The following is a 129,537-nucleotide window of genomic DNA, read 5'->3' as shown; positions in this document are numbered from 1 at the left end:
TTGGTGTTTCTGATGTTTACAATGCATAAGACATATGTCTTAAAAACCCTTTCTTCCGGGTATATCCAAAATGGCGGACAGAGAAATATCAATTTTTTATTCAAATTTTCATTTTTTTCAATATGTAAAGAAATGATTTTATTTTGTGCTGGTCATTAAACTTTTGGCTTAAAGTTATCCTCAAAACCACTTATTCTAGCATGTTGTAAATATTTAGATATAAAGTTGACACTTCCGGTTAAAAATATGACGTAAATTTCAAAGATGAGTCCTCAATCTATTTCTTCGATTTAGAGTTTTGGATAGATTGATTAAAACAAAATAAAATCACTATAGTACTAAAAATTATTTAAAATTATTACTATTTGGCCAAGAATACATGTTTATTCACAGTCACCATGACATGCATACATCGCAGTGCACGGGATACCCGATTTTCCACATTAAAAATGACCGCGGAATCCTTTCTTACATCCACAATGTATAAGCTTTTGACAAAATGATGAGGCCTCAAAAAGAGTTTTTCAAAAGTTGTCCTCTTTGTCCCCGCCTGGAGTGGGTAGCATAAGAGCCAATCCCAAGCTCGTCTCCCTAAACACCTGCCTAAGTATATTGCATTATTTACATGCTGGAAAAGACTAGACCAAGTTGAGGGAATAGCCTCGAAAAGCCGTCCCTGTTGCGCAAATAGTTATTTTCTTGCTTCGTTAACCATGTTATACCCATCTGCTAAGTTTGTGCGATCTTACAGTAAAACCACGGTGATTTAGTCTGATTAATCATCATTCTTTTTGTTAAAATCACATCTTCAAATGCAATCAATGTCTCCCACATAGTCTTTTCCCCCCTTTCAAGCAAAGAGAGAACCATATCACAACAGGTAAAGACATGGATAACAATAAGTGTTTCAGATAACCCAGATCACTCATTGCCTAGTGCATTTGAAAGGCCATTGATAGATATTAATCCAAAGTCTTTTGCCCTCCCAAACACAACGTCTACCCCTATGTCACGGAATAGCGAAACAGTATTGACAACATCATCATTAACGACTGTTCGAATCATGACTCGTTTAAGTGCGTGTTTCACTGCATCAGACACATGCACCATGATTTTAGTGTCTGCCTCTAAATGTGAACTTGGTGCTGAACTTGAAATACATTACGTGGTGGATAAGATAGAATATCCTGACCATTTGTTGCTATAACTACCATACGCATCCAAGACTTCATCCACTCGTATTTCAGTTTCAAGGTATTTTATTTAGGTAAGGACATAATACCCAATCAGCATACTCAGTAGGCCGCAATTCACAATCGGAGAGCTGATTTCCAACATTTACAAAGACTGTGGTATTGTTTCTCACATCTTAATAAATTCTGCAAAAACACATATTTTCTTGCCTTGTTAACCTAATCTGTTTCTTTTTTTGTTTATCTTCCAACTAAACCACGTATCGTTTTCAATGACATTAAACATCAAATCCATATGGTGATGTTGGCTGGTCAATCATCATTCTAAATGCTATAGTCACATCTTCAAACTCCTTTAATGTCACCAACGCAGTTCCTTTTCCAGCGAACGTGTTATCTTTTAATGCCTAGTGCATTTGAAAGGTCATTGATTGATATATATCTTATACTTTTCCCCTTCTAAATGCAAACCAAAGTTTGTCTGCCCTATGTCACGGAATAGCGAAACAGCAATGACATCAGTATCGACTGTTTGAGTCATGACTCAGTTAAGTCTATGTTTCACTGCATCAGACACATCTATCTTGATTCTAGTGTCAGTCTCTTCGTGTAAACATGGTGCTAAACTTGAAACATCATCAAGTGGTGGATAACACTAAACATCCTAAGCATTTGTTGCTTCAACTACCTTGTACTCAAAATTGTATTGAGCAAGCTCCTGTGAATGAAAACTTAAAAGTTCTTTCTTACTGTCGTCATCTCTCAGAAAACTTTCCCATCTTTGAGGATGTTTTTAATCCTGGGTTCGTCTGTGTATTCCCCTTCCCCTAAATGTTGCCCTTGCTTCTTTTAGCAGCTTTAAAACTACCAGTATTTCGCTATTCCGTAACAAAGGGGCAGACGAACTATTGATTGTATTTGGGGAGGCAAAAATCTTTGGATTAATATCTATCAATGGCCTTTCAAATGCACTAGGCAATGAGTGATCACACTCTTTTATTTCTGACCAATACCTTATGACGGGTTGTGATACTGTTCTCTCTTTGCTTGAAAAGGAAAAAAAAAGACTGCGTGGGAGACATTAATGGTATTTGAAGATGTGACTTTAACATAAAGAATGATGATTGATCAGCCTAAATCACCGGGGTTGTACTGTACAAACTTATCAGATCTAACATGATTAACGAACCAAGAAAGTCAATTTTTGCACAAAAGGGAAATCTCATTTTAAGTGAGGCTATTCCCACGACTTGTTCTAGTCTTTTCAAGCATGTAAAACGTGTAATATACTAATGCAGGTGTTTAGTGAGACGAGCTTTGGATTGACTCTTATGCTACCTAGTCTTGTCACTAATGGATTGCGAAGGGACAAAGAGGGTCCCTTTAAAAAAAAACTCTTTCTGAGACCTCATCATTTTTTCAGAAGCTTGTACATTATGGATGTAAGAAAGGATGCCGCGGTTATTTTTAATGTGTAAAATCGGGTTTCCCGTGCACTGCCTTGTGTGCATGTGGTGGTGATTGTGAATAAGCATGTATTCTTGGCCAAATAGAAGTAGTTTTAAATATTTTTTAGTACTATAGTGATTTTATTTTGTTTAAATCAATCTATCCAAAACTCTACATCGAAGAAATAGATTGAGGACTCATCTTTAAAATTTACGTCATATTTTTACCGGAAGTGTCAACTTTATATCTTAGCATTTACAACATGCTAGAATAAGTGGTTTTGGGGATAACTTAAAGCCAAAAGTTTAATGACCAGCACAAAATAAAATCATTTTCTTTACATTTTGAAGAAAGTTGAAAATTTGAATAAAAAATTGATATTTCTCTGTCCGCCATTTTGGATACTTCCGGAAGTAAGGGTTTTTAAGACATATGTCTTATACATTGTCTCCATCAGAAGCACCAAAGAAAGGTTCATACACAATGTAATTATAGTAGCAATACGTTAAAACACATTTCAATTACCCTCCCTAAAAAATAAGCTTATTTAAGTACAATGTCCGCCATATTGGATTTTAACCGGAAGTGGGGTTTCTGAAGACATCTAATCTATTTAATTTATCCAAAAGTAGTAAAACACAAAGGTCTGTACCAAATATTATGATAGTAGCATGATAATAGGACATTTTTACACGCTAGTCTTCGATATTGGGCTGATTTAAGTATAACGTCCGCCATTTTGGATTTTACCGGAAGTGAGACATTTTTTTCAAATGCCTCCCTATCTGAAATAAAAGAGTAATAGTTGAGGAAGGTCTATGCCAAATTTCATGCTTGTAACAGGATGTGCACAATTTTTTACAAAGCCGCCGGACTATACATTGTGACAGTTATCACGATCAGGAAAAATGACTATGTACATATTTATATGTAATAGGCTATCAAAGTACATTAAATTTATAGAAACACTTAGATTGGACCATTAATTTTATCAAAAAAAGAAAATCTAAAATGATTTTCAAACATAATATCAAACGACTTGCGGAAACATTTAAACTAACACAAGGCTCTGGCATACTTCAAGTTAAGTCCGCGAATATGTTTACTTATATTTTATGAAAACGTTTAAAACTACGAAGACATCGTGCACAAGGCTCGGGCATGCCTTAAGTAGGACGGGGATATAATTATTTATTAACCAACTAAGTACATTATTGCCAAAAATGACTGGTTATTAAAAATAACATATTTTCTGTAATGGCCCTGTTTTTCTGTAATGGCCCTGTTTTTTTCTGTAATGGCCCTGTTTTTCTGTAATGGCCCTGTTTTTCTGTAATGGCCCTGTTTTTTTTTTCTGTCATAGCCCTGTTTTTCTGTAATGGCCCTGTATTAATGCCCGGTTTGTCTGTATAAAGCACAGTTGGGGTTTTTAATAAAGTTAATAAAATTAAGTTGTCAGTGAAAGAGTATAATACTTTTTTGTATTTTATTTAATTTAGTAACCAGCAACCAACATTAAAGAACCATATATAGGGATCACTGTTCCTCTTGTTTTTCAACAAATAACTTCTGTCAATTTAATATCTTGGATATTTGGTATATTAACACATACACTTTTATTCAGTTGGTTAATAAATGTATTAAGAAATGGGTGTTTTTATAATGGCTCTGTTATATGTCCTCGGTCAGTAATAATGGCCTCGGATGTCTGTAATGGCCCTCGGCGTTGCCTCGGGCCATTACAGACTTCCTCGACCATTAGAACAGACCTTGGACATATAACAGAGCCATTATAAAAACTGTCAAATTAATATCTTGGATATTTGGTATATTAACACATACACTTTTATTCAGTTGGTTAATAAATGTATTAAGAAATGGGTGTTTTTATAATGGCTCTGTTATATGTCCTCGGTCAGTAATAATGGCCTCGGATGTCTGTAATGGCCCTCGGCGTTGCCTCGGGCCATTACAGACTTCCTCGACCATTAGAACAGACCTTGGACATATAACAGAGCCATTATAAAAACACTCATTCATTAATACTATATTACTGTTAAGAAAATATTACAAAACAAACTATATTGGATTTATCAACTTACATGTATTCATGGCCTACTTCACACATTGTGTGTGTTACTCTATATTTGTGACCAAACGTGTCTATGTATAACCGGTAATATACGACATAATTTACAATACTGTAAAATACTATATTACTCAATACTATCAAAAGTTTAAATAACCCCGTGCACGTCACCATACCCTAAACTGTTGGGGCTTTTTTTAAGAAATTTTAAGCAAATCCTATAAGATTTAAATACCGTATTAGGTAGTACAACAAACAGGACACAGCTAACGTTGGTAAGGTCAAGTTTTTTTTTCTTCAAAAAACATATATTTGTCCTGTTTTTGTTTTTTTTTTTTTAATAATCTACCGTGAAATAACAAAGACAGTTTCATCGGTTAGGTCATTGCTGTTGTTGGTCAGATCATTGTCAACGTTAAAAAAGTCACTTTTTTGGAATTGTTCTATATTTTTTTCCCTATAATTATACATGAAATGATAAAATCTTATTATTATTTCAAGTTTCACATAAATCTATTAAGAAATAAAAAAAAGTTCTTAGCATTTTCATTTGGTCCTATCATTGTCAGCGTTGGTCAGGTCAAGTTTTATGAAGATTTAAAAAAGTTTTCAAATATCTTTTCTTATATTTATGTATTAAATGGTCTAAATTTATTACAATTCAAATCTGTCATGAAACCTTTGAATAATAAAACAGTTATTAGCATTTTCGTTTTGGCATTATTTTTCTGACTAGTCTAATAGGATCTACATATCAGCCAATTTTCAGAAAGATCGGTGACTATGTGTGCCGAAAAAGTTTAAGTAGTTACAGAGAATGAATACTAAATATGTACTTTACCATAAAATGCTACTTCTCTTTTCACATAAAAAAAAACACAAAAAGAAAAAAAAAAATAGATGGGAGAAAAGCCATGTAAAATGTGAAGTGTTTGTCATTAATTTCAATTTCAATTTCGGATACTTATATTTGTCATTCATGTAGTCTTTACATTTTCCTAATACAGATAGTTTCCACTCTCTTTTGAACAAGTACATTTTTGGAGTTGTGCCGATAGTCCGTCATCAATTTGTTGGAAGTATCTTTCCCTTTAGACCAGAGAAAAACAGTCAAATATAAATTAAAAAAAAACAAAATATAACTTAGTTTTAGAAAATGTATTTGTAACATCGAAATATAGTGAATCACAATTTGTGTTAAGCAAAAAACCTTGACAAAATTTGATTGCGTATTCTTCTGAGTTGAATCCGGACAAAATCAGATAACCTATTATGTTCAAACAATCTGTAGTTCCCATTTCAACATATAGCTTACTATGCGGTATAGATTAACGTTGGTCTTTTGAAGGCTATGTGGTGACCTATTGTTGTTAATTTCTGGTACAGTTGGTCTTTTTCATTGGCAATTTTACCACATCTTCTTAATTTATATTCCTTATAATCTGAGTAACAAATACAACATTTAGAATATATATATATCAGTAGAAGCATAGTACATAATAGTAATAAAACATTATTTTTCCTCTTGAAGGAAACATATTTGAAATGAAATCAGCATAAGTCTACAAACTAAATCCATTGGAAGTGTAAGATTGATACTTCACTGTGGGAGCACATGATTGGTGTGATGCAAATAATAGCGTACCGTTTAAAATTCTTAATAACGGCATTGACACTGTTATCACATGTATTTTATTTGTTTTTCATCATTGAATATCACAAGTGTAAGTTAGAGTACTCCAGACAACTAGTCATAAGACAAACGTGTGAAACTTCACTTCAATACACTTATCTAAAGAACTTGTATCTTATTTCGGAACGAATAAAATTCAAAATGTGCTATACTCATCTAACTAGTATCTTAAACATGTTTACCCTGTTTATCAGTAAGTTTACCCCAAAAAAAACATAATATTACACAAAAGAACACACGATAAATAAAAATTGTACAGAAACACAATCTCTAACATAACGGTATACTAGATAACAAAAAATTAAACTCATTCAAAAAATATTTTATACCACAGCGGTTTAATCATGTTAATTACTTTATGCAATGATAAAAAAACTACTAAGAAATGTTCATTTATATTGCTTCAAACTTTAAATTAGCAAACTAAAGATAAACACAAACAACAATACGAGATGCATGACTTAAACACAAATTAGATAAGTATAGTGTATAATTATTGCTTGTCTCTCTATTCTAAACTGATGTATACTGTTTGCCAACAGATTGATTTATTTGTTAATCATCATCGTGTAGATAGCGTTTGATTTCACTACTTCGTGTGTCCTTTACCTCGCGTTTACAAAGGAAAAAAGCGAAGCAGCAGTAGAATTTATATATCTCATTTTTACTGTCATATTTTCGCCTTTTCATTACAGCTTTCAATATAATATTCATATAAACTACACAACAAACGTAAAAGAAGAATGTGTCCATAGTACACGGATGCCCACTCGCACTATCACTTTCCGTGTTCGGTGGACCGTGAAATTTGGGGTCAAAACTTTAATTTGGCATTTTAATAAGAAAGATCTATCATGGGGAACATGTGTACTAAGTTTAAAGTTGATTGGACTTAAACTTCATCAAAAACTACCTTGACCAAAAACTTTAACCTGAAGCGGGACGAACGAACGAACAAAACGACGCACAGACCAGAAAACATAATGCCCGTCTACTACCATAGATGGAGCATAATGTCTGCAATAAAACTTGGGAGAAGGGGAGAACAACTGAAATTAAAATGACCGAAAAGAAAATGTCTGAAAAGATAAATTAGTCTGAGACGAGCCTTTTGTGTTCCCATTTCTTACGATTGAGTCTGTGATAGTAACCACGACCGTGTATATAACTATAGATATTCCAACGTTGTTTTCGTCTTGTTTTTGTTGTATTAATTTTGTTTTGTTTTAGTAAACCTTATTGAAAATTTCAACTTACAAAGATTATAAACTTCAACTTAATAATTGCCATAGGTGATGCCATAGGTGACAGACTGTCAGACTACCAATTCACTCTTTCCTATTGATAACATCCAAAGTATTACTTTTGATAACATTGTTTCCTAAAATAAACAAACAAATTATGGATCCCCTGAAAAAATAGTGAATTAATAAAGTGATGATTTCGTCTTTTTATATTTCCTATTCGTTTCCATTTGTTAATAATATTTCTTATTTAATAAAATATTTGTATTTATATACTTGTCTTTGCGTAATAAGAAGTAACACTAAATGCAACACCAACTTCAAACATGTCCGTCTCTCAAAAAGATTATATTTAAAAGAGGAAATGTAGTTCTATTCAGGTTTTTTTTTATATATGTAAGAATCTGAAACGTGTCCATCCCCAAACATGTCAATATAACTTCACTGAACTCCTCAACTTGTGTAGCTGTGAAAGGGCGCTAAAGTGAGTCATTTTTATAAACGCCTATCGTGTCCACTTTTACAAAAATGCCAAAACATGTCCAATCGCATAAACGCGTCCATATGACTCCTTAATTTTTCATTTGTCTGAACGCTCAATCATATCCATATTATATAGACGCCCAAACGTGTCCCCTGTTATTTGGTTAGATATCAATGATGTCTATACTCCTTTATTATTTATGGCAAATTGAAATATAGTCCTTTAGGTCTTTAGAAAACTAACATTATAACCCGTGCCAAAGTGGGGCCTCTGTTCGGGATCTAAAAGTACGCAACAATGTCATGGTATAATGTGGATATGACTTTAATATGTTGTCGTCCTTAAAATGAATGAACTATTTGCCACTGAACGTAATGTCTCTTGGTTGTGTTTCTTTAAGTAATGCTCGAAACCCAAATTTTTTATTATAAAACCTGAATACCAAGAGCTATTGAAAAAAAAACAGAACTGAGGAAAAAACACTTTGAAAACACCTCTGATTGAAGCCGGTAGTGCAATATCCTCATACATGATTGATATAGAAAGGCATCATCGCAGTGTATATAAGTACTCAGTTTATGATAAATTCAACTGTACTAAAGTAACGTTTATGTTCACTTTAGATATTTATCAAACACTTGTCACTAGACATTAAGCCTGCAACAGTCAAAAATTATGTATATGTTGCTAATCAATCTTTCAATTATGCTAAATATAAACAATTGGAGTTGAACAAAATAAAGCATTTAAATTTTGAATTTTCTTCTTTAACTTTGTTAATTTCTGGTAATTGTGCTCAAAATAGTTTAGGATTTATTTCTTTTGAATGCTTCTTATATCTTAATTATGATCCAACAAAGACTCGACATCTTCAATGTCCCAATATATGAAATTGCCGTAAATGTGATAGACGTCACTGAGAACACAATAGCCCTTATAGTTTTTAGACGTGCAGGCGTTTTAGAGCGGACACGTTTTGCCGAATAAACATAATCGGAAACGTTCGGGCGGTATCAATATTTAAGGACGCGTTTTGAAGGAATAGACACGTTTGTAGAAATTGGTTATGATTGCGGGATGGATACACACGTTTTGGAGTGTTTCATATAAACATTGTCTAAAATAGCGATAATTAACATGCAGTATCTCTAGATGTTGACCAGTTAAAACAAATTGATGTAGTTTGGACAAATATTTAAAAACAATCAGTATTTTTTTTGCAAATATATTGGAAGTATCGAAACAATTAAACTTTCATAATTCTTATAATAAATATTTCCTTCAAAATATATGCCATGTGTACATTTTAATGCAATATGTATGTTTATACAAAGGAAATAAAAATTCATGTATTATTATATTAGCACAGTAGATATTTTTAGTTAATTTGATTCTATTTTGGACAATAAAGTGATCGCTTAATTCTGTATCATACATGAAGAATGTAAGTATGCGGGGGTGTAACGGAGAATAATTTTACCTATCTACTATAACGTTGTCATGTAAAGCCTTTGAGCTGAGGCGGAATGCGATGATCAATGTACTGCTAACTATCCCCGACAGTAACTTCTTATATGATTGAGGAAATGTAACAATTAATTAAGGGGAACAATAACAGTACATTGATTTTATTATCATCCTATGCGATTTATTACCGTTTCATTCTTTACACTGCACAAGAACACATAAAGTATTTATATGATTTCCCCCATCTTAAGTTTCGAAGGAATATAGTTAATCTTGTCAGCAGTTTCCCCGTTTAGAGCCTCAGTATGTTTGTAGGTAACTTACTTTCATCAGCAGTTTAACATGGTAAACATCAAAATACAATTAGTTTTCTTCTGAAGCTGTAGTTATTGCGTACTTAGTAGATATATAGTTATAGTGGATTGTATTCATTCAAAATGTGCATTCCACTTTGGTTCGGATTCGGACCTCATTCCGAAGACGGATATGGATTATCACCATCAAAATCTCCGTCGAAAGTTGGAGCCGTGGCAATGGTTGTTATGTTTCTTGGATGGATAGTAGAATTAGTGGCGATAACTACCATTTATTGGGCCGTGTTTACTTGGTTAACTGTGGACACAGCACAAAGACGTATAACTATTACAGAGGCCCATGGCTTATGGAAGTATTGTTCCAAGTTTATCGGATTGTTTGTACAATGTGAGCATAGTCCTGGTTAGTATTTTAAAAAGAGTAGTACATGTTAGTGAATGCAGTTGTAATAAGTGATACGGGGCATCTGCCCGTCTATCTTCGTCAGTGTTACATAATTAAATAAATGCATGTATTGGTCAATGAATAGCTACAATGTCTCTTCCCTTTTTTAATACACCTGCTTTTAATATGAAAGTTTTCTATATCAAAATCAATTACTTTTGAACACTTTTCAAATTCCATTTTCCTTAGAGCCTCGCGAAAGGGTTATAGTATTTTCCTAAAAAAAAAATACTAATTGCAGATTTCACTATATCTAATAATGTTATATGTAAAAAAAATGTTAGATAGCATTGAAAACTTAAATAAATAAGAAATTTCTGACTCAGAAAAAAAACAATTGCCACAAACCTTTTTGAAGTTAAATGGTTGCTCCCTAAATACTTTCCGATTTTTACATCCTTCATGTGATTTTGATGATTCTAATTTAAGCAAAATACATTAATAAACTATAATATACATTGCCATTTTAAAAGTTCCGGGGTTTTTTTTATTTGCAGGATGGCTGGTGGCAGTGAGGGCACTAAACGTTATAGGGATGATGTTTGGGAGTGGAGCTCTTGTATTTATGGGACTTTTCACATTTCTTCATTCAGAAAAGTGGAACAAAATTTTCAAATCCTCAGCTTTAAGTAGCGCCATTTTTTCAGGTAATTTTGACTGTCTTCTTAAAAATGTTTCCTGAATATAAGCAAAGCTGTCTTCTTCCACTTCTGATTCTTTGATTCATTTTTATATGGCACGCAATAGCATCCTAAAGAAAAATATTATTAAGGAGATCGACGAGATAAAAATGAAATGAAAATGGAACAGAAAAGTGGAGGTACATATTTAAAAGGGGGAAATAATTGACTACAATAAGAAATATATGAAGAGATAGGTATATCTAGTCATAGAAAATTATCGGCATGAACCTACTTTTGAGTAATAAAAACAAGATACCCTTTATCGGGCTAGAAGCGTGTCAGATTCAAATCAGGGTTTCTTCCAAAGAAAGCAATGCGTTTCTGACAGATCTCGCAGAAAAAAATACTGCTTCAATGAAGGAATTGGGTAGGTATGTCATACCTCTCAACCGAGAAACCAAAGCTAAATTCGCTTAAACCATCAACATACACCGTGTGTCTTTGTAATTATCGCCGTATCCGTACTAGTAAAATATTATACTATGTGTAGTTTGGTCATTTGCCAAGAGACATTCCGTCATATTATTATCCGATGCCATTTATGTTACTTCTACATGGAATAATTGTACATATGTTGTGTATAACTGTTAAATTTTATAAGTATTTCATACTTTTACTTTAATTTGGATTCATACATATTGCCGTGACCTGAATATGTTTGCTGTTTACGCATTCTAAGTGTTGACTAAGGTATAGGAATACGGCCATCCCGGAACTCTTTCTATTCGGAATAAACGCTATATAAAGTCCGGCAGCTGTTCGTTATGTATCAATACGTAGTCATGCCTTGCAATGAACCGTTCAACTTAAATTCCTTGTGTAGGATAGCACTCTTTACAAGTTAAGGAACCCTTTCAACAACCCTCTATAGTGTTCGTAGATGACCAATTAAAGGAAAAGTTCGTGCTCCTAACTTGCCCTCATTGCACAGTTGCGGTCCAATTTCAAACCCTTCATCACGGTATTCCTACATTATTTTTAGTAAACAAATTGTTTTCGATCTAAATGAGCACGAAATATTTGCAACTAAATACCAACTGCAAAACTCAATCCTGTATATATAAGTAAGATATAATTAATTAATTTCGAGTTTCTCTGTTCGGTATACGCAATGTCGTAACACAGTCTTCATATTTTCATGTATTGTAGTTAAAGTGTGCACGTTTCCATTCTGATTTTACATATATATGTATGTACTGTGAAAACAGTATAGTGTCAATGAAAAAGATCTGTTCCTTCAAAATTCAGTCTCAGATGCATGAATTTTTTTATTAGTTGTTATTGACTTTGAAGTAGCTGTCGATAAATAAGAGTACTCTCAGATCTGTACTAAGAGTCTTTTTGTTGTTGTGATGTACAAGAATCTGGTTACGTCCATTCAGGGTGTTTTTAATATGTATTTCTATTTGAATTCATCTGATGAGTTAAGACTTTTTCATCTGATTTTTATAATTCGTTCTGATGTTGTTCTGTGACACCCCTGTCCAATGGTAGGGGAGGGTCGGAATCCCGCTACCATGTTTAACACCGCCTCATTCTGTATGTATGTGCCTGTCCCAATTAAGTGGTTGTCGTTTTTTGCTGTGCTACATATTTGTTGCTCGTTCATTTTTTTTTTATACTTTAATTAGGCCGTTAGTCTTCTCGTTCAAATCGTTTTACACTTGTGATTTCGGGGTCTAATATTGCTGACTATGCGATATTGGGTTTGCTCATTTTTGAAGGCCGCACTGTGACATATGGCTGTTAATCCTGTGTTATTTGGTCCCTTGTGGAGAGTTGTCTCATTAGCATACAACAAATATCGTCTTTCTTTATAAAACCACTGAAATATAATCTTTTTGTTTTACCGAGGATATAGCCATAAAATTATACGTCTAACATATCTAAGTGTTCAATGAATACTTCATCGTTGAAGATATAAGGTGAAGACATTCCAAAATAGATTTATCTCCTGCAGGACAATAATGTACAGAATAATACATAACACGTGCTTATACTAGGGCTTCTTCTGTCGATGATTACATATAAAAAGAGACAAAGATATTTGATGAGACAATAAAATACCATTCATTATTCGAAAAAACAGAGACAACAGCATACCAAAAAGAAAAAAGAATCGAACGTACAAGCAATTATCTGCAAAGCACCACAATAGAAATAAAAGATTCAATAGCAACAAGAAGTTCTAAAAAAACGGAAAAGTAATACGGATGCATGTGTCAATATATCGTTTATATTTGCATTGACATTTATTAAAGCTAATACATAAATTATTAGTTTGGTTATCCTATATTACACTGTATACAAGCAGATATATACAATAAAACTATATCTTACAAAGTAGGCAAACAGATCATCTATCCACTAAAATGTTTCCTAATACAAAATATAACCAACATATTTTCCCACAAGGTAGTTCTATGCTAGACATTAACAATATTTTTTCAATTGCATGTTAAAGATCTGTAAATTGACAGTTCAAAAATAAATACAGAATATACATAATGAAATCCAGCCGTTTACTCTATCAAATGCCAACGTTGTAATTACTGTAGGTTTTATAATTCCTAAATTTTATTTTGTAGGAGTTTTAATCCTTATTGGCGCTATTGTTTATGGAGCATCTGTTAGCCAAGGGAAGGCACCATTACCACACAAACCAGTTGGTGATGTGCAGTACGTTCTTTCCTGGTCATTTGCACTAAGCATCATTGCCGCCATTTTGTTTGTCATAAGTGGAGTCATAATGGGGTTTGCCAGAAAACCACGAATGATTGAATGAAGATGAAAGACCAGTAATGGCGTCTGTTTTATCCATTATTTTGGGGGATAAGTGCTTGGTTATAGATGTAAAAAAAAAGCTCCTAGAGAGAGATAAGGTTCTAATAAGCATGTTAAGAAAGTGTGAAACTGTTTTAATGTATTTGAGACTCATCAGATTTATGTAAAAAGTACAGAAACTGCCGTCAGAACAAATGATCACAAATCTTCAAACCAAACTACAATAAATGCTGTGATGTCTGGTTTCTTCAGAATATAGTAAGATGGGTGACATTTATATATATAAATTTATTCTGTGTATGCTTATTAAATTCAGTACACGCTTAGTGTGCGCTACATAAGCTTCAACTATATACAGAAACATATGATTGTGTTTATTATTAAACGGATATAACAACATAACGACTGGATTATTCGGGTTTAATATATAAACGTAAATCTGGAAATCACTTTCAAAATGTAACAAAAATACTGAACTTAGAGGAAAATCAATTTGGAAAGTCCATAATCATTTATCGGACCACAGATGAATTATCACGTTGTGATTGGTTAAATGCCGTCACGTGGTGACCCCTACGAGACCGTATGGGGTTAGTAAGTTTCATATGGGGTTCATGACGCGTTAATGGCGACGTCATCTATTAATGTTGTTGTGTTTCATTGTTTATTTTTCAACAAAACGCCGCAGAAAAAGACCAGCGTCCGATAAATTCGTTATACGGTTAACTACTAATCCCCTACGGATCCATAGAGGGTGAATAAAATTCATAGGGGACTCGGCCTCCGGCCTCATCCCCTATGGATTTTACTAACCCTCTATGGATCCGTATGGGGTCAGTAGCGAACCATATAACTTATAATTGCAATTTCAAATAACAAAACGCATCAAAAACGAATTGACAAGAACTGTCATATTCCTTACTTGGTACAGGCATTTTCAAATGTAGAAAATGGTGGATTAAACCTGGTTTTATAGCGCTAACCCTCTCATTTTGATGACAGTCTCATCAAATTCCGTTATATTTACATTGATGCGTTAACTAAACTGACACAATAAATAAATAGTCAAAATATGGGTACATCAGTCATCGTGTATAGCAATTTTAAAAGGGACAATTTAACAGAACACAAAAAAGATCTATCTACAAACACATTCATTGATTTAGTCCGGCGGCTACAAGCATATTTCAGACGAATTGTGCACATCCTGTTACAAGCATGAAATTTGGCATAGACCTTCCTCAACTATTACTCTTTTATTTCAGATAGGGAGGCATTTGAAAAAAATGTCTCACTTCCGGTAAAATCCAAAATGGCGGACGTCATACTTAAATCAGCCCAATATCGAAGGCTAGCGTGTAAAAATGTGTTATTATCATGCTACTATCATAATATTTGGTACAGACCTTTGTTTTTTACTACTTTTGGATAAATTAAATAGATTAGATGTCTTCAGAAACCCCACTTTCGGTTAAAATCCAATATGGCTGACATTGTACTTAAATAAGCTTATTTTTTAGGGAGGGTAACTGAAATGTGTTTTAACGTATTGCTACTATTATTACATTGTGTATGAACCTTTATTTTGGTGTTTCTGATGTTTACAATGCATAAGACATATGTCTTAAAAACCCTTTCTTCCGGGTATATCCAAAATGGCGGACAGAGAAATATCAATTTTTTATTCAAATTTTCATTTTTTTCAATATGTAAAGAAATGATTTTATTTTGTGCTGGTCATTAAACTTTTGGCTTAAAGTTATCCTCAAAACCACTTATTCTAGCATGTTGTAAATATTTAGATATAAAGTTGACACTTCCGGTTAAAAATATGACGTAAATTTCAAAGATGAGTCCTCAATCTATTTCTTCGATTTAGAGTTTTGGATAGATTGATTAAAACAAAATAAAATCACTATAGTACTAAAAATTATTTAAAATTATTACTATTTGGCCAAGAATACATGTTTATTCACAGTCACCATGACATGCATACATCGCAGTGCACGGGATACCCGATTTTCCACATTAAAAATGACCGCGGAATCCTTTCTTACATCCACAATGTATAAGCTTTTGACAAAATGATGAGGCCTCAAAAAGAGTTTTTCAAAAGTTGTCCTCTTTGTCCCCGCCTGGAGTGGGTAGCATAAGAGCCAATCCCAAGCTCGTCTCCCTAAACACCTGCCTAAGTATATTGCATTATTTACATGCTGGAAAAGACTAGACCAAGTTGAGGGAATAGCCTCGAAAAGCCGTCCCTGTTGCGCAAATAGTTATTTTCTTGCTTCGTTAACCATGTTATACCCATCTGCTAAGTTTGTGCGATCTTACAGTAAAACCACGGTGATTTAGTCTGATTAATCATCATTCTTTTTGTTAAAATCACATCTTCAAATGCAATCAATGTCTCCCACATAGTCTTTTCCCCCCTTTCAAGCAAAGAGAGAACCATATCACAACAGGTAAAGACATGGATAACAATAAGTGTTTCAGATAACCCAGATCACTCATTGCCTAGTGCATTTGAAAGGCCATTGATAGATATTAATCCAAAGTCTTTTGCCCTCCCAAACACAACGTCTACCCCTATGTCACGGAATAGCGAAACAGTATTGACAACATCATCATTAACGACTGTTCGAATCATGACTCGTTTAAGTGCGTGTTTCACTGCATCAGACACATGCACCATGATTTTAGTGTCTGCCTCTAAATGTGAACTTGGTGCTGAACTTGAAATACATTACGTGGTGGATAAGATAGAATATCCTGACCATTTGTTGCTATAACTACCATACGCATCCAAGACTTCATCCACTCGTATTTCAGTTTCAAGGTATTTTATTTAGGTAAGGACATAATACCCAATCAGCATACTCAGTAGGCCGCAATTCACAATCGGAGAGCTGATTTCCAACATTTACAAAGACTGTGGTATTGTTTCTCACATCTTAATAAATTCTGCAAAAACACATATTTTCTTGCCTTGTTAACCTAATCTGTTTCTTTTTTTGTTTATCTTCCAACTAAACCACGTATCGTTTTCAATGACATTAAACATCAAATCCATATGGTGATGTTGGCTGGTCAATCATCATTCTAAATGCTATAGTCACATCTTCAAACTCCTTTAATGTCACCAACGCAGTTCCTTTTCCAGCGAACGTGTTATCTTTTAATGCCTAGTGCATTTGAAAGGTCATTGATTGATATATATCTTATACTTTTCCCCTTCTAAATGCAAACCAAAGTTTGTCTGCCCTATGTCACGGAATAGCGAAACAGCAATGACATCAGTATCGACTGTTTGAGTCATGACTCAGTTAAGTCTATGTTTCACTGCATCAGACACATCTATCTTGATTCTAGTGTCAGTCTCTTCGTGTAAACATGGTGCTAAACTTGAAACATCATCAAGTGGTGGATAACACTAAACATCCTAAGCATTTGTTGCTTCAACTACCTTGTACTCAAAATTGTATTGAGCAAGCTCCTGTGAATGAAAACTTAAAAGTTCTTTCTTACTGTCGTCATCTCTCAGAAAACTTTCCCATCTTTGAGGATGTTTTTAATCCTGGGTTCGTCTGTGTATTCCCCTTCCCCTAAATGTTGCCCTTGCTTCTTTTAGCAGCTTTAAAACTACCAGTATTTCGCTATTCCGTAACAAAGGGGCAGACGAACTATTGATTGTATTTGGGGAGGCAAAAATCTTTGGATTAATATCTATCAATGGCCTTTCAAATGCACTAGGCAATGAGTGATCACACTCTTTTATTTCTGACCAATACCTTATGACGGGTTGTGATACTGTTCTCTCTTTGCTTGAAAAGGAAAAAAAAAGACTGCGTGGGAGACATTAATGGTATTTGAAGATGTGACTTTAACATAAAGAATGATGATTGATCAGCCTAAATCACCGGGGTTGTACTGTACAAACTTATCAGATCTAACATGATTAACGAACCAAGAAAGTCAATTTTTGCACAAAAGGGAAATCTCATTTTAAGTGAGGCTATTCCCACGACTTGTTCTAGTCTTTTCAAGCATGTAAAACGTGTAATATACTAATGCAGGTGTTTAGTGAGACGAGCTTTGGATTGACTCTTATGCTACCTAGTCTTGTCACTAATGGATTGCGAAGGGACAAAGAGGGTCCCTTTAAAAAAAAACTCTTTCTGAGACCTCATCATTTTTTCAGAAGCTTGTACATTATGGATGTAAGAAAGGATGCCGCGGTTATTTTTAATGTGTAAAATCGGGTTTCCCGTGCACTGCCTTGTGTGCATGTGGTGGTGATTGTGAATAAGCATGTATTCTTGGCCAAATAGAAGTAGTTTTAAATATTTTTTAGTACTATAGTGATTTTATTTTGTTTAAATCAATCTATCCAAAACTCTACATCGAAGAAATAGATTGAGGACTCATCTTTAAAATTTACGTCATATTTTTACCGGAAGTGTCAACTTTATATCTTAGCATTTACAACATGCTAGAATAAGTGGTTTTGGGGATAACTTAAAGCCAAAAGTTTAATGACCAGCACAAAATAAAATCATTTTCTTTACATTTTGAAGAAAGTTGAAAATTTGAATAAAAAATTGATATTTCTCTGTCCGCCATTTTGGATACTTCCGGAAGTAAGGGTTTTTAAGACATATGTCTTATACATTGTCTCCATCAGAAGCACCAAAGAAAGGTTCATACACAATGTAATTATAGTAGCAATACGTTAAAACACATTTCAATTACCCTCCCTAAAAAATAAGCTTATTTAAGTACAATGTCCGCCATATTGGATTTTAACCGGAAGTGGGGTTTCTGAAGACATCTAATCTATTTAATTTATCCAAAAGTAGTAAAACACAAAGGTCTGTACCAAATATTATGATAGTAGCATGATAATAGGACATTTTTACACGCTAGTCTTCGATATTGGGCTGATTTAAGTATAACGTCCGCCATTTTGGATTTTACCGGAAGTGAGACATTTTTTTCAAATGCCTCCCTATCTGAAATAAAAGAGTAATAGTTGAGGAAGGTCTATGCCAAATTTCATGCTTGTAACAGGATGTGCACAATTTTTTACAAAGCCGCCGGACTAATTTGTGTGTCTGACGTCAGAAAATTTTATACTTCACATAAATTTGTCGTTCAATGTGCCTGCAAACAATTTTAAAATTTACATAGGCAATGTTAGCATATAGGGTTAAAAAATCAAAAGTATGTAAGAATAAATATCAGAAATAGACCGAGATTGAAAATAGTCCAAAAGTTATATATAGAATTTATAAGAATCCACAAATAGTTAATTCCACTATCAGTCATTATCGTATAACAATTTTAAAAGGAACAATTTAACAGAAAACAAAACATCTATGGCATATAGGGTTAAAAATCAAAAGTATGTAAGAATAAGTTTCAGAAGTAGACCGAGATTGAAAATAGTCCAAAAGTTATTTATAGAGTTTATATAAATCAAAAAGTAAATTCTACTACGCGATTGAATGATTTTGACGTTTATGGTTTAACGTATTTTGTAATTCATAATAGAAATATATCATAATGACATGAAACTAGAACAATATCATACCGACGGGATCTTTTAAAGTACAGAGTAACGTTATAAGAACAAAAGAAATACAAAAAGTCACACATTCAAGGCACGACACCAAAAATTGAAAGACAATACAAACACATTGACGAGATGTACAAGTACCGAGCCACGTCAAACGGATATCACATAAAACCATTCAACAGTAAAAGTAATATTAATAATAGAACAAAGACAAATCAAAGAAGTATAAACACGTTGTTAAGATGATAAACAACATCAGCACGCAGAATCTATACATCAAGACCATCGTGTATTATTTGTGAAGTTGATACGGAACATTTATCAACAAGGTCTTGGTACCTTCCGATGAAGGTTTAATGTTGGAATTATCGCAATTTTTGTTTTGTATTAAAAATTTAAGAACGTCGTCGACGTTTATGTGATTTTGTTATGCTAAATCTTAAGGTGGTACCTAACACTACAGGGGGATAGTTCTTTAAAATCAGCTAAACGTTTTAATTACGTTGTGTTGTTAAGGGAATATTAAACTTCTCAATGATCAAAATAAGTGTTTGTCAAACTGCTATATAACCAGTGTAATTTTTTTGATAAAATGGTTGGTTCAAAGTTTTTGAAATTTTTATATTTTTGTCAAAGGGTCAAAGTAAATACTTTGTGATTTTATGATGAAATCATAATCTTTCAGTCAGTTTAGTTGAAGTCTGGAGCTGGCATGTCAGTTAACTGCTAGTAGTCTGTTGTTATTTATGTATTATTGTCATTTTGTTTGTTTTCTTTGGTTACATCTTCTGACATCAGACTCGGATTTTTCTTGAACTGAATTTTAATGTGCGTATTGTTATGCGTTTACTTTACTACATTGGTTAGAGGTATAGGGGGAGGGTTGAGATCTCACAAACATGTTTAACCCCGCCGCATTTTTGCGCCTGTCCCAAGTCAGGAGCCTTTGGCCTTTGTTAGTCTTGTATTATTTTAATTTTAGTTTCTTGTGTACAATTTGGAAATTAGTATGGCGTTCATTATCACTGGACTAGTATATATTTGTTTAGGGGCCAGCTGAAGGACGCCTCCGGGTGCGGGAATTTCTCGCTACATTGAAGACCTGTTGGTGACCCTCTGCTGTTGTTTTTTTATTTGGGCGGGTTGTTGTCTCTTTGACACATTCCCCATTTCCATTTTCAATTTTATTTGTCCATATTTTATGAAAATTAAACGAGCCAAATTAATTTTAGTGAAAGTGTTGGGTACCACCTAAATGTCCATATTTTCACCGGTTATTTTACGCATGGTTGGTAATTGTTTTGTCTAGATATCCATGTCTTGAATTGATTATGGCAGTAACTGACCGGCAGTAATATCACTAAACCTATACAACTTGATTTAAATATGAAATGATTTAAAAAGATTTGTCCAGCATCTGTACATTTTTTTGACAAAAAAGTAAACCATTATAGGTCAAAGTACGGCCTTCACCATGGAGCCTTGGCTTTAACCAAACAGCAAGCTATAATAAAAGACCCCGCAAATGACTAGTGTAAAACCATTCAAACGGGAAAACCAATGATCTAATCTATTTACAAAACGAGAAGCAAGAAACACTTATGAACCACACCAACGAACGACAGCCAATGAACATCATGTTCCTTCATAACTCTGGCCATCATACATAACTAATTTTATTGTATATGATTTACGTCGTTAACAACCTTGCTATAATCTCAAACGGTTGATGCACGTTAGTCATTTTAGCTATAGGTTTCGAGTTCTAAATGTTTTACTTATTTGGGTTTCCGAACCCTTAGTTTTGAAAAAACTATCGTGTAGTTAAGAAGTTTGACATAGAAATGACGCAAACACTTATATCAATAGCATTTCTCTTTATTATAAAAATTGATTGTGTCCAGTGAAAAATAAACTGATGAAAAAAAACATGATTAAATTACGTAAATTTTTATAAAAGATATTTGGATTTTATGAAAATATAAATAATAAGGCATACATAATGTCATACAAATATGTTCTAATCATTCCTTAGCTAGGTCAATTCAGGTCAAGGTCGAAAACTAAAAATGTCAGTTGAAAACCCAATGTCGTACGGTAAAGATACAAATGGTTTACAACATATTATTGAACGGCGGGACTTTCAGAGATGGCTCCAATCTCAAAGATGTCTAGTTCTAATGAAAAAGTGAAATAACTATAACCTATATATGCACTTTTTTATACCCCCAATACGTTAAAGACAATAAAATTTAGTAGAATTGTGAGAGAAAAGCAAACATTTTCTGTTAGGTCTATCTTCCTAGTGTTACTGCACAGGTACTTCGTCTTATGAGTCATTAGAAGGGAAATATAAATAAACGTAACAAAAAAAATGCATGTTTACAGGATCCCAGTTTTATTATGTTTACTGACATGGAGTTTCGTTCGAGAGCGGAAACTATATAAAAATACATTCCGAATAGTTCAGTCTCTCCACGTACTCGATTGCTCCTAATTGCAAGGTTAATGAAATAGTCGATGGTCAGCGGAATATAACGACTGGATTATTCAGGTAGATAATAAGGAGATTTGTTAATAAACCGTATGATTGCCAACAAGTGGGGAAAGATATGTAAAATAACAAAAAACAAACCTGCCACTAGCTTCGATCATTTTTCTGTTTGCATTTTGTGTTTTTGTATGCATTTGTCAGCTTGTCTTCATTTTAAAGTTTTTAACGTCCCTTTGGTTTCTCACGTTTTTTTTTTTGTGTTTGCAATTGTTTGTAAGTTAAAATACATCGGTGCTGTACATAACCCTCTCCCTTATTATAATTGTGGAATACTTTTAAACATCATAGCCAATTGTTGCTCGTTTAGTCATCTGTATATGTAGGATGGGGTGTTTAACCTGTTTCTATTCTAAAGACGTTTTGTTTTCATAACTTTAACCCCCTTTTTTTCTCCGTAATTTTTAATTCTGTACAGCAAAACTTTACACTTTATATTCAACCAATTTCGACGTTAATGTTACACAAATTTCGAAACAAACCATTTATATATATTCTTCCACACCCAATAACAGAAATTTGATATTTACCTAGAAATTGACAAACACCTTACTATCAAAAGACGTGAAAAACACATTTTCTTTTCGACAAGTTATTAAAGTTAAGTTCTACAAAACATCTTTTATTAGATCTTACTTGTAATGAATTGAAAACAAAAGTTTCAAATTTAGAAATTGAAATAGGTCAAGGTCACTGTTATTTAACAGCTGTATTCGAAAATTTCAAATTTGCAACCTATATCCAAATAGTCAATCTTAAGTAACTTTTGGTGATACAAATATTAAATAAGTTTTAACGTAGATACAAAAGATATTTGTCTATGAATTATGCTCCAAACGCATATATGTAGAAGAAACAAGCTATCTAAATGTGACTGTGTTTTTTTCTGGAATTTTTGTTTTGACCTTTGACTCTGATTAAAAAAAAATGACCACGACATTTAACGACGACAACATTATTTCGGTGAGGCTTGTTCTCCTCTTTCCAATGATATAAAATATAGCCGTGTGTTATTCCATTAAGGCAAATCGATCAATTTTTTTTTATTGGGCACCCTACTAAGATAGCCATTTAAACAAAATAGATTAGTTTCCTGAAAATTCTAATTATTACAGTTTCTGTATTTATTTTTCGTGTAATGCAAAATGTCTATAATTGCTCAAATAACAACATCTAAAAATTGTTTTTTTACTGCAATTGAGTCACAATATTTTAATTTGTTTAGTATTTATTCAATAGATGGAACATAGAAGGACTATCTCAAAACCAAATTTCTGTCTCAAGTAGATTTAAACATTTTAGCGACAAATTAATTCATTTTGGTTCATTGAAGTGAACAGTAGTATGCCGATATTCAAAAGACATAAATCGATTGAGAGAAAACAAATCTCAGTTACAATAATAACATTAACGGTACCAATTTTCATGGACCAGATGAGCATTTCGACAATACATGTCTCTTCAGTGATGCTCGTGGCCAAACTATTTGAAATCCAAAGCTTATATAAAAGTTTAATCGCTATAATCCAAAAGTTCCAAAAATACAAACTACGTCAACTATAAAAAAGAAAACAAAGGAACAACAGAAACACTGAAGTAAAACAAAAACAAACGCCAACCTAAATAGAAACAAACTACTTGATGACAACTGCCATGCTCCTGTCTTGGTACATTAAAGAAAAAATGATGGATTGAACCTAATTTTATGGCTAGCCAAACCTCTCGATTATATGGCAATATCAAAACGCTACATTGACATAAATACAGCACAAACACACGCAAGAACAGTTTTCACAGAGAAACATACAAATAGGTAATACAATAGTCGTTACAACATGTAAACTGCAGAACAGCAACAAAATCTTCTATTAACGACATATAGCACAGGACATAACACACAGTGACGTATTTTTTGTAACGAATATATAATTTTGAAATTCATACAATTATTCAAAACAATATTAGTTCAAACAACTATCATAATAATGACGGTATTGAAAGGTTATGTTTTTATTATTTGGACTACAAACGATAAGACATATCACATTATCCAACCGAAGCCTCATAAATAAATCCATGAATGTTGAGTGTATAAAATATTGATACACGTCGTATAGAAATGCAAATTCACACTCTGTTCATAACTCTGTTGGAGCAGGTTAAAAACGTACTTGGATGCAAAATTATACAAAAACGTGTATTTTTTTTAAAACTTTATCAAATGAACCTTAAGGTCAGTACGCGTTTTAGCACTGAATAACTTTTGTTTTATGTTTCAGTAAATGTAAAAACAAATGTACATATGTCAGTTTATTATGAGTCTCATAAATATTCAAAATTCCATGAATGTGTTATAAGTTTTGAATTTTTCGTCATTAATAACACAATTGCAGGGGAAATTTACCGACCATTTCACAACTTATCTTATATAAAATATAAACCCATTTCAGTTTGAGTTAATCGGCTGGCCGATTGACTTTATAAGAACAACCATTCTTGTAAACAGCGTAAAATGCTGCTGCTAGGAACACACACCCAATAACACCAAAATATCCACCATACACCATGAACTAAAAGAGAAAAAAATTTCATAAAATTTTTACGATAATCCTTTTTTTTAAATTGGATTTCATCTGCATATAGTTGATGGCAAAAAACCGAATATCATTGCTTTGAAGTTAAAACTGCCTTAATCTGTGACACATAACTGCTTTTCTTTTATCATAATTATTTATTCATATATTCTCTGATGAAAAGTTAACAGATAATGTACTGATTGCTTTTGGTTGGATATAACATATCTTTTTACATATATTTTTGTTTTTGTTTTGCTTTTCTTTATAATTTAAACTAAAACTTAACTGTGTAATAAAATCATTCGTAATTCCAAACAATCCATTCCTTTTCATAATTCTATAACGGTACTCCATGACTTTTTGTTACGATCATGTTTGGAGTATACTATTCCATAATCACATGTCCGTTGCACTTTAATATTTAGATATTTTTTATTTACATTTATTTTGTCTCCCAAAGAATAACAATTGTAATAAGAAAAAACAGTTACCACCGCATAAAAAACCCGAAAACATATATATTATTTCTTAACCAATACCTGTGTTCGTACATCTACATCAAGACCAGCTTTATCTACAACTGTAACTGTTAGGAGTGTTTCAACGCTAAGCGATATAAACATGTTCACTCCAATAACAAAGCCATATCTCTGTTTGGTGAGAGACTTTGCAATCTGTAAGCTTCAGAAAAAAGAGAAAAGAAATTCATCGAATGGTAATAACCATTTACCATATTTTATGCTTTGTAGTTGAAAACTGCAATTATAAATTCCTCCCGTTTACCAGACTTTACAACCACAAGCAATATGTGTTTGTACATGAGCGTAAACACCATGATATTGTTTTAGTATTATGATATCAATTTTCGTGGGCACAAACATGCTTTATTACTTTTCTGTGAACGATTAAGACTAAATACATTCAAAATTAATAGATGTGGTCCTATGACATTGGTGTAAGGGCAATATAATTCCAAACTTAATACACACATATAAGTCGAAAAGATCTAATTGGTACCTCGTACAAAAACACATTTAAAAAAAAGGCAAACGTATTAAAAGCCACAAAACGGGGCTTAAATATTCGTTCTTATTGAAAGCTGTATCAAATTATATTTACAACTATGATTAAACATGCTTTCCCAGACTAAAATGTCAATTACTTAGTAGCACTAATCAGACCAAAAACAAATAATTGGTACTTTTATAATTTTATTTAAATCTAACAACAAACTAATTTATATCATATTATATCTATTACCTATAACATACTGAAATACTGAAAGAAAGGTGTTATACATCCTATTTAACGAATGAAGAAAAAAGGAAGAATTAAAGTACTCAGATATATAAATGAAAGACGTACGTTGCTAACGTAATAACTGTGTGGTACGTAGCTCTGAATGCACTATAGAATGCATAGCAAACCCAAATGCTAGTAGACTGTGCCATAATGATAAGTACTACTATATTGAAGAAGCAAACAATGGCCATAGTTGTTTCAGAAATTCCTGGGCGTGACCAGTTAGTAGGCAAGAACCCAAATAATAACACGCTCAACACACCTACACAAGTAAAAACATAAAAAAAGGTTTAAAAATTACGATACATACATCACGATACAAAACTTTCTAACAGCGGTATAATACTGTTGCCTTTTATAAAGAATCAAACATATAGTGGTACAGTATATGAACTGTTGTATATAAAATCGAGAGAAACTTTGACGTTTACGAGTGTGAAATATATGAATATGAAACTTGATGTATGTATATGTAGCCTTGTTTCTTCAATTTTCGTATGCATAAAATAATTAAACTCATTATAGATACCACGATTAAAATTTGTATTTACGCCAGACGCGTGTTTCGTCTTCAAAAGACTCATTAGTGACGCTCGAACCAAAAAATGTTAAAAGGCTTAATAAAGTACGAAGTTGGTGAGCATTGAGGACCAAAAATTCCTAAAAGTTTTGCCACAAAATACTGACACAAGTTAAATGGTATCATTAGGTTCCTGCGTCAAACTGAGATTTACTGTGTGTTTATTTATGCTACATTGACTAGAGGTATAGGGGGAGAATTGGTATCTGACAAACCATTGTTTAACTCCGTCGCATTTTTGCGTCTGTCCTTAGTCAGGAGTCTGTTGATTTTGCATTCTTGTATTTTTTTGTTTAATTTTAGTTTATTGATTTTTTTGGGAGTTGAGTATGACATCCATTTTCACTGAATTAGTACACATTTTTATTTAAGGACAGCTTAGGCCCACCCAAGGTGTGGGATTTTCTCGCTGCATTGATGATCCATTGGTGGCTTTCAGCTGTTATCTGCTTTTTGGTCAGATTGTTGTCTCTTTGACATATTCCCCATTTCCATTCTCAATTTTATTGTTGTCGTATTCATAATATTGTTTTCATACTTCTCTGTTTGTGTTTTCTGCTTTTCATTCAGAGAGGAAATACATTCATCTGAAACTTACTTATAATAGTTCCAAAGGCCTCTACTGCTGCATTATAAATTGTTCCCTTCTTAGCTGGACTGATTACCTCCCAAAGGTTCTGGATATAATTTGACACTTGCAGATGTCCACACGATGCGAAGGCCCAGAAACAGCACCAAATCAACACAGTTTTATCGGAATATAATGTCTTTAATTCTCTCAATAAAAACACGAAACCTCGTTTCAAAGTATTTTTATGGTCATTCGAATTTTCTTTACTTGTTGATAATCCAATCTTGTTTAGTTCTATCTCAACAAAGTCTTGTTTATCGACATGTTTCTCTTCAGTTTGAAAAATATAAGAATGTTGCGGTCTTTTAAAAGTCAGAGATAATATAAAAGCCAGAGAAACACTCACAAACGATATTATATTTAACTGGTGATAATCCATTAGGTAAAATGAAACAAGCAACTGTCCAGTCAAATAAGCAGCAAAGCGACCAGCAAGAGTTGCAGCCCTTGTAAAACTTGTTATAATCTTGTAACGATCACTAGAAATCATTGCAAATAGATAGGCATAGTAAGCTACTTCTGTTGCTGACACCAAGCCAAAAGTTATTTGCATGAATTTCATTGCTAAAACGCCTCGTGCCCAAAGAAGCAGTGACCAAGTTGCTATGTAAGCTACACCTATAATATATTAAGATTTGTTTTGACCTGTAGTGTAAAAATGACAAATGTACGAACAAAAAACATCGAGGCTACATTAGCACTTGTACTGTTCATCCGAAACAATTATATTCTAATATATGACACTTTTTTAAACAGTAGAGACATTTTAAAAACAAAATAACAAAAATAGTAATAGTAGCAAGAGCTATAAATGGTACTAGTATAACAAATTGATATAAAAAACAAAGATCATGTTCGCTCAGGCTAAGTTATCAATCAGTCCACTTGCAACGCTGAGATTTAAGTTTGAGATTGATCTTCAGTGCTGTACAACTTTGTACTTTTTTTCGCTTTCGATCTTTTATATCTGGGCGTCACTGGTGAGTCTTGTGTTGTCAAGGCGCGTTTTTGGCGTATTGAATTTTAAACCTGATGCGTTTTGTTATTCGTTAATCATGTGTTTCTTTGTCTAATACGTTCTCCTATTTATTTGTATTGTAGTCCTGTAATATTATGTTGTCATTTCAATGTTATATTCAACATTGCCATTAAAGTGCGAGGTTTGGCATGCCACAAAACCAGGTTCAACCCACCATTTTTTCCTTTAAAAATGTCCTGTACCAAGTCAGGAATATGGCCATTGTTATATTATAGTTTGTTTCTGTGTGTGTTACAATTTAACGTTGCGTCGTTTGTTTTCTCTTATTTTTGAGTGTAAATTGGCATTGCGATAAGACGTGTCACGGTACTTGTCTATCCCAAATTCTTGTATTGGTTTTGATGTTATATTTGTTATTCTCGTGGGATTTTGTCTAATGCTTGGTCCGTTTCTGTTTGTGTTACATTGTAGTGTTGTGTCGTTGTTGTTCTCTTATATTTATGCGTTGCCCTCAGTTTTAGTTTGTTACCCCGATTTTGTTTTTTGTCCATGGATTTATGAGTTTGAACAGCGGTATACTACTGTTGCCTTTATTTATTTACTGAATATTAGTTCGTTTATTTCATTTGATACAAAAACTAAGAAAATAACTTACCTCCCAATGCCAACATTGGTTGGTATCGAAGGTAATCTGTGAGTAGGAATACGGGAACGAGCCATACTAGGTAAGCATACGTCCATACAGGATATATTTCATCGTTTACTTCTTTGATTGTAAGATTCTTCCATGGCCCGGTTAAATAATCTGACAAATAGGCTTCAGATGGTCGGTACTCCTTTAGAAAGCCGTACAAACATACTAAAAAGGTCAACACCTTCCAGTCCATTTTCTGAATTTTTAAATACAAAAGACTTATATCATATAGGACCATGTATGTCTCTTCTTATAAAATTATAAGTACAATCTTGATGCCTTCAATGTTGCAGCACAAATAAAATTTCAAATGCAATTTCAAGTACAATTCCAGAAATAAATGCAGTGATAACCTCACGGGAAAGTGTAAAATAAGAAAACCGCACAAACATATTAAGTGCGCTTAAACATTATTCATATAACATTTATCATATCTGCATGTGTTCTATCAAGCATATTAGCAAGTGTGAGATTTATGTAATCTAAAGGGAAATTCAGTTCAACACAAACTTTCACCGATGTAATGAACAATTTAAAAACCCAAAGTGTCAACTCCCTCAGGCGAAGTTGACCTCCACTGTATTTGACTATATTTAAGGTCTTTGGTAATTTAACACTTCAACTGTTTAGGACCTTATTCATCATTGGCTTTCAAATATTCAGCTTCGAACGTTCCTGATGAACGGTTGTCCAGAAAAGCTTTTCGGACGCAAGAAATGAAGTGTTGTTCGCCAAAGTATAGTACAAAGGAATTTGATATTTATTTCAAAGTACAATCTACTACTCACATAATTTCACATCGATTCTTATAATATTGACCAGTTTCCTTTTAACATAAGCTTTCCTTAAAATGAAAGTTTTCCCTTTGCTGAAAAGAAGATATATTACAAGATAAAATCTAAACAAATATTATTATTTTTCAACCCCGATATTAATACATATGTCCATGATAACAGTTATTGATTAAGGGATTTTGTGTAAATAACAAACATGATCTACAGTAAAATATACTATCTTAAAATATCTGGAAAATCATAGATCGATTGAGAAAAGTACAAATCCGGGTTACAAACTAAAACTTGGGAAAACATCAAATATAAGAAGAAAACAACGAAGCAACAGAAACACTAGAGTGCAACAAAGAAAACAAACGACAATACAACACACAGAAACGAACTATAAGATAACCATTGCCATTTTTCCGACTTGGTAGAGGACATTTTAAGAAAACTGGTGAGTTGAAACTTGTTTTGTGGCTAACCAAACCCCTCGCTTTTATGGTAATGTTAACTATAACACTAAAATGACAACAATTCATATGACAGGACTACAGTACAATTAAATTGAAAAACATACAAGACAGAGAAATACACAAAGAAACAATTCAATAGAACATTACGACATACTAAAAGTTATTAAATGTCATATGTGTGTTTTGTCTACATAAGACTCATCATAACGCTCAGGTCAAAATAGTAAAGAAAGCCAAACAGAGACGAAGAGCATTGATGACCGAACATTTCAAAGTTTGCAAAATACGTCTAAGGTTATCTGCCTGGGATAAGAAAATCCGTAATCGTTAGAATAATTCATACTTATTCAAACAGTTTATAAAAATGACCATATAGTTGATACACATATCAACACCGAATTGTGACTAGCTGCAGAATAAAAACGAACACGTAAAACAACCTAGGTCAGCACATAAAAACTGCACAGGCGAACCTCGCATTGTGTCACCCAACTAGATCGACGCACATAAGTGACGTCACGGGTAAATTTCTAATAATTCTATAAAATATTAACAACTGTAATATTCCTGTCTTGGTATAAGTATTTTCCGATGTAGAAAAAGGTGGATTAAACCGTCTTTTAAAGCTAACTAAATTTCTCTTGTTTGACAGTCGCATCAAATTCCATTATATTGACAATGATGTGTGAACAAAACAAACAGACATATAAGGTCAAGATGTCAAAAATAGGGGTACAGCCACAGCACTTGTTTTAAATGTATTAAAATTCAAATATGTCCACTTTGTTTTGATATTCTGTATTATTAATCGAGAACAGTATGATTATTTAAAGTTTACTTAAAGAACAAAATAAGCTAAATATGGATAGGCTGTAGAGTTCCTGTTCATCATTTTTGTAATGGCATTAAAATGGTGACTCGGCCTTTCACATTATATTTGTATTAGAGTAATTTGGGTCTTAAATCGAAAACAAAAAGGAAGTCGAGAATCTGTTTAAATTTTGATAAATGACCTTTATAAACCATCAAAGTCTTATAAAAAAGAACAACGGGTGTTATGGGACCTAACTATTTTAAATGTTTGTTTTGTTCTCACATTGTTGTCAAATTAATATAATGAAATTGTGTGCGACTGTCATACAAGCGAGATATTTAACCAGCTATAAAACCATGTTTTTCTACTATTACGAAAATGCCTGTATCGACTCATGCATGTCATGATTATGACAGTTGTTTTCCATTCGTTGAATGTGTTTGTTCTTTTTTTTTTGTCAATTGCTTCGGACTTTCAGTTTAGAATTTTCTTTGAAAATCGGATTTTTTTTGGTATTTTTCTATTTTCAAGTCAAACCTCGGTTTGCAAATTCTGTGCCAAAAATTGGTAGCCACAATATCGATAAAATCAGAACCAATAGAGAGAGTGCTTGATATCGTGTCATAATAACACATACAGATTTTACTAAAATGATACTCATTAACGCAATATGAGTAAATTGTCCTCTCTATACTAACTCGAAATAATGATTTTTAGCGTGACATGTTTCTGTTTTAATGTATCAATTTGAATCCTACTGGTTCCCTGTTTTGCTTTAAGACCCCCACAGTTCATATAGAAACACATATCATGTACCGAGACCAATATCATTGTACATTGATATCAACAATTAACAAAACAACTTACCTTTGTGTTTCATCACCTATATACATACATAATGTGAATCATATTTACTATGTAAATATAATTTAGTAGATTAGATTGGGATGCATGTTTATACGTATCAATGAAAAGATACCTTCTCTTATATTTATTGTATAAGAGAGGGACAAAAGATACCAAAGGGACAGTCAAACTCAAACTGTATTATAGTCCAAAAATATTGCCCATCTATATTTTAGGGATAACCATAATCTATTTCAGCATGATGCTCCTCTATCCTTCCAACTTTTAAACACCACTCATAGCATAAACCTTTAGTTTTGAGATTATCTGAGTTACATGATAGTTTGGAGAACATTTCCTAGTCAGTGTTATTAGTGTTGGTGTTCTTTTGTTATACAATGAATACATGCAATCATGCATTATTCAAATTATAACTGACCTATTGCGTTGCTTTTAGTAAATGTGAGGGAAAAAAACATAAACATGACAACTTTACTTTAAACAATCAACTAGAAAGTGAGGTCGAAGTATCCTGGAAAACAACCTACTACATTGCAGTAGGGACATACCCTTTACCCTATCATATGAAGTTTACATATTTCAATTATACGTTACCCACGTGTATATTCTTTGCCTAAGACGTTCTCCTTTTTATTTGTATTGTAGTCCTGTAATATTATGTTTTCATTTTAATGTTATATTTAACATTGCCATTAAAGTGCGAGGTTTGGCATGCCACAAAACCAGGTTCAACCCACCATTGTTTTCTTTAAAAATGTCCTGTACCAAGTCAAGAAAATGGCCATTGTTATATCATAGTTGTTTCTGTGTGTGTAACATTTTTATGTTGTGTCGTTTGTTTTCTCTTATATTTTAGTGTGAATTCACATTACTATCAGACGTGTCACGGTACTTTTCTATCCCAAATTCATGTATTTGGTTTTGATGTTATATTTGTTATTCTCATCGGATTTTGTCTAATGCTTAGTCCGTTTCTGTGTGTGTTACATTTTAATGTTGTGTCGTTGTTCTCTTATATTTAATGCGTTTCCCTCAGTTTTGGTTTGTTACCCCGATTTTGTTTTTTGTCCATAGATTTACGAGTTTTGAACAGCAGTATACTACTGTTGCCTTTATTTCTCACTATCGGATTTCATTAGCTTGGTTGTTAAACAAAATGAAGAAGAACGACTAAATTAAACACAACACTACCGGTCTAATTCATGTACCAAAATGAACGAAAAACAAATATGTAACACATCAACAAACGACAACCACTGAGCTACAGGCTTATACTTGAGACGGGTACATGCATACAGAATGTTGCGGAGTTCAACATGTAAACAGGATTCCAACTCCTAACCTGGGTCAGTGGTGTAACTGTATAACATACGAATGATCTATAAAAATCAGTTTAAAACGGCTTAACTTGTCAGATGGATAAATAACTAGAGGCTCTGAAGAGCCTGTGTCGCTCACCCTGGTCTATGTGAATATTAAACAAAGGACACAGATGGATTCAAGACAAAATTGTGGTTTGGTGATGGATCTTACTTTACTGAACATTCTTGCTGCTTACAATTTTCTCTATTTATAATGAACTTGGCCCAGTAGTTACAGTGGAAAATGTTAGTAACATTTTACAAATTTTGTGAAAATTGTTAAACTAGAGGCTCTAAAGAGCCTGTGTCGCTCACCTTGGTCTATGTGAATATTAAACAAAGGAAGCAGATGGATTCATTACAAAATTGTGTTTTGGTGATGGTGATGTGTTTGTACGTCTTACTTTACTGAACATTCTTGCTGCTTACAGTTATCTCTATCTATAATAAACTTTGCCCAGTAGTTTTAGTGGAAAATGTTAGTAAAAATTTACAATTTTATAAAAATTGTTAAAAATTGACTATAAAGGACAATAACTCCTTAGGGGGTCAATTGACCATTTCAGTCATGTTGACTTATTTGTAAATCTTACTTTGCTGTACATTATTGCTGTTGAAAGTTTATCTCTATCTATAATAATATTCAAGATAATAACCCAAAACAGTAAAATTTCCTTAAAATTACCAATTTAGGGGCAGCAACCCAACAACGGGTTGTCCGATTGATTGGAGAATTTCAGGGCAGATAGATCTTGACCTGATTAACAATTTTACACCATGTCAGATTTGCTCTAAATGCTTTGTTTTTTAGTTAAAAGTTGACTATAAAGGACAATAACTCCTAAAGGGGTCAACTGACCATTTCAGTCATGCTGACTTATTTGTAAATCTTACTTTGCTGAACATTAATGCTGTTTACAGTTTATCTCTATCTATAATAATGTTCAAGATAATAACCAAAAACAGCAAAATTTCCTTAAAATTACCAATTCAGGGGCAGCAACCCAACAACAGGTTGTCTGATTCATCTGAAAATGTCAGGGCAGATAGATCTTGACCTGATAAACAATTTTACCTCGTGTCAGATTTGCTCTAAATGCTTTGGTTTTTGAGTTATAAGCCAAAAACTGCATTTTACCCCTATGTTTTATTTTTAGACGTGACGGCCATCTTGGTTAGTTGGCCGCGTAACCGGACACATTTTTTAAACTAGATACCCCAATGATGATTGTGGCCAAATGTGGTTTAATTTGGTCCAGTAGTTTCAGAGGAGAAGATTTTTGTAACAGTTAACGACGCAGAACAACGACGGACGACGGACGTCGGACGCAAAGTGATTGAAAAAAACTTACTTGGCCCTTCGGGTCAGGTGAGCTAAAAATACATATAACAAAAACACAAGAGTGGACATGGCCTGGTAATTGTATATCCAAAGAACAATAAGTTCCTTTGGCACCGTCAAACCATGTTTATGTGTCCTATATCGTTCGCATTATGCTCGCATTTGTAGTGCTGTGTAGATTTTATTTAGCGTTATCTACCGTATAGCGGGCAGGCCTGGGGCCATTACATTGCAATGTAATGCATTACATTACAATTACTTTGTGATTCTTCCATTACAATTACAATTACAATTACATTTTTTCTCACATGTAATGCATTACATTACAATTACTTTGCCTGTGTAATGCATTACATTACACATTACTTTTTCAATATTAAAACAAAAAGCATTTCAAAAACAGAGGTATATGTACATATGTATACAGTGTTAGGGACATAGACTTCAAATACTGGTTAATTAATATATCCATTGCACTTTATCATCATAAGTGGTTTAAATGTGATGCCATTAAGAGAACAGCGATCAGTTCGGTACACCTTTCCGGCAATACTTAAAAGCCTTTCTACAGGAGCTTATGTGTGGGAAATGGCTAAATACTTGATAGCTGTATTAACCAAAGAAGAAAGGCACACTGAATTTGACTTCCATTATTCCAGTGCATTGATTGAAATTTCTTCACATGGCTCAGACAAGTAGATGTCAACATCATGTACTGCACCTTACCTGTGTCTATACCCTTTGATTGAGTAGTAGGAGGCATGAAACTGAAAAAGTCACTTTTAAGTTTCTTAGGTGGTGGTAAAAAATAAATAAATTATCATATAATTTTGTTTCTAACATTGATCACTTAATCATTAAGACATCATTAAGGATTTCAAAGGGATATAATAAATGTGTCATTAGAGGATTATCTTGTGAAATGCTAATGGTTTTGTGAGGACAAACATAAGTTGAGAAGATTTGATTGCAATAAAAACATTGTGATATTAATTAGGTGAAATAACAACACAGACAGGACCCAAACCACAGTTTGGTTTAAAAATGTTGTTTGATATATTCAATATTTCATTGAAATACATGTAAGGTGTGTATAGAATTATGAAATTTTCATCTTCATATTTTTTTCATTGATCTATATAGTTTTGTTTGATAATTTTTTTTATAAGTTTTACATAATATTCCCATATCATATTAAACAAATATCAGAAACCAAGATCAAAGACTTGATATTTTTTACGATTTTATATTTCTTACCTTAATGTGTGTTTTAAAGATTGATGTAATTTATTTAATACAGTAATTAACTGTGACAAAAATTTTATTCCATACTTTCTTTTGTTTTTGTTAATATTTTATTTTTATTATACAATATTCTTCAATTTTATCTGTTTTACCAATTTGTAATAAAAAGTAATGTACTGTAATGGAGGCATTACATCAATTTTTAACTAAAGTAATCATTACATTACATGTAATTGTAATGCAGAAAATGTGCATTACAAATTACTTTGCATTACATCCAAAAAAAGTAATATTACAATGCATTACAATTACAAATTACCATTACCCCAGGCCAGATAGCGGGTTAGTTCTGTGAGTGTTAAATTTCCCAATTTTCATTGAATAAGGTACTAGTATACGAAATATTTTGGTGGATTCAAAACTTTTATCAATACCTTTGCATGTGCTGTCTTAAATTGGCGGAATTTATTTTCCGCGAAAATAAGCAAAAATTTGCACCCCGCAGAAATAACCGGCTATACATATGTATTACTAGTAAGTTATAATGCTGTATACTGAGCCTGGAAAATATACCATCCAGATAAACTTATCTATCCTTTAAATAAACTTAATGTAAAATGTTAACTATTCAACACTGTAATTAAATCTGTGATTATTGTTTGTATTGATGTAAATATTGATTTTGTAATCAATAAATTAAATACTAATATAAAAAAGAATATGTGGTATGATTGCCAATGAGACAACTGTCCACAAGAGACCAAAATGACACTGGGATTAACAACTATAGGTCATCGTATGGCCTTCAACAGTGAGCAAAGCCCATACCGAATAGTCAGCGATAAAAGGCCCCGATAAGACAATGTAAAACAATTCAAACAAGAAAACTAACAGCCTTATTTATATAAAAAAATTAACGAAAAACAAATATGTAACACATAAACAAATGACAACCACTGAATTACAAGGCTGTTCTACCTCAGTAATAGATTAACTTAGCTGTATTTGGCAAAACTATAAGGAATTTTGGTCCTCATTTATGTCACTCCCCAATGCTCTTCAACTTTGTAATTTATTTGGCTTTTTAACATTTTTTTTATTCGAATGCCACTGATGAGTCTTTTGTAGACAAAACGCACATCTTGCACAGATTAAAATTTCAATCCTGATATTTCCTGAGGAAGTTATTCAAAACCATAATAACTATTACACAAATGCACCTTCATTGAACTATAATCCGTCAATGCTTATAGTTTGGCATTGCACATGATGTTGTCTGAATGCCAATGACGTCCCTTAAAAAAATACATTGGAAGTTGGATGTGAACTGATTGATATTTTAGTCTTAGATGCATGATTTTTTTTCATTAGTTGTTATTGGCTATGAACTATCTGTCAGTAACTGCCAGTAATCTCAGGTCTTCCACCCATTGATGGCCTTCGGCTGTCGTCTGCTCTTTGATCATGTTGTTGTTTGTTTGACATACTCCCTATTTCCATTTTCAATTCTATTAGTGTCTTTTTGTTGTTGGGATGTATAAGTATCCAGCCATGTCTACTTTGTGTTTTTATTAGAGGTATTTCTATTTGTATCCATTTGATGTGGTAAGCAATTTTCAACTGATTTGTACAGTTTGTTCTGTCCAAGTTTAGGGTAGAATTGAGCACGCACAAACATGTTTAACCCAACAACTTTTAGTATGTGCCTGTCTTAGTCAGGAGTCTGTATTTCAGTTGGTACATCAGTGGTTGTTGTTAGTTCATGTTTATCATATTTGTATTTCAGAAACTGTTCTGTTATAAATTAGGCCATTAGTTTTCTCAATTAAGTTGTTTCACATTTTCATGTCAAAGCCTTTTATAGCTGACTATACAGTATTATTTTTTTCCTCCTTGTTGACACCTTACAGCTGACTATAATTGCTTACATCCTCTTCATTTGACCTTTGGTTGATAGTTGTCACATTGGCAATGATACAACATCTAGTTATTTTTTATTATTATTTCTAATTTTAGTCATATATCTCTCTTCCTCCTTGCATAAAAATAAGTAAAAAAACAAAAATTTCCTTCAAATAGACTTTATCAAAATAATGCAATTGAATCAATCAAATATATAATTGTGTAAAATTTGCAAAATTGTAGATTATCAAACAAATATCTAATCAAAAACAAATTAAAAACTGTAATAATTAAAATAAGCACCAGCAATGACTACAATAAGATAAATGTAAACAAATATTTCAAGAAATATATTTTGCAAAAGTTACATTGACTAGTCAGGGGTCAAGATCTCTATCTGGTCTAGGCCATAGTTATTATATTTTTAGTTTTACGAAATTTTTTGACAAAACCAATGGGTAGGAGCACGAAAAAAAAAAAAAAAAAAAAATGCTGCTGCTGATTTTTTTTTTTTAATACCAACCGTCAATATCAAAAAAAAAAATTTATTTCACCAGGAGATTTTCTACTAGTGTAACAACTATTTTTTTTTCTTGACAAGGTTTAAATTGAAAATCAATGTGCAACAACTTACTAAATCACCAAGAGCATAAATTTATATTCTTTCATGCAGTTATGAACTAAAATTTATTTTTTTTTGCATGAAAAACACTGGGTCGGAGGAGAAAAAAAAATAAAAATCAACATTTTTAATTTTATTTTTTTTCCTATTTGGCAAAAATTAGGGTAGGAGGGTTCGTAAAACTAAAAATAAAAAAACTACGGCCCTATCTAAATGCCCAAACCATATTTCTAACTTAATTTCTGAATAATACATTATAATTTGCTATTCATGCCTGTCCATAATTTTTCAAACTGTATGTGCTATTTTTACAACTATTATAACTATGATTCATTCAAGACACCTTTTAAAAGTCATCATTAAAAACTTAATAGACATAATAGTTTAAGACAAAAATAAACAAAATACAACAGAAAATGCCCACTACAACCTATTATCAAACAGATCTTAGTCAAAAGATAATGTAGTGGATAAAAAAAACATCCAGACTAAATGACATTGAAACAATCGCTTACAAAAATGTGATTACTTAAAACAAGAGTGCACACACTGAATGTCTCGCCTTCTTTACTAAACATTCTCAACATTAACCAAGAAAACGAAACATTGATCAATGAACCATGAAAATGAGATCAAGGTCAGATGAAACATTGATCAATGAACCATGAAAATGAGATCAAGGTCAGATGAACCATGCCAGGCAGACATGTACAGCTAACAATTCCTCAATACAACAAATATAGTTGACTTATTGCTTATAAATTAAGAAAAACAGACCAAAACACAAACACTTAACACTCAGCAATGGACCGTGAAAATGAGGTCAAGGTCAAATAAAACCTGCGTAATAGACTTATAGATCATAAAATATTTCCATACACCAAATATAGTTGACCAAATGCATAAAGTATTAGAAAAATAGACCAAAACTCAAAAACTTAACTTTGACCACTGAACAATGAAAATGAGGTCAAGGTCAGATGACACCTGTCAGCTAGACATGTACACCTTACGATCATTCCATTCACAAAATATAGTAGACCTATTGCATATAGTATAAGAAAAACAGACCAAAACAAAAAAACTTAACTATAACCACTGAACCATGAAAATGAGGTCAAGGTCAGATGACACCTGTCAGTTGGACATGTACACCTTACAGTTCTTCCATAAACTGAATATACAAGACCTATTGCTTATAGTATCTGAGATATGGACTTGACCACCAAAACCTAACCTTGTTCACTGATCCATGAAATGAGGTGGTGGTCAAGTGAAAACTGTCTGATGGGCAAGAAGACCTTACAAGGTACGCACATACCAAATATAGTTATCCAACTACTTATAATAAGAGAGAATTTAACATTTCAAAAAATCTTAACTTTTTTTTCAAGTAGTCACTGAACCATGAAAATTAGGTCAAGGACATTGGACATGTGACTGACGGAAAGTTCGTAACATGAGGCATCTATATACAAAGTATGAAGCGTCCAGGTCTTCTACCTTCTAAAATATAAAGCTTTTAAGAAGTTAGCTAACACCGCCGCCACCGCCGGATCACTATCCCTATGTCGAGCTTTTTGCAACAAAAGTTGCAGGCTTCGACAAAAAATGTATTTTCAATTTCATGAGCATTTGCAGTTATATCATGGCTGCAAAAGGGGAAAATAATATACTAGTCAACAAAAGAAACGATACAAGACTTTTTTTCAAATTAAAGATAAAGTTTTCCGTTCATTGGACCAATATTGAAGGTAGTAATACTTAAGCATTATGGAAATATAAATCCATTTAAAAAAAAATTTTTTTTGGTTTGGTGGCGTTTTTTCGCGATTTTTTTTTTTTTTACAAAATTTACATAAAACGACAATTTTAAAAACAGAAGTTCCAATTAATGATGCCAACCTCTCATTTAAAAGTAAAGACAATGTTTGCCATCAATTTGTTTTAAAAAATCATACAGTTTCTTTGTTTATTTGTTAAGCAAAGTTCGGCCCCACGAGAAATCGTTAAAATGTATACATTATCAACTGATTTACCATAGACAGTATGTGTAAAGTAATATTCAAAAAGCGGTAAAAATCTTAAAACTCATCCGAAAGGTTCCAAATTTACTGTGTGTTGTTTTAATATCTAAAGCATTGATTTGAGATGAAAATAAAAAAAACATTTTTTTGCATTTTGTGAGATTTCAAAAAACACTTTTTTCCCAAAAATTTGAAAAAAACAATATTTCAACCCATTAATTACAACATGAACATAACTTGATTAGCATATTGAATATTTTTAAACAAACTTGAAATTTTATTTAGTACTTAGAAAATTATCTGTCGATTTTTTATTCAACTTTCCGCAAATCTAATTTGCACCCTATGCTCGTTTACACGGAATTTAGATACTTTCCGACAAGTTTTGATTTTCATTATCACATGTGCATACATTGCAAATGAAAGCTTTTTAAAATAGTATATCTCATTTTGTTTTATATTTAATACTTTTTGATAAATTTTATTTCAAAGTCGTGTATCGTTTCTTTTGTTGACTAGTATATTATAGATTTTTTTATTACCTGTGATTGACAAATTGTAGTTTGTCATGCTTTCTTAACAGAAGTTTGTTTATCTAGATGGTGAACCGATATCCTGCTGCAATGAGGATTTATTATACAATTGAAAGGTTGTTCAAAGTTAATGATTATTTTTTAATACATATCACTGACTTAAGTATTGTTATTAAAATGGCAAGCATTTAAGAGATGTTTTTAAAAACTAATTCAAATTTTGATGGCACACATGATTACTTGCTAAGACGAGGCTTTATAAAAATAACAAGTTTTGAAAATTTTCAATTTTAAATCATGTTTTCTTTTGTGTATTCCCATGAGACCAGTTAATTCCTTGAAATAAATGTTTTCACTATGAGAGGAATATCAATAATTACCTCTATTACACCATCTATTTAACTATTTCATCACTAAATATTCATTGAGAATAATTTAAATCTGATTGTCTCCCTTTAAGACTTGTTTTGTTGTGATGTATATTGTAAGCTATATTTCAATGCATATCTGTCAAACAACAGAAAACCAAGGAGATTCTGTCTATATTATTGAATTACAAAACTGTTTACATCAACATATTGACTAAATATCAAAAATATTTAAAACAGGTGATAAGGCTAATAATAATTGTATATATCTCAACCATATTATAAGAATTCATTCACAAGTTATTTCAAATCACACAAGAAAATATAACATAAATATGGAGAAAAATATTCTCTCTCTTTAAAGAAATGGGTGGATGTACAAAAGAAAAATTATCCACCATAATATGAAAAAATACTATATAAAAACAACAGTACTATTTCATATTACCAAAAATGATTGTTCTGATTAAACTTTTAACTAAACATGCTAAAGACAATTTAATCACCACACCAGAATATCAGTATACATCTGCAGCATTTATCTTTAAATTCAATTACAAAGTATTTCAAATCAAATCACATCAATTATAAAGTATTTCATCAATTATCTGTTCATCAATTTTAATTACCTGAGGTGATTAAGATACACATAAAATTACTATTGCAGCTTTGTAACTAGTTCTCCAACATTAATATAGAATCTTCTCCTCAGAAGCTCTTAACTGCTTGTCACACTGCAAAAGAAAACATTTGTATAACATTGAGAATAATGAAAAAGAAATAAAATCTCAAAAAACAATTTAATTTGTAATTATAATCCCAGACCTAGGATGTGAGCGAGTATAAATTATAATCATGAAGTTTTTTTTACCAGAACAGAATATTTTTCATTTTAGGAATTTTTATCTGTTGGATAGTAGGCCTTCCAAAAGTGTTTCTGTACACCAGACATTTTTTTCAATCCTGTTAAGTGTTCTCTTTTAGACAATTTACTGGAAAGCAATTTAGGGCATACGATACAGTTACAGGGGAGGTAATGACGTTGCTAACGTAAATTGTCATTTTCGCGACGTCAAACTATTACTTATCGGGAAAGATTCAGTTTTCAACTGATTTTTATCATTCAAACTTATTTAACTTGAAAACGAATTCATGGACCCCTCTTTTTTAAAATGCCATTTTGTTCGATTACGCGAGAAGATTATGTGTACCAACTTTCATAAAAAGGTAAATAGTGCATTTTTTTTTAATTTGATAAATATACAGCAAAAAATTATGTTTTTTTCTACATTCATGAACATTTGATAAATATGAGATTATTTCTGAATAAAAAAATGTATAAATTTTTAGGAAACCGGTACTTATAAAATACAAAAATTAACAAAAAACAATTTGCGTTTATCTTTTAAAACAAAAAATATATGTCTTTCTTTCGAAAGGGAACATATGTCCACAAATTCGAATTTTGAGCAAATAAACAAAATTTCAACCTCATTTTACTCAAAAAGTAGTACATGAAGGTATATTTTTTATTACATATTTGATTTAATCAGGTAAAAAATAGTCTATATGGAAATTTTATATCAAAATGTAAATACGGGATCAAAACTGTATTGTATGCCCTTAAGGTAATCATTGGGAGCTCACTGGCAATAAACTCATACACGGATACTCATAGTAATTCATTTCACTGACAGTGTATAGTTTGAAGTGTGAAACATCATCAGACTATCATCACTATGCTCTTTTAAAATGCAATAACTCTCAAAGAAAATTTTACCTTCATTTCAAATCTATGAGATGATCAACCATAATTGTTCGATGGATTGAAAAGATATCATTTTAAAATATTGGTAGCAATAGGACTAAAAAACAGCAATAAAAGCACTCTTCCTTAGCTTTTGGTGTGTGTTTTTTGTTGTGCATTAACTCACAGTGATTTTTTTGACATGGATGAATACTCCATATCCCTTTGTTTTTCTATTGTGGTGATTTTTATAAATTATTTGTAGATGTGTGGGACTAAATAAAATATGTTTTATTATTACCTGTTGACTTATAGCATCACCACATGCCATTCTAATCTTATCAACAGTAGCTGGGCATGGTAGTTGGTAGTATTCATCTTTCCCAGAATCCTTTCTGGCAGCCATTACTGCTTCCTCTAATGCTTCATGAACAGACACACCTAACAGTAATGGTGGTTCACCACATCCCTAAAATCAATTTATATTACAAATAAGAAAATTGTATAAACTAAATAACTACCATCTGTGGTTAAATGTTTGTTTATGTGAAATGTATTTCTTTGTTTGACTTTCTACAGTACTCAACAATGTTCAGTCATCACAAATATCTTTTTCATAATCAATTTATCAAGTATCTTTTCAGTGCTTTAAATGCAAAAAATAAACTAAAATATTGGACATAACTCTTTATCATTATATGATAATCAAAAAGTAGATTGCTGTGAGGGATACCATTGCCATTGTTTTCATTGATACATGTATAAGTATTATTTTCAAAATAATTCAACTGCACGTGTAAAATACTCGTATGTAATTTACGTAATCTGAATAGTTATTCAACTTTAAAAATAGCCAATCCTCAATACAAGCTTAAGTGTATGAACAATGTACTTATAGTCTTTTATTTTTGTATTATTAATTCCATGTTGACTTTCAACAGCAGTCACTGAGAGTGAGAGAAGTTATTTCACTTTGTACCTTATCACCTATTTTCCTATGTGAATTCTAGGTGGAACCCCTAATTCCTAACTCTTTAAATACTTAATTTCCTTTGGGTCAATGGGCATGACTCCTTTCCGTTCTCTGTTTAAACTGCGATCAGTTTTAATATAATACATTGTCTATCAACAAAACGAGTTAACTTTTCTCGACATATCGTCGTTTGACGAAAGTTACTTATAGTAGGGAGACAACTTGAAGCGATAATATGGAAGACTCCATTTTGGCTGAAGGGGTGTTCTAGTTACACCTTTACGTTGTGGACTACATTTATTTTAATTTAAATAATGCATATGATTTAAAATTATGCAACAACAATAACCCTCAATAGCAGACAGACATAGAAAGGACCTCATGAGTTTCAAATTAATCAATGGAGTGGGGAATCCAGGGCAACCATTCAATCTGATACCCCTTCAAGTCAAGAAAACTATATGCATGCACATAATTACATAAACAACCCTAGAACCTTGGTAGAACCTCAGCCTTTCCCAGTTTCTCAGACTCATGCAAAAAAGTTTATATTGTCCTGACATTGACCTTATATTGTATATTTCTAAAACCATTCCCTAAGTTCACATAGCGACTCTTTTCATATGTAAAAAGGCCTTTTTTCAATGAATAAAAACAGATTTAGAGAAGAGCTCCTATTGTCAAAGTTTTATCAATATAAGACAAAAGTCAGGTACACATATGTTATTTGCATCCTTCACAATATTTCTTGAACTTGAACATACCTTTGCAGAATAAAGTGATTTTTTAAATCTATTGTCTTTCAACAATGTAACATTAAGTTTTCTGGGTATGTTCCTCACTCCAGGGATTTTGTAGTCCAGAGGTCCTGAATTCTTGACTTGACCATTTGGTTTCAGGTAAACAGCTTCACTAGTCATTAATCCATATCCCTTTAATATTAAATATCTATAACTTTATATGATAGTATCTCAAAAATATTTTTGAACAAACTTTATTCTATGATATTGTAAAACCTTCTCAAATTAAAAACACTCATATTTAGCAATTTTAGTTTTTTTCATAAGTTACTGTCTAATTTTTACTTATATGATGATATTGCTAATAACTCCAGTTAAATATCATATGTAATTCAGGTTTCAGACATATGTTTTTGTACATCAGAATAATTCGTACTATACATGCTTTTTCAAAGGAAATTGTGACATCACAATGCATTCTTAATAGCACCAAAACCCATGAGATGAGGATAACTTATTGAAGACGAGATGAATAACTTTATGATTCATCTGATCAAAATAACAGTTCAAACTTTTACTTAAAATACCTTACATCTGTACAAATTTCACCATCTATTTTGAACAATGATAAGTTGTACCTGAATAAATCCTCCCTCTATCTGTCCAATATCTACAGCTGGGTTCAAACTCTGACCAAGATCCATAACAATATCTGTCTTAATTAGCTGAAACATAAACATGACTATCACAACTTGGAAATGGGAGATTCATAATTCTGATGTCAAAACCTCAAGATTTCAATGCACTCAAAATCATATATCTAGATTTCAATGCAATCAAAATGATCTATCTAGATTTCATTTCAATGCAATCAAAATGATCTATCTAGATTTCAATGCACTCAAAATTATCTTTCTAGATTTCAATGCACTCAAAACTATCTTTGTAGATTTCCATGCACTATTGGTTGTCCCATTGTCTGTATCACTCTTCTCAGTTCTTATTAAACATATGAAACTATTCCAGTCATAATTACTTTCGATAACTCTGCATTTTACTGGTTTAATTAGGATTATGTAAAATTTACTGGTTACCCGATGAATGATTTAAAGATATATAGTTATTTCACCTCGGTAAATTATAATATCCATTCGAATTCTTCTTTTATAAATATAAAATAATATCGTGATCAGGTTCCATATTTGTTTTCTTTGATCACGTTTATGTTATGACTAAAATATCTCCTTAATCTAGCTATGTCCTTGGCCATCATTATAGTTACAATAACTTGTCATATTTAATTGCAATATAAACAGTGAAATTCAATTATTTGCATGGACAAAATAAGTGTTGAACATTGTCTACGTTTGAAAATTATTTGGTAGCCATTTTTTTCAAAATTTTATAAAAAAAAAAAAAGGAACAGCATGTATCAGCTTTATCTAAAGGAACCAATGTTTAATTCTATGCTGCTTAAAGGTAAGACAATGACTGAAAATGGGAGCATCCAACGGTTATTTGATTTTCATTTTAACAATCTTACAACATATATATATGTTACAGTAAATAGGTGAAATTAGGAATTACATGTAATTACTAAAATTTAGGAATTACAGGTAATCCCCGATGCACTTAGTTAATACAAGTAATTCCTGAAACGGTCCAGTTATTACCAGTAATTACTAATTTAAAAATGAATTTTTACACCTATTTACTGACTGCTAAAACAATGGTGTATAATGGTCAGGTGATCAAAAGTTATGGTAATACTAACTAAAAGATCAGTTAGTACTCTTAAAATTTTTAATGGTTGATTTCTATAAAAAAAATCTTGAATAAATATGGACTTTCAAATATTTGGTTAAATCCGAGTAACTTTAGTTTTAATCCAAAATGGTTCAAGTTGAGCATTATACAGATAATTTTTGACAAATTTCAGCAGACATGGAAATCAGAAATGGAAAATTCTCCTTAGGCATTATGTTTTAAATTTTTAAAGAAAACTTTGAATTTGAAGAATATTATTCAATTACTGTCTTTTGATGAGGTAAATATGCGGTTTTATTGACTTTTGAAACAATGATATTCACTGAGGCCTAAGACCGAATATTTATATTTATTTTGTTGTTAAATCATTTATAAAAATGATATATAGTGAAATTATAATTCACTGTTAGCAGCCAATCTGGATATATTTTGTTAAATTAGCTGAGAAGCAAGGTTGGTGAGTTGTGCACTTGCGAGTGAATATTTGGACCTCATTGAATACGTATTCATGTGACCTCCAATTCAACCTCTAGCTGGAGATGGGTTATCGATGTATTAAGCTATTTAAGTTGTAAGGGTTTTGTAGAACAAAAAGCCTACTTTTGCTGTTAATCGCAGGCTCAACAAAAAAGAGGGAAAAAATATTAAAATTTTCCTCCTAGATACTATCTTTTGACTTGTACTGTAAGAAGCTTCTGTCAAAATTGGGTAAAAATCCAGGATGGTTTATAAAACCAAATGTTTTAAAAACTTTAACTGCAGAGTGTATGTAATGTTAACTGGGGAAAAAAACTAGTCCAATTATAAGTAATATACGAAAAAAAAGGATTCATTTTACAAACTTTACATTGGGATATTATCTTCTGATCATAAAAATTTAGCTTCTGTAGAAATCCAGGATATTTGGTGAAAATTATTTTAAAGTTTTAAACCACAGTGCATGATGAATATTTTAGTTTAACCAAATTATGAAAATCAATTTTGGATTGATATCATTGTCTTGCATGCATATATTTACAGAGTTTCAAAACCTATAAAACACCCATTTTCCACTTTCAATTCACAAACACTAAAGAGTATGCACTTTTGATGTGCCTTATAATCCTACATCCTTAAGTAAGCTCCCTTAAAATCCCTATCCCTTTACTTTCTTATTTGGTATCTTGAATTATGTTTTTAATTTTAAAACAAAAACATCAAGTTAGTAAATAGCTGTAAAAATGACAAAAAAAATCAGTGATTACCAGTAATCACTGAAACAACTAGTAAATACATGTAATTACTAAATTGGCTAGTAATTACAGGTATTTACTGAAACGTTTAGTAATTACGTGTAATTCCTAATTTCACCTATTTACTGTAACATATATACCAAGTCGACCCATGATGTCAATGTGGTCGCCATTTTGAAAAATAATACCAGATTTTCTGAAAATAGCTAATTTTTAAATCAATTTGGAAGGGACATAATAAAAAAAAATAAACTATTGCACCTACGATATTTCAAAAATTCATGAATGTAGTAATAAGAACATATTTCCACAATCATTCCATCTGTTTTGTTTAAATCGCAATTTTAGGTTTAAGATGACAGATAATCCAATATTTATCGGAGTTGTATGATATAACATGGGAACTTATCGAGGCAACAAGACAAATTTCCAAAATCATTTGGAAGGGAGAAGACCAAAAATTAAACTGTTCCAAAAAGCATAAATATCTTTCTAAATATATGAGGAATTACTATATATTTCCACACTTTTTGTATCATGAACATAAAGTTATTTATTTTATCGATTCCTTAAAGCCCCTGTGCATTTCTATATATTTTACATGGGCTTGATACAGGTGATGAGTGATGTCGCCAAAGTCACGTGATGACTGCTATAGTTGGATATAATTACATATCTCTGCTTTGTGACACAATCTTATCTTTGATCCAGACATATCAGTGATGTCATCATGTATGAACTGACTTTGATAAGTTTGGTTCTAACACTAATCAAACACTAGTACCTATCATGCAAAATATGCAAAAACAAGCCTATAAATCAGTTATCAGGTTGTCTGCATGTTGATATTGTAAGATTTCATCTGCTTTACACAATATGAAGCCTTTTCGAACTTGTTTGCTGTGCTCACTCAACAAATACCTACATATTGTGACTCACAGCTGAAATCTTACAATATTTTAATATGCAAACAATCTGATAATCAATACTTAAACTCATCTAGTTAACAACAAATTTCCATAATTATAATCATTTAAGAGGCTGTCCAAGTAAATATCAGGTAAATCCTATGATATGGGTGGCACAACATAATTTTTTCCCCACTGAATTTTTGGTTCCAATGCAATGTTTATATCATACAAAGGATATATATGTCAAAGATATTTTTGAATCAACAGTGGATGGTTCAGAAAATAATTTTAAAGTTCACTAACAACGCAACAAAATTTTGTACAAAATGAAGAGTTATCTCCCCTTTTCAATGAATTTTCAGTGCTTTCTATGTATTTTTTTCTTTTTATTTTTTGCAGTTAATAAAAAAACAAAATTTAACTTTGAGAAAGAATGAATTTGTGATATGAAATAAATGAAAAAATTTTGAAAACAAAATATGTCATGTGCCATCCACTGCCTGGTTTTTCCATGGACACCCTCTTAATATCACCATACCTGATGTTCTCCTGTAAGACAATCGATCTCCACTTCTGAACAAGCAGCATTATGTGTAAAGTACCATGTAAAGTCCCCAGTTCTCTTCACAGCATCAAAGTTTGTATTCATTCCTGGTACCCTTATAAAGATGGAAACAGTAGAAAGTAATGAACTATATAGATGTTTGTTGCTGTTTTACGTATGTTTTTCATTCATTTTCATGTACATTAATTTGGATGTTAGTTTTCTCGTTTGAAAGGTTTAACATTTGTTATTTTATGGTTTTAAAGATCTTCCTATTTATATATTCTCAACTTATAACCTCATCCCAGTTAGACAAAGAATTTAGGAAAATATTTATTCCGAAAACAAATGTCATAACATTGCATAAAGGCAAAAAAAATAAAAAAAATAAAGATGATATGTATTACAATTTAATAGAAGTCAATGGTAAAATAAAACTGCCAATAGTGGTGAAGTTGTTTTTGTTGTTTTATTAAGGTTATTGAACAAGAAAAGAAAATTGTCAGTCAATTTAATCTGGGAAAAAAACCTAACATAGGTGTGGGTTATTAAACTTACTTGTAATGGCCCATAACTGATAAACTGACTCTACTTGCTAAGGCTGCTCCAACCTACAGTTATAACATATTATTATGATTATCTCTATTATACTTTCATGAATTAGAATAATTGTTATGAGGGTCTGTATGGTGCTTACAAAATAGACAAAAATGGACAAATAAAATATTGAATAGAGAAAAATGAGCAAAAAAATATATATAAGGATAGATAATATTGAGGGAAAACACTGACCAATTAAATGAATAAACCATGAAAATGATACCTGGTCTCTTGAATCCTGCCAGAGAGACATGTTATCCTTACAATCATTCAACTCAACAAAGTCAGCTAAAGTAATATATTCCTAGATGGAAAAATCTTTGTTATTTTAAACACTCTAACATTTTCTTCTTCTTCTAAATCTTTGGTCACACACTTAATGACCCTTTGACTAGTGGTGGTGGGGAGGGGGGGCATAAAAATAAGAACCTTCAATATGCAAAACAATCAAAACTATAAACTGAATTTGAATTCATGGAGAATTTATGTCTTTAATATTCATGTATTCAAACCACAACACATATTTTCATTACATGTATTTCTGAAAGTTCTTATTTCCTAAACATTTCAATTAAATATTGGAAGGTGGTTAATATAAAAAAAAAAACAATTAGAATTTAATAAACTGCTCACCCAGTCTTTAAAAGTACCACCAGGAATGGCTTCTCTAAAAGGTTTCAGTCGTTCCATTAGAGTTTCACATGCTACCTACAACATGACAAAATGTTATTAGTCAGATATAAATATTACAACTCTGCTTGTTTCAATCATAATTGGCTTGGATTGTTAGTTGACCCACCAAAGTTTGTGGTTATCTTTGAAACTACTTCTTTCTCAAGACCGCATCAGGGGTTTTACTATCTCAAACAATAACTAGAGGCTTCAAGCCTGTGTCTCTCACCTGATATTTTTAGAAACAATTGATAGATGAAATTATGCAACTGTTATACTTTTGCTTTAGTTTCAGAAAACTTTAGTAAAAGATTACCAAAAATTTACTTTAAAGGGCAATAATTCCTTATAGGGTCAATTGACAATTTTGGTCATGTTGACCTATTTGTAGAACTTACTTTGCTGAACATTATTGCAGTTTACAGTTTATTTCTATCTATAATAATATTTAATATAATAACCCAAAACTGCAAAATTCAGTAAAATTATCAATTCAGGGGCAGCAACCCAACAGGTTGTTTGATTCATCTAAAAATTTCAGGACAGATAGATCTTAACCTGATTAACATTTTTACACATGTCCAATTTGATCTTAATGCTTTAGTTTCAGAGATATAAGTCAGAAACTGCATTTTACCACTATGTTCTCTTTTAAGCCATGTAGGCCATATTGGTTGGCAGGCTGGATCACCGGACATACTTTTTAAACTAAATACCCTAATGATGATTGTAACTAACTTTGGTTGCATTTGTCTAAGTAGTTTCAGAGGAGAAGATTTTTGTAAGATTACAAAAATATGTGAAAATTTGTTAAAAACTAACTTTAAAGGGTAATAACTCCTTAAGAGGTCAATTGATCATTTTGGTCAATCTGATTTATTTGCAGATATTATTTTGCTGAAATAATATAGTAATAGTTTTCAAGATAATAACCAAAAACTGCAAAATTTCCTTAAAATTACAAATTCAAGGGCAGCAACCCAATAAGGATAAGTTTGAAAATTCCAGGAAAGATAGATCCTAACCTGATGAACAATTTCACCACATGTCAGATTTGCTCTAAATGCTTTGGTTTTTGAGATATACATGTAAGCCAAAATCTATATTTTACACATTTGTTCTATTTTTAGACATGGTGGCCATCTTGGTAGGGGGCCAGGTCATCGAACACATTTATTTTTTAAACTAAATACCCCAATAATATTTGTGGACAAGTTTGGTTGAATTTGGCCCAGTAATTTCAGAGGACGCTAAGTGATGAGAAAAGCTAACTTGGCCCTTTGGGCCAGGTGAGCTAAAAACTGGTCCCATGATATAGTCATAGTGCTGCCAGAGGTGTCAAACACCATCAAACAATCTATCAATATAATGATATGTATTTTGATTACAGCTTCAAGGAACCTTTGCATAAAATTGTTGTAATGAGACAATAGTTTCTATGTAAAATGCATTTAGAAACTTTGTAAGCCAAATTCTTGTCTTGCTGGTCATTTTACAAGCATTTTAAAATTTGTCCATTTCATTTTCTAAGGATAATATGCCAAAATTTGGGAAATAGGTTAAAATTGTATAATATATGATAATTTAGGCCTTCAGTAGAAATTGGTTTTCAAATCATTTTAACTGTTATAACTGCTAACAGTTTCTCTTTATTTATATATTGAACTTTGCACCAAAATGATAAGTATGAGTAAAATAAAGGCCAATAACTTCTATAATGTTCAAACTGACCATTTTAACAATGTTGACTTATTTGCAGATCTCTTCTTGTTGATCGTTTTTTGCACTTTAAAGTGTCATATATATAAGTCAGTTAATAATAGAGAAAATTATGCTACTGATGATTTTAAAATAACAAACCATTTGAAACATGATAAATCTCCTACCTTTGTAGCCCCACCATTTATATCTGCCACAAAACTGCCACCAGATTCAAAAGTATTAGCCACAGTAGAGGAGGATGTTTCCCCAATCAGTATATCATTGATAGGTATCTCCAGGACAGTAGCAGCAATCTGTTGGACCTTGGTGTTGACACCTTGTCCCATCTCTATCCCTCCGTGGGTAAGTAATACTGTTCCATCAAGATAAGCATGCAACAAGGCATAGCCCTATAGAAACAAAACAAATATAAAACATTCTACTTCTTAATTTTTAAAGCATATCTATTATGTGCTTTAGAACTAGTAATCTATTTTTTTGTAATTATGTATTAATTATAAAGCACCAGACCAACTTACCAACAACAAATCTGAAAGATTGTAACATACTCAAAAAGAGTTAAATAACCTTAATGTTTATAACATTGTCATAAGTTTCTTGGCATTGTTATAAGTTTCAATTTTTGACATTGTTATATGTTTCATGACATTGATATAATTTTGACTGTTGTACCCATATTTTTCACATTTTTACCTATTATGTCTGTTTGTTTTGTTGATACATTGTTGTCATATATAATTGAGTTTTATTGGATTGTCATACAAGTGAGATGTTTAGCTATAAAGCCAGGTTTAATCCACGATTTTCTACATAATACCAAGTATGGAATATGACAGTGTTTTTCATTCGTTTGATGTATTTGAGCTCAGTATTTTTGTTATTTTACTTTTTTCATGATGTACGCAAGACGCAAAAAAAAATGTTGCTTAAATTTAGTTAAAATGTGCCATAACTCTAGATAGACAATTTGAAAAAATCATTTTCAAAAATATGTGATTTGTATTTGCTCACTTCAACTTTGTGCAAGATATGCATGCAATGATGCATATCTCGATATAAACGAAATAAAAGTTTTAAAACATTCAATTTTTGACTCAAATTTCTAATGACCAAAGTCTAATTACAGTCAAATGACCATGGGAAATCCTGTTTAATTGGCTACAATTTAACTCTTTCTTGTTGATTTTACCCCAGCTATGCCTAGCTATTATGTAAAAGAAACTCCACTCTGACAAAGCATAGTGCTTTTAATGTTGCTATGTACTCATACAAGCAAATAAATTTATATGCATAAGACAAAAAGTATCAACTATTTCTACTTTGTCATACTCTAGGGTAATGATGAAATACATTACCTGTAACATAATATGAACAGGATAACCTAAATTGAAAACAGTGGGTGTCATAGCAATACCACGCTTTTTCCATCTGTTCTCCCTATAAAAAATGAATAGCACAATCACTTACCTAATATATTTAATACTTAGTGATGAATAAAGAGGTGGAGGAGGATGAATTACATTTAATGAATCCAAGATAAATAAACCATTTATTGCTTTCTTGGATAAACAATCTTGTATCAACAAGATTAAAAAGACTTTCACTAATTCATTTTAAAATTCATAAGTTTTATTTACAATTTATAACTTTTCTTGAACAACATGAAGTACAGATGAAATATTTACCAACCTGTTAAATTTTTCTATTTCTTTCACCCTGGTGTCATAATCTGCTTGTTCTTTACACCGATTCCAGCACTGATGTAAAAATATCCCTTCTAACTTCATATTGGCTAAAATAGTATCACCTTCATTTACAAAGTTAATCTCCTTCACCTTTACAAAAAAAGAGAAAGAAAATAGTTACCACAATATGTAAATATCCTCATCATAGATACCAGGATTGAGGACCACAATATGTAAATATCCTCATCATAGATACCAGGATTGAGGACCACAATATGTAAATATCGTCATCATAGATACCAGAATTGAGGACCACAATATGTAAATATCCTCATCATAGATACCAGGATTGAGGACCACAATATGTAAATATCCTCATCATAGATACCAGAATTGAGGACCACAATATGTAAATATCCTCATCATAGATACCAGAATTGAGGACCACAATATGTAAATATCCTCATCATAGATACCAGGATTGAGGACCACAATATGTAAATATCCTCATCATAGATACCAGGATTGAGGACCACAATATGTAAATATCCTCATCATAGATACCAGGATTGAGGACCACAATATGTAAATATCCTCATCATAGATACCAGGATTGAGGACCACAATATGTAAATATCCTCATCATAGATACCAGGATTGAGGACCACAATATGTAAATATCGTCATCATAGATACCAGAATTGAGGACCACAATATGTAAATATCCTCATCATAGATACCAGGATTGAGGACCACAATATGTAAATATCCTCATCATAGATACCAGGATTGAGGACCACAATATGTAAATATCCTCATCATAGATACCAGGATTGAGGACCACAATATGTAAATATCCTCATCATAGATACCAGGATTGAGGACCACAATATGTAAATATCCTCATCATAGATACCAGAATTGAGGACCACAATATGTAAATATCCTCATCATAGATACCAGAATTGAGGACCACAATATGTAAATATCCTCATCATAGATACCAGGATTGAGGACCACAATATGTAAATATCCTCATCATAGATACCAGGATTGAGGACCACAATATGTAAATATACTCACCATAGATACCAGGATTGAGAACCACAATATGTAAATATCCTCATCATAGATACCAGGATTGAGGACCACAATATGTAAATATCCTCATCATAGATATCAGGATTGAGAAATAGTTTGTGTGACAGGAAAACAAAAACAGTGCTTTACAAGATAACAATACAATAATACTACCTTCTGTTACTGATCGGACTAATACATCTTTGAAATTCCGATTAAAATACAGATTATGTGTCCATGATTCTCTTAGAACGATCTGAAAACTTTAGTTTCACTTTCTATTTTCTATTTTAATAACTTTTATATCAACTAATGAAATGGCTACCTCCAGATGTGAATCATTATGAAAAAAACTGAGAATCTTATAAGTTTATTTAAACTGAAAAAAGAATGGAACGTTTTCAGACTCTTGTAAGCATAGTTGTCTTAAGGAATGACTGTTATAATTTTCTGTCTATGAAAAAATAATGTCAAAAATGTGGTGAACACTAAATAACATGCATAGGGAGTTATTTTAAAGTGTGCACCACATTTTTTAAATGATTTCAAACAGACGGAAAAAATATTACAGTCATTTCTTATAATTTAATTCTAAATTCCATTTTCAACCGGAGTAAACCATGAAAAAACGTTAGTTAAAGACGTCACGGTCACCTGACAAAATTGTGTCAATGAGCTGATAAATAAAACAACGTCAGCCAATCAGAAGACGTGTTACATCCAAATTAAATTATTATCTGATATTGATGATTTACCCATTGAGTCCAAGTCTGATCCGAAGATTTACCCTTAGTGTCACATCATGTGTCATACAATTAGTGACTGAGCCTTCACTTATATGGAGACTTATAAATGCATGACAGAAGATGCTTTTAATATTCTGTGTACAACACCACTGTATCTTTTTTTGAAGTTCACACATCGACATAAGTCTATTAAATTCTTGTCTTTATTTCAATTTTATATATTTACCTTATCAACTGACAGTCCAAGCTTGTGGCTGATGGCTCTCATTATAGTCTCCATATAAAATAACTTCTGTGGATGTCCAAAACCTCTAAAAGCAGTATTTGATGGGGTGTTTGTTCGACACAGAATACCATTCATCCTGGCAACAGGTATTTTGTAAGGGGAATTGTATGGTAAGGCACACATCATAACCTAAAATAATACAATAATCAATTCACCCTTTCAGAATGTAAAGAACTATGGATTATTCCATTGTTCGTACTCCAAAAGTAATGTTCATCATTAGTTCAATTTCCATTGTTTTGAACAATTTAAACCAATCACAATGTTTTGGCATACGCTTTTGAAAATATTACCCTGCATGCATTAAATTCTCAGATGGCAAAATTATGTATCTACTCGCAGAGATTTAATTTAAATTTTGACATGCTAGCCATAGGGAGCATGTTAAACTATGAAAACTTACTATTGGAAATTAGAGAAATGCAGTAAATCTTGACAAAACTGTGGGAGAGTTTCTTTTCCCAAATATTGTTCATTCATACTTATGTGTAACCTAATATTGTTCATTCATACTTATGTGTAACCTAATATTGTTCATTCATACTTATGTGTAACCTAATATTGTTCATTCATACTTATGTGTAACCTAATATTGTTCATTCATACTTATGTGTAACCTAATATTGTTCATTCATACTTATGTGTAACCTAATATCATTCATTCATACTTATGTGTAACCTAATATCATTCATTCATACTTATGTGTAACCTAATATCATTTATTCATACTTATGTGTAACCTAATTTTGTTCATTCATACTTATGTGTAACCTAATATCATTCATTCATACTTATGTGTAACCTAATATTGTTCATTCATACTTATGTGTAACCTAATATCATTCATTCATACTTATGTGTAACCTAATATTGTTCATTCATACTTATGTGTAACCTAATATTGTTCATTCATACTTATGTGTAACCTATATCATTTATTCATACTTATGTGTAACCTAATATTGTTCATTCATACTTATGTGTAACCTAATATCATTCATTCATACTTATGTGTAACCAAATATTGTTCATTCATACTTATGTGTAACCTAATATCATTCATTCATACTTATGTGTAACCTAATATTGTTCATTCATACTTATGTGTAACCTAATATTCAGATAGGACAATGGTGAGGTTGCTGCAAACAAACCTACCACTTACATGACTTCTTAATAATCAATTTATATTATTACACAAGAAAGTCCAAATGCTTGACTGAAGCTTTTCAATAATTGATCATTTGAATGTTATCTCTTTCGAACAGATCAGCAGGCAGTCAAACTGTCATCCTTTTTAAAAACTAATCTTATAAAACAGGAGACTTATGGTATGAAGAACCTATAGCCTAACGTTTTTGTATACATTTAAATATATAACATTTGACTACTTACAAAAAAGCTCAAGCCAAGATTCCACCCTGCATTTAAATAAACTTTCAGTTCTAATCCAAGAAGCTTGCCCTGTTTTGTAACGGCAGCCTAAAACGACATCATTGCATCATTAGATACTGTTTACATCAAAGTGTCAACATGTTTGCTAAAGCAGCAGTGTCAATTTAATATATTTGTGGAATTAATTATATTATAGATACTAATATTATGAAGAAGTTATATCTTGCCAACTAGTGCTTCCCTTAACTATTAGGTATACTGTAATTCAGTGGTTGTCGTTTGTTTAGGTGTTACATATTTGTTTTTCGTTCATTTCAGTTCTCTCCTTTGAATTGTTTTACATTGTCATATCGGGGCCTTTTTTAGCTGACTATGCAGTATGGGCTTTGCTCATTGTTGAAGGCCATACGGTGACCTATAGTTGTAAATGTATGTGTCATATTGATATCTTGTGGACAGTTGTCTCATTGGCAATCATACCACATCTTCTTTTTTTATAACATGAGGGATACTTAGTTCTATAATCTGTAACCTTTGTAAGTTGTTACAGCATATATGTAATAAAGATATTGTTAAACTAAAAAAAAAAACTGTGTAACATTTTTGCCTGATGGACATGTTATCATTGGATAATACATTTTCATTAACATATACATAAAACAAGAATGTGTCCAAAGTACACGAATGCCCCACTCGCACTATCCTTTTCCATGTTCCAGCTGGACTTCAGTTTCATCAAAAACTACCTTGACCAAAAACTTTAACCTGAAACTCCCACTTTCATTTTCTATGTTTAGTGGACCGTGAAATTGGGGTCAAAAGTCTTATTTGGCTTAAAAATTAGAAAGATCATCTCATAAGCAACAAGTGTACTAAGTTTCAAGTTGATTGGACTTCAGCTTCATCAAAAACTACCATGACCAAAAACTTTAACCTGGACAGATGAACGGAACCACAGACGGACGGACGGACGAACGGAGCCACAGACCAGAAAACATAATGCCCCTCTACTATCGTAGGTGGGGCATAAAAAGAAGATATGGTATGATTTCCAATGAGACCACTGTCCACAAGAGACCAAAACGACACCGACCTTAACAACTATAGGTCACCGTATAGACCTGTCCTTCTATATTCCTATAGAAATCTATAATTATCAGTACTGCCACATTTCAAATGAAACACTTTATAGCAAACTTCTAAGTTTTTGCCACCATTAAAATCCTTACCAAATGTAGCAGAGATCTTTTAAAAACATATCACAATTCTCTAATTTTAACTTCAGCACTTCACCCCTTCATGAATAAATGCTTAAAAATGTACGCAGTAGATTTATCATATTGAGATCAAATGATCACCACATGAGTGCTAGCACAGTATTGAGGGGGATAGGACCTTTATCTGGACTCCAGGATCGGCTTTTTTTAAGCTCGGGATTTTGGGATTGACCCTTTTGGGATTTGGGGATTCTTTTTTTCGTAGTTCGGGATGCCGGGATTTACTTTATTTAATTTCGGGACTTCGGGATTTAGTGTTTTTAAGCCGGGGAATTCTGGATCAGGACCCCTCTTATCCCCCCTCAGTATTTACCTGAAACCATGTCTTTATAGGATGTCTTTTTCCTGTTGTTCTCATATCAAGAGCTCTATCAAACACTATTCTTACTGGTCGTTTTGTTCTACAATAAGGATTAGAATAATATGTTAAGAAATCAGTGGCGTAGCTGGGTCATGTTTACGTGTACGCCCGAACCTTGGCAAGGGATATGAGGGGTGTCAACCGCTCAATGTTAAAGCACCTGCTGGTAGTGGGTTTGAAAGGGACAAAGCCCCTGAAAGCTCTCGAGAATGATATACCATAATGATTCCTGTCAGTAAAAAATTATTGATAGCAACATACTTTTAAATCTAAATGGTTTATTTGTTTTGGTTAAATTTTGTAATATGTTAATATATTCATCGTATTAAACTGGAAGCTAGCCTAATGGTCATTAGTTTTAGAGAAAACGTCCAAACCAATATTACTTTTTAATAATGAAGTTTAAAGGGTGCCGTGAGTGAGCATACAATCGACAAAAGCACCTTTTAATGAACACAAAAAAAAATAATTTCTAAGAGGTGAAATATAAAAAACAAGAATGTGTCCACAGTACACGGATGCCCCACTCACACTATCATTTTCTATGTTTAAAGGACTGTGAAATTGGAATAAATTCTCTAATTTGGCATTAAAATTAGAATGATCTTATCAAAGGGAACATGTATACTAAGTTTCAAGTTGATTGGACTTCTACTTTATCAAAAACTACCTTGACCAAAAACTTTAACCTGAAATTTGCACTATCATTTTCTATGTTCAGTGAACCGTAAAATTGGGGTCAAAACTCTAATTTGGCATTTAAATTAGAAAGATCATATCATAGGGCACATGTATACTAAGTTTCAAGTTGATTGGACTTCAACTTCATCAAAAACTACCTTGACCAAAAACTTTAACCTGAAGCCAATTACTTTAACCTGAAATTTGCACTATCATTTTCTATGTTCAGTGAACCGTAAAATTGGGGTCAAAACTCTAATTTGGCATTTAAATTAGAAAGATCATATCATAGGGCACATGTATACTAAGTTTCAAGTTGATTGGACTTCAACTTCATCAAAAACTACCTTGACCAAAAACTTTAACCTGAAGCCAAAAACTTTAACCTGAAATTTGCACTATCATTTTCTATCAGTGAACCGTAAAATTGGGGTCAAAACTCTAATTTGGAATTAAAATTAGAAAGATCATATCATACAGAACATATATACTAAGTTTCAAGTTGATTAGACTCCAACTTCATCAAAAACTACCTCGACCAAAAACTTTAACCTGAAGCGGGACAGACGGACGAACGGACGAACGAACGGACGAACGAACGGACGAACGAACGGACGAACGGACGCACAGACCAGAAAACATAATGCCCATAAATGGGGCATAAAAATTCTGGAACACCTAGGATTTCTTCCCACAAAAAATGAATCAATTTATCATTCCTTTAAAGGTATTTAAAAAAAATCTAAAATTTTCTTTTGATACTTTTTTTCTTGATCTGGAATATTTCACGACAATCTATGAAGGTTTATAAATTGAGCATGTAAAACAATTAATTGCGTAAAGAAGAGTCCGGCTCTCTGTCTATCAGAAAAGAACAGAAAAATTAACGAGAACAAATGCTTTCAAATTTTAGCTTTAGACATTAGTCATAGAAAAAGCTTCTTCGGCATTTTCATAAAATTCGACGAAGGTTCGACAAGTAGTTAATGTAATTGAGAAATAACAAAATGTAAGCCCAAACTGCGACCACTTATCAATTGCAGAAAGAAATACATTTTGTCTTTAAAATGCGGGAAAATTAAAAATATAATTGCATTATTATTATTGCCCTGAATACTCTATAATATTGATCATAAACAGTTTCTGTCCAACTTGAGGTCATAAAATTTCACGGAGATTCATTCAAAAGACTTTATCCTCATTTGAAACCTAAATATTGACGCCGCTTTGTCTCGCTTTTGGGACATAAATCACAGGCTCGACAAAAATACAAACAGCATGCCATATCGAATCTAAGCAGATAGTGAATTGCTTTAAATATAATAAAAGTACGTAGAATTTCAGTGGCGGATCCAGGGGGAGGGTTCCGGGGGTTGGACCCCTCCCCCCCCCCATTTTTTTTGGCCGATCAATGCATTTTAATGGGAACATATAGTTGGAACCCCCCCCCCCTTTTGTCCTTGGTTGGGACCCCCTTTCTAAAATGGCTGGATCCGCCCCTGAATTCATAGTAGATTCAGACTTTTACAAAAGATTCGAACAAATATATTAAATGATCTATTTGAGTAAATTTAGTCCCTTTTATTCAAAATTACAATCCACTGAAAAAAGAAGCACAAGGCTGGTGTGCAGCTGCTTTTGACCAGTTTTTCTTATTCTATGTCGATTATTTGTTTTATTTTCAAAATTCAAGTGTACGCCTGGGCGTTTTGACGTAAAAGTAGCTACGCGCATGGAAATTGTACTGATATCTAACACTAACTGTATAAACACTAAAATCACATAAGGATCACAGGTCAGTTTCACAAAAATACTTATCACTAAGATTGATATTGAATTGTTCATGACTTTACCATCAATCTTAGTCAAAAGTTTTTTTGTGAAATCGACCACTTGTTCATATGCATAGCAAGACTAAGCTACCTTCACAATATATTTTAAATGAAAGTCATACATATTTTCCATCATCTGATGCAAAGATGAAAAAAATCTTAGTTTAAGAAATACTATATAACAGTTCAAGTATAAATTTCATTAAATCAAGAACATCAAAAAGCAGTGAACATCCCTTTAATTCCATATAATTAATATAAATAAACAGATATACCAATTTTACAACGAAGTACTGTTGCAAGAAACATTGCCTAAGACTATCATTGTGTATTCATTAACTTTCATTAGAATCAATTTTCAAAGATTGAGTAAAACTTGTATTTTTATGGATCCTATATTTCATGGTTTTACCAACCTCAGCATACAAGCCTATGGAAAATTTGTGCCTTGCCTCTATCCACAAATTCAATATGTTATTGGCATCCCTTAATTAATCATGAATCCACAATCCTTTATTTCATTATATAATCTCTAAACCAAAACTTACTTCAATGCGGCCACAGCTGCTACTCCTGATGGCAGTAAGGTGTCAAAAGCTTTCCCTCCAAAAGCTCCTCCTGAAAACATACACTCATATCATTTAAACAAGTACAAATAAACTAGCTCCTCCTTCAAACATACACTCATATTGTTTAAACAAGTACATATAAAGGTTTCTCCTTCAAACACACACTCATATCATTTAAACAAGTACAAAAAAAGGTTCCTCCTTCAAACACACACTCATATCATTTAAACAAGTACAAATAAAGGTTCCTCCTTCAAACACACACTCATATCATTTAAACAAGTACAAATATAAGCTCCTCCATCAAACATACACTCATATTGTTTAAACAAGCACAAATATAAGCTCCTCCTTCAAACATACACTCATATCATTTAAACAAGTACAAATAAATGTTCCTCCTGCAAACATACACTCATATCATTTAAACAAGTACAAATATAAGCTCCTCCTTCAAACATACACTCATATTGTTTAAACAAGTACAAATATAAGCTCCTCCTTCAAACACACACTCATATTATTTAAACAAGTACAAATAAAAGTATTTGATGTGATCTGTTCTAATAATATTTGTTTTTATAAATTAAGTACTAAAGCTTAAGTCTTGCACTTCAACCAAAGGTTGAAATTTCAACTAGCTAAAGTATAAATTTGGCTGTTATATCTAGGCCTTTTTTCTTTTTTTTTCAGAAGTTTATGTGATTGACTTTTTTGGTATCCAGGATACCTAACAGAGAATATTTATGACTTAAAGCATTTCACATGTGCTATGAAAACAGTATACATCCACCTATGCCATACAGTCATCTAGACCATACAGCAATTTAGAACTTAAATTGACCTAGACAATACAATCATCTAGACCATACAGCAACCCGCACACCACAGCCACCTAAGCATGTAGACCATATAATACAGTTGTCTTGGCTATGTAGTCATTTAGACCATACAGCCATCCAGACCTTATTAAACTCTACCTAGATGATACAGTAATCTAGACAATACAGCAACCTGCACAACACAACCACCTAAGCATGTAGACCATATAATACAGCTGTCTTGGCTATCTAGTCATTTAGACAATACAGCCATCCAGACCTTATTAAACTCTACCTAGATGGTACAGTAATCTAGACAATACAGCAACCTGCACATGCACAACACAACCACCTAAGGATGTAGACCATATAATACAGCTGTCTTGGCTATGTAGTCATTTAAACAATACAGCCATCCAGACCTTATTAAACTCTACCTAGATGGTACAGTAATCTAGACAATACAGCAACCTGCACATGCACAACACAACCACCTAAGGATGTAGAACATATAATACAGCTGTCTTGGCTATGTAGTCATTTAGACAATACAGCCATCCAGACCTTATTAAACTCTACCTAGATGGTACAGTAATCTAGACCATACAATCCACCTGAACATACAGCCAACTGGATCACACACTGCCTAGAACATACAGCCAACTGGTTCACACACTGCCTCGACCATACAGCCACCTGAACATACAGCCAACTGGATCACACACTGCCTAGACCATACAACCACCTGAACATACAGCCAACTGCATCACACACTGCCTAGACCATACAACCACCTGAACATACAGCCAACTGGATCAAACACTGCCAAGACCATACAAACACCTGAACATACAGCCAACTGGATCACATACTTCCTAGACCATACAACCACTTGAACATACAGCCAACTGGATCACACACTGCCTAGACCATACAAACACCTGAACATACAGCCAACTGGATCACACACTGCCTAGACCATAGGAACACCTGAACATACAGCCAACTGGATCACACACTGCCTAGACCATACAAACACCTGAACATACAGCCAACTGGATCACACACTGCCTAGACCATACAAACACCTGAACATACAACAAACTGGATCACACACTGCCAAAACCATACAACCACTTGAACATACAGCCAACTGGATCACACACTTCCTAGACCATACAACCACTTGAACATACAGCCAACTGGATCACACACTGCCTAGACCATACAAACACCTTAACATACAGCCAACTGAATCACACACTGCCTAGACCATACAAAATACCTGAACCAGTGATCAGGAAGGACGTGCGCCCTGCGCCTATAGTGCATATCGACTACAAATGGAGCATAGAGTGACTTATGTAAGCGCCCATGTGGGGCACGATATTTTTCACTTCGTTTCGAAACATTTAAATATCATCAAAATGGATCAACGATCGTATTCCGTGCCGCCATATGTGTGTACACAACTGTGTAATGTTCCTCCAATGAAAGGAGCACCTATATATTTTTGGGACGTCTCAGTTGTTTTCATATGATAACAATAGAACCATGCGGTACAACTGATTACCCAAAAAACGTTATTAACCATCATTCATGGTATGATTTTTCATAAACAACTTGAAATTTGTGAAATTTGGCTAGTACAGACGAGATTTATCTCTAAATATAATCTTTTAAGTTAGTTTAGCTTGATATTATTTCAATTAAAAAAAACCAAAACTTTTTTATGAATATATTTTTTGTCTTCATAAAAGGCGCTTAACTGTCCTTGTCACTTTTTGGTCTTTGGCTCATTTTGACATTTTGAAAACATGCCTTCAAGAATTGTTGTTTTGTTCTATCATTTAATGATACTCTCTACTGTTATTGTTGTCATTGTGATGAATTTATAATAATACAAGAAGTGCAGAGGATATGCCAGAAACGTCCTCTAATACGAAACGTTGGAATAAGTATGGTATCGACGAAGACCCAAATTTAATGTAAAAAAAACACAGTGTTTATATATCTCGACTTGTACGATTCGCTCGTGTATGTAACAATGTTTTAGATTTTAACGAGAGAAATTTATGTATTACTGAAAAATTATTACACCAGGGTTTTCGATATCACAAACTAGTCAAAACATTTACTAAATTTTATCATCGGTATAAGGACATCATTCGTAAATATAGCTCAACATGCAGACTTCTTATCCGTTCAGGTATTTCACATCCAATTTTTTATGGAAATATTCTTTATAAAGCACAAAGGTGTCAGTATTCACCTCAAAAACTAACAAAACCTTTGAATAGACTTATTATAAAGGGATATAGTTACGATACTGTTGTCAGGTCATTAAAGATTGCATATTTTGGCGTTAATATTGATTCACTTATAGGGTCTTTGCATCGGAACTAAACACATTTATTCAAAAACCAGTTGTTGGCATGACACGGGTTATGTTCTTCTCATATATGTTATGATGGTATGATACTAAACCCCTAACGGGAAGGATTGTGCCTGATGTTCAATGATGAAATCATAATCTTTCAGTCAGTTTAATTGAAGTCTGGAGCTGGCATGTCAGTTAACTGCTAGTAGTCTGTTGTTATTTATGTATTATTGTCATTTTGTTTATTTTCTTTGGTTACATCTTCTGACATCAGACTCGGACTTCTCTTGGACTGAATTTTAATGTGCGTATTGTTAAGCGTTTACTTTTCTACATTGGCTAGAGGTATAGGGGGAGGGTTGAGATCTCACAAACATGTTTAACCCCGCCGCATTTTTGCGCCTGTCCCAAGTCAGGAGCCTCTGGCCTTTGTTAGTCTTGTATTATTTTAATTTTAGTTTCTTGTGTACAATTTGGAAATTAGTATGGCGTTCATTATCACTGCACTAGTATATATTTGTTTAGGGGCCAGCTGAAGGACGCCTCCAGGTGCGGGAATTTCTCGCTACATTGAAGACCTGTTGGTGACCTTCTGCTGTTGTTTTTTTCTATGGTCGGGTTGTTGTCTCTTTAGCACATTCCCCATTTCCATTCTCAATTTTATAAACATGAACAAGACAACAGTACCAGTGTAAACATTGCAAATAAAGGTTATCTTAAATATTGTCTGGTTTGGAAGAACGTATTTTATATTCTTTGAAATTGAAATTACAAAATCACAGCAACAATATCCATGATATTATTTAGAATCCGTAAGGTAAGAACAAAAAATGTACCACCAACCCTTTGGCGAAATATACACCATTATTTTTTTTTCACTGTAGTCAATTTAAATCATGCAAATGGCCCACTCATTTGACGACATGGCCCATATTTTTTTTAAATGGCCCATTGAATTTATTTTTGAGGGGCCCTGGGCCCATAGAGAAAAATCCTTCCAGATCACTGCTGAACATACAGCCAACTGGATCACACACTGCCTAGACCATACAGCCATCTAGTCCACACAGCAATCTAGATCATGCAGCTGCCTACAACATAAATCCATCTTGACCTTTCAGCCATTTAAAACATATCTACCTAGACCTGACAGCCATCTAGAGCATAAATCTACCTTGACCTTTCAGCCATCTGAAGAGTATATCCCCTATTCCACACATCCACCTAGACCACACAGCAATATAGACTGAACAAACATCAAGACCTTAAAGCCACTAAGTCCATACATCCTTCTCGTCAATACCGCTACAAGGCAGCACTCGCACCCGCAAAGTGGAAAGGGATTAATATAAGTTGCAAAACTTGTTTCCCAATCCACTATAAATAAATATGTTTAAACTAAACTAAACTAAACTAAACTGCAACCAGTTAAATATAAGAAGATGTGGTATGAGTGCCAATGCGACAACTCTCTATCCAAGTCACATTTTGTAAAAAGTAAACCATTATAGGTTAAATACAGCCTTCAACAAAGAGCCTTGGCTCACATCGAACAGCAAGCTATAAAGTGACAAAAAAACAAACAGACAAACAGACTGAAAAACACAATGCTGCTAGGTCAAGCATATAAAGCTCTCAAAATCACCTACACCAAACAGAAACCAAGACCTTATAACATTGTCTATACAGCCACAATAACCTTATAGCCACTGAGTCTCCTTTTCATCGGAGGATACTTACCAACTCTCCTGACTCTGACATTTATTCTGTTTCTAGGAATCGACAGCATGCTTGATATCTCAGTCTGCAGAAAAGAAAGAGAGTTGTTTTCAAACCTAATTTCAACTAGAGGGAAGCTCATCAGTAGAGAAATATAAAAAAAAACTGAATAAAAACGTTAAAATTACCTTAAGTAACCACTTATCTAATGCATATATTAATATTTTCCTAATGTTTTAGTGAAGAAAAAATATATGACAGACAGGGAAGAAAATAGTAAAATTCAAAATGATTGCAAGAAATGTTTTCTGAAGCATGACAAAAATTATTTTATTTGTACAAAATACAAGTATATATTATTGATGAATAAGATGTGGTATGTGTGCTAATAGGACAATCTCCACCCAAGTCACAATGTATTAACCTGTATTTCATTAATAGACTGTGTAGCAGCGTAAACATCCATCTCTCTCTGTTCGATCTTAGGTACAACCAGAGCTGTTTGTGGTTCTAGATAGAAATGTTCCTGAGCATGACTCTCTGCTTCACCACACAAAACCTCTGCTGCTTCAGTTATAGCCTTGTCCATGTCTCCTTCATCAATAGATAAACCAAGATCATAAAAACATTTCTTCTCAATGGCTTCCTGAAACAAAGGAATATTAGTTACACAGTGTGCAATTGTCCTCATACGAGAATTTATCAGGTCAATTAAATTCAATTCAATTGAGGCTAAGCCAAACCTGATATGATTTTTATTGACTCGATGAATTCTGTATTAGGACAATTGAACACTGTGTATTGAATTTATCCTGATTTTGTTATATTACATATTATAATATTCAGGACAATAACAACCAAATATATTTAATCTAAAACTGTGAAAAATTAAAAATACTACAACTATAAAGCAACTCAATATTTTAATCTTTTTTATTAAAGGTCAATGGTATAAGGGAGAGAATCCCAATTGACGTAATAAATAAGGGAGATAATTCCTATTGATGTAATAAAAAATTGTACTGAAATTTGTTAGAATATCAGCCAATCAAATTGCAAGAAATTACTCTAAATGAGGATAGTATATATTTTATCATACCATTATTGATATAAAGAATATTAATATAGATTTGAAGACTCCTTTTGAAATCTTTATGTTTTAAAACAGCTGACATATTAACATATCTGACTGATTTAAAGATGCATGGCTATTCTTATTAACCACTTTTATTTGCTCACTAAAATAATTATGTCTATGTCTACTATCCTATAACCTTATTGAGAGGAACAGCCACCTTTCAATATACCGTAAGTTAAATAGAATGTAGAGAAAACAATTTCAAATATACTTTAATTTATATCAAATCTTCTTTTATATTCTACTCATTCTATTATAATAATATGAGTTATCTATGATATAAGTTATATCTATAATTTGATTTATCTACAATTTTTGTCTGTTTTAAGCGATGTAATCCATTAAAAGTTGTTCTTACATCAATGGTATAAATAGCCTCCAAATCTTCATAATCCACATTTACAAGTTTGGCTGCCTTGCTAGCTATCTCCCTAGTGTCTGCCAATACAGCCCCAATCAACTGACCATAATGCAGCACCTATACAAATAAATGTAAGAGAAAAACAAACTAGAGGCTCTAAAGAGCCTGTGTCGCTCACCTTGGTCTATGTGAATTTTAAACAAAAGACACAGATGGATTCATGACAAAAGTGTGTTTTGGTGATGGTGATGTGTTTGTAGATCTTACTTTACTGAATATTTTTGCTGCTTCAATTATCTCTATCTATAATGAACTTTGCCCAGTAGTTACACTGAAAAATGTTTGTAAAAATTTACAAATTTTATACAATTTGTTAAAAATTGATTATAAAGGGCAATAACTCCTTAGGGGGTAAATTGACCATTTTGGTCATGTTGACTTATTTTTAGGTCTTACTTTGCTGTACATTATTGCTGTTTACAGTTTATCTCTATCTATAATAATATTCAAGATAACCAATAAAAGCAGAATTTTCTTAAAATTACCAATTCAGGGGCAGCAACCCAACAACCGGTTGTCCGATTCATCTGAAAATTGTAGGGCAGATAGATCTTGACTTGATAAAGATTCTAACCCCCATGTCAGATTTGCTCTATATGCTTTGGTTTCAGAGTTATAAGCTAAAATATTCATTTCATCCCTCTGTTCTATTTTTAGCCATGGTGGCCATCTTGGTTGGTTTGGCGGGTCACCAGACACAAACTAGATACCCCAATGATGATTGTGGCCAAGTATGGTTAAATTTGGCCCAGTAGTTTCAGAGGAGAAGATTTTTGTAAAAGTTAACGACGACGGACAACGCGGGACACCGTACGCCAATTGCAAGTGATGAGAAAAACAGGCAAAAAAAATAAATATATATTTGAGCAATTTGAGCAATGTTTGCTTTTTAATGAATCCTATTTAATTCATGTATTAAAATTGTATACTATATATTGATTTATTTGAATAAAAATATTATTTGAACTAAAAAATATATTAATTAAGAATATGCACTACATTTAAGAATATTTTAAAATACTTAATGCAAGACAAAATTTTAAAATATTAATACTGATATCTGACAGACAACAATGTCTTCATGAACAACTGAAGGATAATATATATTGGGTAGATTGATGATACTTTTTTTATTTTCAAATTCAAGGGGAACAAGAATGTGTCCTCAGTACACGAATGCCCCACTCGCACTATCATTTTCCATGTTCAGTGGACCGTGAAATTGGGGTAAAAACTCTAATTTGGCATTAAAATTAGAAAGATCATATCATAGGGAACATGTGTACTAAGTTTGAAGTCGATTGGACTTCAACTTCATCAAAAACTACCTTGACCAAAAACTTTAACCTGGAGCGGGACAGACGGACGAACGAACGAACGAACGAACGAACGAACGAACGAACGGACGAACGAACGGACGCACAGACCAGAAAACATAATGCCCCTCTACTATCGTAGGTGGGGCATAAAAAAAGAGGCCTATTGATAACTTCTACTTTGAATACATATACATTAAATTGTCTTTAGAAATTTGTTGGTATATACATTATTGTGTCTACTTTCAAAAGGAGGCTGACTTGATTTATTGATTGATTTACTTGTGATCACCAAGTAAGTTCAAAATGACTATGTCCCAGCAATGTTGATGACAAACTCTTGCTAGAAACTTAAAAAAAAAAAAAAAAAAAAATAACTAAAATGAGGATCAGAGAGCTAAGTAATTTACTACTCACTTCTTCTTCAGCAAAGAGTGGCGTAACATGTATCATAAGGCCAAATTTATTACTCACTTCTTCTTCAGCAAAGAGTGGCGTATCATGTATCATAAGGCCAAATTTATTACTCACTTCTTTTTCTGCAAAGAGTGGTGTATCATGTATCATAAGGCCAAATTTATTACTCACTTCTTCAGCAAAGAGTGGCGTATCATGTATCATAAGGCCAAATTTATTACTCACTTCTTCTTCAGCAAAGAGTGGTGTATCATGTATCATAAGGCCAAATTTATTACTCACTTCTTCAGCAAAGAGTGGCGTATCATGTATCATAAGGCCAAATTTATTACTCACTTCTTCAGCAAAGAGTGGCGTATCATGTATCATAAGGCCAAATTTATTACTCACTTCTTCTTCAGCAAATAGTGGTGTATCATGTATCATAAGGCCAAATTTATTACACCCTGGAATATCTTTATGACAGATATAGTCTACTACTCCTGGTACACCTAAGGCTTCTGATGCATCCACCTTTAATATTTTAGCATGTGATCTTGTACTGGTAACAACAGCAGCATATAGTTCATCTACAATCAAGGTCAAACAAAGTTATTTCTGATTCTCAGATAATGCCAACACTGCTGATAAAAGCATTAGACTTCATGCTCAGCTTACACCATCACACTTCCATGTTTCATGAACCCAACAACCTAGGTCAAACCCCTAATTTGGCATATGTTTTACAATGTTCTCATCTTTAAGAACATGTAAACTAAGTTCCAAGTTTATGACTACAATTTCATGCAAGGTAAACTACCTTGAACCAAAACTTAAACCTAATGTGAGACAGAATTGTTAAACAATTCTTGTGTCCCTAGAGTGTAAAAGAACACCAAGCAAAACCCTCAACAGTACACCGATGAAAGATCATAAGATTTGAAGTTTGAGCATAAAGTGCATCTGGTGTCCTATCAATCTACTTATGGTACTATGGGCCCCTTTATTTTCGTGGGTACCAATTGTCATAGAATATTTGATTTCAAAGTTTTGCCAGTCTGTATACAATATATAAAAAAGAAGATGTGGTATAATTGCCAATGAGACAACTGTCCACAAGATATCAAAATGACACATACATTAACAACTATAGGTCACCGTACGGCCTTCAACAATGAGCAAAGCCCATACCGCATATATAGTCGGCTATAAAAGGCCCCATAAGACAATGTAAAACAACTCAAGCGAGAAAACTAACGGCCTTATTTATGTAAAAACGAAAAACAAATGTGTAACACATAAACAAACGACAAAGCCTATATAAAATTAGACATCATTGAACATTTACATTTGGTGCTGTACCCCCAAAATCCACAAAAATTAGTACTGAAGATTCAATTTAAAATATGCATTGGATAGCAATTTTTTGTGAATTTTGTTGGTACAGGGGAACCACAAATTTAAATGTTAAATGAATTGCAAATTTCCACGAAAATGCAAGTATACCTCAATCAACAGAAAGTTGTACCCACTAAAAAAAATGAATGTACAGTATCCTACAGTATTACCATGACAGCAACCAACCGACTATCGGTTATAATCGCATCATAATACCTTGCCCTTTTTTTTTAAATGAAATCATGCATTTAGTCTCATTGTACATGTCTAATGTGTATATGTCTAATGTGTATATTCCTTATCATTGCAGAGTTTATATATTCATATTTGATCTTTTGTTTCCTTTTCATATTCTGTCGTACTAAATTATAATCCTGGTACCTTTGATAACTATTTATTTATATATATATATCAGGATATTTTTAAATATTTTTAACATTTTACTACGTTTTTCAAGTTGTATTTGTTAAATAGATATATATTTGTATATAAAGTGTCTCATATCTAGGCTGGGTATTTGTCTTATTTTATTATTTAGAGAGTCTTATAACAACAACACTTTAGGGACTGCTGCAGAAAATTTATTGATCGACATGTTTCAGTGCCTAGGGCACCGTCATCAGGATAAAAACAATACATAAAATCATGTTGAAGTAAAAAATTGGGTTGTTAAAATTTAAATGTCACAATGTTACAATGGTAAGTAACGTTATTAATAGCAACGTACTGAAAGTGAAAGTTCATTGGAAGTATGTAAATAAATTATAAAAAGAAATTTAAAATAAAATGTTTTTGTTGTGAAAATGTTTGTTAAAATTATTCTGCCAACATGTGTTTGTCCTCTTGTATCGTGGAAAGAATAATACAATAAGTTGTCAGGCTGTGTATATACTGTATAGGTTGTGTGGTCTGAATGTTCTGTTAACTTTCTTCCCCAAAATAGACGACATTTTATCAGCAATTCCGTACCATTTCGACTGGCTTCCCTTGGCCAGTACCTCTGCATTTTGCATTATAATATATACAGTAAACAAAGGGGATTAAGCCAATGTCTGTTCATTCGTGTATAATGCTTTTTTTCACTTTTGTGATCATTATTTTTTCTGTCAATTGTGTCATTCATGCGTCTGAACTTATAATTGCAAGAATGCGGAATTATTACATAGTTGAACCGTATCCGATTCATGATTCTTATAATTTTCAATATGGCTGACAAATTTCGGAAAATTTACAAAAATAAACGATGTTTGGTAAGCAATTTTGAAAGGAATATGACGTTTTTGATGCTACAAATAGATAAAACATTAATAAAAGGCAATTTGCAACACATTCTAATGAAGCAAAGAAATTATTTTGTCTAAAATCAGAATGATTTTATGTACACTCTCAAGTTGCAAGTACCGGTATTGAAAGAAAGTATTTCATACAAAGTTATTAATTTTAAATAATATTCCATCAATCTGCAAATATTTGTAGTCAATGCATTTGTCACGTTTATATAGAAGAAAATTGGTTATGTCTTTAATTATAGGATGTTTGACATTGTTATTGTCATCGATCCTGATATTTTTTGTTATTATTTGTTTGCTGCGCATATAAAATGCAAACCGGAAACGGACCAGAAGTTGATAAGCTAAAAGTCCCGGAAAACTTTAACGACAATCGATCAAACAAAATCTCAATCGATTATCAACATCTCCAGGCCCAAGCAACTGATTTCCGACTTATTCCGATCATCTAATAATAGACTTACTGCTAAACTTTGGCATATCATCAATAAATACAGCTTCTCCAGCTACAATGTACTCTGATCCAACATTAGGGACTGGTTTCCATACAACGTGTTTACCATCATCATCAGGAACGTCATAGATTTGGATACCAGTAGATGGGTCTATTTTAAGTTTGTCTGCAGCACTGCTTTCCCTTAAATCTTTGTCTTGTATCTATAAATTGTTATCATAAATTTGAAATATTTGAAATAAGGAGTTTTGATCCTAAATGCTTGATAAGAACTTTGATGAGGGTAGTAAAGGGGGTACCTTCATGACGTATAACGGTCAAATTCTTGCCAATTGAGGTTAAAGTCAATTCTTAGTGCATGACGATAAAATGTACATTTTCTTTTAGACGATAAAAAAATCAGCTGAATTTGACAAATCACGCTATTTTTCTTCCAAAAATAACAGTTACGATAGTTATTTCAGACATCTGACGAATCACGATAAGGATATTTTGGGAATCACAATAAAATTTTAACCAATTTCATGCTAACGGTAGCCAAAAATAACCATTTGACACCTTACAGTAAAGGGCATTACCACTCTCTTTGATGGTAGGAAACTAATTTTGGTGACACATTAGCAAAACAATAAGTGATTCATGAACCTGTAAGTTCCTAGTTTTTAACTTGCTCATGAACGTTTCTCTTCCTGTTTACAGATATTTATTGAACTTTTGAAATCCTGGGTGCAGACTGGTTTGTGGTAAAACAAAATACATATTAAAACAGCCATCCTCTGCCAAAGTCTGCATATGAATCTATAAATAAATTTGTACTTCATTGAACATTTTAATTTGTGGTAAACCTTTACATTAGAAATCTACAAAAATTTGTATCCAAGAATAATAATAAATCCACAGGATTCTGATTTGAAATTCTTATTCTTTTGGTTTGGTTTGTATCCCAGGAAAAATAATGATTCCTAAGTATGAAATTTCTGATTTGAAATTCTTGTGCTTTTGGTTTGGTTTGTATCCCAGGAATAATAATGATTTCTAAGTATGAAATTTCTGATTTGAAATTCTTGTGCTTTTGGTTTGGGATAAATTGAACACTTATTACCTTCAAACTTTTGTTCATCTGTAAAGAAAATTTATACAGAAAACTAGCAGCTAATGTTGTTTTGAACTTTAAATCTTCCCCTTCCTCTATGCTAGATAACTCTGTGATTAACTTGTCAGTCACAGAACTGAAGTGTATATCTTCCCATTTCCTGGAAAATGAAATAACAAGGAAAATAAAGTCACAGAAAAAAAAGTTTGAAGTTTTATCTCCATTTTTTGTCACCATAGGGAATTTGATTTTGGAAGGCAGATCATCATGTATGTGGGATACTTTTGACAATGTAATCCTTATCAGTATATGTGATTCTGCAACAATTGAACACAAAACTTGAACTATTGATGTTATACAGCAATCACTTTTCTTTTGTGGCATCAGACATTTTTTTTAGTGAAAATATTATGGGAACATTTTTAATGTCCAGTAATGTTGTACAATTAGTGATAATATCTATTTAACCAAAAAAGAGGTATATTTTATAGCTGACAATGCAGTATGGGTTTTACTCATTGTTCACATCTGTGCTTTGACCTATATTTGATATTGTTTGTGTCCTTTGGTCTCTTGTGAAGAGTTGTCTCATTGGCAATCTTACCACATTTTATTTTAATACATACTTTTTTTTAACTATTTGCTTTAAAAATTCCATGTCCTTTTTGAAACAATTTTTCTTTATTGTATGAATAGAAATTTTGCTCAACATTTTCTTTGTCAAATATAAGAAATGATGTTGGGAATCTAATTTTTGAGTTTGACAATTTTGCATGTATAAAGTATCTTATCTGATTTTAAATAAAGATATCAAAATATAAAAAAGAAGATGTGGTATGATTACCAATGAAACAACTATCCCCAAGAGACCAAAACGACACAGATATTAACAACTATAGGTCACTGTACAGCCTTCAACAATGAGCAAAGCCCATACCGCATAGTCAGCTATAAAAGGCCGCGTTATGACAATGTAAAACAATTCAAATGAGAAAACTAACGGCCTTATTTGTATTTAAAAAAAATATAGCTTATATCCATTTACAGGCATGTCAGTTTGTTTTAGATTTATGAGTTTGACTGTCCCTTTGGTATCTTTCGTCCCTCTTTTACAGCAGTTTATATGCAAGCCTATATATAAATGCATATGAAACATTGTTCAGCTAATCAAGCAACTTGTTAAATTTGTTATTAGAGCATAAAATCTATTCTCATAAAGGAAGAGAGTGATTGATCCCCAACTCCTCCTAAACCATACAGTTGGAAATACTTGTGACATAGAGTATATACATGTGGAAATTTGTAATTCCTAAATTTGTCTTTGAAACAACCTTTTTTTCCACAGAAAACACCAATTTTTGAGAATATATCCAAATTCCAAGGCTGCTATCAATCTGTGTCTTATACGCTATGGTCTACATACTGCCCTGGAAATTTTAAAACTTTTTGTTTCAACACTTTCCCAATGATACCGCTATATAGTGGACATCTTCTAGTATAAAGAAATTATAAAAATACTGTACATACTTTCCTTCTAATTCTGATTCAGCTGACTTGACATAAACAGGCTTTTTATCGATATTTCCTAAACATATTCTGGCCTGTTTAACAACATGACTGTCTGGTTTAAACTGGATGCATATCCCAGCATTTAACACTGCATAGTCAAAACCTCTCCTTCCTGGCTGTTTAAAGAAACTCACATACTCCTCCTAAAGTAAACAAAATGCCATTAAACCACAGTCACAATCAAAGTATTTGTGTGTACATAGCGTATTACCTAAGATCTGGCAAACATAAAACTAATCAATACCGATAAGTTAATTACACATAACAAAAGAGGTCATAATATTGATTTGATTTGATTTAATGGCCATTAGTTTGATATTATTTACCTTTTAATAGACATTACTTTTTTTCTACAGAAAATAATGCCCATCATTATCTTAATGGCCCATTAGTCTCGTGAAGAGAGGACTATTTCCGTCAAATTAATGGTTCTTTCATTGATGTTTGTCATTTAAATTGAGAAAGGAAATGGGGAATGGGTCAAACAGACAGCAACCTGACCATAGAGCAAGAACAGCCGGAGGCCACCAATGGGTCTTCAATGTAGCGAGAATTCCCGATTAATCTTTATTTTAATGGCATATCTTACAAAAATATTAATTTTCTAACAAAAAGTAATGGGTGATTTTAATGGATTCATGAGATTTGCTGGTTTGTTAATGGTTTTTAATGGTATTGACCCCTTCGTTCTATTTTTAAAACCATGGCGGCCATGTTTGTCGATGGATCAAAAATTCTGATTAAATTCATAAACTAAATTCTAAAGGAACATTCTTTTAAAGTTAAGAAGTATAAGACATAATAGTTTCAGAGGAGAAGATTTTTAAATGTAAGCAAACTTGATGAACAATTTGTGTAAAATTGTCTTTTAAGGTCAATAACTTCCTAAGGGGTCAATTGACAATTTTGGTTACATTAACTTTTTGGTAGATCTTACTTTGCTGAACATAATTGATGTTTACAGTTTATACTTATCTATAATAATATTCAAGATAATAAAAAAAAAAAAGCAAAATTTCCTTAAAACTACCAATTTAGTTGCAGCAACTCTTAAATGGGTTGATCAATTCTTCTGAAAATTAGAAGGCTGAAAGATCTTGACCAATTGAACAACTTTACCCCCCATGTAGGAATTGCTATACACGCTTTAGTTTTTGAGATATAAGCCAAATAACTGAATTTGACCCCTTTGTTCTATTTTTAGCCATGGCGGCCATGTTTGTCAATGGATCTAAACTTTGGATACAATTTATAAACAAGATACACTAAGATACATTTATTTAAAGTTTGAAGGTATTTGGCCAAGTAGTTTCAGAGTAGAAGATTTTTTAAATAGTTTAACGACGACGACAGACGACGATCAACGCCAAGTGATGGCATAAGCTAAAAAGGTTATTTTAGTACATTTGTGTCTTTGGGTAGTTGTCATTGACATTTTATCATACCAATAGAAGTTATAATTTACCTTAGATGTCAAAGGAATACTGATTGATGTCATAATTTCGGCTGTTCCAAATCTCCCAGGTCCATTCTTTAGGAATGTATCATCAAGTTTACAACTCATACATTTCTGTGTGTTATTTTTATCTGTATAAAATAGTTACAAATACATTTCATCAAATAATTTTCTTTAAATATTATCAATGATATTCATACTTGTTTTTTAAATCTGTGCTTGAATAAAGCTGCATACTCATTCAATTAAAACACATGTGACTTATTCTGAGTGCTTTCATTATTTACTGAATCATAATGATTTAAAGGAGAGAGATAAAGTGAGTTTCTGAAAACAAAACATTTAGTCCATTAGGTAAGTTTTTAACTGGTTATAACAGAAGAAACAATTTAAGCTTAATTCCTCTAATTTTAAAAACATCTTTAGGAAAGGCACTAAAAATTATGTCAGTAATGGTTACCAGAAACACAATATTTTCTGTTTAGGCCTGAATATATATTATATTTGTACAATAACACAATTTGGAGTATTCTATGCAAAAGCTGAAAATATCTTTAAGCAAAATGTCAAGTATTATGTAAATTTTTAGTTCAAAACTACAGTATATAATTAGGAAAGTACAACTCACCAAGATACAAAAAGTTAAGTTGTGCTCCCATGGCCATAAGTAATGTCTGTAAATCATGGTTAGGAGCCTGGCTCATGATATGTCCTCCAATTGTCTGAAAGAGAAAATGTTATTCAACGGTTATCATACAATATATTGTCAGTGGCGGATCCAGAAATTTTCATAAGAGGGGGCCCACTGACTGACCTAAGGGGGGGGTCGCTCCAGTCACGCATCAGTGATTCCCTATATAAGCAACCAATTTTTTTCCAAAAAAAGGGGGGGGCCCGGCCCCCTGCCCCCCCCCTAAATCCGCCTCTGATTGTCACAACAAATAATTGTCAAACTTGGTAATTACCTAACCAAATATATATATTGGTAAGACTTCCAGTAGTAATAAGGACAAAAACACAGAAAATGAAACCTGTCATGTGTAATAGCAAGAACAGACCATGTAAAATTTAAGCATTTTCAACTTCCTCTCTATTCAAAATTTGCATTGATTTGACTTTGTTTGCAAGAGTTGTCTTTCTTGAAAGCATAATCATCACAACTCAAGGAGAAGTATATTTATGACGTGACTGATCATAATTAAACTTATGCAGCACAACTTTGTCTGCTTTTGCTAGTTATATCCCGTCGACCCTTCTTTTAAATTTATAAATCATTAGTATTCACTTTATTCAGTTAATCACATCTGCTAGAGTACTGTAAATTCAGAAATTATTGCGAGGTTTTTTATTATTGTAAAAATTTTGACAGAGTTGTAAACGCAATAATCTAAACTCACATTTTTTTAAATATTTTATTTGAATTAAGCAGGATCTTTCTCAAAATCGTAAAAATTAAAATCGCATTTAAGTCAAAATCGCAATAATAAATGCACACAATAATTTCTGAATTTACAGTATATGGTTCCATATATAAAATTTTATATTTAGTTTTTCATTAAGCATAGAAATTGGTTTGTTTTTATTAAAAATATGTTTTAAAAATCAGCTATACAAAAAAAGTCAATATAATTACAAGATGGGAGATAACTCTGGTCATGCATTACAGCATGCAACAGTACAGAAAATCTGTTATAAAGTTTACAAAAAATTATAAGAAAAAAAAACCTTACAGCCATATTTCTGATCTGATCGGCACCAATCCATCTTAAACCATCTTGTAAAGCATCAAAAGTTCTTAACTGGTTCTCTAAAAGTTGCAGAATAATATCAATAAAGCAATGACTAAAGGATAAAACAAGGGATGGAAAGTAATTGAGAGGGGTTCTAGATATGATTTTCTTAGTCTATTCATACAATTTATAGTGAAACAGCACCACAGATAAATAAAGAATGCTGTTTCTTAGCTATGGACATCAATGACTGCTAAATATTGTCTTTCATTTACTACTTGACATTTCAATTATTTGGCTGTACAGAGACCTATAGTTGTTAATTTCTGTGTCATTTGGTCTCTTGTGGAGAGATGAATCATTGGCAATCATACCAAATCTTCTTTTTTTATATGAAAGATCCTAAGGACTGAAAGTTAACTTTTTACCATTCACTCCCTTGGCTTTATCATTAAGAGCCTGCTCTAGACTTCTCATGGTAACTGCAGAGCCTATGACAAACTCTGTATCTGTCATCTCTACTGTACAAAGTTCAGGAACATTTGATCCACAAATGATTGTTTTTGATTTCATCTGTCCTGTTCTCAGCAAAAACCCTACAAACAAACAAGCATATTGAGAATAGAAATGTGTCAAAGAGATAACATTGTTACAAAAGAGCAGAAAATGTTTAATAGTATACTGTAACAAGGTGTTTTTATCACTGCTGATACCCCTTTTAGTGCATTGGTACCCATTACACTGTTTCAAAGGTCAATGGTCTAACTTTATAAGTATTTATGTTCAAATCAATTTTATCAGAAAACTGGACAATAGGTAAACTGGTTATTGATGTAGTACTTTTGTTACCTATTAAAAATGATGATTAGTACTGTAGATCGCTAACGGGTTTATCAATTATAAATGCATTTGTCCTCTGTTTTTTATATAACAAGTGCAAAGTTTCTCAACATGCTCAATGCAAAACTAATTTTCAGGTATTAATGTACAGTAATAGAGCAAGATTCATTATTAAAATCTAGTGATATTTTAATATTTCAGTGGATAAAGATGGCATTGATTGTCCAAAAAAGATCATCTAGCTAATTACCAACTGAAGTGCAACCCATCAGTAGACAGGCATCAGGATTCTGTTGCTTAATCTGTAACAAGTCAGACAGGGAACCAGGTCTGTACCAAGAGTAGTCCCCCTTGGTGAATACAACTGAAGATTTTCTGTATTCTTCTTTTACCTGAAAAGTGTTAATAAAAATAAATAGAAATTGTGGTTTACAACAGCACTGAAAATAAATAATAATTTAATGAACTTATAATTATATAGGGTTATTGCATGAATCTTGGGAAATATTGTCCCAAGTAAAATTTTATATTGCTCGAGCTTGCATGTGCGATATATGTTCTACGAGGGACAATATTCACCAATATTCATGCAATAACCGTTTTATTGTAAAGCAATATAATATTTGAAATAAGATTTTGATGTTGATGATGTCATGAATTTTGAAGATTTATTGCACTAGTGAAATATTGGAATTTATTGCATGCTAACTTTTGGTTACTTTCTGTTGGAAATATTATATTGCTATGCAATGAAATAGATTTATTGCATTAAAAATACATTTATTTGTTTAATGTGTTTCAATTGTATGTCAGTCCATTATTTACGGTTTGCCTTTTAAATTCTTACAACCATATATTTTAACATACGAAAGAATATGCTTCAAAGTGTCTCAAGGGCTTTGGTCATATATAAACTTGTGTTTATAGTTTTTTTTATATAGTTCCTTTCATTTTCTACTTCATTTGAATGAAAAAGTCCATGGTCAAAGTAATACAAAGATTATCTTATCAAAGAATTAAAATATCCTGACACTGATAATAAACTTGTGCCTTATTCATATTTTTTAATTTATGTGTTGTTTTGTCTATCATTGCAATGTTATTTTAAATCTAAATTCTTGGACAAGTTGTTGTACAAGTACTACAATAATGTTCAAACTGTATGGCTGCCTCAACTGAACTATTGCAACAATGCACAAAACTCAGTATTAAATAAATGAGACTTTCAAGTCAGGAATATGACAGTTGTTATCCATTTGTTTGATGTGTTTAAGCTTTTAGTTTTGCCATTTGACTACAGAATTTCGCTTTAAACTTTCCTTGGAGTTAGATATTTTTGTTATTTTACTTTTTATTGATTTAACCATCTAACTGTTCAGCTTTATAATTCCTAGTACCTGTAATTCTGGAGGGAATATAAAGCTCTGTGATGGATCTCTATTCTGTTCTGTAACTGTTCTTGTTTCAATGGTTGAATCTGTTGAATCAGACTGCTGGCACAATCCTAAGCCACAGGGACATGCCTAGAAAATAAGAAAACTTTGTTTTGCAAAAAACACAAAAAATATTTTCATGAAATGTGTTATTTATACAAACAAACAGTGTGGTAAACTATTTAGTGGATTGGTTCATGTTTTCTATATTTGCAGTTCCAAAAACTGTAAGAAAATTTAACTTTTTAAGAAAATGCACAGAATGGCTGTCATGATAATTATTTTACTTGTTTCTTATTGTGTAACACTTAAAAACAGACATAAATGGAAATCCTTAATTGAATGTTTAAATTTTAATAATACAGATATGTGAAATGAGCGCATGATCTGCTTTTTTTTTTAGAAACTACCAGGTTAAACCATTATTGAGTTCAAATAAAGTAAAGATCACATACAAGACATCTTATATCATTCTCACCTGTAATTGTAGTAATTTACACATTTTTTCTCTCAAAAATAAGGAGACTATTTCACAAACTTGAATTACCTTTGAAGCCTGTTTAAAAGCATCAATAATTGGTCTGTATCCTGTACATCTACATAGATTACCTGTAAAGGTAAATCAATAAAAGGTCAAATGGTAGGTCAAGAGAAAGATGCACACATTGGCCTTCTAAACATTCCCCTACTCATAATTCAAAATATGCAAAAACAGTGGGAAAAGTGTCTGATAGTTTTTTACAATTACAAATTATCACTACAAAGGAGCTTAACAAATACAAAATCATTCTGTAAAGAAATTCCTGAGAATGTTATGACAGAAACGTTTGTTACTATTTAATCTTTTTGAAAAATTCAATTTATAATTAGCAATCAGAAGTAAATGTTTGAGAGATCCACAAAGTGTTTATCACCATCAAGCTGCTGATTAGTTTTAAAATAGCCAAAATATTATGAAATAGCCGTGCATTAAACAGGGAGTTGAAATATAGTATGACAAAATAAGACATACCTTCAAGAGCTCTCTCCATCTGGTCAGCTGTAGGCTGGGGTACATTGTGGAATAATGTATACATTGTCATTACCATTCCAGGTGTACAGAATCCACACTGAAGTCCATGGGAGTCCACCAAACTTCTCTTAAAAAAAATGGTATGATCACTAGTTATTTCTTAGTCACCTGCAACTATTACTCATACCCCAATTATTGTACAATTTTTAATTCATAGATCTTGTGGAGATTTTCATATTTTGATACATTCCTTTATACATATTTTTCTTTTGATACATTCTATTATACATATAAATCCTTTGATACATTCCTTTATACATATAAATCCTTTGATACATTCCTTTAAACTTATAAATCTTTTGATACATTTCTTTATACTTATATATCCTTTGATACATTCCTTTATACATATAAATCCTTGGATACATTCCTTTATACATATAAATCCTTTGATACATTCCTTTATACTTATAAATCCTTTGATACATTCCTTTATACATATAAATCCTTGGATACATTCCTTTATACTTATAAATCCTTTGATACATTCCTTTATACTTATAAATCCTTTGATACATTCCTTTATACTTATAAATCCTTTGATACATTCCTTTATACTTATATATCCTTTGATACATTCCTTTATACTTAAATATCCTTGGATACATTCCTTTATACTTAAATATCCTTTGATACATTCCTTTATACATATAAATCCTTTGATACATTCCTTTATAATTATAAATCCTTTGATACATTCCTTTATAATTATAAATCTTTTGATACATTCCTTTATACTTATAAATCCTTTGATACATTCCTTTATACATATAAATCTTTTGATACATTCCTTTATACTTATAAATCCTTTGATACATTCCTTTATACTTAAATATCCTTGGATACATTCCTTTATACTTAAATATCCTTGGATACATTCCTTTAAACTTATAATATACTTATATATCCTTTGATACATTCCTTTATACTTATAAATCCTTTGATACATTCCTTTATACATATAAATCTTTTGATACATTCCTTTATACATATAAATCCTTTGATACATTCCTTTATACTTAAATATCCTTGGATACATTCCTTTATACTTAAATATCCTTGGATACATTCCTTTAAACTTATAATATACTTATAAATCCTTTGATACATTCCTTTATACTTATAAATCCTTTGATACATTCCTTTATACTTATATATCCTTTGATACATTCCTTTATACTTAAATATCCTTGGATACATTCCTTTATACTTAAATATCCTTTGATACATTCCTTTATACATATAAATCCTTTGATACATTCCTTTATAATTATAAATCCTTTGATACATTCCTTTATACTTATAAATCTTTTGATACATTCCTTTATACTTATAAATCCTTTGATACATTCCTTTATACTTAAATATCCTTGGATACATTCCTTTATACTTAAATATCCTTTGATACATTCCTTTATACATATAAATCCTTTGATACATTCCTTTATACATATAAATCCTTTGATACATTCCTTTATACTTATAAATCCTTTGATACATTCCTTTATACTTAAATATCCTTGGATACATTCCTTTATACTTAAATATCCTTTGATACATTCCTTTATACTTATAAATCCTTTGATACATTCCTTTATACTTATAAATCCTTTGATACATTCCTTTATACTTATAAATCCTTTGATACATTCTATTATACATATAAATCCTTTGATACATTCCTTTATACTTATAAATCCTTTGATACATTCCTTTATACATATAAATCCTTTGATACATTCCTTTATACTTATAAATCCTTTGATACATTCCTTTATACATATAAATCCTTTGATACATTCCTTTATACTTATAAATCTTTTGATACATTCCTTTATACTTAAATATCCTTGGATACATTCCTTTATACTTATAAATCCTTTGATACATTCCTTTATACTTATAAATCCTTTGATACATTCCTTTATACATATAAATCCTTTGATACATTCCTTTATACTTGTAAATCTTTTGATACATTCCTTTATACTTATAAATCCTTTGATACATTCCTTTATACATATAAATCCTTTGATACATTCCTTTATACTTATAAATCCTTTGATACATTCCTTTATACTTATAAATCCTTTGATACATTCCTTTATACTTATAAATCTTTTGATACATTCCTTTATACTTATAAATCCTTTGATACATTCCTTTATACTTATAAATCCTTTGATACATTCCTTTATACTTAAATATCCTTGGATACATTCCTTTATACTTATAAATCCTTTGATACATTCCTTTATACTTATAAATCCTTTGATACATTCTATTATACATATAAATCCTTTGATACATTCCTTTATACTTATAAATCCTTTGATACATTCCTTTATACTTATAAATCCTTTGATAGATTCCTTTATACTTATAAATCCTTTGATACATTCCTTTATACTTAAATATCCTTGGATACATTCCTTTAAACTTATAATATACTTATATATCCTTTGATACATTCCTTTATACTTATAAATCCTTTGATACATTCCTTTATACATATAAATCTTTTGATACATTCCTTTATACTTATAAATCTTTTGATACATTCCTTTATAATTATAAATCTTTTGATACATTCCTTTATACTTATAAATCTTTTGATACATTCCTTTATAATTATAAATCCTTTGATACATTCCTTTATACTTATAAATCCTTTGATACATTCCTTTATACTTAAATATCCTTGGATACATTCCTTTAAACTTATAATATACTTATATATCCTTTGATACATTCCTTTATACTTATAAATCCTTTGAAACATTCCTTTATAATTATAAATCCTTTGATACATTCCTTTTTACTTAAATATCCTTGGATACATTCCTTTAAACTTATAATATACTTATATATCCTTTGATACATTCCTTTATACTTATAAATCCTTTTGCCTAAAATGCATATGATTGATGAACAAGTACAGATTTTTAAATTTCGACAGATTTTTAATAGCTGAGGACCACCTCTGGGTGCTTAATATTCTAGCTGTGTTGAAGACCCAATGGTGGCCTTCGGCTATTGTTCGCTCTTTGGTCGAGTTGTTGTCTCTTTGACACATTCCCTATTTCCATTTTTTATTTTATACACAAAAAATATTTCCCATCGAGATAACATGATGCCAAAGCTATAAAACTGAAAACCAAATATGATTATCTTATTATATCTTATAAAAGATTACCATGATTACTGTGTCTTATTTTCTATGCATACCTATCATGATAGATTTTGTTCGAAACAAATGCAAACTTAATCTTGCAGAAATTCATATGACATCTGACCTTCGAGATAGAAAGGAACAAGTCATTCTTCTTTTCTCTTTTACCATCCTAACTTAAGAGGAGAATGTAGTATAGTTTTGCTATATGGGAAGACATCAAATTTATGTCTGGGTGAAGCTCTTATTACATATTGTTTAAAAGTAAATTTACAAGGATGAAGTTTGATCTGGGAGAAATTATAAATTGTAAAATTGACAATGGAAATGGGGAATGTACCAAAGAGACCACAACCCGACATAGAACAGACAATTTTAGCCAATATTACGCTCAATTTGTTTAGGTCACAATTATCTATTTTGATTTTTGACTTGAGATCATTCAGCGTAACAACAAGATCTCGAGCTGCGTCCATAGATTTATCAATGTCACAATAAGAAAGGTTTGACAAATCAGAAAAATCATCTGGGTTTTCCTTTAAGACTTAAATAGAGGCTCTAAAGAGCCTGTGTCGCTCACCTTGGTCTATGTGACTATTAAACAAAGGAAGCAGATGGATTCATGACAAAATTATATTTTGGTGATGGTGATGTGTTTGTACATCTTACTTTACTGAACATCCTTGCTGCTTACAATTATCTCTATCTATAATGAACTTGGCCCAGTAGTTTCAGTGGAAAATGTTAGTAAAAATTTACAAATTTTATAAAAATTGTTGAAAATTGACTATAAAGGACAATAACTCCTTAGGGGGTCAATTGACCATTTCGGTCATGTTGACTTATTTGTAAATCTTACTTTGCTGAACATTATTGCTGTTTACAGTTTATCTCTATCTATAATAATATTCAAGACAATAACCAAAAACAGCAAAATTTCCTTAAAATTACCAATTCAGGGGCAGCAACCCAACAACGGGTTGTCCGATTCATCTGAAAATTTCGGGACAGATAGATCTTGACCTAATAAACAATTTAACCCCATGTCAGATTTGCTCTAAACGCTTTGATTTTTGAGTTATAAGCCAAAAACTGCATTTTACCCCCATGTTCTATTTTTAGCCATGGCGGCCATCTTGGTTGGATGGCCGAGTCATTGGACACATTTTTTAAACTAGATACCCAAAGATGATTGTGGATAAGTTTGGATTAATTTGGCCTAGTAGTTTCAGAGGAGAAGATTTTTGTAAAAGATTACCAAGATTTACGAAAAATGGTTAAAAATTGACTATAAAGGGCAATAACTCCTAAAGGGGTCAACTGACCATTTCGGTCATGTTGACTTATTTGTAAATCTTACTTTGCTGAACATAATGGCTGTATACAGTGTATCTCTATCTATAATAATATACAAAATAATAACCAAAAACAGCAAAATTACCTTAAAATTACCAATTCAGGGACAGCAACTCAACAACAGGTTGTCAGATTCATCTGAAAATTTCAGGGTAGATAGATCTTGACCTGATAAACAATTTTACCAAATGTCAGATTTGCTCTAAATGCTTTGGTTTTTAGGTTATAAGCCAAAAACTGCATTTTACCCCTTTGTTCTATTTTTAGCCGTGGTGGCCATCTTGGTTGGTTGGCCGGGTCACCGGACATATTTTTTAAACTAGATACCCCAAAGATAATTGTGGCCAAGTTTGGATAAATTTGGCCCAGTAGTTTCAGAGGAGAAGATTTTTGTAAAAGATTACTAAGATTTACGAAAAATGGTTAAAAATTGACTATATAGGGCAATAACTCCTATATGGGTCAACTGACCATTTCGGTCATGTTGACTTATTTGTAAATCTTGCTTTGCTGAACATTATTGCTGTTTACAGTTTATTTCTATCTATAATAATTTTCAAGATAATAACCAAAAACAGTTAAATTTCCTTAAAATTACCAATTCAGGGGCAGGAACCCAACAACGAGTTATCCGATTCATCTGAAAATTTCAGGGCAGATAGATCATGACCTGATAAACAATAGATCCCCCTGTCAGATTTGCTCTAAATGCTTTGGTTTTTGAGTTATAAGCCAAAAACTGCATTTTACCCCTATGTTCTATTTTTAGCCATGGTGGCCATTTTGGTTGGTTGGCCGGGTCACCGTACACATTTTTTGAACTAGATACCCCAATGATGATTGTGGCCAAGTTTGGTTTAATTTGGCCCAGTAGTTTCAGAGGAGAAGATTTTTGTAAAAGTTAATGCAGGACGACGACAGACGCTGCCGGACGCCGCCGGACGCCAAGTGATGGGAAAAGCTCACCTGGCCGGAAGCTAAAAACAGCATGCTTACCGATCATAAACAGGGATGACCTTGTACATACATATCGCATCATGTTAAAACATGTGCGCCTGGTAGAATGTTACAGATGGCAAACTTGAGAACTTACCTATATTTCGTGGACAGGCATATAGCAGCGAAAATCTTGTGTGCAAGTTATACTGTGCCATAAGTGAACCTTGTCCTTTAACTTTAAAAGGAATAGCGGAAATCTGCATACAGAAAAGCCCTCCCCCTTTTTCAAGTTAAATAGTTATTCCCTTAAAGCAATCATACCTCATCTATGTATTTGTATATCATACCTGAACAGGATGAAGTCCCTTTTCTGTACCTCCCACACCTTCTACCGTTGTCACAGCCATACCATGTAAATAACATATTGGTACCAAGCAAGCATTGACACATAAATGGCTGGAAAATCTAAGTTAAGGATTCTGACATAAACTAAATGTGAAGTTTGAAATGACACTAATATATAAGATGCCTCTCCTGGCTGGAAAAGTGTATTCAATAATGAGTACTGTGGTTTCATTTTTATTTTTGGAATATCAATTTCTTTGGATTTTGCTGGTAACAGTTTAAAACAATCAAGGAGGTACAATGTACATGTATATTTTCTATACTAGGCTTCACTGCACTTAAGAACTGAACACTTTTATTGTGCCTTCCGCTGATGTCAGCTCTTTGTCCTCCTTCTACTAAAAAAGAAGAAAAACAATGTCATTCAGAAGTTGTAATGATCTATAAAGGATACACCAATTTGTTGTCTATCTTCTGAGATATCATCACTGTACAGGATCCACATCCTCCTTGTTCACACGCTCCTTTTGTTCCAGGTAAAAATACTAATAAACTGTTAAGGTAAAACATCTCAATAAAATAACATCACACAAGGTAAAAATACTAATTAACTGTTAATAATTGAATTTTGGATGTAACATTAAATTTGTCTTCTAATTAGCTGACGTTGTTTTGTTTATCAGCCCATAGACATAATTAGTCATGTGACTGTGACATCATCAACATTTTTTCATGATTTACACCGACTTCAAACGGAATTTAGGATTAAATTATACGAAACAACTGTCATATTTTGTCTGTCTATTCGAAATAACATAAAAAAAATGTGGTGCACACTGTTAAATAACTCGCTATGCGCGTTATTCAGTGTTTACCACATTTTTTATGTTATTTCTTTATAGACAGAAAAATATTACAGTTATTTCTTAGAGGTAAAACATCTAAATAAAATAACAATTCCTAACAACACACAAGATAAAAATACTAATAAACTGTTAAGGTAAAACATCTTTAAATAATAACTATTCACAACACACAACAAACAAAAGAGGTAAATAACTCTTATTCATCAATCCTTTCATTTTAAGGACATGATTCAAAGGCACTTTCAATGTAAATAACAAGATGTGGTATGAGTGCAAATGAGACAACTCTCCATCCAAGTCACAATTTATAAAAGTTTAACAATTATATGTCAAAGTAAAGCCTTCAACACAGAGCTTTAGCTCACACTGAACAGCTAGCTTTAAAGGGCCCCAAAATGACTAGTTTAAAACAATTCTAATATGTAAACCAATCATCTAATCAATATAAATAACGAAAAATGACAAACATCAAACAGCAAACAGCAAATGACAACCAATGAACAACAGGTTTCTGAGTTAGGATAGGTGCATTAAAAAAAATGCAGCAGATTTAAACATGTTAATTCTGCCTCATTCTTTATGTCAGGAGCCAGTAGTTCAGTGGCTGTTTTTGGTATTGTTAATAGTTATAAATTCTGTCAAAAGTTTTCTCAACTAAATTGTTTCATATTTTCTATGTTGGTGTATATTTTGGCTGACTACAAGGTACGTTTTTTTTCTCATTGTTGAAGGCTGTATGGTTACGGTAACTTTCCTATATTTCTTGACATCCACTTCATAAATTACCAGTTAACCTTTGACATCAGACCATTAAATACCTGTGTGTATATATTCAGGTTTACAATTTATAACAGAAGCTTAAGGGAAAAGATAATGTAATGAATGATAATTCACTTATATATATCATGTATAGTCAACATTAAATATCTTAAATTTCAAGGTCAGACTGTTTTTCTCTACCAGCATTGACCAGTATATAAGTAGGAAGTTTTACAGAAATATATTAGTTTTGACAAATTTATTTTCTATTTTCCATTTCCATTTATGTAATTGTAACTAATTGGATAGCAGTTTAAGCATCCTGTTCATTCTAATTGTACTTGATCATGTTGATGCTAATGGAACTAAAAAATTTCAATAAGAACTTTTTAAATGAATCTATTGTTTGCATAATGATGATGTTATTCAGCAATACCATAGAATTCTTTGAATAAATTATGTGACTCAGATAATAACATTACAATTACTGATATACAATGATATATGTGAAACTACTGGTTTGCAGGTAACTTTAATTAATCTCCTTATACATGTTATACATGTATAAACAATAAAGGAATTATATAATGTTTAAATAAGTGTAAGTATACTGGAATATCTATAAGTTTCATTACGAATTGCTAGATATCAACTCAAGTACTAAAATAATTTAACACCAATACAGGGGCGGATGCAGGAATTTTCGAAAGGGGGGGTGCTAACCCAGGGCAAAGGGGGGGGGGGGGGTGCAGGGGGGATGCAAAACATATGTCCCGATACAAATGCATTGATCGGCAAAAATAAAGGGGGGGTGCGCACCCCCGGAACCCCCTCCCCTGGATCCGCCACTGCAATATAACAATAAATGAGCCTAAAAGTTGTCAATGTAAAAGTGGTATGATTGTTAACCCTTTTCTTCTTGGTAAAAACTGTCTTTGTGTTAAATAGTAAATTCTGTGAATGCATATGGATGATCATTTGAACAAGTCATAATAGTATGACGTCATTTGTCCTGTTCCAGCTTCAAACTTTGAAAGCAGACATTTTAAAATTTCTGTACTCTTCAAAGTTTAATAGAAATAAGATTCTTCAATTTTTACAGGAATGTGTACATTTGGTATTAAGCAGTGCCAGAGTTGCACACAGCTGCTTTCTGCCAGGACCATAACTAGGGTTCTAATTCAGGGGAGGCAGCAATTTATACCAGTATATACTTAGTATAGAAAGTCCCTGCTACAACGAATGGGAGTGTTTTTAAAACTACTAGAGCATTGACCATAAAGCTCTTTTACAATCGGGAGACGTTAAAAAATGATCCAACAGCTGATTCAGCCAATCACGAATTTCCGTGATCATAAAAGATTCACATTTACAAAGGGAACTTCCTTTTAGTAACTGTTAATTGAGCCCCTGTGGCTAAATAAATGTGAATAGTTTTTATTCAAAATGTCGAAAGCAAAGTTTCATATGTGTTCTCCTACGAATACTGCATTACAGACAGACGGACGGTTACACGAAAAAAAAAAAAAAACATATATACTGAAACGGTTCACTATCGATCGAAAATCAGGAAAATGACAGATATATCACGTATCATGATTACACTGTTAAAACTGTAAACTTGTGTTGTTTATATTCTGAATTCAAGTTCTTCGTGTACGTACATGTATTGTCAATATTTCATTTTATTACTTCAATAAAAAATATTGGTGTAGAAAATTCAGGGGAGGCAGTTGTCTCCCCTGCCTCATAGGTAGTTACGGCCCTATCTGCTTAAAATGTACAAGTCTCCACATTCATTTTTATCAATTAAAACGTTTTAATGAAGATAAGGCCAAAGAAAAAAGTATGAGTGTTTACTGTCACATGCTAAAAAAAACAGGGTAGGTAGGCATGGTAGGGAGGTGTTTTTGTTTTTTACATTTAGTCTATTCGAGCAACATTGTGACTTTAACAGTGCTTAATCAAAAACGGCCAGAAAAACTTTAGAGTAGGAGATAAAAATAAGGGTAGGTAGGGGTACAGTAAAACATACATACTTCTTTTTTTGGCCTTAACATGTAAGATAAAAAATTATACAAGCTATACAAATCTTTAATGTAACTTTTATGCATCATTTTTTCTTTTTATTTTGAGGTTTCATATGACTTTAACTGTTAAAATATTTATTAATCTTCCTCAAAGATTTTATCTGTTTAACTGAGACTACTATATATATATATTAACATTTTTGTAGTAGTCACACTGCTGAACAACACAGAAATTTAGTCTTATAGTTTAATTATATAAGCAACAAAAATGACTACAGAAATGTATTTAAAATTCATTGATTGTTTATATAGAAAATATAAACAGAAATCTTCTATATAGACACAGAGTGATTAGCAGTGGTACAGAAATACTCCAAAGAAAACACTGAGCCTTGTGCATTTTGTGGTCATAAGACTTAATTTTGAGCACAAATTTATTACAAAAATGCTAAAACTGAGAAATGAACGAAACAAAATACTGGATTTTAATTTTCCAGCACATATTTTGTACTCTGAGTACTGAGTAAAGTTTAAGGACCTATGGCCCGAGTGAATAGCACTCGTACAGAAATACTTTTGAAAAAGGTAACAGCAAGAAGTAATGAAAGGATACAAACTCTTCTGAGATACTGTAGTAATGTTGTCTCTGGACTAGGAGACTCCTCTTCCACCTGTTCAAATAAATATATCATACATACATTTTGTGAAATTAATAATTTGAGTTCAAATGACATTCTGAAAAATATGAATAATGAATGACTTCATCTGAACTAACATTCTGAATTTGTCTGAACATATTCTTATCAATTTTTGCATTTGAATTTTTTTTGTCTGAAATACTGCCCACAGGAAGACACATGTCACACACTAATCAAACCTGGGTTAGCATGGTTAAACCAGGTCTTGTAAAGTTCCATTTTTAAGTCTTTGATCTGACTTACTGCTTTTAAAATGATAAATAAAATTTAAATCAACTACAAAAAAAAGCACAGTTAATGAGTGTAGATACAGAAAATAATGTGGGTGCCACGACAAAATACAGTAACTGCAACAATGAGTAATAAAAATGTGTCTTATAAACAATTCAAGCTTTGAACATGTTGAAAAAGGGTTTAGTAACAACATAAAGGGTACCAATTTTTCTGCACCTGTTGCACATTATATCTCTTAAAATATTATATTACACAATGTATATTATATTATTTCTTTATTCATCCTCAGAATTAAAATTTTTGTTTTATTACCATTTTTTTATAATTCTTTGTTAAATTTTTACTTCATTTATATTTTGATATTATTTTAAGGATATATGGTAAACAAGGGAAATAAATTTATATCACCTGATTTCAAATACACATACTTATAATGGCAGTTACATGTAGCGTGCAGTAAAAGAAACAAGCTGTCAAATGAAGCCATTTAATTATAAAAGTTCTTTGATTTCCTGTAAAAATTTTCTTCACAGGTGACACTATAAAAATATCAAAGAGCTGATAGCTCTGAAGTGGAAGAAGGTGAATAAAAGGTAACTTGAATTACCATAAAAGCAGCCCCACTTACCCAGGCTGCTTTGTTCCATTATCGTTAAAATGTATTTTTTTTCTTCAAACAAGAAAAGGTCATAAGTACATGGATTTCCCATCCGTACAATCATTTTCTATGTTCAGTTGACTATGAAAATTAGGTAAAATCTTTAATTTGGCAGTAATTAAAAAGATCATATCAAGAGGAACACATGTGTACTAAGTTTCAAGTTGATTGGATTTCAACTTCATCAAAAACTACCTCGAACATAAACTTTATAACCAGAAGCAGGACGGACGGACAGACTAGAAAACATATTGCCCATAAATGGAGCATAAAAATAGTAAGACTTGTTACATACCTGCCAAATTTTGAAAGTTCCCATATGGGTTTTTACTGCACAACAATTTTAAAGGTTACAATTTTTAGCGACGTATTTTGCAAGATCTGGATTGTCTAGAAAAAGTGTCATATTTGTATGATGAACTTACATGCCTTTTCCTTAAGTCTGTTTGCATGATTCTAGTTATATATTAAATCGGTAGAAAAAATATACATGAAGCTAGCAGACCAGGGTTTATTTTCCAGATTAAGAATATTAGATGCTTGTTGAAATTTCCAATTTTGAATTATGCACAAAGATGGACCTTTAACAGGTTGGGAACAACACTCCAAATGAGGGTAACCTAACTGGAAGATCATCACAACCCACTGTAAAAAATGAACACAAAATAGAATTTTTCAATAAAATGCTGAAAATAGGCTTTAAAGTATTAAAATGCATTGCAAAAAACAAATATTTCATTAAATAAATTTAAGTAGAATATTCCTATGATATTCCTTTTCATATTGGATACAAATTTTATTGAGTCTACTGCAGACACTTTGTAGTCAAAGTGTTTCAACTGAGGTACTACACAGGCGTCAAAAGGCGTCATTATGGAGTAAAGGGGGTGGCGTCAAAAAGCGTCATTATGGAGGAAAGGGTTAAGTACTGAATGGTCAAAACATCATGTTTTTTTATCGACATAAATTTTGTCATAAATGTAACCAAATGATGTAGAAATTGTGTTTTTTCTTCAAATTTCCATCATTTGTAATGTTCATAGTTCCATTATTGCCTCTCTATTTGAAGGGGGGCAAGGGGGGTCCCAATAACAGCAAAACAGCAAATTGATTTGGCTCTTAACAGATAACAAGGAATTAAAATGGACAAAAACAGATAACAGTAAATGAAATATTAAAATAATTCGGTCTTTGACAAATCAGTATTTCTTATTACGGATATAATCCTTTGTAATGCATTCCATTTTTTATGACTATGTTTTTAGTATTAATTTATGTATCTAGAATGTGTTTAAATTACTACTCAATATATTATAATATTTTTATACGCTCGTTTACGGAACGTATTATGGTATACTGTTGTCCGTCTGTTGTTAACATGTCGGACATTAACTCAAAAACTCTTTAACCATTTGCATTAAACTTTGGAAAATTGTTTATATCTATTGACGTGAGCTCTCCCCTTTTTTTTTTCTCTTTTTTTTTATAAATTTTAGATTTTAAGTTTCTGGGTAATAGGTTTTTATTCAATAAAATTGGTGTTTTTTTTTCAGTTTTCTGATAATATCTCAAAAATGCTTTCACAAAGCAAGGAATTTTGGTGAATTGTTTATATCTATAAACATGAGGTAACTTTCAATTTTTATAAATTTTAGATTTTACATTTCCGAGTTAACGGGTTTTATTAATTAAAAAGGGGTGATTTTCCAGTTTTCAGACATTAACACAAAAATGTTTTCAGCAGTTCTCATGACAATGCATGAAACGTTGGTGTATTGTTCATATATATTGACTGAAGCTCTCTTTGTTGCTAATCAAAAAAGTGACCTAAAAGAGTTTGAATATTCTGACTTTTTCTAAATGACCATTTAATGAGGTGTGTGAATTTTTCTTAATAAAACTATGAGGCAAAGTGGTATATAGGGTAGAAAAATCAAAAGAACCAATTATAAGCAATTTATCAAGTACTTCGAACGAATTTTGACACTCTAAAAGCAATTTATTCCACTATTTTCAAAGGCCTTATTTGAACAATTTTTTATCAGCTGAGGTTTTTGATTGTACCAAGTGTACTAGTAAGTAGAATACATAGTTTAGTAGGGAAACAATGGCTTGAAACGAAATAAATCTTTGTTTGTAATGAGTTATGTGCAGCTTCGGACCCAAGTACATGGTCGGAACTTTCATTGTACAATGCATTCGGTTCTGCTTTGAAAAGAATTACAGAGCTGAGTCTATGTACCATATCATATAAAAGGTTAAGTGGTTGTTAGGACCTAGTCCTTAATTGAGATCCTTGTCAGATATTCCTGGCCATATGTTTTCCTTTTTGTCATGTTAAGAATTGTTTTAATTTAATATGTTCGTACGGAAAACAAGGAACATTATTCTCATACAAAGAATTAAGATAATTCTAAATACACATTCATAAAAAAAAAATGGAATTTATTACAAAGGATAATCATAAGATATACTTGAATTGTCCTGGACCTCACTTCTGTGATGGGTATATGTTAATGGAATCCTTCTCTGAATACGGGACAAACATATTAGTAGTGGTAGACCCCAATGGCCAATGATCTTCAATTTATACCGAAAATTGACTGTCAAAAAAATGCTAACATTCCAATTTTCAATAACAGTTAACAGCAAATAAAATATCACAATAACAGATAACAAAAAAACTAAAAGCCCAATAACAGCTAACAAAGAATAAGACAATAACAGCTAACAGCAAATATATTTTCAAAATAACAGATAACAAAGAATTAAATTGCCCCATAACAGCATAACAGTTAAACCCCTTGCCCCCCTCTTTGAATAAATAAAATAATAAGAAGAATCTGTTTCTTGTTTTGTTTTGTTTTGTTTTTGACAAATGATTGTTCACTGCTAGCAAATGAATCATTATATTTATATATCTTATCTGTATAAATTTTTGTTCATGTCTTCATCTCCTTATCATTTGTAAATGTATAGACAAATAAGAAAGAAATAAGCTCCACATGTATATTTGCAACATCGTAAATAAATTATAAACCAACATTCTGTTGTAAACAAAATTATAATATAAACTTCAATTTAATCCTTGAAAGGAGGTCTAGATTGCTAAAATAATTTATAAATTTTAATTTTTTTATTTGTCCAAAATCATTTAAATTCATTTAATCAACATCCTTTTATGATTATTTGATTAAAATATTAATCATTTATAGTCTTTTTACAATTTACATTTTTAAAAGCAAAATAACTGAAAACAGGATAAAACAAAGGGAAGTAACAAAAAAGTATTTCAATATTCCCAATACACATCGTTTTGATAACACAACGGCAGTTAGCCGGAGGTAAACATCGTTGATTACCAGTATGTTTGACACCCAAGCTGTCAAGTGAAGCCATATAATTATACATCTTCTTTGATGTTCAGGTAAAATTTAACACAGGTGTCAATTACACCCGTACAGTAGTAAGAAATGATCAAATATGGCGTCTGAAAAATTTCATACACAGGAGTTTTTTCTCCTAAACGGGAGGTTCACATGTATGTTACGAAAGGCATCTAATTCACATGACAAAGGAAAACCATGAATAAAGACAACACTTTATATATCCTTTTTATTTATATAAAAACAAAATCTTCTTGTCTGCAGGATTGCAAATTCGTAACTTCAAGGGCGAACTTGTAAATAGGGCGAGTTGTCCCGATACCAAATTCACGCATGCGTAATACAAATATCTACAGTTAAAACATCCTGTTACAAGTAAACAAATAACGTTCATGTGGATGAGATGAAATCTAATAATTTACATAAATAAAAGGGTCATATTTACGATAGTGATTGTTTTACAATCATAATTTACAAATTAAATGATTCAGATGCCTAATCATGTGTAAAAATCGGTGTCAGGAATCTAAGTTGTTTTGAAATTGTAATACACGAAATGAATGCGGCATACGGAGACTCAATGCCAATGGTCAGCCCCTTAAGTCTTCAGAAGACTTGACGTCTTCTTCCACTAATTATTTAATAATAAAAAAGAGACAGACAGATTTTTGGGTATGAAATTTAGAAAAAAAAATGAAGATTTGAATTATTATTGAACATGTTGAAAGGGACAGAAGACAGCTTAAAAATCCAGAGAATCAGAAAATCACATGTCTGGGTATAAGTTTGAAAAGTGTGCCAGTTGGCAAAGGTATTATTTGACATGGACTCAGCAGAGACATATATATATGTATATATGTCTCTGGACTCAGCAATTGAGCACCAACTAGAAAAGATAATAAGTGAAGACACAGTCATCTCCATTCACTTTCTACCTCAGCTTAAAGATTTGATGCCAAATACATGTACTTCAATAGTAGTAATGCACTATATCATTCATGAGTGCAGAAGCATCAAATTTTAATACCTGTCATTTGTAGGTCATTAACTATGTTAATAGTACTCTGCAAGCTTTTTAGGAAAGCTAGCTAGTTATTATTAGCTACATAAACGCTTGTCAGGCAATGCATGGACCTTCCCATCGATATAAACTGGGAACAGTATATCTAACCAAGGACTAATGTACAAACATGTATATATGTTAATGATAGAAACAAAAGCTTGTGGTCACACCAGATGATTGTCAATGAATTGAATTGAACAGCTAAATTTTTTTAAAAATCTATGACGCCTTCCTTGGAAGCCGAAAGCCTTTCAAGACATCATAATTTAATTATTTAGACCAAGGACATATATGTATATATGTTAGTTATACGTCACTGTTTAGACTTATATAAATGAGCAAGTTTTACTGTCATTACCTTTCTTCCATTTATAAAGAAGACAAGAGAATTTTTTCCCATGTTCACCGTTTCCTCGTCGTTGTCTCTTTCTTCTTTATCTTTCTACTGTTGATATAGCATCAGCTGGAAAAGGTTTATTCCAAACACGTTCAATTGCTTTTACACAATGATCCTGAATATTGACCTTTGATCTCTGATCTACCTATCACTGTAATGGCAAGTCCCGAAAACCACTGAAGGCCTAAAGCGCGGGAAATTGTAATGTTTACATATATAAGGATGATTTTGAAAATAAATAACTCAGCCTTGACAATCACAAAAATAAATGGTTTGTTCTGTGGTAGTTTGAAAATAAATTACCTGACTTGCAATGTATTGAACAGTGGCGGATCCAGAAATTTTCATAAGTGGGGGCCCACTGACTGACCTAAGAGGGGGCCCGCTCCAGTCACACTTCAGTGATTCCCTATATAAGCAACCAAATTTTTTCCCCAAAAGGGGGGGCCCGGGCCCCCTGGGCCCCCTCTAAATCCGCCTCTGTTGAAAATAAATAACTCAGCAGGTCCAATCGAAAGTATGAGATGGCCTCAGATTCTTCATAACAAGGCCGTAGCTAGGCATCTTATTTTAGTGAGGCAAACTAATTGAGCCGAGCGAAGCGAGGTGAAAATTTTTTTTGGAGGGTATGAAATGAATGGGGCAAAAATCCTGCATTCTAGGCATTTTTAGAGTTTGATAATGTTTTGAATTTGGACACTTTTTATATATTTTTTTTATATTTTAAGACTTTTACATGTTTTACTAACACCAAATTTTTAACAAGTTTATTTAAATTTATATGTAAGTTAATCATCCAAATATCACTGATTTGAGTCTGCAGCCAGAAAATAGAACAAACATCGATTCAGTAGAGTTTGCCAAATTTTTCTATGACCGGTTCAGTCAAATCGTTTCAGAATCATAATTTGGTCTGCTGATATCCTTATCGCGATGAATATGACAAGCCCGCACAATCTCTCGCCACTCATGCATGCTCTTTTCCAAGTTTTCAGTCGTTTTACGGCAGTCTGTGTTTCTAAAGGAAGCACATTATCATTAACACAATGATCAATGTCTTCTTCCAATTCCTTCTCCATCATCAATTTGGTAACAGCATCGGTAGAAACAGTTTTGTTTGCAAAAGGGAATTAAGCTTTCCTGTACGCACCATCATACAGTTGCAGTTACAAAATATTAAACTCGCTTTTATGCTGACAAAGAGTAGACAAACTAGGGATAGAATGAGATAAGATAAATGTATATGATTCTATCTATATAGTATCATGATATATGGGTACAGGGAAATTGGAATAGAGTTTTTGACGTTTACATGTAGGTCCATAATTTCAAATTATTTCTGAAAATAGTTGGTGGTATTTTAGTTCCAGAATCTATAAATTAGGGGTTCGGGGTATGGGGTGTCCGATTCCGAAACCCCGAATATAAAGAACCGAAATTCCGTAGTCCCGCATAAGTAAAGACAAAATCCTGTGTTAAAGGTTCTACCATTCCTCAATAATATCAAATTGGAATATGGGATATTCTTTCAATTTTTAAGGTTAAAGAAACATGGATAGAAACCAATCCATGCATGTTTCATATTATTTATATTTTATTTATCTGTAAAGAGAAAGATTAAAGTTCGTGAAATGAATACGCAGACAGAACTGCCCCCTTGCGATGACTTGATTTGTCAAAAGTTGGTTAAACGGAGAAATGAATACGCAGACAGCACTGCCCCTTCCTAAGACCAGTACTTGATTTGTCAGTCTACTTATCGTTTTTGGATTATTCTAATGAAGTTATATGCAATACTCAGACTCTGTTCACAAAAACACTAGTTTACTAGAATTATTCCTTCTTTACCTTCAGTGTCGCTTTTCCTTTTTCTGAAAGAGCCTGTTTTTAACTAGAGGTCCATGATGGTTATCGTTACTAGGTTAATGTTATCGAGAAACATCACCCGTTGAGATGCTGAGTCATATCCAGGAAGAATAGTTTAAAAGGAATGATGACAAGTTATATAGAAATTAAGGTTGAGACAGAACAACAAATGACTATTATATTAATTGATACATGTTATGTATAAAAAAAATAATCAGTGTCGAAATTTTAGTAAGGGTAGCTACGGCCTTTTCATAAATTCATTTTTTTCCCTAAAAAAATCGGGAAATATTTCCCAATTTTTTAATAATAAAAGTATAAATATTATTTAAATATACTTGAAATGTCTGAATTTGGTTTCATTTAACTTGAGGTATATTGTCTCAGGAAACCTTACCTCACTTATATTTTAACAGGACCGTAACGACATTGAGGCAAATGCTTCATGTAGGAAATTTAAAAACCAAACGCTTGTCGCCATATCAAATTGTCCTCACGGCGTGCCTCGCAAGAAACAAGTTCTGTTTTCGGACCTCAGCCGTAGCCCGGCAAATGATATTTCGGGATCAATGTTTCTTATTTATTTGTCTTGTGTTCATTGAATGCCCTTCTGTATTCTGTTAGTGTTGCATTCCTTTTGTAATCTAGTAATTTTGTTATGAACTTGATCATGAGTGTAAAAAAAAACAAAAAAAACAGCAGCCACAGACTTAACTTTGTGAATTCCATTTTTGCTTCTTCATGCACATTGGTCTTTTGATGTTGGCCCTAGAAACTTAAGTCTTACACTGAACTTATACATTTTGCCACGAGACCAAAATATTGTCAAAAAATTATTAAAACAAAACTTGCATTTTTAGATTATGAAAGGGTCTTCAGAACACCCTTAAAGCATGATTTTGCATTATTTGTTCTACTGCTTCTTGGGTCTTCAGTGGCTCCAAAACCCTTCATTAAATTCATTAATTTAATGCTCGGCGAAATATGTTTGCTAATACTTTAAAAGAGGCTAGTTACAACCAAGCTTTAATACTTTGTAAGAATGCAATACATGTGCAGTTGGGGATATAACAGATTCATTTCTGCAGAGGATGATCATTAATTCTGATTAAATGGTACATAATGACTTGACTTTACATGTATTATTTATAATAAACAAATCATTCAAAAATTGTATGATTTCGAATATCATAAATATAGTTGTGATGAATAATCAGTCCCTTGCTTTAATGAAAATGAAAAAATCTTGCTTCAATAGTGCAGAAAATGAATAATCTTAATCTGTCCTCTTAGTTTACAAAAATAAATAACCGATCAAAAACAAATCCTCCTACCCCCCCCCCCCCCCCGTACTCTATACACGAACAGTGGCGGATCCAGAACTTGTTATATAAGGAGGGGAACTACACTCACTCATGCTACAGTGTTTCCCTATATAATCAACCACATTTTTCCTACGAAAAAAAGGGGGAATTCGCCTATGACGAGTGCTATAATATTTACACAGGGCCGTAACTAGGCCTCAGAATAAAACGAGGTAGGCGTTTGGGTGCCACCGTCTGCGGTACCCAGGTAATGGTGAAACCCACAGGCACTCGTCTCAGAAAAAAAATCCTGTATACCTTTATTTTACAGGTATACAGGATTTTTTTTACCTGAAAAATCAACAAAAACCTACGAATGAGTCTGAAATGACAACGAATTTTTGAACCACGGTCGATAAATGGAGACATAAAGGCCACACCAAACAGGCAGGTTGCAGTCTGGTCTTGAGGAAAAAAACAATATATCAGTTCGGCGAAACAGCAGAACTACAAACCTCCGCCCCCCCCCAAAAAAAAATAAATAAAATATGCCCGTTTTTTTTTCATCATGTTCATTTAATGCTAAATGATTATGTTGGAAATTTTCGTTTCTTATAGCAAAGTGGATAGGAGTATTGTTTTCAATCAAGAAACGGCCAGAATTTTTGTTCAAGACAAAAATCAGAGTCAAATGTTGTTCACTTATATATCTCAGACTTCCCCCTCAAATCAAGTGGTTCGTACCTTAGACTTAAAATACATGTATATCTAGAGCTTATACTTAGTGGGGATCATTATTCAGCTACATGTATGTTATTTTAGACCACGTGAAAACTTCGACTCATCCAAAATTTCGAGTCAACCGAGTAAGATACAACGAGAGTTAATTAACTTATGTTCTTTAGAATAGGATGGGTTGTTTGGGGTTAAACATGCTCAATCTTGTGTCGCTTTGAAGGTGTCATGATTGTCAGTGTCAGCGTAAGCAATGTGTTACTGTATTTTGAATTTATTGTTTAACTCACATTCTTTTTATCCGCCTCAGCAAGTCGTAATAATAATTATATTAAAGTAAGAGTTAGGAGAACATTTTGATGAGACAATATTAGAAGCCATCGTAGAAGAAGATGAGGAGGATGAAATTGAAGATAAAAGTGCTGACTATTAGTAAAGTCTAAGAAAAAATTAATTCAGCCGTTGAGCGAAACTCGTTGACTAACCTAACTACTAACTACAGTTCTATTAAAGATGCAGTCTCAAAGATAGAAAATAAAAGTTCAGGGACGTTCTAAATCCAAAGCAGGTGGACATAGGCGACTCCTAGATGATCAAGAGTTTATTGTGGCTTTGTGCGTAACGCAATTTGTTCTGTCCTACTTGAATTGTTTGACGAAATCTCTTCAAAATAAAAATTGTGATATGGTTCTTGCATATGACGATGCAGCTAATACATTAAAGACCTTAAGACAGTTGAGAACAGATGAACACTTTAGAAAAGTATATAAGAGAGCACAGGCAATTGCTGCTAAGCAGGAGATTCCACTTGTTCCCAGGCGCAGAATGACAGGCAGGTCCATAGAGATAACCCAACTGTTGATTCAGCCGAACAATTGTGGAGGACAACTATCTACTTTGCGTTCTTAGATCATGTTTGTACCGAGATGGAGAGACGTTTTCCACATGACTAACGTCAGATGATGTTAGGCTAAACTTGGTTCCACCAAAATTGGCAAATCTTAATGATACCATACAAGACGAATTGTTTCAAGTTTCTTCCCCGGATCTGCCAGATGTAAATACATGGGAACAAGAAGTGACAAGGTGGAAGGTTAGATTTTCTGACATCCCTAAGGCCAAATTACCAGGTACACTCAAATCTTCTTTGAAACAGGCACATCAAGACTTTTATCCAAATATCAGACGGATATTTGTGCTACTGTTGACAATGCCTGTCACCAGCGTTTGTTGTGAAAGATCCTTTTCAGGACTTCGTAGACTGAAGACGTGGGAAAGATCCACAATGAGTGAGGAACGCCTTTGTGGACTGGCAATGCTTCACACTCACAGGGACAAGGATGTTTCACGGGAGGATATTCTACTAAGATTCGATAGAACTGGTCACAGACGGATTGGAAAGCTGACATTAGACTAGAAGATTTCACTTAAATGAAATATAGGCCCTTATAAATGTGTGAAATTTTGATTTTTGGAAGAAACAGTTAAATGAACACAAGTCTTGTCTTTATTTTATTTATCTTTTTTTCTCTGACAGTTTTTCTATTTGCCATAATCGCCGATAATATCTACATATGACATAAAAATGCACATAACCCCGCATTTGTAGACAGTACCACATTTATAATTTACCAGATAAAGAGGTTCCAATTAATTCATTTTACACATAAGTAACCATATCTCCCCCCCCCCCCCCCCCCCCTTCAAGAAAAAAATGTTTTATCACTTTTATGGCACATGAAACCCATATGATCGATATCACTAATATAGGCCCAGGAAACGCCCAGATAGCAGGATTTTGCACCATTTACCCCAGAGCTTCTGGGGCCTTGAGCGGCCCCCAGACCCCTTGCCAATTTTTTTTCACCTCGCTCCGCTCGGCGAAAGGATCTTGCCTCACTATTTAAAAGACCCTTGCTACGGCCTTGGACTTCAACAATATTTTTCACCGATCACTCTTTTGATAGGACTTTAATAGATATGCACAGATGCGGTATGAGTGCCTAAGAGACAACTATATATATCCATCCAAATCCATCAAATTTACAAAAGTAAACCATTATAGGTCAATGTATGGCCTTCAACACGGAGCCTTGGCTCACACCGAACAACAAGCTATAAAGGACCCCAAAATTACTAGTGGAAAACCATCCAAACGGTAAAACCAACGGTCTCATGATGAGACTCTCATCTATATTAAAAAAAAAAAACGAGAAACGAGAAACACGTATAAATTACATAAACAAACGACAACTACTGTACATCAGATTCCTGACTTAGCACAGGTGCAAACATTTGCAGCGGGCTTAAACGTTTTAATGGTACCAAACCTGTTATGTTAATTACCAGCAACTGCATTGTCATTAGTTTGATATGATTTTCTAAATTCTTAAACACAACGAGAAGTATATGGTTACATTTACTTTTTATCTAAGTCTATTTTATTTCCATTCATTTGACTTTCAATACATTTCTTTTCCATTTTGTTTACGAACAATACTTTTAAACTAGTTAATTTCATTTCAAACTTAACTCTTGAAATACAATCCCTTTTCATTTTATTTGATAATGATTTATTTGAATGTTGTACATTTGTGAATGAATTTTTGAGTTCTATATGATTTGTGTCTCTATTCTGCCAAAATCTGATATCAGGTATCCCATGGATCGAATAGTAGCGAAGTACTAGCCATTTCACGTTATAGTCACCGACCCCTCCTGCTACAAATGGTGCCGTGATCAGGATATCTGATCCCTCAGTTTTGGTTTGAATGTTTTTGTCATAAATTTATTTTTGATTTGATTTTGTTTTAAATTTTGATTTTGAATTTTGAACAGAAACCTTGTACTTTTGATGGTTGATGTACAATATTATTTTATTAAGTTTGAAGCAGTCTGTCGATATGTTTATTGATGTTTCAGTCTTGTTGAAATCTCGTTCTGGAATAATTTCAAAAACATGTGATACAATTGGAAAAAAGCAATGAATTTAACGAATATCATAATCAAACTTAGCTCTGTGAAAAAATTGTGTATTAACAATAAGAAATTTTTGAGTTACAAATTTAACAAATTTTATTACCAATCAAGGCAGTCTCTTTGGTTTGTTCCCATTTCGCCTTAGTTGTGAATTCCAGGTAAAAAAGGTAAAAAATATACTAAGGCCAGATGGGAATTGTACTAAGGCGAAATGTGAATTTAGATGAAAAAATTAAATAAGCAAATTAAACCTCTGTGTTTTTATAACAATATAAACAACAAGTAATTAGGGATTTTTGTCTCTTGGATTATTATTTTAATATTCATTTATAAAAGGACAATTTTTATGATTTAAAAAATTGTGATTTCAGAAGAAAAAAAATCTACAATTAAACATTATTTAGTATCAATTGTTTTTAAAATTGTTTTAATGATATATAATAAAGATAATACATGGTACACTTTGACTTCTATAAGCTTGGTCCAAATTAATTTACCAATGATTAGGTCATTAGTTAGCTTTGTCTACATAACTACTGAATCAAACTCAGCAATTGGCTTGGGATAACTCTTATTTGTCACTCCCAGACCATGCATCAGTCAATAGTAGAAAGATATTAGAATCTGTTAGATCTAGATGCAGATCAGAAACTACACCTATACCAAAAAGATATTACAAAACTCAGAGATGCACCATGGGATGCCCAGACCCTGGAGACTGCACAAAAACTGCCTACCTTCGAAAGTAAGAGATCATCACTCTATCGTACCAGACACAAACTGTACCCAGGCATACCAAATACTAGACCAAGAATACAACTTGAAGGAAAATTTTGCCAAACCACAAGTAGAGAACCATCTCTACAAGCTGAAGATGGTGACATCAACAAGCAACTCATATTTACAACTGCAGAAAATCTACAACTGTGCACTGCAGACACTATATACTGTGATGGAACTTTCTACACAGCACCACCAATGTTTGACAGCATTTTCACCATTCATGCATTTGTCGGCACAGCCATGTTTCCATTGGTGTATTCTCTGCTACCACAGCGAGATGTTGACTGTTATATAAGATTCTTCAATCTCCTGAAAAACATCTCTCTGAATGTGCATCAAGAAATGCAGTATCTCATGTCTTTCCAAACGCAGAACTCAAAGGTTGTTTGTTCCACTACGCAAAAGCAATATGGAAAAAGACACAGGAATATGGGCTGCAAACTCAGTATAAAGATGTGCTAGATGTCAACAAACTCGTCCGTCGTGCAGCAGCTTTACCATTACTGCCCTTAGATCGTGTGGAAGACTACTGGTTACATGTCTTGGAAAATGCACCACAGTCAGATGCATGCACCAAATTAACAGATTATGTAGTTCTGACATGGATAGAGGGCAGATACCCACAACCAACCTGGAACCACCACCTAACAGAAGGACCCAGAACAAATAATCACTTAGAGGGCTGGCATAACAAGTTGAAAAAGAGAGTAAAAACTGCACATCCAAATATATTCGAAATAATCAATGTGTTCAAGAAAGAGCAAGCAGCTAACGAGGTAAAGAAAGTACAATATGCAGCAGGTGGCAAGATGAGGGGAAAAGCAAAGAAGTATAGGGAAATAGAAGAAAGATTCGCTACTTTGAAGGCATCCCTACACAATGGTACGAAAGACTATATTCAGTATGGTGATGCAGCATCTTATATCCTCAAACTTGGAAATTAAATGAACTTTGAACATTCAAATGTGTAAATTAGTGTCTTGTATTTCACAATATGAACTTTATGGAAATACTTCTCATGTTTTATGTATTACAATGTAGTGCTTTTTCTCATGCTATTATAATAACATTGTGCTTTGAATTCAGTGCTGATTGAAATAAAATATTTGTTATGATAGTTTGATATTTGTCTTTATTTTTCATAAAAATATGAAATATCCATATCCAATTTGTCATCTCTACTAAGACTTTGTTTAAAAAATATTACACACGTGTATACAATTTCACAAAAAGAAGAACAACTGAATAAAAAGTGGGACAAAAAAAAATAAACAAAAAATTTAAAAAATATATCTTCTTTTAAATTGTATTTCATGGTAATATTTGACATCAAAATAACAAATATTAACTAATTGCAATACAAACAAAACACAACTTAATTACATTGTTTATATAAGCTCCCATTTCGCCTTAGTTAATTCTTGTTTACCTGAAAATTTGTACTAAGGCAAACTGGGATTAATTTTATATATAAATTTTGACAGCTAAGGCGAAATGAGAATAAGCCGTCTCTTTAGACAAAATTTTGAGAAAATGGCTGAGGGGTAAAAAAAAATGATTTTACCAGAAACACGGACATTCCATATCACTTTTTCTTTTTAAATTTCTAGGATATGTATTTTTTCAATCATTTATAACAAAGAACTTAGAAATAATATGCATTTTGTTCTAAAAACAGAGAAAAATCACAAAATTGACAGATAAAGGCAACAGTAGTATACCGCTGTTCAAGACTCATAAATCTATAGACAAAAAACAAAATCGGGGTAACAAACTAAAACTGAGGGAAACGCATTAAATATTAGTGGGGAACAACGACACAACATTAAAATGTAACACACACAGCAACGGACTAAGCATTAGACAAAATCCGATGAAAATAATCAATATAACATCAAAACCAAATACATGAATTTGGGATAGAAAAGTACCGTGACACGTCTTATAGTACACTCAAATAAAGGAGAAAACAAACAACACAACGGAAACACAACGGAAACACAACGTAAAAATGTTACACACACAGAAACGAACTATGATATAACAATGGCCATTTTCCTGACTTGGTACAGGACATTTTTAAAGAAAAATGGTGGGTTGAACCTGGTTTTGTGGCATGCCAAACCTCGCACTTTGATGGCATTGTTAACATCATGACAACACAACAACACAGGACCACAATACAAACAAACAGGAGAACGTATTAGAAACACATGAACAACAGACAACAAAAGGCATCAGGTTTAAAATTCATTACGTCAAAAACGCGCCTCGTCCAAACAAGAATTACCAGTGACGCCCAGATATAAAAGTTCGAAAGTCAAAAAAGGGGGTGGGGTAAAAAGTTGTACAGCTCTGAGGATCAAAAGTTGAAAAAGGTTGTGCCAAATACGGCTATGGTTTTCTGCTTGTGATAAGATAACCTTATTATATAGAACAATTTATGCTATTGCAAACAGTAAATTTAATCAAATGAATATAAAAGATGTAAGCATGGTAAATTTGACACGAAAAAGCATCAAAATATGATAAAACCTCTTATGCTAATACCTAAAAATAGTTTTTTAAGTGTAATTTATTCAGATTGATCCACTTCATCTTATTGAAACTATGAAAAATTTTGGAACTGTGATTTTTTCACAATAATAGCCCAGAAATGGGTGAAAATTGATGAAAAATGGGAAAATCATCAAAATTAGGTACTTTCAAAGGGCAGTTTCAAAAAAGTTTATTTTAATCTGATTTTGGTAGCTGTTTTTCTGAGTTCTATTTGATTCGTGTCTCTTTTCACTCATGACAACCATTTCATGACAGGCATGTCGTTACAAAAAATCTGGCATAGTTAAAATATTTGCTAACGAATAATGCCTATCAACTCTATTTGTCTTTAGTTTCTATGTTGTGTCTTGTGTACTATTATTTGTCTTTTTCTTTTTCAGCCATGGCGTTGTCAGTTTATTTCCTATCTATGAGTTTGACTGTCCCTAAGGTATCTTTCACTACTCACCTATTCAACTGTGAACAGTGATGAACGTTTAGCACCTCTCACCTAGTTAACTGTGAACAGTGATGAACTTTTAGCACCTCTCACCTATTCAACTGTGAACAGTGATGAACGTTTAGCACCTCTCACCTATTCAACTGTGAACAGGGATGAACGTTTAGCACCTGTCACTTTACTAAAGTACAAATCGGAAATAGGACAAATTCTGGAAAATTACAGAGTAGACAGCTCCGTAGCTATAGTTACTGATATAATGCATTCTTGACCAATATTAGATCCGATACTAGACAATGTAATCAAAATATAAATTTCTGGTGTTGCTATCCTCAAAAATCAAGAATACGAATCGCAGCAAATAAGTTTGACTAGAAACAAATCGAAAATATGTTGAATTATATTAGAAGGCAACATACTGATATTTATATTTGTCCTTGTATATGTTCCGGACCATATGAGTATTTGGACCATACGCGTATGGTCATGACCATATGCGTATACTCATATGGTCCGACCATACGCGTATGGTCGGACCATATGAGTATAATACTCGTTTGGTTATTAACGGGCCGGACCATATGAGTATTTGGACCATATAGGTATATTTATTTTTCCAAATTACATTATAAACGTTTCAATAATACAAGAACTTTATCTAAAAAAAAACAGTGATGGTTTAAAACATGACAATTTTTTAATTTTATAATAAAAAAAACTACGTAAAAATTTAATATTGATGCCATAGTTAGTTTTCATCGCTAGTTACATTAGTGCATGTAGGCTTGGATGACATTCACTTCCACACGGTATCATAGCTTTTTTGCATTTGCAAGTGCGGTGCACGATCTTTTTCATTTACACATTTTGTTTGCGAGTGAAAAACAAGCCTTTTTTGCAGCTGCGTACAGTGATACCGAGTTCTTTGGCAATTCTGATGTCTACAGTGTTTTTAAGAAGCTCTAGATCTCAAATATCGTCAAATGGTTGACTGCAATACACCATCTTCACAACACAACTTAAATAAACTAATAGTATGCTACTTTCCAGTGACTTCTTATGTAACAGTTCATTAAGAAATTTTTGGAATTTAATTTTTTAGTCGACATATTGCCATTTACTCGTAACAACAAATCGGTTATGACCATCGGTAATGACCATCGGTATAAATTAAACAATTAAGTAAAATTAACAATGTGAAACTTCTTATTTTTATTTAGCTTATCTTTTTATTATAATATAACGATAAAATTACCTATATGATAGCGTCTTTTGAATGAACGGTCATACCATATGAAGAGTTTAGAAGTATTAAAAGTAAACTATAACAGAGTGTTAATTACCCCGGCCATACGCGTATGGTCCGACCATACGCGTTTGGTCGGACCATATGAGTATATACCCATATGGTCATGACCATACGCGTATGGTCCAAATACTCATATGGTCCGGAACATATATCTTTAACCTTTATTGTTTATGCTTAGTCCATTTTTGGTAATATCCTTTTGGCGTGGTTCAGTATGTATACTCGAGATTTGTGCTAGGGTCTATTTTTGTATTCTTTTCTTACGATTTTGCTTATGAGCATAGTCTGTAGAGTGTCCCCATACTTTTTTTTTTTTTTTTTTTTTTTTTTTATCTTTGTTGAAATAGTTGTATGTCTTTATTGTGTGGTTTACATTTTTGTGATTTTACTTTTTACAAAAGAAAATGCCTGATCCAAGTCAGGAATATGACAGTTGTTATCTATTGGTTTGATGTGTTTGAGCATTTGATTTTGTGATTTTACTTTGTATATATATGTTTTAAGATATAAAACGATTTTGGCTGCTGCACTTCAATTTTTTTTGTCATGATTTTTATATTCTAAGTTTGTTTGTTTTTCTCACACTTTGTTGGCACTATAATGGAATTGTATGCGATTTTGACTGTCATACAAGCGACATTTTTTTTAGCTACCATTAAAAGCAGTAACAATCATTTCCTTATTTAGAAAATGGTGGATTAACATATGGAAATGCATTTACCAAGTCGTTATCTTTCGTTTGATGTGTTTAAGCTTTTGATTTTGCCATACGTTTGAGGATTTTCAGTTTAAATTCTTTTTCCGCTTCAATTTTTTGATAATTGGATGTTTTTTACATAAACTTTCTGTGTATTTTTTTATTTCGTGGGTATCAATTTTCGTGGATTTAGTAAAAATTACGTTTTCGTGGATAATTGATTTCGTGGTTTAGCAATATCTGTATACAAAGCCTATATAAAATTTGTAATGCGTTGAACATTTTAATTCCTGGTTCACATGAACCCATGAAACCCACGAAAATTTGTATCCAACGAATAATAATGAATCCACAATTAGCCCCTAGTCTGGGAATTGGTGAAACAGTATATATATCATAAGAACGAACTATCATAATCTGTTAAAAAACATCTTGTTTTTTAAATTAATTTAAGTCATCATAAGGATACAAATAGAAATACATGTAACAAAAATATGTGGACGTGACCGGGTGTTTGTACACCCAAACACCAAAAAAACACTTAGTACAGACCTGAAAGTACTCACAATTAATTACAGCTAGTTCAAAGCCAATAAAAACTAATATAAGAAATCATGCATCTAAGTCGAAATTATAAATCAGTACAAATCCAATATCATAAGGGTTGAGTATAAAGACGTCATAAACATTCAGTGAGAAAGAAAAAGTTTTAAGTCCTTTTTAGTCTTCCTATATTTGTACATGATATTGTTCCCATTTAGAAACATGGTTAGAATAAATAGCAAAACAATAACTGCATACCTACATGAAAAAGATTGATCCCAAATCCTATCAAAAATTTCAACAGATTATCACAATGACAACTAAAAATGAAAAAATAGACTTGGTTCATGTCTGTCATATTTCTGAAGCAAATTGCTTTGTTAAGAATTAGGCCATTAGTTTTCTGAATAGAATTGTTACATAATTATATTTCATATCAGGCGCCTTTTGTAGCCGCATATAAGGTATGTTATTTCTGTCACGGTTAAGGGCCGTACGGATATCTATTATTTTGTAAATCCCTTCAGTTTAATTTTGGTTGAAAGTTGTCTCATTGGCAATGATACCAAATCTTCTTTTTTTAAATTTGTCGAAGACTAGCTTTACTAATTCTATAAGAAACGGTACACATTATTTGAACTCATCGATTAGAATTGTGTTTGAATTATATTTAAAAATCTGACTCTTTTATTTAAAAAAAAAGACACCATAGCAATGCAATTTAAAATACCAAAGCTGTAATATGGATCTTCAGTAATATTGTTGATAGTACAGATTGAAATAAACAATATTACATATTCATAGATTCTTCAAACGTTTCCAATTATTGAATGAATGAATGAATTTATTTGCAAAAAGCATTTACATGATATGGCAATCAAAATATATATATGACATATATGACACATTAATAAATGTAGCAGAAAACAACACACAAAGTTCAGTAAGAATTTGAAATCTCATTTTCCATGCTGCCTTGATATAATTACATAATTTTATAGTTACAGTTTTATTGGCAGTTTTTAATAATTGATCCAGTTTATAAATATTTCGGCAAGAACAAATTTTAAAGTATTTTGGTAAATAATGTGACTTTAAATGTCTTTATACAGGACAAACTTAAACAAAATGATATTCATCTTCAACAACGATCATATTACAGCAAAGACATAATCGTAATTCTCATGGAGAATAAATTATATCTACCAACTTTGATATTCAATTGAAGTGTCCCACTACGTAGTTTTGTAAGTAATCGAACATCACAAAAGAAATTAAAGTAATTTTCAAGGCACAATCTTTCTTGGTTATTGGACACAGGACATAATATCGCTGGCAGCAAACAGTGACACTAAAGTAACGAGAACACATATTCCAACTAACCCTATACATTTGGATGAGGTACGATCATCGTTGGCCGATAAACGTTTGTTTTTCGTTGATGATAATGTTTTCTTATCGACAGTAAGTTCCTTTTTAATTCTTCTTTTCATTTCTTCGACTTGAATATCATTTATAACATTAGTCTTGTTGCTATATATAATACCTTTGCAGGGACACAGCGATTCAGCTGAAATACATGTTTGTAAAGATATATTAAAGTAATAAAAATAACTCATTCAAACACCAAGGAAAACTGATATAGTTTATAGCACTTAAGAATTACGAAAGAAAGTTTTTTTTAAACTGACTTCATCTACAAGAGCGACGAAAGATACCAGAGGGACAATCAAACCCATAAATCGAGAATAAACTGACAACGCCATGGCTAAAAATGAAAAGGACAAACAGACAAACAATAATATACACAACACAACATAGAAAACTTAAGAATAAACAACACGAACCCCAAATGAGTTTAACTGTGTGTATTGTTGTGTGTTTGTTTATTGTACATTGGCTAGAGTATACACTGAGTGCTTCATTTCATACACATTTTATTCCTTTTCAATCATTTTCTTTCTAGAGTAAATGTGCCGGTGTAAAGCTTTCCTCTCTATAAATTAACAATCTATGATACACCTTGTTTATTTGTTTAGTATATGTCATGCCCCCTTCGTTATTTCGATCTACGAGAAGTTTTTGATTCTACATATATATATATGTGTAGGTCAAAACGATAAAATTGAATAATTCATTTTATTCAAATGCATGTGCTAACAGACGAGATTTTGGTGTGTTCTATTTAAGCATTTCCATTCACACATACAGTTATCTCTGTTTTATCCTTACTTGCAACATCCGTTCTGCGTGTTTGAGTAAGTATATTTGCAAAGCTACTCTGTTTAGCTGTCGGATCTTGCGATATAGTTTCTGTGACGAATGCTTCAGAAGTCTGATGACTAGTTACTCTAGCACCTATACATTATAGAAATAGTATTGATGTTATATTATGCCATGCCATTGTCAAATTGCCACAATTTTGTTTTCAGATTTCTCAAACAACATGGACATGTTGAACTACAAATGAACATTTAAAAATGCATTTATCGCTTGCATTTATAGCTTGCCTTGTCTGAACTGTTATTAAATAAAAATCATTTAGAAAGACACGAGTGTTTATAGATTGTGCTTATTTGAAAACATCAATTCTACAAATGAAAAAGAAGATTATGTTTAGATGGATAATTATCTAATACATTTCCTCTGTTACTCTATGTGTTTTTTATACTGAAAAGCACAAAAGAAGTCAAAGCTGAATCCAAACATGTTGAGGATAATATTTTTAGTAATGCTTCACAGTATATATACCAATGTGTTCATACTATTTTAAATAAGCGTGTTTATCAGCTTTACATCTAGTCCTAATGGGATATGGAAAATACTAAGGATGTTGTATCCAAGGCATAGATTACCTTAGCCATACTTGGCACAAGGTTTTGGAGTTTTGAGTCATCAATGCTCTTCAACTTTGTACTTGTTTGGCTGTATAACTATTTTGATCTGAGCGTCACTGATGAGTCTTATGTAGACGAGATGCGCGTCTGGCGTACTAAATTATGAGCTTGATACCTTTGATAACTATTAATTGCAGTTATTTATATTATACTATGGTTTAATCTTTGAAATTTAGAAAGAAAACAGATAACACAATTGCAAGAACGGAATACCACGAAGAGACAACGCGTTCTTCAAACCACTTAAAAGAAAACCAGGACTGACCAACAAGACCCTAGTAAAACATCTCACATGATCCGTAAAGATAAACAAAAATTCAACTAGTCGTGTTACAAGATTGTACTATTTGGTTAACAACGAATTCGATAATTTAACTTTCGAGTAAAAAATAAACGGAGTTGTGGGAACGTCAATTGATACCTTGTTGATATCACCCATTGTGTCTTTTTCACAATTGTAACATAATAACTGAGTGTGGATTCACAAGGAAGGTTATTAATGTATAAAAAGAAAAGGTTTTGCCGTCAACACACACGTTTTAGGTCAATTTTAGCTCATTATATTCCGATATTTTGTTACGTTGAGTTGTCTTCTTAATCTATTGATGAGATATGAACCTTGATAAATTACTTTTGCATTAATTTTTGCAAATAGTTTTATTCGTTTGAATGTATGTATTTTAAGTTTTATAGGAATAAGCTGGACCAGACTATGATTTACAAAGTATTAAGTATCAACAACGAGGAATGGAATTTTATCCATACTTGACACATCGGTTCTCTGTGTTGATACAAGATGAATCATTTCGTTTGCTGTGGTCATTGGTGTAGAGCTTATGTCGTTTTCTGAAGTTTGTAAACCCAAAGGCGATAAGCTTGTTATATCATCTGTGGATGTCTGTGTGGAGCTACTCGGTTTCACTGTAGGTTCTGACTTCGGTTGACTTGATAATCCAGCACCTGTATATGATAAAAAGAACACAAGTAGTGATGGGACATAATGTAAACCAACAGTCACAAAATGATATCACATTTCATAAAGATTTATGCTCAGCAGCATGGACAATATTGAACTATTACTGAAAAATTTAATTGGCAGTACCTTTTTCAATGTCAGAAATGGCAATGTGTATTCTTTATTCCGACTGAAAAGAAAGTGGCGCGAAATGTTATAGCAAATAATTGAAGATAATCAATTGTATGTTGTCAACTGGTCTCTGGTGGAATGTTGTTCTCATTGACAATGATTATACAACTTGTTTGTTCAATTATTGAACGCGATTCATTTAGGTAGATACGGTTGTTTATAAATTATTCAATGCATCCTCAATACACGTTCTTCGATCTTAATTTGAAAACATCAATTGAACAAATAAAAATTTAAAGAAGATATCTTTTTAAGAAGGATAGATTTGGTTTTGTCCAGATTGTTTTCATAAGGTCAAAAACGAAGCATAAAAGAGATCAAACATGGTCGCAGACTTGTATTATCGCTACAGTCAAACTATGAAAAAAGTGTAGTAGTCAGTCGAGAACCAGCTTAACTGAATAACAGACGGACGGCCACACGAAAAAAAAATAAAAAATACTGAAACGGTTCACTTTCGATCAAAAATCCGGAAAATGACAGATATATCGCGTATCATGATAACACTGTTAAAACTGTAAACTTGTGTTGTTTATAATATAAATTCAAGTTCTTCGTGTACATATTGTCAGTATTTCATTTTATTACTTAAAAAAAGTTTTGGTGTAGAAAATTCAGGGGAGGCAGTTGCCTCCCCTGCCTCATAGGTAGTTACGGCCCTGGCGGTATAAATAAATAACCGGGAGTTCACAGTTTTCCAACTATATTATGTATATTTATTAGCTTGACACCTTATTCAAATTGGATACGTATGTTGTAACTATTTCTATCATATTATAAAGGCTGGCTCATCACAGGTGACACCACAATTGTGAGAAATACACTAATTGCATTTGAAATCTGTTTCTCCAAGGTTATGAAACATAAATGAAGACTGAAAGTAAAATATTTGATTTTTCTTTTGATGGCTACTCTTAACCCAAAACAAACTGCAAGTCGGGTGTAAGTGGTTGATGTTCTCCATTGTAATGTGGGATATTTTTCGTAGTATCCGTTTTTATGTGTTATACAACCCAAAATCACGCCATTTGGAGTGCCACCGAAAAATTGGATAAACGTTAAGGGCAGTACTTTGTCTTGCAGCAGACTCTTTGGTTCTTCAACATTCAAGGACCAAAACATTCATGGGGTTCGTGTTGTTTATTCTTTAGTTTACTATGTTGTGTCATGTGTATTATTGTTTGTCTGTTTGTCTTTTTCATTTTTAGCCATGACGTTGTCAGTTTATTTTCGATTTCTGAGTTTGATTGTCTCTTTGATATCTTTCGTCCCTCTTTCACATTTAACCAATCCTGACAATTTTCTGTAACAGTTCATACTGCTTTGTGTACGCATATTCACTGGTGATATTCACCCTAGTCTTTGTAGGGTTCAAAGAGCTTAGTCTTTGGTTTTCTATCTTGTGTCGTGTGAAAAGACAAATGAAACTTTCTTAATTTTATTTATTATGTCCCTTTCCGGATTGAAACATTTTCACTAAGTGTTGATTCAGAAGGTTAGAGATGCTTTCGCCGTCAACACACTCTGTTTAGATCAATTTAAGCTCCTTCGATTCCGATTTTCATCTCCCACCTTTATTAGTATATGTTTGCTGGTCTCTGTGTCTGTTCGTCTGTTCGTCCGTTCAATCGTCCGTCCGTCTGTTCCACAGGTTGAAGTTTTTGGTCATGGTAGTTTTTGATAAAGTTGAACTCAAGTCAACTTGAAACTTAGTACACATGTTCCCTATGATATGATATTTCTAATTTCAAAGCCAAATTAAAGGGTTATCCCGACTCAATGGTTCACTGAGCATAGACAATGATAGTGTGAGTGGGGCATCCGTGTCCTATAGACACTTTTCTGTTGGTTATTTCGTTGAGTTTTCTTCTAAAGCGATCAAAAAGATCCAAACATTGATTAATAATATTGCCCTAATGCTGTTCTATTTATTCTCTGTTCTAGTTTATTTTATTCTATGTTTTGAAGGAGTAAACAGGACCCCAATATGATTTTACAAAGTCATTTTAAAAGTATTCAAAAACGACGACAGGTAATTATATCCATACTTGAAACGTCTGTTTTGTGTGTTGTTACAGGAGGAAAGGTTATCTTCTCTGTGGTCCTTGGTGTAGAACTTATGTCGTTTTCTGTACTATGTTTAATTGTCGGTTTTGACTTAAGTATTTCTGTGATTAATGGTTCAGAAGTCGGTTGATTTGATAATTCAGCACCTGAACATGATCAAAAGAACACAAATAGTAATGTTATACAATTCAAATTAACAGTTACAAAATGATGTCACATTAATACAGATTTTTTACAGCAGCATGGACAATGTTGAACTATTACTGAGAAAAATACATCCCCAATATAACAAATGAGATGTGGTATGATTGCCAATGAGATAACTCTTCACAAGAGTCCAAATTGACACAGAAATTAACAACTATAGGTCACCGCACAACCTTCAACAATTAGCAAAGCCCTTAAAGCATATTCAGCCGTAAAAGGCTCCGAAATGAAATGTAAAACAATTCAAACGAGAAATCTAACGGCCTTTTTTATGTACAAAAAAGAATAAAAAAATGAACGAAAAACAAATATGTCACACATAAACAAAGTTAACGACAATCACTGATTTACAGACTCATGACTTGAGACAGGCACAAACATACAGAATGTGGCGGAGTTACACATGTTAGCGGGATTCCAACCCTCCCCTAACCTGGGACAGTGGTAAACTTGTATTTAACATAAAAACGAACTATAAAAATCAGTTGAAAAAGGCTCAACTCATCATACGAACGAAAATACAAGTGGACGTGGCCGGATACTAGTACATCCCAACAACAAAAAAACACTAGGTACAAATCTGAGAGTACTCGCAGTTAATTGATGTATAATTGATGCCTGTACCCAGTCAGGCATATGACTGTTCTTGTTCATTCGTTTTTTATGTGTTTTGTCATTCAGTATTTTTGTGATTTTACTTTTAACTGACAGCTAGTTCAAAGCACCTAACAACTAATAAAAACAATCATGCATCTAAGACTAAATTATCAAACCGTACACATCCAACATCCACTGAATTTAGTGTAAAGACGTCATAACAGTAAAAGAAAACATGTAGATCTATGACTGTGGATATGTATATAACATACTAGTAATATTTAGCTTGCTTGTAATTTACTGACAACAAAATCAATACTGATACCAATAAAGACAATATTCAATGATCTTATTACAGTATTGAATTGGTAACCTTTAAGAATAAGTTTATAGAGAACTTGTAGGATAATTTTAAACAGAAAGTTTCTTAGGAAATGGTAACTTCAAAAGCTTAACGTATGAAACGAAAAGATGAAAACTATCATATACCTGATTTGGTACATGCATTTTATTATGCAGATGATGGAGTATACCTGGTTATATGGCTAGATAAACCTCTCACTTGTATGAGAGCCGTATAAAATTTTATTATATTAACAATAATATGCAAACAAAACAAACAGAAATGATAGGTAAAAATGTGAAAAATAGGGATAAACCAGACAACATTGTGTTATAATCTTACTCACAAAAACAAACAATAATTTTATGTCAACATAGAAAAACATAACAAAATATAGAAAAAGTTCATTAGCAAAAACGAAAGACAAGAATTTAAACATTTACCATAGCAAAATAACACAATGAAGGAATGTATCAAGTACCAAGCCATGTCAAATTGATATTACCAAAAACCGACTGAACAGTTAAAGTAATACGGTAATTTTCAAAGACAAATAAAAGAATACTCTTACACGTTATTCAGATGATAAACATCTTCAGTTCCTAAAATTTAGACGTGTATTTTTAGTTGGTACGGACTATTTATCAACAAGCTCTTTGTATCTTCCGATAAACCTTTTTTTTTTAAATGGACGAAATTTCTGACATACCCCTGATTTAACAACTTAACGGCTTAGACACTGGAAACAAAAGAAAAAGAAAAACAAATATTACAGACATGAACCAACGACCAGCGCAAAACTACTGGATCAGAACTTTTGACCGGCACAGATGTATAATGGTGTTTGATATCACAAAACTTCCCCCTAACCTGGACAACACATAAACACACTATAATAATCAGCTGAAAAAAAGCTTAAATAATCAGATCTATACAAAGCAGAAAAAACATCTTACATAAGACACAGATCGGACTTGGCAAGGTATTTGCATACATTTCCCACAATAATTAAAGACAAAAATCACAAATCACAGATCACAGATAAGAGTTAACTCGCTGCTAGTTCCAAGCCAATAACAACAAACAAAATAACATGTATTGATGACTGGAATAAACAGTACACAATTCAAACATATTAAGTGTAAAGTCTTTAACAGTCCTAGAAAAATATGATTTTGTGCATTTGATATTAAAAAGAAGATGTTGCATGAGTGTCAAGTTAGGAATATGACAGCTGTTGTCCTATTTTTTTAATGTGTTTTATCATTTGATTTTGTCATTTAATTATGGACTTTGAAGTTCAGTATTTTTGTTATTTTACTTTTTAGACAACTCTCCATCAAAGTCACAATGTTTTAAAAGTTTACAATTATAGATTAAAGTATGGCCTTAAAACCGAACATCTAATTATACAGGGCCCCTAAATGATTTATGTAAAAAAATTAAACAGGTAAACCAGTGTCTAATCTGAATTTAAAAAAAAAAACGAGAAACAAGAAACACCTATGAACAAAAACATTTAGCATGGTTTAAAACACTAATAGGAAAATCCATTTGTATACCAATAAGAACTGTACAATAATCAAAGGTATAATTACAATATTGAAATGGGAACGTTTTAGAAAAAGTTTATTTAAAGGAACGATAAGTTTACCTGGATCGTATTTAAATTTCTGGACTCGGTAAACAACATAGCGATAAAAATTATGATATGATATTAGAATAAAAAGATATGGTATAATTTGCATTGAGACATTTTATTCCTTTTGAAATAAGGTTTTTTTTTTTGCATAACTATGGAAGAATTTAGTAAAAGTTTCAAATAATCCCTGACTTACTTACTAATTTACCAGTAAAACATAGTTTACACTCAGTAAAATATAAAATGTCACTACAGACACGGATAAAGCGAACGAGCTGAGATAACAATTTCATAGACAATTGGTAATACTTAGTTCCAGAATCTTACCGTTATCAGAACAAAGAAAATTGCGTTTTGTGTTACATTCATCACTTTCGAATTCCCTCAAGTCTTTTGATAAACGAACGCAAAGGTACGATGACTTCGTGTTCATTGGCTGGTCAATGCCCCATCTGTCGTACGTAAGAAGGGTGCCGTCTGTCCAAAGAAAAACTGCTTTTTCAATATCGTAATATAATCCGATGAGTATTTTTATCTCAAGTGATCCACTATAATATAAAAAGAATTGGTGATACTTAAACTGTTTAGCATGGATATTCTATGTAAATTGATTTCATTATATATTGCATACTGATGTGATTTTCTTTTTATGCCCCGTGGCCATTATGTTTTCTGGTTTGTGCGTTCGTCCGTCCGTCCGTGCGTCCCCCTTCAGGTTAAAATTTTGATTAAAGTTTTTGGTCGAGGTAGGTTTTGATGGAATTGAAGTCAAATTAACTTGAAACTTAGTACACATGTTCCATATGATATGATCTTTCTACTTTCTAATTTTCATGTCAAATTAGAGATTTTCCTCCATTTTCACGGTTCACTGAACATAGAAAATGATAGTGCGGATGGGGCATTCGTGTACGGGGGACATATTCTTGTTGCATTGTAATTTTGTCTTTTGTCTTTTGTGTTGATGTTGTTATTTTTGTTTTGTGTTGTTATGTTGCTTTCCGATCGTCTAATACTTTAAACATCACCCATAACATTTGATTTTCTATTTCATTCATTAGCTTTCAATTTATAAAAAGACTGCGTCTGTGCTGACATTGATAAATGACTTCATGTTTAGTAGAATACAACAGAAGATTCCGAAGGACTATACAAATTGAACGTCGAAGAAAATACTAGCGCTAATATAACTTAAAAAGAAACATGACTAAAAAACCAATAACAAACAACAAAACATAAATCAAAAACTATTTTAGCAAAACGAATCCAACGAAAAAACCTGAGAAGTCTTACCTACTTCATGATTGCTTGATTGAAAAACATTCGTGTCCTTAACGGTTACATAAATTTGAAGAAAATCAATATCATTTTAAATTGTCCATCACACCCTTTGGTAACCTGCCTGCTTATGAAGTTGATACTGATTTTAAGTTATAAATATTTGATGATTAAGTTATGAGTATTGAAGACAATATTCAGTTAGTTCAGGCTGTAAATGGGCAAATTGGTAGTAGTTTATCGCTATTCAATAGTTATGAAACATATCCGGGTCACAAAACAAAACTGATTGAAACACATCAACTCTCACAGGAAAATAACGGATTAACGGAGACACTGAATCAAACAAAAACAAACATCAACATACATCTCAACAAAATATAAAACCTGCTACATTCCAGACGGGATACAAGACATTTTAAGAAAAAATGGTTGTTTGAACCTAGTTTTATGGCTAGCCAAACCTCTCACTTATAAATACATAATAAATATAAAAAAACCAACGTATAGTGAAAATTTTTTTTAGTCTGAAACTAGATGAACTTGCTTCTTTGTATGTGTGTTTTTTTTTTAAATATTATATTGAAACTCTCGCCCAAACTGGCTGAAAAGTAGACGAAATTCTTTGATTGATTGTTGGTTGCTTAGCGTCTAAAAGCAAAGATAAAATTGAAGAAAAAGATAGAAAAATAAAAGACAATAATAAAATGAACGGTACCAATTATCTTGCACCAGATGCGCATTTCGACAATACATGTCTCTTCAGTGATGCTCGTGGCCAAAATATTTAAAATCCAAAGCTTATATAAAAGATGAAGAGCTATAACCCAAAAGGTCCAAAAAGTATAGCCAAATCCGTGAAAGGAATCAGAGCTTTGCATGAGGGAGATACATTCCTTAATTTATAATAATTTCTATCATTTTGTAACAGCAAATTTCAATATCACATAAAAAGACAATACATGTCTCTTCAGTGATGCTCGTGGCCAAAATATTTGAAATCCAAAGCTTATATAAAAGATGAAGAGCTATAATTGATCTTTAAAAAAAGCTAATAGATACTCCACTGTTCTATATCAATCAAACTACGGTTTATTTGTTTCTCATTGAAACTACTATTTGTTTGTTTGTTTGTAATATTTTTAAATTATATTCTTCATTGTTTTTCTCAAACTTAAATGTATAAATATGGTTTACTCACTTGCGTTATTCCTGTAGTGCGATAAATTAGTAAGTACGTGCATGATACCAATTATGTTGTTTTTGAAAAAAAAATTTATTAAAAAATGATATGTACCAGCTGACAGTTTCACGCTTCTTAATCAATATCGAGGTTGGTTACTTGAAATCTTAGAATATTTTTTTTTTCAGCTATAAGAAGCAATTTCCCGTCTGCAATGAGGTAGTTTTAAAATGAAGAAAGTTTGTATTTTCAGTTTAACTCTGTGTGTGTGTTATTTTGTTTGAACGTAATATATTGTGTTCCTTGTTTAAATGAGAGGGTTAATTAGCTTTGCCTGTTGCCTGATCCACGCAGTCCTTTTTTTTTTTATAAAATTAACTAAATAACAAAAAAGAGGATTATCTCGAGTGCTCTTAAATGCCAAAGTTAATGGTAACCATTTGCTCCCTTCAGTTCATTTCCTTCAATGCTGAACTAAACACACAGAAAAACATGTTAATATTGAAATGAAACATACAAATGATACATTGCTTATTCTGAAGACAATTGAGACATAAACGATAGACCATTAACATAGGCAATGCATTGAAATGAAATATTTTTAAAACTGTAATTAAACCAAACACTTATTTTAATTTTCAGTTTTGTTCGAGTGAGGATAATCGTTATAAGATATGGCGAGTAATCTTGCTAAAACGATGGAAAATAAATCCGCATGCATTATTCGTTTCAACATTAATCGAAGATTCTATCAGATGTAATCAAACATAATATCTGTTTAAACATTTAAACAGAAATTTATATTTTCAAAAAATCAATGTATCAAATCCTCTTCTTTTAAAGAAGTTGAGGTAGGCTGGAAAAACAGTCATTTTGACGTCAAAGATGTAACAAATAAAGGCAACAGTAGTATTCGAAATTCATAAATCGATAGAGAAAAAAACAAATCCGAGTTACAAACTTAAACTGAGTGAAAACGTATCAAATATAAGAGAACTACGACACAACAAAAACACAACATTAAAATGTAATACACACAGAAACGAACTTTAATATAACAATAGCCATTTATCTTTCAACACAAATAATATTGTGGAAGCATTAGTTTCCCCATTATAATGATATGGTCTAGCTTTTTTTTTGTATGATAGTTACAAAACTGTGTGTTATCTTATGAAAGTGATGTATTTATCACAATTATTAGTTAAGTCTCCTTTATTTGTGAAATATCCGTTAATGTATTTAATTACTTACAAAATTATAAAAAAAACAGAGCAGGGAGGAAAATAAAAATGTAAAAATTTAACGATTTCAAAATAATTCAAAATATTTCCTTAACACAAATGGTACCATACGATTCAAATTTATTGTTTTGTGTAATTCGGCATGTTTGTCTAAAAATTAGCCCGACAATAAAACAGGTTAAACTAAAACAAACAATGCAAGTGATTAGTATGCTGGAGTATTTATTGATAACATATTTCTTGAATTTTTAAAGTAACTCTTTCCATTTGGTTGTCGGTATTCCTATGGTTATTAGCTGTGTATCTCCTTTGTTTTTGTATTCATGGAATTGTGTTTCTTTTGCTTGCATCAATATTAACGTGGCAAGGTATTTAATCATTGTGTGTTGTTTTGTTGGACGTTCCTGGTTCGTGTAGATGCAATATGTACTACAGGGTGGATTATTTACCCTTCTATTTATATTTTACCCAATTTGTTCTTTATTGGAAAATAAAGACAACAGTAGTATACCGCTGTTCGAAATTCATAAATCGATTGAGAGAAAAAAAGTCCGGGTAACAAATTAAGACTGAAGGAAACACAAATATAAGAGGACAACTATGACACAACACAACATTAAAATGTAACACACAGAGAAACGAACTTTAATATAACAATGGCAATTGTCATGACTTGGTACAGGACATTTTAATAAAACAACAATGGTTGGTTGAACTGGTTTTGTGGCATGCTAACAGCCCGCTTGTATATCAATGTTAAATATAACATTAAAATGACAACATTAAATGCGAGGACTACAATACAAATAAATGGGAGAGCATATAGGACAGAGAAACACACGAATACTAGCTAACAAAAGCTACCAGGTTAAACATTTCATACGCCAGACATGGGTTTCGTCCACACAAGACTTAACAGTGATGCTCTGATGCAAACAGTTCGAAAGTCAAAACGAGTACCAAGTTGAAGAGCATTGAGGACCAACAATTCCAAAACATGTGCTCAATACGGCTTAAGTTTTCTGCTTGGGATAAGAATATCCCCAGAAAAGTGTTTACTATATATTGTATGAACTATCAACTACAAAAACATTTTTAATGACGACATTATTAAATTTACTTTCAACTACAAATTTTATCAGCTGGATTTGAATTATTGTCACATTATCCAAAAACATTTATAAAATACTACCACAACAAATTACTTATAAGATAATCCCATTTATAAACTCAAATAACAGAATATAGATGATAAATAAAAACAAACAAAAAAGATTCATGTTATAAAATTGAGAATGGAAATGGGGAATGTGTCAAAGAGACAACAACCCGACCAAATAAAAAACAACAGCAGAGGGTCACCAACAGGTCTTCAATGTAGCGAGAAATTCCCGCACCCGGAGGTGTCCTTTAGCTGGCCCCTAAACAAATATATACTAGTCCAGTGATAATGTTAACTTGTATTTATTTTTACAAATTTTAAAGAAAATGCTAGACGTTTACAAACAAAGTTTTATTAAACAAAAAAAGATATGGTATAACTTACAAAAAAATACAAAAGGATATGGAAGTAACTATAGGTCACAGTACGGCGTTCAACAATGAGCAAAACCAATGTATGATAGTAAGATATACATAGACAATGAATGACAAATAAAAATTAAAAAAAAACATTAAACAGGCTGCAACAAACTAAATGAAAAGATCCTGACTTATAGAAATACAAATCTGTTATACTTACATTTTACTTGCAATATAATGTTTGGCCTGGGTGTAATCTTGTTCTGTTTTCAACACAGCAAGGGACATCCCTTGATCAGAACATTTAGTTTGACCCTCATCCCAAGTAAGTATTATGTCGTCATACAAATAAAATGCTGAAAAAGTAAAGGGTATTATCATATATAATACCAATGAAGCTTTAAACAGTTTTGTATTTAACGAAACTATAATTAGTAACAGGATTTAATTGTTTTAATTGAATTTTTTAATTAATTTTTTTAGGGGGTAGAGGGGATTTTTGAATTTTTGATTTTGATCTTTTTTAGTTTACGATAAATTAGATTTAATATTTATTTTTTAACACGACAAAATGCAATTAAACTATGAATTGAAATATCTTACCTGCTTTAGAACAAACCATGAATGTCATTAATAAGAATAAAGAAATGCCCATTTTCATCCCAACTTGTGATATGTTTTAATGTAAACGGAAAAGTTTTTGCTGTCTTTATATATTATAAAATTTTAAAAATAGACAAAAATAGCTCTCCCTCATGTGAATTTTATCAATTTGTCTATGGAATTCATATCATTTGATTTTTAAACCAAAACGGATATGCTAAACAACTTTGCATCCTAACATTGATCAAGGTAAAAGTGTTTAACAACAGATGTGTATGTCATCATTGGATAAAACGTCACAGTTTTAATAGAATTTCAATAGACATATATTATAATGCCGAAGAATAAACAGCATTGTATGCTTTCATTATGGTTTTATGGGTCAAAAACTACAAACAAAATAAAAAGTTTGGACTATTTCTAAGAGAGTATGTTCTTATTTCAAGACCGTACAAGGTCATGTTTTTCTCTGGCTGTTTATGACGTCTTTACACTAAATCCATTGAATGTTGGATGTGTACGGATTGATAGTTTAGTCTTAGTTGCATGATTTTTTTAATTAGTTGTTAGTGGCTTTGAACTAGCTGTCAGATAACTGCGAGTACTCTCAGATCTGTTCATTGTGTCTTTTTGTGTCGGGATGTATAAGTACCGGGTCACGTCCACTTGTATTTTTGTCCATCTGATGAGTTAAGCTTTTTTCAACTGATTTTTATAGTTCGTTCTTATGTTGTACTGTTATACCACTGTCCCAGGTTAGGGGAGGGTTGGGATCCCGCTTACATGTTTAACCTTGCCACATTATTTATGTATGTGTCTGCCCCAAGTCAGGAGCCTGTAATTCAGTGGTTGTCGTTTGTTTATGTGTTACTTATTTGTTTTCCGTTCATATTTTTACATTAATAAGGCCGTTAGTTTACTCGTTTGAATTGTTTTACATTGTCTTATCGGGGCCTTTTATAGCTGACTATGCGGTATGGGCTTTGCTCATTGTTGAAGGCCGTACGGTGACCTATAGTTGTTAATGTCTGTGTCATTTTGGTCTTTTGTGGATAGTTGTCTCATTGGCAATCATACCACATCTTCTTTTTTATACTTGACCTATCATTGTCTACATTTTACAGATTTAGACTTGGATGATGGGTTGTCTTATTGGAACTCATATCATTTCTTATTTCTTTTTATTGCTTCTTCATTGTAACAGAATTTGTGATAAACTCATCAACGATACTGCCATCACAATTTAGCTGACTTATTTGTCACATAATTTAAATGGAAACGTGTGTGCAGATTAGGATTTTGTTTTATTGTATTACTTAGACCTCCAAGAACCCCACAGTGGATGGATAAATATTGTTTCTTTGGACTGTTTCAGCGTACTCAGGGTAATATACAATATACTAATGAAATTCTGTTTAACTTGTCAGTCCAGCGTAACTTTGTAACAAGACGTTTTTATTATGATTCAAATGAAATACTTCCTTATAGTAAAACAAAAGATAATGTGTTTCTAAGACCATCATAGCTCATTCTAATGCAACAACGTTTGTAATGTTCATTTTGATTGGATAATGTCACTTTCTTACATGGCATCAATTGACAATTGATGCTATGGGACGTACGCGCAAGCGCAGACTGCATATGACAGATTTTAAATACATGTTTTAACGTTGTTTTCTGTCAGTTTCATTAGAATGGAGATAACAATATTGTATTTTAAGCTCCGACGGCATCAAAAGAGGGACGAAAGATACCTAAGGGACAGTCAAACTCATAAATCTTAAACAAACTGACAACGCCATGGCTAAAAATGAAAAAGACAAACAAACAACAGCACACATGACACAACATAAAAAACTAAAGAATAAACAACACGAACCCCACCAAAAAACTAGGGGTGATCTCAGGGTGATCTAGGGGTGACCTCCGTTGACGCGTCTCCAGTAAACTTAATTTGCGACCATCAAATCCCCAATTGATGCCGTCGGAGTTTAAAATACTATACAATTATCTCCTAAATAGATGGGGTCGATTTCTAAGTCTGCGAAAGAGCAGTCCATTCAAGAACATCTACTCTATTCAAATTCAAAAAGTTTTGAGTCAATCTAGTGGTATGCGCACGTGCATTATCATGTTTGAATGCCAATTGATTTAACTGTCTATGACGTCGTAGCTCTGGAACGACAACTGGCTGAAAAATTTTATCAATATAGCGTCTAGCTGTTAATGTGTCATTGACAATAACCAACCGCGTCCGACAATTTGTGTTAATAGCACCCCATACCATTACACTTCCACAACCAAATCTGTCCTGTTTAAGTACATAGTTATATGAGTAACGTTCATTTTCTCTTTTGTATATTTTTGTTCTTCCGTCTGCAAAACTGACATTGAATCGTGATTCATCAAAAAGCACCACGTGATTCCAGTTTCTCCGCTGCTGCAACTGTTGCCTGGCCCATTGCTGTCGATGTCGTCGATGACGTCGAGTCAAAAGTCTCCTACAGCACATTTGACGACGTCTAAGGATACAAGATACTGTTTTATGATATATTGATCTGCTATGGTGTCCAATTAAATCGTTTGCTGTAGACGTCGCCGTCGTGAATCGATTCTGCAAATGACGTAGTCTGATGGCATTTTGTTGGCGTGGCGTCGTTACTTGTGGTTGGCCGGTTCTCGGACGATCTTTTACTGTTCCTGTTTATCTTCGGCGTTGAAATAAACGACTGATTGTTGATTTACTTACATTAACATATCTTGAAACAGCACGTTGACTCATTCCTGCCTGTAACATTCCGATAGCTTGATTACGTCTTTCATCATTGAGTCGCGGCATTGCGAAATCCAGAGAAGTTAAATTGGTTTAAAGAAGGCAAAGAAAGAAACACATCTTTAAGATAAGAAAAACCGGTTTGGATTGGGCAACAAGCCCTCTCCACAAAGCAAGGTACAGTATTTTACATTCAAACAAAGCAACACATATACAGACATAATGACAACACAGAATTGTTTTTTACAAAAATACCTCTTAGCTGAGTGGAGTGAGAAGGTTAGCTCTATAACAAGGTGTCATCCACTATTTTCTACATTTGAAAATGCCTGTACCAAGTCAGTTCTTGTCCACTTGTTTTTTATGTGATTTGTTATTTGATTTTGCCATGTGATTATGGACTTTCCGAATTGATTTTCCTCTGAGTTCAGTATTTTTGTGATTTTATTTTTTTTCAACTTAGATCAAAAGTATAACTATTTTAAGAATGCTTCTAATTGTTA

At 32.3% G+C, this 129,537-nt stretch overlaps 3 protein-coding genes across 4 annotated transcripts; 1 reads left to right on the top strand and 2 right to left on the bottom strand.

The window, feature by feature from the left end:
- The first annotated feature begins 9,732 nt into the window (after window positions 1-9,732).
- On the top strand, window positions 9,733-14,283 carry LOC143062205 (uncharacterized). Its single transcript, XM_076233986.1, has 3 exons — window positions 9,733-10,336; window positions 10,876-11,025; window positions 13,650-14,283. Exons 1-3 carry the CDS (start codon window positions 10,057-10,059, stop codon window positions 13,844-13,846), a joined length of 627 nt encoding a protein of 208 aa, XP_076090101.1. The 5' UTR covers window positions 9,733-10,056; the 3' UTR covers window positions 13,847-14,283.
- Window positions 14,284-23,968: 9,685 nt separating this feature from the next.
- Window positions 23,969-31,726, bottom strand: LOC143063348 (thiamine transporter 2-like). 2 transcript variants are annotated; one of them, XM_076235452.1, is made up of 7 exons: window positions 31,670-31,726; window positions 29,525-29,604; window positions 28,698-28,932; window positions 27,031-27,681; window positions 25,916-26,114; window positions 25,090-25,231; window positions 23,969-24,544 (listed from the first exon to the last, which is right to left on the bottom strand). In XM_076235452.1, the coding sequence occupies exons 3-7, from the start codon at window positions 28,927-28,929 to the stop codon at window positions 24,431-24,433; spliced, it is 1,338 nt and encodes a 445-aa protein (XP_076091567.1). In that variant the 5' UTR covers window positions 28,930-28,932; window positions 29,525-29,604; window positions 31,670-31,726; the 3' UTR covers window positions 23,969-24,430. The 2 variants fall into 2 exon arrangements, with proteins under 2 accessions (XP_076091567.1, XP_076091568.1); XM_076235453.1 differs by having other exon boundaries at window positions 27,031-27,333.
- A 5,956-nt stretch (window positions 31,727-37,682) lies between these two features.
- On the bottom strand, window positions 37,683-98,465 carry LOC143063347 (xanthine dehydrogenase/oxidase-like). Its single transcript, XM_076235451.1, has 33 exons — window positions 98,280-98,465; window positions 92,496-92,553; window positions 88,682-88,772; window positions 88,230-88,338; window positions 82,356-82,482; window positions 81,891-81,952; window positions 81,308-81,433; window positions 80,161-80,302; window positions 79,499-79,666; window positions 79,071-79,147; window positions 77,969-78,062; window positions 77,350-77,471; window positions 75,843-76,027; window positions 74,325-74,475; window positions 73,233-73,425; window positions 70,493-70,671; window positions 68,307-68,426; window positions 67,235-67,456; window positions 66,832-66,895; window positions 61,870-61,939; window positions 58,761-58,848; window positions 57,171-57,257; window positions 55,715-55,903; window positions 53,667-53,812; window positions 53,333-53,414; window positions 52,142-52,366; window positions 50,217-50,291; window positions 49,542-49,594; window positions 48,978-49,098; window positions 45,168-45,254; window positions 44,554-44,721; window positions 43,118-43,285; window positions 37,683-41,803 (listed from the first exon to the last, which is right to left on the bottom strand). The coding sequence occupies exons 1-33, from the start codon at window positions 98,319-98,321 to the stop codon at window positions 41,759-41,761; spliced, it is 3,936 nt and encodes a 1,311-aa protein (XP_076091566.1). The 5' UTR covers window positions 98,322-98,465; the 3' UTR covers window positions 37,683-41,758.
- Window positions 98,466-129,537: the final 31,072 nt, after the last annotated feature.

The sequence above is a fragment of the Mytilus galloprovincialis genome, chromosome 2 (assembly GCF_965363235.1).
Source record: "Mytilus galloprovincialis chromosome 2, xbMytGall1.hap1.1, whole genome shotgun sequence".
NCBI lineage: Eukaryota > Metazoa > Mollusca > Bivalvia > Mytilida > Mytilidae > Mytilus > Mytilus galloprovincialis.
Note: the sequence above shows the minus strand (reverse complement) of the source record. Positions and strands in the feature narration are given on the sequence as shown.

What these genes read in the sequence shown, in the direction of transcription:
- LOC143063347 (XM_076235451.1), bottom strand. Translation starts at nt 98,321, where the DNA reads ATGGGAAAAAATTCTCTTGTCTTCTTTATAAATGGAAGAAAG. An exon ending in ATCAGATCAGAAATATGGCT is followed by an intron (nt 78,063 to 79,070) that starts GTAAGGTTTTTT and finishes TTTCTCTTTCAG; the next exon opens with ACAATTGGAGGACATATCAT. An exon ending in TGTCAGAGTCAGGAGAGTTG is followed by an intron (nt 61,940 to 66,831) that starts GTAAGTATCCTC and finishes GTATGTTTTCAG; the next exon opens with GAGGAGCTTTTGGAGGGAAA.
- LOC143063348 (XM_076235452.1), bottom strand. Translation starts at nt 28,929, where the DNA reads ATGGACTGGAAGGTGTTGACCTTTTTAGTATGTTTGTACGGCTTTCTA. An exon ending in ACCAATGTTGGCATTGGGAG is followed by an intron (nt 27,682 to 28,697) that starts GTAAGTTATTTT and finishes AATATATTATAG; the next exon opens with GTGTAGCTTACATAGCAACT. An exon ending in ATGTAGATGTACGAACACAG is followed by an intron (nt 24,545 to 25,089) that starts GTATTGGTTAAG and finishes TTTCTCTTTTAG; the next exon opens with TTCATGGTGTATGGTGGATA.
- LOC143062205 (XM_076233986.1), top strand. Translation starts at nt 10,057, where the DNA reads ATGTGCATTCCACTTTGGTTCGGATTCGGACCTCATTCCGAAGACGGA. An exon ending in ACAATGTGAGCATAGTCCTG is followed by an intron (nt 10,337 to 10,875) that starts GTTAGTATTTTA and finishes TTTTATTTGCAG; the next exon opens with GATGGCTGGTGGCAGTGAGG. An exon ending in AAGTAGCGCCATTTTTTCAG is followed by an intron (nt 11,026 to 13,649) that starts GTAATTTTGACT and finishes TTTATTTTGTAG; the next exon opens with GAGTTTTAATCCTTATTGGC.